Source organism: Grampus griseus, assembly GCF_964374135.1.
Source record: "Grampus griseus genome assembly, chromosome: 7".
Lineage (NCBI taxonomy): Eukaryota > Metazoa > Chordata > Mammalia > Artiodactyla > Delphinidae > Grampus > Grampus griseus.
The window spans coordinates 64,215,601-64,359,779 of NC_139001.1; positions in this window are offsets into that span (position 1 = coordinate 64,215,601).

Genomic DNA, 144,179 nt, shown 5'->3' on the forward strand with positions numbered 1-144,179 from the left:
ATATTAAATTTGTGGGCAAAATGTAGATTATTTAACAAATGGCATTAGAATAAGCAGCTAGTTTTTTAAAAAGAAAATTTTTTCAATCCCTACCTTAAACCTTATAATTTTTTTTTTTTTTTTTTTTTTTGCGGTACGCGGGCCTCTCACCGCTGCGGTCTCCCCTGCCGCGGAGCACAGGCTCCAGACATGCAGGCCCAGTGGCCACAGCCCCAGCTGCTCCGCGGCATGTGGAATCCTCCCGGACCGGGGCACGAACCCGAGTGCCCGGCAACGGCAGGCGGACTCTCAACCACTGCGCCACCAGGGAAGCCCACAAACCTTGTAAATTTTGATTAGGTTAAATTTTGAAGTAAAATCATAAAACAATTACAAGTAATGAGTATTTTTACTAAAACTTGGGGTAGGGAAGGCTTTCCTAAACATAACAATAAAGGCCAAAACCATAAAAGAAAAGACTGATAGGTCTAATTTCTTACAAATTAAAACTTCCATATATAAAAAACAAAAAAAAGAAAAATGCCAACATATTTAGAAAATGGATATATGTATCTATATATGGGTACATACATAGATACATATATAAATGGATACACACACACAAGGTGGGGATGGGGGGAGGGGAGAGAGAGAGAGACAGCAAGCACAAACTTAAAGTGAGCTTTCAAATTAATAAGAAAAACCTGAAGAGCAAAACAGAAAAAAAAAAAAATGGCACAAAGAAACAATTCTAATTCTTCCCAAAAGAAATTCAAAGGTTGATAAATACATGGAAGCATTCAAGAACCACAGCAGTCAAGTAAAGGTAAAGTAAAATATTGAGATGCCATTGATTCTGATAAAGATTAAAATATAATAACCATTGATGGTGTGGCTATTGGTAACTGGTGCTCTTATATGCATTGTGGGCTCAACATCACTAATTATTAGAGAACTGCAAATCAAAACTACAATGAGGTATCACCTCACACTGGTCAGAATGGCTGTCATCTAAAAATCTATAAACAATAAATGCCAAAGAGGGTGTGGAGAAAAGGGAACCCTCCTACAGTGTTGGTGGGAATGTAAATTGGTACAACCATTATGGAGAACAGTATGGAGGTTCCTTAAAAAACTAAATATAGAACCATCATATGATCCAGCAATCCCACTGCTGGGCAAATATCTGGAGAAAACCGTAATTCAAAAAGATACATGCACCACAATGTTCATAGCAGCACTATTTACAATAGCCAATACATGGAAGCAACCTAAATGTCCACTGACACAGGAATGGATAAAGAAGATGTGGTTCACATTAAAAGGATCATACACCATGATCAAGTGGGGTTTAACCCAGGAATGCAAGGATTCTTCAATATATGCAAATCAATCAATGTGATACACCATGTTAACAAACTGAAGGATAAAAACCATATGATCATCTCAATAGAGGCAGAGAAAGCTTTGGACAAAATTCAACACCCATTTATGATAAAAACTCTCCAGAAAGTAGGCATAGAGGGAACTTACCTCAACATAATAAAGGCCATATATGACAAACCTATGGCCAACATCGTTCTCAATGGTGAAAAACTGAAAACATTTCCACTAAGATCAGGAACAAGACAAGGTTGCCCACTCTCACCACTATTATTCAACATAGTTTTGGAAGTTTTAGCCACAGCAATCAGAGAATAAAAAGAAAGGAAACCAAGTTGGAAATGAAGAAATAAAACTGTCACTGTTTGCAGATGACATGATACTATACATAGAGAATCCCAGAGACGCTACAGAAAACTACTAGAGCTAATCAATGAATTTGGTAAAGTTGCAGGATACAAAATTAATGCACAGAAATTTCTAGCTTCCTATACACTAATGATGAAAAATCTGAAAGAGAAATTAAGGAAACACTGTCATTTACCACTGCAACAAAAAGAATAAAATACCTAGGAATAAACCTACCTAGGGAGACAAAAGACCTGTATGAAGAAAACTATAAGACATTGATGAAAGAAATTAAAGATGATACAAACAGATGGAAAGATATACCATGCTCCTGGATAGGAAGAATCAACATTGTGAAAATGACTATACTACCCAAAGCAATCTACAGGTTCAATGCAAACCCTGTCAAACTACCAACGGCATTTTTCACAGAACTAGAACAAAAAATTTCACAATTTTTATGGAAACACAAAAGACCCCGAATAGCCAAAGCTATCTTGAGAAAGAAAACTGCAGCTGGATGAATCAGGCTCCCTGACTTCAGACCATACTACAAAGCTACAGTAATCAAGACAGTATCGTAGTGGCACAAAAACAGAAATATAGATCAATGGAACAGGATAGAAAGCCCAGAGATAAAACCACGCCCATATGATCACCTTATCTTTGACAAAGGAGGCAAGAATATACAATGGAGAAAAGACAGCCTCTTCAATAAGTGGTGCTGGGAAAACAGGACACCTACATGTAAAAGAATGAATTTAGAACACTCCCTAACACCATACACAAAATAAACTCAAAATGGATTAAAGACCTAAATGTAAGGCCAGACACTATAAAACTCTTAGAAGAAAACTTAAGCACAACACTCTATGACATACATCACAGCAAGATCCTTTTTGACCCACCTCCTAGAGAAATGGAAATAAAAACAAAAATAAACAAATGGGACCTAATGAAACTTCAAAGCTTTTGCACAGCAAAGGAAACCATAAACAAGACGAAAAGACAACCCTCAGAATGGGAGAAAATATTTGCAAGTGAAGCAACTGACAAGGATTAATCTCCAAAATATACAGGCAGCTCATGCAGCTCAGTATGAAAAAAAGAAAACAAAACCCAATCCAAAAATGGGCAGGCAGAAGGTCTAAATAGACATTTCCCCAAAGAAGATATACAGATTGCCAAGAAACACATGAAAGGATGCCCAACATCACTAATCATTAGAGAAATGCAAATCAAAACTACAATGAGGTCTCATCTCACACCGATCAGAATGGCTGTCATCAAAAAATCTACAAACAATAAATCCTGGAGAGGGTGTGGAGAAAAGGAAACCCTCTTGCACTGTTGGTGGGAATGTAAATTGATACAGCCACTATGGAGAACAGTATGGAGGTTCCTTAAAAAACTAAAAATAAAACTACCATATAACCCAGCAATCCCACTACTGGGCATATATCCTAAGCAAACCATAATTCAAAAAGAGTCATGTACCACAATGTTCATTGCAGCTCTATTTACAATAGCCAGGACATGGAAGCAGCCTAAGTGTCCATCAACAGATGAATGGATAAAGAAGATGTGGATATATACAATGGAATATACAATATACAATGGAATATTACTCAGCCATAAAAAGAAATGAAATTCAGTTATTTGTAGTGAGGTGGATGGACCTAGAGACTGTCATACAGCGTGAAGTAAGTCAGAAAGAGAAAAACAAATACCGTATGCTAACACAGATATATGGAATCTAAAAAAAAAACAAAAAAGGTTCTAAAGAACCTAGGGGCAGCAGAGGAATAAAGACGGAGACATAGAGAATGGACTTGAGGACACAGGGAGGGGGAAGGATAATCTTGGACGAAGTGAGAGAGTGGCATGGACATATGTACACTACCAAATGTAAAATAGATAGCTAATGGGAAGCAGCCACATAGCACAGGGAGATCAGCTCGGTGCTTTGTGTCCATCTAGAGGGGTGGGATAGGGAGGGTGGGAGGGAGACACAAGAGGGAGGAGATATTGGGTATATGTTTATGTATAGCTAATTCACTTTGTTATACAGCTGAAACTAACACACCATTGTAAGGCGACTATACTCCAATAAATATATTAAAAAAAAAAGATGTGGTACATACATACAGTGGAATAATACTCAACCATAAAAAAGAATGAAATAATGCCATTTGCAGCAACATGGATGGACTTAGAGATTATCATACTAAGTGAAGTAAGTCTGACAGAGAAAGACAAATATCATACGATATCACTTACATGTGAACTCTAATAAAAAATGATGAAAATGAACTTACTTACAAAATAGAAACAGACTCAGATCTTGAGATGAAACTTATGGTTACCAAAGGGGAAATGTAGGTGGAAGTGATAAATCAGAAGACTCGGGGGAATGGCGGGGGGTGGGATGAATTGGTAGATTGTGGTTGACATATATACACTATTGATACTATGTATAAAATAGATAACTAATGAGAACCTACTGTATAGCACCGGGAACTCTACTCAATGATCTGTGGTGACCTAAATGGGAAGGAAATCCAAAAAAGAGGAGATATATGTATACGTACAGCTGATTCACTTTGTTGTACAGTAGAAACTAACACAACATTGTAAAGCAACTATAGTCCAATAAAAATTAAAAAAAAAAGATTGGGAATAACATATACACACTAGTATATGTAAAATAGATAACTAATAAGGACCTACTGTATAACACAGGGAACTTTACTCAATATTCTGTAATAACCTATATGGAAAAAGAATCAAAAAAACGTGTGTGTGTGTGTGTGTGTGTGTATGTGTGTATATATATGTGTGTGTATATATATATATATATATGGATATATGTATAACTGATTCACTTTGCTGTACACCTGAAACTAACACAACATTGTAAATCAACTATAGTCCAATAAAATTTTTTTAAAAGGGGAGTGTAAATTGGTTCATGATTTCAAGAAAGCAATTTAACTACATGCATAAAAAGTCTAAAATTGCATTGGTTCTAGCAAGTCTTTTAGCATTTAATACACATAATAATTTGTTAATTATGCAAATATATATGGAATCTATGGAATTATGCAAATATATATGGAATCTATATATATATGGAATATATGGAATATATATGGAATCTATGATAGTATCTTTTTTCTTTTGGTTTAATTAATATAAAGATTAACATTTGTGTAGGAAAAAGAGACAGGAAGTATACACCACAATGTTATCAGTGCTAATTATGGGATTTGGAGATCTCAGGTAATTTAGATTAGTTTTCCACTTATGTGCTCATATGTTTTGAGTATAAGCCCTATTTGGAAACAGGAGTCACACATCTCTGATGTATTCCTGAGAAGGTTATTTTCGGAAGCACAACAGGTTTCCTGAGCACATTTAATATGTGGCAGCTAAGAAGAGCAAAGCATGTTTAAAGAGGTGCAATGACTTCATCGGGATCTGTGGGCAAATTCTTATCAGTGCCAGTCAATTTCTGGTCCTCAAATATTTAACAGTGAAACTAACCTCCATCTAATGAGCCTTTGTGATATAACATAGCAGGTATTTCTGTGACTCCACAATGGGACCTGAATTCTGTTTCCAGAGGACAGTAAAAGAATTTGTTAAGATTCTTTCTTCAATTATACTCACAAGGTTGTTGAATTTGTTTTTTCTTAAGGTAGCATAAATATATTGAAGTACTAGATCAGAGAATTTGCAAATACGTTAATTATTGGTGAACAGTTCAACATTAGTTGCAGAAATTCAGGCCTAAGTTTTAATGACATGATTTAAATATCTTGTGATGATACAAATTCAGTATTCAAAGAGAACTGACTTTATGTCCCATAGCTTCTGAAGTAAAGATAATTTTGCTTTTATGAAGAAAAAGTCAACACTCTAAAGAAAATGCTTTAGATTCTTGAAGCACCTTGGCAAGTTTCTTTCCCTACTGCACTATGCTAGGCCCGATAAACAATCAAGAGGCAGCATTAGGTAGATTTAAGAATTTAGGTCCAGAGCTCCTATGCTTACTGTGACATCCTGCAAGCTACTCTGTGTGCCTCAGTTATCTGATTTATAAAATAAGGATACTAATAATAGCAAGTTCATATGGGTTTTACAAGAACTAAATAAGTTAATGAGCATATTTGATATGTAGTGTCTAAGAAAAACAAGCCATGTTTGAAAAAGCTGTGACAATAGTATTCAATAAATAATCAATAAAATAATAAGTTTGATAAATTTTAAATTAAAATATATTGAATATTTAATTTTTCCCCAACATGACAAGTTTCCCTGGCATGCAGTAAAATATTTCAAAACAAAAATAAGATGCATAAAGACATAACTACTGGGGCAGCCCAGCATATAATATAATGATGATCAATTAAGTGGCAACAAATAATAATTGAGTAACTGGAGTTTAGAGGCAAAAGTAGTAATAATGACTTTTTAGAAAAGGTGGGGCTAAAATAAGCCCTAGAAATAGGAATGGGATTCAATTTGCTAGAAAGAAAGTAGGAGTTCAAGATGTTTACCTAAAATTTGTAGCTGAAGCAAACCAAATTTTATCATCTAATTTTGTTTAGGATTTCTTTTTCTGACTCCTCCTTTTCATCCTCTATGGGACTACATTTGTGATATAATTATTTATTTTTTGTTATTGAAGAGGCAGATCCTCATGTTTTCCTTCTTCAAAAAAAACTTATGAAAAATTTCAAACATAACATACAAATAGAAAAATATCATGAACTTCCATCTTCCTTAACTCAGCTTCCAACTGGTTATCAACATTCTGCCATTCTTGTTCCATGTAATGTATTGATTAGCACATAACTTCAAACACTGGGCTCTTTGTTATGACCAACTTTCAACGTGTAGTTGAGAGGCATCCATGAAAATATGGCTTTTTTTCATTATTGTGCAGGATGCCCCAAACGGGCGTTCTGGGCTTTGCTCATTGCTTCCTGAAATAAGGAAGGATTAAATGATTTTGTTCAAAACACCTAGTCTCCCATAAATTGAATAACTCTTTTCAAGCAACCTTTTTTAAAAATTGAAGAATAATATAAATACCGAAAAATGCACAAATCAAAAAGATACAGCTTCATTACTGAAGACTCCAAGTGAATGTGCTGTGAAAGTATCACCCACTTCAAGAAACAGTCCATAAACTGGATACTTCCCTTGTGCTATGCTGGGTGTTACTCTTCCCCAAGTATAAGCTATTTTGGCCTCTCACCATAGATCAGTTTTGTCTGTTTTTGAGTTCTTCATACATACGTACATACAGTATGCATTCTTTCGTGCTTGATTAACTTGAACAACCCTATGTTCAAGACAAGCATACTATTTTTATTTTTATATATTCTTTCATAGTATGAATATGCCAAATTTATTTATCTACTCTGTAACTGATGGATATTTGTTTCCACTTTTTCGTATTATGAATAATGCTGTTATGAACTTTTTATATCTGTCCCTTGGGGCTCTTCATTGCTATGGGGTACAAATCTAGGACTAGAAATAGGGTCATATAAAATGAATATTCAGTTTTGGTAGATTTGGCAGCACAGGTGTTCCAAAGTGGATTCACAAACTTATATTCCCACCAGTAGTGTATAAGTGTGCAAGTTGCTCCAAATCCTAGGATTTGTCATTTTCTTAAATTTTAGCCATTCTGGTGGGTGTGTAGTTGAATCTAATTTGGGCTTAATTTGCAAGTTCCCAATGACCAATGAAGTAACGAGATGAGCATCTTCTCTTACGTTTATTAACCATTCGGATAGCCTCTTTTGTGAATTGCCTGGTCAAATTAGCTGCCCAATGTTTTAAGGAGTTTTCTATTGTTTTTGTTTAATTAATTTGTGGTACCTACCAATATATTTTGGACATGAATTTCTGTCTATCCTGAATATGGGCCCTGAACAACTTAGAACCATGACACTACCAAGAGCTCTCCTTAGTTTTTTAGCTTAGTTATTAACAGATGCCTCAATAGGAAAAGGGGTCGTGTCTCTGTGTTTCCTTTCCCCAGGAAAGCCTGTTTCCATAAATCCCAGTAATCCTTGGTTCCATAAATTCTGGTTACTCTTAATTCTAATTTTCATCTCCCTAGCCTTATGAAGCTTTTGAAAGCCCCAGGTCACCACATTCTGCTCAGTGTCTAAGCCCGTAACACTTAAGAAATGTCAAGTATCTTGAGCTGAAAAGTGGGAAAAAAATTCCAAGTTCACTTGAAAGCACTTCCCATCTTCATAGGCTCTTAATACCCCTGTCCCTGGCTGTCCTGGTTGCTCTCCAATGCCTTCAGACACCTGGCTATTTTTTTATTATATTATTTTGCTACTGTAGCTGTTTTTAGAGGGATGGTTAGTTTAATAGAAGCTATTATGTCATGGCTGGGAGCTGACTCTAGATGTAGAACTCACAATCTGGATTTATTTCTTAAATTTAAGCAGAATTGTGTGAGTGTGAAAATATTTCAAGGGAGGAACAGAAAAATCCATAATTTTTCATCAGATTTTTTAAAACATATGACATAAAAAAATTAAGAATTACTGCTGTAATTTCTAGGAGCCCAAGAGAGAATAAAAAATGCTGGAGGATTGGCAGGAGGGGAGGGAAAAAAAGAATTACTGCTCTGGATACTTAAAGTGGCTCACTAAGATCTCACCAATTGGATATATACGATCAACACTAAAGGTGTTCAGAGTATGCCACCCCAACATTTGCACTCTGACATAAGGATTATTTTGAGCTAAAGGCAACTGAAAAGAAGCAAACACACATACAAACTTTCTGTCCTTCTTTCTACCAGGAAGAGCAGGATGATTCCTCATCATTTGAGACTACTCTAGATTTTTATCGGCCCAGATACAGCACTGACAGCAGTCTACACAGCAAACCTTACTAAAACAACCCTTGTCTTCCATTTGTTTCCCTATATATTTCTCTCTCCACAGTTCGTCACCCCTAAGAACCTAAACCCCCTTTCCTTAGTCTCGTCACTTCTCTAAAAATGTTGTTCTTTGTTCATATACTATATAAACCCTAAGTTCTAACCACCCTTTGAGGTTCTCATCAATGAGCTCTCCCGGGTCCACGTGTAACATGTGTTAATAAACTATGCTTGTTTTCCTATTGTTAATTTGTGTTTCATCAGTTTATTTTGAAGGCCCAGCCACTGAACCTAAGGAAATAGAGGAATTTTTTCTCCCCTACACTTTTGGTGACCCAGATAGGATGCCTGGGACATCCCACCTATCCCAGAGTGCTACAAATTAATCTCAGGACAACTGATCAAACCAGCAAAAAGTAAGAATTCTTACCGAAATCAGACTCCCAGATTTCTGTCTGTAGAGTCTAGGTGAAAAGGGTAGTAAAAATTTCCAAACTGAGATTACCAGGAAAAAGCATTTCTGTGAACTACTTCTTTGGGTGTATGTGGATTTGGCCATTTGTTATTGATCCATTTTCTCTTGGGTAGCCACAATTTCCCTTTGTCACTGTCTTTTGTGTCATTCATCATAAGGGGAAGAATCGTAGGGTAAAACACAGGCATAAATCCTTAAGCTTTTTGTTTGAGCCAGCTTCACAAACTGGTGAGTTCCTACTTCTCACCAGACCAGAGGCTGTTTGGACAAATTTTGCTGTGAGTCACCAATTTAAAAAAAAACCAAACAGATGAAATCCTCCTTCTGTTTTGTTTTGTGTCTTGAGAACTTGGCCAGGATCCAGTGAAAGTGTACTCTCCCTGATTTTTCTGCTTGCTGGGAGGCACAGGTTGTTGGGCCTACATCTGCAGGTGGGCATCTATCAGGCTGGGGACCGGAGACATACGCCTACCATCTGTGCCAGCTCTCAGGGGAATCTATCTAAATAAGGGGTCTTATTAAAAACCCATAAGGGGCATTTGCTGTCTTTTCCCTGCATTGCCTTGTCAGTGCTGGAAAAATCTCATCCCCATATAGCTTACTAGGTATCGTAGATTAATAGGTGTGTGATTGGAGATGTCCCATTTTCGTGGGGTTTCTAATTGCCTGTGGCAATGAAGGTTTTGCTTTCTTTTACTATCATTGGGTGGGAATGACCTTTATGGATCATGGGGGCTACATCATCTGTACTCCAGGGACAGCTCTTGCCTCCATGGTAAAAATTTACTCTAAGCCTGGAAAGTGGCCTATGGGTCTTTCCCTAAAAAGGTTTTCTGGTTTGTGCCACATCTGGAATGGATATACCTTTGAAGATCATATCCACTGAGTGCCAGATGATGGATCTTCTATTTGGAAAAAGATATTTGGAAAATATCTAAAAAGTTTTTAGAGAGCTCTCGTCCTAAACAAATATCTTATTGGTACCTATGGGAAGATCTGATTAAAAGAAGAAAAAAAGAGAGAGGGAAGGAACAGGAGAGTTACTTTCCTAGTTCTTAACAAGGTTAGGAAGTAGATATAAGACTTAGAATAAAGGTTAACAATTGGGCTTCCCTGGTGGCGCAGTGGTTGAGAGTCTGCCTGCCGATGCAGGGGACGTAGGTTCGTGCCTTGGTCCGGGAAGATCCCACATGCCGTGGAGCGGCTAGGCCCGTAAGCCATGGCCGCTGGGCCTGCGTGTCCAGAGCCTGTGCTCCGCAAAGGGAGAGGCCACAACAGTGAGAGGCCCATGTACCGCAAAAAAAAAAAAAAAAAAAAAAGGATAACAATTGAAAAAGACACTTAGGCAGTTGTGAGACTTAAGTAAATACTGATAGCCAGGAAATAGGTTCCTTAAGGAAGACAAAGGTTCTGGGAACACACAGCAAGCCTGGTTTCTACTGTCCTTTATAATCAGACCTCAGCAGCTTCAGGCTTTCCCATACAAAGCTCTTAGTGAATGTATTTTGCATCCCCCACTGCAAAGAATTCATTGGACTGTCTACACTTAAGAAAAAGAAAACTTCAATAGCAACTGCCCTAGATCTCTGATAATAAGCAAATATGCCCCTAGACTCCTTCTTAGAAAAAACATAGATCCTTTCTCTGTCCCTTTAAGAGGTAAATCTTACCATGTCTTTAAAATGTAGATATCCAAGGGGGCAACTGGTGGCTAAAGCACCTACCAGCAATCTCAATTTTCCTGAGATTGAAAGGAAAAAAAGGAAAAAGGGGGTTTTTGAAAACATACTGCTACTCATTATTTCCAAATTTAGTCCACAGTTTTCATAAAATTACATGTAAGGGCAAATGAAAATCTTAAAAGTCTTTCCACAAACATCCATAAAAAGTTTTTACACTCACTGAAATGTTAACTTGTTAACTGCTTAACCTGTTCCATCTACCAGAAATATAATTTGTTTTTTTCTGTACCTGTTGAATAATCTTCCTAGAAAACAAAATTCTGTGTCATAACAGAATGATTACCTATGTTTCATGTTGTCTTTATCAGGTCTTTGATTACTTAAGAAAGCCAAGTCTTAAACACTGTATAATATCATTGATACGTGGAATCTAAAAAAATATAACAAACTAGTGAATAAAACAAAAAAGGACACTCACAGATGTAGGGAACAAACTAATGGTTACCAGAAAGGAGAGAGAAGTGGGGAGGGGCAAGACACGGGTTGGGGGAAAAAAGGGCTATTATGGGATTATATGTAATCATGTGTGTGAAGCTATTAAAAATTATATAGCACTATAGAATTTAGAGAAACTTTCATTCAATAAAAAAAATTAAAAAGAAATATATTTTAAAAAGATAATTACTAGAGAAATGTAAAATAAAACTACAATGAGGTATCATCTCACACTAGTCAGAATGGTCATAACTGAAAAGTCTACAAATAATAGATGCTGGAGAGGGCGTGGAGAAAAGGGAACCCTCCTACACTGTTGGTGGGAGTGTAAATTGCTGTAGCCACTACAGAGAACAGTTTAGAGGTTCCTTAAGAAACTAAAAACAGAGATATCATATGATCCAAGAATCCCACTCCTAGGCATATATCTGGACAAAACTATAATTTGAAAAGATATATGCACCCCAATGTTCATAGCAGCACTATTTACAATAGCCAAGACATGAGCAGAAGCAAGAAGAACTACAATCCTGCAGCCTGTGGAACAAAAACCACATTCACAGAAAGACAGACAAACTGAAAAGGCAGTGGGCTATGTACCAGATGAAGGAACAAGCTAAAACCCCAGAAAAACAACTAAATGAAGTGGAGATAGGCAACTTTCCAGAAAAAGAATTCAGAATAATGATAGGGAAGATGATCCAGGACCTCAGAAAAAGAACGGAGGCAAAGACTGAGAAGATGCAAGAAATGTTTAACAAAGACCTAGAAGGATTAAAGAACAAAGACCTAGAAGAATTAAAGAATAAACAAACAGAGATGAACAATACAATAACTGAAATGAAAACTACACTAGAAGGAATCAATAGCAGAATAACTGAGGCAGAAGAACAGATAAGTGACCTGGAAGACAGAATGGTGGAGTTCACTGCTGTGGAACAGAATAAAGAAAAAAGAATGAAAAGAACTGAAGACAGCCTAAGAGACCTCTGGGACAACATTAAACGCAACAACATTCGTGTTATAGGGGTCCCAGAAGAAGAGAGAGAGAAAGGACCAGAGAAAATATTTGCAGAGATTACAGTCAAAACCTTCCCTAACATGGGAAAGGAAATAGCTACCCAAGTACAGGAAGTACAGAGTCCCATACAGGATAAACCCAAGGAGAAACACGCCAAGACACATAGTAATCAAATTGGCAAAAGTTAAAGACAAAGAAAAATTATTGAAAGCAGCAAGGGAAAAACGACAAATAACATACAAGGGAAGTCCCATAAGGTTAACAGCTGATTTCTCAGCACAAACTCTACAAGCCAGAAGGGAGTGGCATGATATACTTAAAGTGATGAAAGGGAAGAACATACAACGAAGATTACTCTACCCAGCAAGGATCTCATTCAGATTCGATGGAGCAATCAAAAGCTTTACAGAGAAGCAAAAGCTAAGAGAATTCAGCATCACCAAACCAGCTCTACAACAAATGCTAAAGGAACTTCTCTAAGTGGGAAACACAAGAGAAGAAAAGGACCTACAAGAACAAACACAAAACAATTAAGAAAATGGTAATAGGAACATACATATTGATAATTACCTTAAATGTGAATGGATTAAATGCTCCAACCGAAAGACACAGACTTGCTGAATAGATACAAAAACAAGCCTGCTATATGCTGCCTGCAAGAGACCCACTTCAGACCTAGGGACACATACAGACTGAAAGTGAGGGGATGGAAAAAGATATTCCATGCAAATGGAAATCAAAAGAAAGCTGGAGTAACAGTACTCATACCATATAAAATAGACTTCAAAAGAAAGAATGTTAAAAGAGACAAGGAAGGACACTACATAATGATCAAGGGATCATTCCAAGAGGAAAATATAACAATTATATAAATATATATGAACCCAACACAGGAGCACCTCAATACATAAGGCAAATGCTAACGACTACAAAAGCGGAAATTTACAGTAACACCATAATAGTGGGAGACTTTAACACCTCACTTATACCAATGGACAGATCATCCAGACAGAAAACTAATAAGGAAACAAAAGCTTTAAATGACACAATACACCAGATAGATTTAGTTGGTATTTATAGGACATTCCATCCGAAAACAACAGAATACACTTTCTTCTCAAGTGCACATGGAACATTCTCCAGGATAGATCACACCTTGGGTCACAGCCACGGTAAATTTAAGAAAACTGAAATCATATCAAGCATCTTTTCTCACAACAATGCTATGAGATTAGAAATAAGTTACAGGGAAAAAAAAAGTGAAAAACACAAACACATGGAGGCTAAACAATACGTTACTAAATACCCTAGATATCACTGAAGAAATCAAAGAGGAAATCAAAAAATACCTACAGGGCTTCCCTGGTGGCGCGGTGGTTGAGAGTCCGCCTGCCGATGCAGGGGACGCGGGTTCGTGCCCCGGTCCGGGAAGATCCCACATGCCGTGGAGCAGCTGGGCCCGTGAGCCATGGCTGCTGAGCCTGCGCGTCCGGAGCCTGTGCTCCGCAATGGGAGAGGCCACAACAGGGAGAGGCCCGCGTACCGCAAAAAAACAAAAAACAAAAAACAGAAAAAAAAAAAACGAAAAAATACCTACAGACAAATGACAATGAAAACATGATGATCCAAAATCTATGGGATGCAGCAAAAGCAGTTCTAAGAGGGAAGTTAAAAAAAAATACAACCCTACTTCAAGAAACAAGAAAAATCTCAAATAAACAACCTAACCGTAACACCTAAAGGAACTAGAGAAAAAAGAACAAACAAAACCCAAAGTTAGTAGAAGGAAAGAAGTCATAAAAATCAGAGCAGAAATAAGTGAAATGGAAACAAAGAAAGAATAGCAAAGATCAGTAAAACTAAAAGCTGGTTCTTTGAAAAGATAAACAAATTGATAAACCTTTAGCTGGACTCATCAAGAAAACGAGGGAGAGGACTCAAGACAATAAAATTAGAAATGGAAAAGGAGAACTTACAATGGACACCGCAGAAATACAAAGCATCATAAGAGACTACAATGAGCAAATGGACAACCTGGAAGAAATGGATGAATTCTTAGAAAGGTATAACCTTCCAAGACTGAACCAGGAAGAAATAGAAAATATGAATAGACCAATCAGAAGTAATGAAATTGAAACTGTGATTAAAAATCTTCCAACAAACAAAAGTCCACGACCAGATGGCTTCACAAGTGAATTCTATCAAACATTTAGAGAGGAGATAACACCCTTCCTTCTCAAACTCTTCCAAAAAATTGCAGAGGAAGGAACACTCCCGAACTTATTCTATGAGGCCACCATCACCCTGATACCAAAACCAGACAACGATACTACAAAAAAAGAAAATTACAGACCAATATCACTGATGAACATAGACGCAAAAAGCCTCAACAAAATACTAGGAAACAGAATCCAACAACACATTAAAAGGATCATACACCATGATCAAGTGGGGTTTAATCCGGGGATGCAAGGATTATTCCATATAGGCAAATCAATCAATGTGATACACTACATTAACAAATTGAAGAATAAAAACCATATGATCATCTCAATAGATGCAGAAAAAGCTTTTGACAAAATTCAACACCCGTTTATGATAAAAACTCTCCAGAAAGTGGGCATAGAGGGAACCTACCTCAACATAATAAAGGGCATATATAAGAAACCCACAGCAAATATCATTCTCAATGGTGAAAAACTGAAAGCATTTACTCTAATACCAGGAACAAGACAAGGATGTCCTCTCTCGCCACTATTAGTCAACAGAGTTTTGGAAGTCCTAGACATTGGCAATCAGAGAAGAAAAAGAAATAAAAGGAATCCAAGTTGGAAAAGAAGAAGTAAAACTGTCACTGTTTGCAGGTGACATGATACTATACATAGAGAATCCTAAAGCTGCCACCAGAAAACTACTAGACCTAATCAATGAATTTGGTAAAGTTGCAGGATACAAAATTAATGCACAGAAATCTCTTGCATTCCTATACACTAACAACGAAAGATCAGAACGAGAAATTAAGGAAACAATCCCATTCACCACTGCAACAAAAAGAATAAAATACCTAGGAATAAACTACTTAAGAAGGTAAAAGACCTGTATGAAGAAAACGATAAGACACTGATGAAAGAAATCAATGATGACACAAACAGATGGAGAGATACACCATGTTCTTGGATTAGAAGAAACAATATTGTGAAAATGACTATACTATCCAAAGCAATGTACAGATTCAATGCAATCCCTTTCAAATTATCAGAGGCATTTTTTACAGAACCAGGACATAAAAATCTTAAAATTTCGATGGAGACATAAAAGACCCCGAATAGTCTATGCAGTATTGAGGGAAAAAAACGGAGCTGGAGGAATCAGACTCCCTGACTTCAGACTATACTACAAAGCTACAGTAATCAAGACAATATGGTAGTGGCACAAAAATAGAAATATAGATCAATGGAACAGAGCAATGGAAAAGGATAGAAAGCCCAGAGATAAAACCACGCACATATGCCTACCTAATTTACAACAAAGGAGGCAAGAACATACAATGGAGAAAAGACAGCCTCTTCAATAAGTGGTGCTGGGAAAACTGGACAGCTACATGTAAAAGAATGAAATTAGAACATTCCCTAACACCAGACACAAAAATAAACTCAAAATGGATTAAAGACCTAAACGTAAGGTCAGACACTATAAAACTCTTCGAGGAAACCATAAGCAGAACACTCTATGACATACATCACAGCAAGATCCTTTTTGACCCACCTCCTAGAGAAATGGAAATAAAAACAAAAATAAACAAATGGGACCTAATGAAACTTAAAAGCTTTTGCACAGCAGAGGAAACCATAAACAAGATGAAAAGACAACCCTCAGAATGGGAGAAAATAGCTGCAAATGAAGCAGCTGACAAAGGATTAATCTCCAAAATTTACACACAGCTCATGCAGCTCAATATCAAAAAAACAAACAACCCAATCCAAAAATGGGCAGAAGACCTAAATAGACATTTCTCCAAAGAAGATATACAGATGGCCAACAAACACATGAAAGGATGCTCAACATCCCTAATCATTAGAGAAATGCAAGTCAAAACTACAATGAGGTATCACCTCACACCAGTCAGAATGGCCATCATCAAAAAGTCTACAAACAATAAATTCTGGAGAGGGTGAGTAGAAAAGGGAACCGTTTCACACTGTTGGTGGGAATGTACATTGATACAGCCACTATGGAGAACAGTATGGATGTTCCTTAAAAAACTAAAAATAGGGACTTCCCTGGTGGTGCAGTGGTTAAGAATCTGCCTGCCAATGCAGGGGACATGGGTTCGAGCACTGGTCCAGGAAGATCCCACATGCTGTGGAGTAATTAAGCCCGTGTGCCACAACTACTGAGTCTGCGACAGCTACTAAAGCCCGTGCGCCTAGAGCCCATGCTCCACAACAAGAGATGCCACCACAATGAGAAGCCCGTGCACTGCAACGAAGAATAGCCCCCACTCACCACAACTAGAGAAACCCTGCGCAGCAATGAAGACCCAACACAGCCAAAAATAAATAAGTAAATAAATAATTTATTTTGAAAAAAAAAAACAACTAAAAATAGAAATACCATATGACCCAGCAATCCCACTACTGGGCATATACCCAGAGAAAACCATAATTCAAAAAGACATATGCACCCCAATGTTCACTGCAGCACTATTTACAATAGCCAGGTCATGGAAGCAACCTAAATGTCCACTGACAGATGAATGGATAAAGAAGTGGTACGTATATACAATGGAATAGTACTCAGCCATAAAAAGGAATGAAATTGCATCATCTGTAGAGATGTGGATGAACCTAGAGACTGTCATCCAGAGTGAAGTAAGTCAGAAAGAGAAAAACAAATATCATATATTAACGCATATATGTGGAATCTAGAAAAATGGTACAGATGAACTGGTTTGCAGGGCATAAATTGAGACACAGATGTAGAGAACAGACGTATGGACACCAAGCGGGGAAAGCAGCATGGACTGGGGGTGGTGGTGAGATGAACTGGGAGATTGGGATTGGAAAAAAAAAAATTAAATGGTGATGATGATGATTAAAAAAAAAAAATCACTATATAATAGCCAAGACATGGAAGCAACCTACATGTCCATCTACAGATGAATGGATAAAGAAGATGTGGTATATATACACATAATGGAATATTAGCCTAAAAAGGAATGAAATAACTTTTGCAGCAACATGGATGGACCTAGAGATGATTACATTAAGTGAAGTAAGTCAGATAGAGAAAGACACATACCATATGATTTCACTTATATGTGGAATCTAGAAAAGTGATATAAATGAACTAATTTATAAAACAGAAATAAACTCACAGACATAGAAAACAAACTTATGGTTACCAGACTGAATAGTGGCAGGAGGGGAGTGGGGAGGAGATAAATTAGGATTTTGGGAGTAGTATATATATACTGATATGCCCAAAATATGTGAACAATAAGGACCTACCGTGTAGCACAAGGAACTATATTCAATGTCTTGTAATAACTTAGAGTGGAAAAGAATCTAAAAAGAATATATATATATATATACACACACACACACACACACACATATATATGACTGAATCACTTTGCTGTACACCTAAAGCTAACATAACATTGTAATACTAATTATACTTCAATTTAAAAAAAATGGTTATAAGAAGAAAAAGAAAACCAAGTCTTCTCAATATTGAAAGAGTTAAGTTTTTGTTTTATTTTGTTGCTTTTTCTAAGTATGTCACTTACTATATCGAAATTTGAACTCCTTTATTGTCAGTTTTGTTAAATATTAACACATATTATCTCACAGTGATTTTGATTATATTTAATCAAGTGTTCAAAACTTTTGACATTTTTAATAAATTTCTAAGTTTTGATAAAATCAAATTCTTTGACCTTGAGCTAACTTTGAGAGTTCTCTGAGGGCCCCTGGAAAGTCTCAAAGATTTGTTCTTTCATCTTGTAAAAAGAGAGATGTTAAATTGATTAGGTTTAGTTGGTATATTAAATTATGTGGGAAGTCTGTCAAATAGGAAGTGGTGTTTAACCTTATTTAGGTTATATTTTTATGAATATATGTTATTAATACAAGTGTTTCAAAAATCTTATGAAATTCCTAGACATTTGTTAATGTTCTTACTGTTCGTATGTGTCCATACGGCCTGATTTAATGTTATCAGTCATAATTCCAATTATCTTAAAATACTGTGCGTCACAAAAATAACTAAATTACTTTGTCAATTGCATTATAATGAGCTCTCATCAGATCTTTAACCATAACCATTTAAAGTCTTTTATTACTCACAGTTATGCTTTTACTTTTATTCTTCTCTGAAAGCATTTGCCATCAGCTATAGTCCAAAAAGTGCTTTGTCTTTAAAGAGATTCATGAAAAAACTCTGACAAGTACTCTGGAGCACAGATTTCTGTTAACTTTTTAAGACGCCACTGGACTGGGTAAGAATTTCCAGAAATCTAATGGATAAACTGATGATTCTATAAAGCTGCTAACTGAGGATCAAGTAGAACAAAAATTAATTACATGAGACTGAATGAACTGATGAGGAGGATTACAATTTCTATGACTCTTTGTTTAAAACATTACTGGTTCTTTGATGTTTTGTTTTCCAGATTTAAGGAATCCTTTTTCTCTTTTCTCTTAAGCTATCACTATCTATGGCCTGCAGCAAACTGGGGGATTATACTCTTATAAATAAGGATGAAACATTTTTTTCCCCTACCTGATCCCTCCAAAATTTGGAAAACTCTTATTAAATATTCTTATTTTCATGGTAATGATGTTATCTGCATAAGTTCAATAAGCATCTGTTCTCCTTGTAATAGGACACAATTGAAAACACTGGTTTTATTACCAGTGCTTTGACTGGAATGTCATATTTGAGGATGATGTCCGTAGAATCAGATATAACCAGACAGAGTTAAGAAAGTGAGCTGACTTTAAAGAGCCAGTGCTTACAAAGCTCCTTGAAAAAACTGGTCTGGTATCTGGCTTACAGGGTTCCTGAACTCACAGGTGAGTAAGAAAGGTCACTTCCTGGCAGGCCCAGCAATCCTAAAATATTTTGTGTACCTCAAGAAGAGAGAAATTCACCATATCTATGGATATTGAAGGAAAATCTAATGGCAAGTTCTGAGCTTGACTTCCTGGCCTCAAGAGGCTTTTAAAAGTCTAGTCTGAGATCCCTTATTAAAAATTCTAGTAAAGCAGACTTAAAAAAAAAAAAGTCTATATAGTCAATCAATATTCTTGCTAAACTTATGTAAATATAATCAGGCCAAGCTTAATGAGACAAGACTTATTTTGTAAACATATTAGTCCTACTTTGATTATCTTTGATAGAAATGGTAGGGAGAAATTCTATGTTTCAATGAGAAATTATAACCTACCTTTATAGATGTTCATTATCTTTGAGGTACTTTTATCTCTTTGTAAACTGAATCTTGCTTTTTTGGTGAATTTTGTCAGTAATTAAGGTTTCCAATTTTTCTCTCATCCTCTTGACATGGAGTCACTGAGAACTAAAACCTGACTGCCCAGGTCTGTATTGTTACTATCTAAAAAAGCCCTGGAATCTGAAGCTGGATGCTTCCATGCTCTGTTCTGAAAAATAACCATGACTGTGAGACACTGATGTATATGCCAGCAGCAGAGACATTCAAACTATAAAACAGGAAATTCATCGAATTGCCACTGCACGTTCTCACGTTTCAAGTCCAAGACGTAGAAATCTTTACTGACTGCCCTCTGGAGTCAAAAATTGGGTTAACAGTTTGTTCTAACCATTAAACTTTCTTTTTCTTTTGTTTCCACAGAAATGTACCTGATTAAATGCCTGAATGCTCACATGATATAGAAGCCTAACTTAGGTGGTTTCCCTATTCCCAGCTGCATCACTGCTTCCGGAAATGAGACACAACTGTTTATCTGGACAGACCTAGTCCCTGGAATGAGAGACTGATTCGATAAGATACGGAGCAATGTGCTCCACTTGTTCTTTTCTGCTTTTTCCAATCCATGTTTTTCTCATCCTTTACAGATCCTTTTCTCACAACTTCTAACTCAAATCTCTCTCCCTAGCTACCAACATGATTTTTAATATATGAAACTTAAAATTTCAAATGGGGAGTGAAAATATGACACTCTGACATAAAGATTATTTTGAGCTAAAGGCACATGAAAAGAAACAGAGACACACACAAAAACCCTTTCTGTCCTCTCCCTCTCTATCAGGAGGGGAAGGGTGATTTTTAATCATGGGAGAAAACTCTAGATTCTTATCAGCCCAGAGACAGCACTGAGAGGAATCTTCATAGCAGACCTTACTAAAACAATCCTTATCTTCCATGGGCTTCCCTGTATATTTATCTTTCCGCAGTTTGTTAGAATCTAAACCCCTTTTCCTTTGTCTTGTCACTTTTCTAAAACCTTATCGTTCTTTGTTCAGATGTTATATTAACCCCAAGTCCTAACCACCCCTTTGAGATCTTCATCACTGAACTCTTTAATAAGAGCACACTTTAATAAGTTCTGGTTTTCTCTTGTTAATCTGTTTTTATCAGTCTACTTTCTTGAGCCTTAGCTGAAGAACCCAGCAGGGTAGAGGGGGAGATTATTCTTCCCCTACAATGCCAAGTACATTCTTTCAGGTATACTGATAATCAAGTTTTAAAATGTTCAAACATCCCAGATGATGTTCACACTATCTGGAGAAATGCACACTTTGAGGTGTTACTATATTAAGATGGACGTTGAAAGTAGAGTAAGATAAAAGTTATAATAGTTGTAAAAATATACTGGTGCACTGTAATTTACCCTTTAAAAAACATTTCCTCAGCCTTCTAACATCCCAGAGAAGGGGTATTTGATTGTTTTTAACAACAAGAGAAAAATAACCTTGACAAGCAAGAGAGAGAGAGAGTGGAGAGTGAGGACGAGGGAGGGAGAGAAAGAAGGGAAAGAATTTCTTAAATTTCTTCTCAAGAATGTCTAATCCTGAAAGTGATTGATAGATCATAGAATTTCTCCTTTAATGTAGAGAAGATTCTCTTTTTGCAACTATATCATGAAGCTTATAGTCATATGGTAGAAGGAAGAAATGACATGGGAAAATAAAAGAAATGCCTGCTTCTTGCCATTTAAGGGACAGTGGGTAAAAAAAGCAGAAAAAACAGTTATAAAAGTGGTGAGGGCTTCCCTGGTGGTCCAGTGGTTGAGAGTCCACCTGCCGATGCAGGGGACACGGGTTGGTGCCCCGGTCCGGGAGGATCCCACATGTCGCGGAGCGGCTGGGCCCATGAGCCATGGCCGCTGAGCCTGCGCGTCTGGAGCCTGTGCTCCGCAACGGGAGAGGCCACAACAGTGAGAGGCCCGCGTACCGAAAAAAAAAAGTGTCAGACCCCTGAGCCATAATCTTGCTCCTTTAGCTGAAGATGCAGGTGTGTTACAGAAATTTAGGGCAACACTAAGAGCAGAGGAATTCTTGTCTCTCTCCCTGACGGAAAGAACGTAGTATGGGAGCTGCCTCAATCCAATCACCAGGGTGGGATGGAATGGCCAAGCATAGAGTCCATTCTAGCCTCATGGCTCTTCCCACATGGCAGGGATGCTGACTGAGAGCCAGTGGGCCTCCCTGGAGAACATGGTGAAAGCACAACATGAATATGAGAGCTGGCCAGGGATCACCCCTGGGCTTTGATACACACAGGAGGTTAGAGAACGGATGTACCATTCTCTAAATTCAGCACACGTCCCTGTAGAATGCCCAGAATGAGCCTGAATGGGTCATTTATTTGTAGACACCTGCCAGCACAACCCCAAGGACCAGCACGGTGCCTGGAGGACCCCTCCTGGCCAGTGTTCTAGATCACCTAACCCTTCCATAGTCCAAACCATCTTAGGAAGGATCAGAAAAAGAGAAAATGTTGAAACTAAATAATTTTTCAAAAGAAACAGTTAAATCTAGAGAAACTAATTATTGGCTCAGGCTATGTTTGGACTAACGTTCGTATGTCTCTACTTTCTTTTATTTATTTATTTAATTTATTTATTTTTGGCTGCATTGGGTCTTCGTTCCTGCGCACAGGCTTTCTCTAGTTACGGTGAGTGGGGGCTATTCTTCGTTGTGGTGCACGGGCTTCTCATTGCTGTGGCTTCTCTTGTTGCAAAGCATGGGCTCTAGGTGCATAGGCTCAGTAGTTGTGGCTCGGGGGCTCTAGGGTGCAGGCTCAGTAGTTGTGGCGCACGAACTTAGTTGCTCCGCGGCATGTGGGATATTCCCGGACTAGGGCTCGAACCCATGTCCCCTGCATTGGCAGGTGGATTCTCAACCACTGCACCACCAGGGAAGCCCCTGTCTCTACTTTCTACTCCTTAGAAGCCAGTGAAAGAGCTAAGAGTCTCTGTACAGAATAATGGCACTATATTTTCTTGGCACATCTGAGCATAGTGTGTGAAAATTTATGATGCCATTACAGTATTAACCACAGAGTCAGTTTCATAATACATATTACTACTGCCAAAAAAACCCAGTATACCCACTCAGTCTAAAAACCCACGGCAGGCAACAACACTCACTTTTCAGGGCCCTTAGAAATTTTTTTGCTCCGGGGTGAGTTTGGAGAGAATGAAATCCCCATGTTGGCTAAAAGAAGAGGACTCTAGCCAGATTTCAAGATAATTAAACTGGTCAACCAGCTCCAAGACATTATCAGCTGCTGTTTTAATTGCTAATGAGATAGTCAGTTTCTATAATCTGGGAGATGGACCAAAAAACACGGGCTTGGTTTTCCTTTCGTTTTACATCAGTTCAGTGGAGAAGAGTGATCCTTCCCTCTTGGTACTCTCGCTCTACAAGCTGCTGATAACCTGTGGCAGAGAGGGAGCCCTGCTCTACCACCATGACACACACGTACAGAAGGAAGCACATTGGGTTCGACGATTATTAACAAACACAAACATAACGTAGACCTAAGAAATTATTTCTGGGCATTCTAATCTGCAGGACCCACGTAACTCCCAAAAGACAAATACATAAAGAGAAAGGGTAGCTACCTTCTTGACGGAACAGGTAATCAAGAGGATGTGACCTCTGGTTGACCCTCGAGCTGGACCTGGGCAATCAGAGGTTCCCCACCCGCTCCCCTGTCCTACCGTTCAGACAGTGGGAGCTGTTCCAAGGACAGAGCCTTGAGAGTAAGGCGTTGCTGAGATCTTCTGGTCTGAATGCATGACTGAACATGGTTAATTAAGGTCTTTTTATAAACTTTTAAGATTCTGCTGGGCAGGTGTGATGATCTACTCATCTTGCGACCACCGAAGTAAAACCTCACAAGTAAGTTTCCTTGCTTATTAAACCTGCCACCTACCCATCTGGAGTGGCCTCTTTCTTCGGTTTCTCCTTGCCCTCCGTGTACAGGGGCCAGTTTGTGATCTAACACTTCTGGAAATATTTAGAGTGTGACTCCTCAAAAAATTTGCAAACCCCTTTACGGTTTTTCCAAAACCTGTGTTCCTGAAATTAATATTCTGATTTAATAGATGTCATGTTGGTCTTGCAATACAGCTCTCTGTCATTACTTTGTTATTCATGACTTTCACTTGATATAATTGCACAAATGACACAGGAAGCTTGGCAGGGCTGGAATTAGAAAACACCTGGTTCACAAGAACTATGAGATCTAATGATGTCCAAATGCATCTGCTTAAGAAACATTCTAAAGCAACAGAAAATCCAGCAGAGATATTTAGTCTGTTTCAGTATTCAAGGCAAGTATACTTCCAGTGAATTAAAAATCTCACAGGAAGAATAAGGGAATGATTATAAATTGTTGACAAAATTAATAATAGAGCAGTCAGTTGGGGAAGCATAATTCTAATGATTATTGGCAATTTATTCTAACATTTCTAAGGCATAATGCCCTTAAACATTTTGTATGTACCTGTACTACAGCATATATTATATTGAAATTACTTATATACATAGCGATTTCCATAGGTAAAAGTAGGCATGTTTTGGACAGGAGAACTGTTTTAAAATCTTTTTACAGTGCTGGAATTCAATCAATGCTATTAAATGATAACAAATGATCCTTTACTCTGTACGAATGGAAAACCTTTAAGATGAATTAAATTGAAATACTATGGAATAATTTAAAAAGTTTATTAGGATGAAATGTTTTGTAATAAATAGAACATATATTGAGGCTACGATGAGGTGAATGCGGAAGGTGAGTACAATTTATAACAAGAGATTTAAAAGGCCTTTCTGATGCCCCCCCCATTTTTTTAAACCAGATATATAATAATAAAAACTGTGAATATATATCAGTGTCCCTACAGACCTCCCTCTTTAAACCCTTGAAGGCTCCTCCCTCATACTGGCCCATCATTGAAAGGCTATAAGGCTTCTAGAAAGACCTCTTATTCTATCTTCATCTGGGACCATTAGTGTATCCTTCAAACAAGACTACAGAGGTTTGATGAACAAAATCCGATCCTTCCCTACCCCCACCCAGTAAGCTTTTAATCAGTTAAAATGAAACTAATATAATTGAAATGAAATTTGCAAAAGCTTATTAATATGGTGATATGCAGTATTTCTACAGGGTGGCTGGGTAGGGAGGATGCAGGAGCTTCTGTCTCCTTGTGAAGGTAGATATAATTTCTCACTGGGGCTAAAATGACTTTCTCCTCAGAGTCCCAAGGCTGGGGAATGTTATACAAAAAGGGAGAGGTGGAGTTGGGCCTTCGCTCCTAAGATCAAGAAAAGGAAAGAAGAATGGGGCAGTTAAATGCTCACTAGACAAGTCAGAGGAAGGAGACAGTGTTGGATTAATGGGCTACTTCTGTCTTAATGACTGGGTTTTATTTGAAAGAAACTAAAACAATATATGATTCTAAAAGCATTTTTGTTTCAATTTCATCATCTAAAAAGATTACAAAGTTTACTCTTCTACTTTAAGTAAAAACAGAAACATATTTTAAAAGTTATCCTTTCTTAAGAATTTGCAATACAATACTGAGGAACTATGTCAAAATATCTTTATTTTATTCAACACCCTGCTTCCCCAAATTGTAAAGATGATGCAAGAATGACCGAAAATTGTGAAGAACTGATCTAACTTGTTGCTTGTAACAATTTAAGTTCAGTTACAAAAAATTGAGCTCCACTATTTTTCAATCATGTACTATCAATAATATATGTAAAGGCTAGAAACTTGAAAGAAAAAAATATTTATTAAAAAAATCCCTAGCCCTGTCATTTAGTAGTTGGTTTTCAATAACATATTATGTAAAGGCTAAGAACTTGAAAGACAGAGATATTAAAATCTAATCTCTGACCTCTATGAGTGCGCGAGAGAGACAAAGAAAGCAATAATTATGATAAACTAGGATAAGTACTACGATAAAATAATCCTAAGGTACTGAAGCACCAGAAAAAAAGGGCTTCCAATTCAGCTAAATTCCTTCTTTTCTCAGCAGTGCATCAAATGGCCAGTTACAATAGTTTGTATGAAAAGCTTCCTATTTTTGAGGACTTTAACCCAGAGGTTATCAATTCTTACTGAGCACCAGTATCACTTGAGAATATTTTGAAAATGTACCTATGTCCAGACTGTTCAGGCTAGAGAGAAATCTAGAGATTTCTAGAGATTTAGTTATTTCGGGGTAGAGACGGAGCACCAACATTTAAAGGAAAAAAAAAAAATTTCCCCAGCTGATTCTGCTGTGTGGTTAAGGCTGAGAACCACTTCCGTCTCCAGGTTTCTCTGGTTACTATGCAAAAATTTAAAAGAGAATAGTTCAGGGCAAGAGTTGTTTTTCACAAAATTTCATTTTAAGACAGGAAAAGATTGAAAAGAGGATCCTGAAACCAAAATTGGGGTCATAGGGTTAAACAAATTCAGCATAGGACATGTAACATTAACAGAGGAAGGCAAAATCATGCTGCAAACTAAATTAATTCTCTGAAGACTTATTAGTAGGAAGAAAGTCAACGAGCAATGTAGAAAATGATTTAAGCCCCGCCACTGCCATTTTATCTAGGGGCAAACTCTGTCAAAGACTATTTAGTGGTTTGCCCTATTACCACAAACTTATCACCATCTGTTCCTTTTGTATGTTCCTCTCTTTCTGCTGAAAAGAAAAGCTTCCCAGTATATTATTAGGTTTCCTATTATATACATTCAATCCTGTGGCTTGAATATCACAGTTTTGCAATTAGAAAGCAGCATTTTTGCCCTCCAAATGTCCCCACAACACTCAGTACTTGTTAACTTCCATAGCATCACTGATTTTTAACTTCTGAGATTTCCCCGAAACACGCTGAAATGAGAAAAAAAAAAAAAAAAGATTGTGTTAAAGCTTATGAGCGTACCTTCTGACCCAGGCTATTTTTGTCTCTTCACCTTTATCAGAATACCTGTTATGATCTTAAGAGTACTCTTATTAGAACATCTGATTTCAGTTGCTCTGTTGACTGGAGAAGCTGAAGATATCTGTGCGTCATTTTCAAATATTAGCTTTTTCTCCCCTGAAAAACTTCAAGGAAAATTTTGTTGGAATATGTTGATGCAAATAGGGAAAATCTTGGTTTAATGCTTATTTAGACATCATTCTGGTGGCATTTTAAAATTCAATTTCTCATTAGAGGAATAATGTTAACGGAGAGAAAGCGGGTCCAGGGGACTATGTGTAGATACAACCTATTGCTACCACTGCATTTTGATTTGTCCTTGCAGATACTCAGAATTTTTCATTAACCAAGTTTCCACAACTGGAATTGGGCAAATCTTCCTCTTATTCCATTGAGATGATTTGGCTATGTTCTTTCTTCCAGGGAGCTAGGCCAGGTAATATATGAATGGCCCTTTCCATAACTCAGTGCTGTGCTTTACAAGCATACAAGAGTGATAGCTCACATGCCAATATAATGCTAAGCACTTATAAAAAGACAAAAACAATAAAATGCATTCACTAGTATTTCTATTGCTTAAAATCTATGGTAGAGAGATTTGCTTTCTTCCACCTCATGGGCAAGAGCCCCTCCCCAAATTCCTGAGTTGATAATTTCAGTGGGGGAGGCTCCCGTGAAAGAAGCCTTAGCTGGGATAAGTGCCCTTTTCAACCCAGCATGACTGAAGACAGAGGTGGGGAGAAGACTGAGAAGACTGGGCGTGGGAGGACCGCATGGCCGACAGGGTCTTGGTGCTCTGGCTGGGTGTCAGGCCTGAGCCTCTGAGGTGGGAGAGCCGAGTCCAGGACACTGGACCACTAGAGACCTCCAGGCCCCACATAATATCAATCAGCAAGAGCTCTCCCAAAGATCTCCATCTCAACATTAAGACCCAGCTCCACCCAATGGAGAGCAAGCTCAAGTGCTGGAAGCCCCGTGCCAAACAACTAGCAAGACAGGAATACAACCCCACCCATTAGCAGAGAGGCTGCCTAAAATCATACTAAGTTCACAGACACCCCAAAACATACCACCACATGAGGCCTTGCCCACCAGAAACACAAGATCCAGTCCCACCACCAGAACACAGGCACCAGTTCCCCTTCAACAGGAAGCCTACACAACCCACTGAACCAACCTCAACCACTGGGGGCAGACACCAAAAACAACGGGAAATACGAACCTGCAGGCTGAGAAAAGGAGACCCCAAACACAGTAAGTTAAACAAAATGAGAAGACAGAGAAATATGCAGCAGATGAAGGAGCAAGGCAAAAACCCACCAGATCAAACAGATGAATAGGAAATAGGAAATCTACCTGAAAACAAATTCAGAATAATGATAGTAAAGATGATCCAAAATCGTGGAAGTAGAACAGAGAAAATACAAAAAATGTTTAACAAGGACCTAGAAGAACTAAAGAGCAAACAAACAATGATGAACAACATAATAAATGAAATTAAAAGTTCTCTAGAAGGAATCAATAGCAGAATAACTGAGGTAGAAGAACGGGTAAGTGACCTGGAAGATTAAAGAGTGGAAATAACTGCTGCAGAACAGAATAAAGAAAAAAGAATGAAAAGAATTGAGGACAGTCTCAGAGACCTCTGGGACAACATTAAACACACCAACATTCCAATTAATGGGGTCCCAGAAGAAGAAGAGAAAAATAAAGGGTCTGAGAAAATATTTGAAGAGATTAGAGCTGAAAACTTCCCTAAGATGGGAAAGGAAATAGTCAAGTCCAGGAAGTGCAGAGAATCCCATACAGGATAAATCCAAGGAGAAACATGCCAAGACACATATTAACCAAACTATCAAAAATTAAATACAAAGAACAATATTAAAAGCAGTAAGGAAAAAAACAACAAATAACATACAAGGGAATCCCCATAAGGTTAACAGCTGATCTTTCAGCAGAAACTCTGCAAGCCAGAAGGGAGTGGCAGGACATATTTAAAGTGATGAAAGTGAAAAACCTAAAACCAAGATTACTCTACTCACCAAGGATCTCATTCAGATTTCACAGAGAAATTAAAACCTTTACAGATAAGCAAAAGTTAAGAGAATTCACCACCACCAAACCAGCTTTAAAACAAATGCTAAAGGAACTTCTCTAGGCAGGAAACACAAGAGAAGGAAAAGACATACAAAAACAAACCCAAAACAATTAAGAAAATGGTAATAGAAACATACATATCAGTAATTACCTTAAATGTAAATGGATTAAATGCTCCAACCAAAAGACACAGACTGGCTGAATGGACACAAAAACAAGACCCGTATACATGCTATCTATAAGAGACCCAATTCAGACTAGGGGCACATACAGACTAAAAGTGAGGGATGGAAAAAGATACTACATTCAGTTACAAATCAAAAGAAAGGTGGAGTAGTAATTTTCATATGAGAAAAAGAGACTTTAAAATAAAGACAATTACAAGAGACAAGGAAGGACACTACATAATGATCAAGGGATCAATCTGAGAAGATATAACAATTGTAAACATTTATGCACACAACATAGGAGCACCTCAATACATAAGGCAAATGTTAACAGCCATAAAAGGGGAAATTGATGGTAATACAATAATAGTAGGGGACTTTAACACACCACTTTCACCAATGGACAGACCACACACAAAGAAAACAAATAAGGAAACACAAGCTTTAAATGACACGTTATTCAAGATGGATATAATTGATATTTATAGGGCAATTCATCCAAAAACAACAGAATACACTTTCTTCTCAAGTGCTCATGTAACACTCTCCAGGATACATCATATCTTGGGTCACAAACCAAGCTTTGTTAAATTGAAGAAAATTGAAATCGTATCAAGTATCTTTTCCGACAACAATGCTAAGGAACTAGGTACCAATTATAGGAAAAAAACTGTAAAAAATACAAACACATGGAGGTTAAACAATATGCTATAAAATAACCAAGAGATCACTGAAGAAATCAAAGAGGAAATCAAAAAATAGGTAGAAATAAATGACAATGAAAACACGACGACGCAGCAAAAGCAGTTCTAAGAGGGAAGTTTATAGCAATACAGCACTACCTAAAGAAACAAGAAAAATCTCAAATAAACAACCTAACCTTACACCTAAAGCAATTAGAGAAAGAAGAGAAAAATTCCTCAAAGTTAGCAGAAGGAAAGATATCATAAAGATCACATCAGATAAATGGAAAAACAAAAGAAATAACTGAAAAGAAATGAAGGAAACAATAGCATAGATCAATGAAACTAAAAGCTGGTTCATTGAGAAGATAAACAAAATTGATAAACCTTAGCCAGACTCATCAAGAAAAAAAGTGAGAAGACTCAAATCAGCAGGATTAGAAATGAAAAAGAAGTAACAACTGACACTACAGAAAAACAAAGGATCATGAGAGATTACTAAAAGCAACTATATGTCAATAAAATGGACAACCTGGAAGAAATGGAAAAATTCTTAGAAAAGCAAAACCATCCAAGTCTAAACCAGGAAGAAAGAGAAAATTTGAACAGATCAATCACAAGCACTAACATTGAAACTGTGACTAAAAATCTTCGAACAAACAAAAGCCCAGGACCAAATGGATTCACAGGTGAGTTCTATTAAACATTCAGAGAAGAGCAAACACATACCCTTCTCAAACTCTTCCAAAATACAGCAGAGGGAGAAACACTCCTAAACTCATTCTACAAGGCCATCACTCTGATACGAAAACCAGACAAAGATGTCACAAAAAAGAAAACTACAGGCCAATAACACTGATGAACATAAATGCAAAAATCCTCAACAGAATGCTAGCAAACAGATTCCAACAGCACATTAAAAGGATCATACACCATGATCAAGTGGGGTTTATCACAGGAATGCTAGGATTCTTCAATTTACGAAAATCAATCAATGTGATACATCATATTAACAAACTGAAGGATAAATATCATATGACATTCTCAATAGATGCAGAAAAAGCTTTCGACAAAATTCAACACACATTTATGATAAAAACTCTCCGGAAAGTAGGCACAGAGGTAACCTACCTCAACATAATAAAGGCTGTATATGACAAACCCACAGCCAACATCGTTCTCAAGGGTGAAAAACTGAAACAATTTTCCCTAAGATCAGAAACAAGACAGGTTGCCCACTCTCACCACTATTATTCCACATAGTTTTGGAAGTTTTAGCCACAGCAATCAGAGAAGAAAAAGAAATAAAAGAAATCCAAATTGGAAAAGAAGTAAAGCTGTCACTGTTTGCAGATGATATGATACTATACATAGAGAATCCTAAAGATGCTACCAGAAAACTACTAGAGCTAATCAATGGATTTGATAAAGTAGCAGGATATAAAATTAATGCACAGAAATCTCTTGCATTCCTATACACTAATGATGAAAAATCTGCAAGAGAAATTAAGGAAACACCCATTTACCACTGCAGCCAAAAGAATAAAATACCTAGGAATAGACCTACCTAAGGAGACAAAAGACCTGTATGCAGAAAAGTATGACACTGATGAAAGAAATTAAAGATGATACAAATAGATAAAGAGATATACCATGTTCTTGGATTGGAAGAATCAACATTGTGAAAATGACTCTACTACCCAAAGCAATCTACAGATTCAATGCAATCCTTATCAAACTACCAACGGCATTTTTCACAGAACTAGAACAAAACAGTTCACAGTTTGTATGGAAACACAAAAGACCCCGAACAGCCAAAGCAATCTTGAGAAAGAAAAATGGAGCTGGAGGAATGAGGCTCCCAGACTTCAGACTATACTACAAAGCTACAGTAATCAAGACAGTATGGTACTGGCACAAAAACAGAAAGATAGATCAATGGAACAGGACAGAAAGCCCAGAGATAAATCCACGCCCATATGCTCGCCTTATCCTTGATAAAGGAGTCAAGAATATACAATGGAGAAAAGACAGCCTCTTCAATAAGTGGTGCTGGGAAAACTGGACAGCTACATGTAAGAGAATGAAATTAGAACACTTCCTAACACCATATACAAAAATAAACTCAAAATGGATTAAAGACCTAAGTGTAAGGCCAGACACTATAAAACTCTTAGAGGAAAATATAGGCAGAACACTCTATTACATAAATCACAGCAAGATCCTTTTTGAAATAAAAGGATCCTTTTGATCCTTTTGGAAATAAAAACAAAAAGAAACAAATGGGACCTAATGAAACTTCAAAGCTTTTGCACAGCAAAGGAAACCATAAATAAGATGAAAAGACAACCCTCAGAATGGGAGAAAATATTAATCTCCAAAACTTACACACAGCTCATGCAGCTCAATATCAAAAAAATAAACAACCCAATCCAAATATGGACAGAAGATCTAAATAGACATTTCTCCAAAGAAGACATATAGCTGGCCAACAAACACATGAACAGATGCTCAACATCACTAATTATTAGAGAAATGCAAATCAAAACCACAACGAGGTATCACCTCACACTGGTCAAAATGGCCATCATCAAAAAATCTACAACAAATAAATGTTGGAGAGGGTATGGAGAAAAGGGAACCCTCTTGCACTGTTGGTGGGAATGTAAATTGATACAGCTACTATGGAGAACAGTATGGAGGTTCCTTAAAGAACTAAAAATAGAACTAGCATTTGACCCAGCAATACCACTATTGGGCCTATACCCTGAAAAAACCATAACTGAAAAAGAGACATGTACCACAATGTTCACTGCAGCTCTAATTACAATAGCCAAGACATGGAAGCAATCTAAGTGTCCATCAATAGATGAATGGATAAAGAAGATGTGGCGCATATATACAATGGAATACTATTCAGCCATAAAAAGAAACAAAATTGAGTTATTTGTAGTGAGGTCGATGGACCTAGAGACTGTCATACAGAGTTAAGTAAGTCAGAAAGAGAAAAACAAATACCGTATGCTAACACATATATATGGAATCTAAAAAAGAAAAATGTTTCTGATGAACCTAGGGGCAGGAGCGGAATAAAGACACACACGTAGAGAATGGACTTGAGGACACGTGAGGGGGAAATGTAAGCTGGGACGAAGTGAGAGAGTAGCACTGACATATATACACTACCAAATGTAAAATAGATAGCTAGTGGGAAGCAGCTGCATAGCACAGGGAGATCAGCTCCATGCTTTGCGACCACCTAGAGGGGTGGGATAGGGAGGGTGGGTGGGAAGAGCAAGCGGGAGGGGATATGGGGATATATGTATACATATAGCTGAGTCACTTTGTTATACAGCAGAAACTAACACACTCTTGTAAAGCAATTATACTCCAATATAGATGTTAAGAAAATCTATGGTAGATAATATGGCAAAATGAGGAGAATGAGGAGTGTGTTCCAAATCAAAGAAGAAGAGAAATCTGAGGAAAAAGATTTTAATGAAGTGGAGATAAGCAATCTGTCCAATAAAGAGTTCAAAGTTACAGTTAAACATGCTCACTGAACTCAGGAAACAAATGGATGAACACCGTGAGAATTTCAAGAGAGAGAAAATATAAGAAAGTACCACACAGAATTTATAACTGAAATTAAAAAAACACTTACAGGGTTCAACAGCAGACTGGATGAAGTAGAAGAATGAATCAGCAAAGTGGAAGAAAAAGCAGTGAAAATCACCTGCATAGAGCAGCAAAATAAGAAAAAAAACTTTTTTAAGTAATGGTAACTTAAGAGACCTTTGAGACAACATGAAGTAGAACAACAGTTTCATTATATTGGTCCCTGAAGGAAAACAGAAAGGGCCAGAAAAATTATTTGAAGAAATAATGGGAAGAAAACTTCCTTAATCTGGGGAATGAAACAGACATCCAGGTCAAGGAAGCACACAGCGTCCCAAACAAGACAAACTCAAAGAGAAGCACACGCTGAGACACATTAAAATTAAAATGACAAAATTTAAGAATAAAGAGAGACTCTTTTTTTTAGTAGTGCATCAGTATATTTATTTTTATTGAAGTATAGTTGATTTACAATGTTGCGCTAGTTTCAGGTACACATCAAATTGATTCAGTTATATAATATATACATAATGCATACGTGTATGTATTATACATACATACACATGTATGTATTACATATATATTCTTTTTAAGATTCTTTTTCATTATAGGTTATTGAAGATATTGAATATAGTTCCCTGTCCTATATAGTAGGTCCCTGTTGTTTATCTATTTTATATATAGTAGTATGTATCTGTTAATTCCAAACTCCTAATTTATCCCTCTTAAACACAGCAAGACAAAAAAACTTATATGTAATATGTAATGCTGCTTTTAAGATTATTACTTCTTGCATATAAGACAAAGAAGGACACCACATAATGATAAAGGAGTCAATCCAGCAAGAAGATATAATATACATGCACCCAACACATGAGCATCAAAATATATAAAGCAAATAACTCTGTTATCAGCAGATTTTTCAACAGAAAATTTACAGGCCAGAGGGAGTGGCATAACATATTCAAAGTGCTGAAAGAAAAAATTTCCACCCCAGAATTCTCTACCTGGCAAGGTTATCATTCAGAACTGAGGAAAAGATTAAGAGTTTTACAAATAAGCAGAAGCTAAAGGAATTCACCATCATTAAACCAGCCTTACAAAAAAATGTTAAAGGAACTTCTCTACACTGAAAAGAAAAGGCACTAATTAATAATAAGAAAACATACAAAAGTAAAACTCTCACCGGAAAAGGCAAATATACAGTAAAAGTAGTGATTCAATCACTTATAAAGCAAGTATGAAGCATAAAAGTCAAAAGTAGTAAATGAAACTAAAATTATAATTAGTTAAGAAAGCATAAAATAAAAACATGTAAAAGGTGTCATCAAAAAAATAAAATGTGGGTGGGGGAGTAAAAATGTAAGCTTTAGTACGTATTCAAAGTTAAGCTGCTATCAACCTAAGACTGCCATATACATAGGATGTTATATGTGAATCTCATGCTAACCACACACACACAAAAAACTTATAGTAAACATACAGAAGAAAATGAAAAAGAAATCTAAATATAACACTAAAGAAAGCCAGCAAACCACAAGAGAAGAGAAAAAGAGAACTAAAACAGCTCCAAAACAATTAACAAAATGGCAATAAATACATCCCTATGAATAATTGCTTTAAATGTAAATGGACTAAATTCACCAATCAAAAATATACAGTGGCTGAATGGATAAAAAAGAAGAGACCCATCTATAGACCCATCTATATGCTCCCTATATATGTAAGAGATGCACTTCAGAAAAAGGACACACACAGACTAAATGTGAAGGGAATGAAAAATATACTGCATACAAATGTAACTGAAGAGAAAGCTGGTATAGCTATCCTCATACCAGACAAAATAGACATTAAAATAAAGACTGCAATAAAAAACAAAGAAGGCACTATATAATGATAAAGGGGTCAATCCAGCAAGAATCTATGCCATTTATAAATATATATGCAACTAACATTTGAGCACCAAAATATATACATCAAATATTAATGGACCTATAGGGAGAAGCTGAAAGCAAAACAATAATAGTAGGGACTTTAACATCCCACTTATAACAATATACAGATCATCCACACAGAAAATCTATAAGGAAACATTGGCCTTAAACAACACATTAGACTAGATGAACACGAGATATATATATAGAACATTCCCCCAAAAGCAGCAGAATACACATTCTTCTCAACTTCACATGAAACGTTCACCAGGACAGATTACATGTTAGGCCACAAGACATGTCTCAATAAATTCTAGCATCTTTTTCAATCACAGTGGTATAAAACTGGAAATCAATTATAAGAAGAAAACTGGAAAAACCATATAAACATGAAGATTAAACAACATGCTGCTGAACAACTAATGGGTCATCGAAGAAATCTAAGGAAAAGTCAAAAAAATATTTTACCTACAGACAAATGAAAACTGAAATATGACATACCAAAATGTATGGAATGCAGTAAAAGCAATTCTAAGGGGACAGTTCACAGTCATCAGGCCCACCTCAAGAAACAAGAAAAATCTCATATAAGCAATCTAAATTTACACCTAAAAGAACTAGAAAAAAAAGAACAAAAGGAAATAATAAAGATCAGAGAAGAAATAAATAAAACAGAGACTAAACAGACAATAGAAAAAGATCAGTGAACCTAAGAGCTGGTTCTTTGAGAAGATAAACAAATGAACAAGCTTCCGCTAAACTAACCAAGAAAGAAAGATAGAGGGTTTAATAAACTTAAATAAACTTAAAACAAAACTCAGAAATGAAAGAAGACAAGTTAAACCCATACCACAGAAATGCAAGGGCTCATAAGAGAATTACTATGAACAATTATATACCAACAAATTGGACAACCAAGAAGAAATTTCTAGAAACATACAATGTACCAAGACTGAATTATGAAGAAATAGAAAACTCAAATAGACTGATCACAAGTAAGGAGATTGAATCAGTAATTAAAAGCCTCCCAACAAACAAAAGTCCAGGACCAGATGGCTTCACTGGTGAAGTCTTCCAAACATTCAAAGATGATTTGATACCTACGCTTCTTAAATTCTTCCAAAAAACTGAAGAAGAAGGAATGCTTCCAAACACATTTTAAAAGGCCAGGATTACAAGGCCACATACAAGGCCAGGATTACCCTGATATCAAAAGCAGACAAAGACAGCACATAAAAAGAAAATTACAGATCAAAATTCCTGATGAACATAGATGTAAAATCCTCAAGAAAGTATTAGCAAACTGAATTCAGCAATACATTAAAAGGATCATAAACCACAATCAAGTGGGATTTATTCTGGGAATGCATGGATGGTTCAATATCCAAAAAATCAATGTGATATACTACATTAACAAAATAGGGACTTCCCTGGTGGCACAGTGGTTAAGAATCCACTTGCCAATGCAGAGGTCATGGGTTCGAGCACTGGTCCGGGAAGATCCCACATGCTGCAGAGCAACTAAGCCTGTGTGCCACAACTACTGGGCCTGCACTCTAGAGCTCGCGAACCACTACTGAGCTCCCACGTGCCACAACTATTGAAGCCTGTGTGCCTAGAACCTGTGCTCTGCAACAAAGACAAGCCACCACTATGAGAAGCCTGCGCACCACAATGAAGAGTAGCCCCCACTCACTGCAACTAGAGAAAGCCCGCACACAGCAACAAAGACCTCATGCAGCCAAAAATAAACAAAATAAAGGATAAATATCATAAAATCATCTCAAGAGATGCAAAAAAAAAAACACTTAACAAAATTCACCATTGATTTATGATAAAAAGTCTCAACAACGGTGTATAGAAGGAATGTGCCTAAACATAATAAAGACCATATATGACAAACCCACAGTTAACATCATACTCAATGGTGAAAAGCTTAAAGTTCTTCCTCTAAGATCAGGAACAAGACAAGTATGCTCACTCTTGCCACTTTTATTCAACATAGCCCTAGCTATAGCAATTAGGAAAGAAAAAGATCAAAAGGCACCCAAATTGGAAAGGGAGAAGTAAAACCATCACTATTAGCAGATGACATGATACTATATATAGAAAACCCTAGACTCTACCAAAAAAAATTGTTAGAACGAATAAATGAATTCAGTAGAGTCATAGGATATAAAATCAATATACAAAAGTCTGTGGCATTTCTATGGACTAATAATGAACAATCAGAAAGAAATTATGAAAAAAATTCCATTTACGTAGCATCAAAGAGAATAAAATAGCTAGAATTAAGTTTTTTTTTCATTTTAACATCTTTATTGGAGTATGATTGCTTTACAATGGTGTGTTAGTTTCAGCTTCGCAACAAAGTGAATCAGTTATACATATACATATGTTCCCATATCTCTTCCCGCTTGCGTCTCCCTCCCTCCCACCCTCCCTATCCCACCCCTCCAGGCGGTCACAAAGCACCAAGCTGATCTCCCTGTGCTATGCGGCTGCTTCCCACTAGCTATCTACCTTACGTTTGGTAGTGTATATATGTCCATGCCTCTCTCTCACTTTGTCACAGTTTACCCTTCCCCCTCCCCATAGCCTCAAGTCCATTCTCGAGTAAGTCTGTGTCTTTATTCCTGTTTCACCCCTAGGTTTTTCATGACATTTTTTTTCTTAAATTCCATATATATGTGTTAGCATACCGTATTTGTCTCTCTCTTTCTGACTTACTTCACTCTGTATGACAGACTCTAGGTCTATCCACCTCATTACAAATAGCTCAATTTCATTTCTTTTTATGGCTGAGTAATATTCCATTGTATATACGTGCCACATCTTCTTTATCCATTCATCTGATGATGGACACTTAGGTTGTTTCCATCTCTGGGCTATTGTAAATAGAGCTGCAATGAACACTTTGGTACATGACTCTTTTTGAATTATGGTTTTCTCAGGGTATATGCCCAGTAGTGGGATTAGAATTAAGTTTAATCAAGGAAGTGAAAGACCTGTGCATTGAAAACTACACGACACTAATGAAAGAAATTGAAGAAGACACACAAAAAATGGAAAGATATTCTGTGCTCATGGATTAAAAGAATTAATATTGTTAAAATGCCCATAATGCCCAAAGAAGACACACAATAAATGGAAAGATATTCTGTGCTCATGGATTAAAAGAATTAATATTGTTAAAATGTCCATAATGCCCAAAGAAGACACACAATAAATGGAAAGATATTCTGTGCTCATGGATTAAAAGAATTAATATTGTTAAAATGTCCATACTGCCCAAAGCAATCTACAAATTCAATATAATCCCTATCAAAATGCTAATGGCATATTTCACAAAAGTAGAACAAATAATTCTAAAATTTGCATGGAACCACAAGAGATTCCAAATAGTCCCCCACTCCGAAAAGTCTTAAGAAAGGAGAACAAAGCTGTAGGTATCATGCTGCCTCATTTCAAACTATACTACAAAGCTACATTAATCAAAACAGTATGGTATTGACACATAGCTCAACACAGAATTAAGAGCCCAGAAATAGGGCTTCCCTGGTGGCATAGTGGTTGAGAGTCTGCCTGCCAATGCAGGGGACACGGGTTCGAGCCCTGGTCTGGGAAAATCCCACATGCTGCGAAGCTACTAAGCCCGTGCACCACAACTACCAAACCTGCGCTCTAGAGCCTGCGAGCCACAACCACAGAGCCCGTGTGCTAAAACCAGTGAAGCCTGTGTGCCTAGAGCCCATGCTCCACAACAAGAGAAGCCACCGCAATGAGAAGCCTGCACACCGCAACGAAGAGTAGCCTCTGCTTGCTGCAACTAGAGAAAGCCCGTGTGCAGCAACAAAGACCCAATGGAGCCAAAAATTAATTAATTAATTAAAAGAAAAAACAAAAGAGTCCAGAAATAAACCCAGCCATATACAACAATTAATCTATGACAAAGGAACAAACAATGAAAAAAAGAACAGTCTCTTCAGTAATTGGTGCTGGGAAAATTTGGACAGCCATGTTAAAAAACAAACAAAACAAAACAAAAAACCTAGACCACTATCTTACATCTTACATCACTTACAAAAATTAACTCAAAATGGATTAAAGACTTGAATATAAGACCTGAAACCATAAAAATTCCTAGATGAAGACATAGATGGTAACCTTCATGATATCAGTGTTAGTAACGTTTTCGTGGTTCTGACTCTAAAGGAAAGGGAAACAAAAGCAAAAATAAAGAGATGGGACTCCATCAAACTAAAAAGCTTCTGCACAGTAAAGGAAACCATAATCAAAATGAAAAGGCAACTTACTGAATGGGAGAATATATTTACCAATCATATATCTGATAAGGAATTAATATCCAAAATATGTAAAGAACTCATACAATTCAACAACAAAACCAATCCAATTAATAAATGGGCAGAGGACCTGAATAGACATTTTTCCGGAGAAGACATACACACAACCAAGAGGCACATGAAAAGATGTTCAACATCTTAACTAGGGAAATGCAAATCAAACTCATGAGACATCACCTTACACTTATTAGAATGGCTATTATCAAAAGACAACAAATAGCAAGTGTTGGAGAGGATGTGGAGAAAAGGGAATGCTCACACTGCTGGTGTGATTGCAAATTGGTGCAGTTACTACAGAAAACAGTAAAGAGATTCCTCAAAATATTAAGAACAGAACTACCATATGATCCAGCTATTCTACTTCTTGGGATTTATCTGAAGAATATGAAAACACTAGTTCAAAAAGATATATGTGTCCCTATGTTCACTACAGCATTATTTACAATAGCCAAGATATGGAAACATACTAAGTGTCCATTGATGGATGAATGGATAAAGAAGATGTAGTATATATAAACAATGGAATACTACTAAGCCATTAAAAAGAGTGAAATCTTGCCATTGCAACATGGATGGACCTTGAGGGAATTACGGATGGACCTTGAGGGAATTATGCTACATTAAATAAATCAGAAGGAAAAAGATAAATATTGTATGATTTCACCTATATGTGGAATCTAAAAACAAATACAAATGAACAAAGGAAACAAAACAAAAATAAAATCACAGGTACAAAGAAGCGATCAGTGGTTACCAGAGAGGAAGGAGAATGTGAGGTGGGCCAAAGGGGTGATAGGAGTCAACTGTATGATGAGAGATGGTAACTAGACTTTTAGGGATGATTACTTTGTGGTGCATTCCGATGTTGAATTATAATGTTGTACACTTGACATATATATACATATATATTTTATATGTTGTGTGTATACACATATATTTTTAAAGAATGCACTTAAATGAAGTAACATAGCATGCTGCTTGATATTTCTTCCAAAACATGTAGCACCTGTAGGAAATTCATTTCAATGATTGTAATCCCTGAAGCCATATTCCATATGAAGAAACACTGCTATGTTATATATAAATCAGAAATATGATTGAGCTTAAAGAAGTACAGGTGAATCAGGAAAAGGAACATATTCATTATGAAAGACATCATGAAGCACAGTTAAGTGATTAATGCACATGGATTGATTATTGAAAGCAATGCCTATTGCTCCACCATTGTTAAGCTTCAGAATATGTTTCCACCACTTTATACAGATGCTGATGATCAAAATAAAAATAAAGGTGTTTGTTTTAATTGATTAGTATATCATTATTAATCTAGGCCTAGCTTTCCATTTTATAAAAAGAGTACCCTGAGACACAAAGAAGGATCTTTTTCAATGTAACTGAAATTCTGTTAGTCTCGGTATTAAAATTACTGTTTCTTGGTTTCAATTGAATCGTCTTCCCATCATACAAGTCTTTCTATATACCAGGCATTTGTTAACTATTGTAGTGGAGTGAGTAGGGTGCAGAGGAAGTGAAAATATTATATATCATACAGAGACAGAGGAGATTTCATAATTGCCCTTTGAGGTTATTAAGATCTCACACTCACTGACACCAAAGAGCCATAAGCTTCACACGCTGTTTATATGACTAAGTGGTTGCCTGTTCAAGAACAGAGTGTGTAGTGCACGAGGAGAGGAGGGACAATGACAGGATGAAAGTCCCTGAGTACATTAAGCCTGGTGCTCCTGGGGACCTGGAATAATGGTTGATAGGAAAATCAGAGGTATGATTTTTTGTTGCTGTTGTTTCCTCCAGCAATTTCTCCTTACTAACTGTATGATCTGGAGTTTAAGGATAGGTATCACCATACAAATTCAGGATGAGGATTTTCACTTATGGGGTTTATTAAAAGTAGATTATTTAGAGATAATTATACATGGTTGCAGGGGCAACTGCAAAACAAAGAGATATACAGATATATTTCATGGGTATCCTAGAAATGAAAAATGCGAACTCCTGCTTTTTAAAACATCTGGGAAGCCATGAAAGTCAAGTTATAATAATGATAAGAAAATGACTTATTACATTGGTTCACCCTCCTTTATTCTTTGTAGGTGGGGGATATAGATATACAATGAATGAGATAATTGAGTAAGCCTGCAGATTGCCTATATAAAACTTCAATTAAGAGGTGATTTGGAGAAAGGCATTGTTAGTGTTACAAAAGTGTATTTCAGAAGGCCATTCCATAGTATCTGTCATGATATTCTTATACACAAGATTGAGATGTGTGAGCGGAACCATAATCTGGTTAAGCAGATGTAAAGTTGGTTGAACCACTGTATAAAGAGTTTGAGATTAGTGGATCAGTTTCACCCTGGCAAGGAGACCCCTGTTGCTATGCCAAAGAGCTGTGTACTCTGTACTCGGCCATGTCTCACGGAACATTATTGTGAATGACTTGTATGAAGATATAAAGGTAATACTGTCATATTTGCAGATCTCACATAGCTAAAAACTGTAAAACAACATCAGGATCTAAAGTAAATTGACAGGCTGGAATGATGGGCTGACATTAACAGAAGTGTGTCGGGTTCTGAGAGAGACCATATCCAGGCTTAAACCAAGATTGCACAGTCAGCTCTTAACAATCCAATCCATGATATAAAAAGAATAAAAGCAATCCTAACAATGTCAACTGTTATTTAAGCCCTTACTATGTACGGGTACTATTCTACATGTTTTCCTGTACATTTAGTCCTTAAAAAAGGGCTATGAGATAGTTACTATCATTCTCACTTTACAGATAAGAAAACCAAGGCAAAGAGAAGTAAGGCTACTTTCTATAACTCACAGAGCTTACAGAGCTCTACTCTATCTAGAGAGGTGAGAATAGAGCACAAGGCATCTAATTCAAGAAGTACTATGTCACAAATCCTGCTCTCAGGTTTCAAAAAAACGAATACATAGCACAGGTTGCTAGGGAAGATATTTTTAACAGCCCATAAGTGAAAATTTTCTTTGACAGAGAGTTCAACACAAGGCATCAGTGTTTCCAGAATAGTTAATGGCATCTCTAGCAGCATTTATGGAAGAAATGTATCTAGAACATGACAGATAACATTCTTGTTCTTCCATATGGTGTCATCCTACTTCAGATTCACTCATGATATAACTTTATGCTCCCTGCACTTCCTGCATTTATATTGACACTGATAAAGGTACCTGACTCATTAATGAAGAAATAATATGAAACAAAATATAGCATAATTTGAGCTCAAAATACACAAATTTTTTAAAACTGTGAGCAATTTTTCAGAAATCAAGTTGATAATAAAGTGAAATCTAGATAAAGCAAAATTGAAACCTGTGACCTAGTCCGTTTATTTCTTTTTCAATCACATTAACGTACAAGTACCACACAGTCAATTGGACCAGAGTCATTTGGGTGAACTGGGACAATCTTCATGTTTCTCAAAAAACCAGACTGTCAACATTTACCTCATTTGATCACATAGTCCCTAATCTTTCTTTTCTTTTTAGTTGAATGCTACTGGTTCAATTATACTAAGAAAAAAGGAATTGGACCTACATATAGTGGGCTTCAATCCACTCTGAATATTCCGGTTAAATGATTTTAGTTTTGAATTTGAATTCAGGACTGGATTGCTTAATTCTCTATTATCTACTTTTTGAAGTTATTATTTAAATGCTAAATGCCCTATAGACTGTTTATACAGTATTTCTATGTAAATACAAAGCTTATATTTTATGGCATCAAATTTGAAATTTATACGTTTTCTCTAATATTCTGAGGACTGATGAAACCTTGAATTCTATAAACAAAATAACGTTGCAAGCAAATTCATAAAGATTCTAGAAGCAAAATGAAATTCAAGTAATCCTTTCAACTAGGAAGCTGTACTGCATTCCATTCTGCTGCTCTTAAACACCCTTTTTTTTTTTTTTGTCGCTTATAAACAACAGAAATTTTTTTCTCACAGTTCTGTGGGCTGAGAAGTCCAAGATCAATAAACAGGCACATTAGTGTCTGGTGAGATATAGCCTTGCTTTTATAAACTTGTATGTCAAATAATTTATACAATAGAAAAAGAAAACTCTAACACAGAGTTCAGACTATGCATAGAATGCACAGTAGCTTCATTTCTTGATCTGCACCTTGTCAGGCTGTGTTTACCTGACAATCTTTTTTCCTCCCTGATAAGCTGATAGTCATGCTCAATACACTTCTTCCATATTATTGGAACTGGTTATTTTTGAAGCCCATTCCCTTATACAATGAACTTCAGAAACTATACATTGAGTGAAAAATTAAGTACAATTGTCTATTTTTAAACATGAAGACAATGCTAATTACAATTCTCCAGATAAACATACATAATTATAGTAATTACAATTCAACAATAACTCTCTGGTACTTACTATTATAAACTCATAAACTATTATTCAGTACCCTATAAAATTCAAAATCTAATTGAAAGTGCTAGTTTAGCATAATTCCCACAAGCCATCATCTTTAATATTCTGGAATGAATGAGGTTTTGGTTGAGCTATTAATTGATACTGACAAGCAATAACCACTGGAATGAAACTGCAATTATGAGTGTCAATTAATCACATTCGCTGTCATCTCTGGTGTCAAACAAAATTCCATAATATTCTAAATAGTTTTTAAAAGTTTATACCTTTTATGTTTCAATTCACTAAATGGAAACCAAAAGCACTGTCCTGGGAATCTCAAATAACATTCAAAGTATATTTATGTAAAATATGAACATTGTGTTTCTTAGTTTAAAAAGCTTTTCTTTTTCATCCAAAATTATTTTTAGGATAAATCTGTGTCTTTGAAGACTAGTAAAAGCACCTCATTCCGCCTTCCACCTGCCTTAACTCAGTGCATCTTTTTGACTCATAGATCACCCCTGGATGCAGCAGAAATTGCACATGTAGAAGAAACTGAGAGCAGGAACTTGAGTAAGCATCATTAAGGACTTGAGATAATTTGAAAGTGAACTTTTAGAAGCTTCAATTGATCAGTGTCTCTTTGAATCGGGGCAAAGGGGCAGGAGGATTTAATTTCCTTTCCCTCATTATTTCTAATTAACAGGCCAACTAGTGATGTTCCTTCCCTCTAATCTAAGGCATGCATACACCAGCATCATTCACCAACCAACCAAGTCTGTTCAAAAGTCATTGGAAGGCTCCTTTTGGCACTGAGGCTACGACCTCAAGACTAAAATGAATGTATTTGCTGTAAACTGAGGTAGGCCACCTACCAGATGATCACACAAATGGCAGTGTTAACAACACAAGATCCAGTCCCAGACAAATAAAGCACTCTGTGCAAAGTGGAGGTTGTGACCTCACTAGCTGGATGTTTACCAGATATTCAAGCAAACATACAGCCTTTACTTAAATATTCACAAATCCCAGTCCTTGGTTGGTTGGTGAGACATGACTATAAAGAGAAAGACTTGTTTCATTTTATATGCTTAGATTTTATGTCAACTTTATTGTACTGGGATAGTTAATCCTCAACGAACTAAGAAAGGAAGTAAAGCATCTGTTCACTCTAAACTCTGAATCTGAAAAATGTTTCCTGGAAGGGTTTTCCATAAAGCTGAACGTGTTAACAGGTTAAAAATAAAGGATTTATGCCCTATGATTAAAAATCTTGACTAGACATAGCAAAGTTACTTATTTAGAAATATTTTTTAATGCACAGCATTCGTACATTTTTCATAGAATGTTACTAAAGTGAAGAGACTTACTGCAAGCAGACACTTGAAGGAGGAAAGAACATTATACTAATTGCCTATACTTATTAATAATGTAAATGGAATGAGCTTCGCTTTAATTATTCTGTTTTTCTCTTTACTTCTGTTTCTACTAATTGCATTTATGTTCACTATTGACTTACAATAACATGATGAGGTAATGGTCAAGACTTAGATTCCACACTGTTTCCAAACTGCATCAGTGTAATATGACCTTTTCTGTTTTGTTATTTATGGTTCTGACACAGTAGGTTATGGTATCTTTTAGTTTGTTTCTTTCAAAAGTTAAGTTCTGATTTTGGATTCTTCTCTTTCTCTTCTTGTCTCCTATTGTGTTAATTGTAATTTTATAAAATTTCAATATCTGAGTTACTCAATTAGCAGGTCAATTATTTTCAGTTGTCCGGAATTACATGTTTTGGCTAACTCATGCTGGCAGGCATACTGCAAAGAAAGCTTGCTTAAATTCAGAGTACTGCCACAGGAGTAGTTCTGAAATTCTTATGGTTGATTACAACTGCTAGTTACTCTTGACCTCCAAAAAGTCCAGGTGAAAAAGTCTTGTTCCGTAGCTTGGAAAGTGGGGACTTAACTGAACCCTAATCCAGGCACCAGATCAGACTCCACGTGCTCCTGGAGGAAACTCTGCAGCACACCTCTCCGTGAGGTGCTCTGGGTAAGATTCAAGGGAGCTTTATCTTCTTTCCTAATTAGGTACCAATCCTGTCTTTGTTTTCTTTTCTTTTTTTTTAAAATTAATTTTTAAGTATAGCTACTTTACAATGTTGTGTGAGTTTCTGCTGTACAGCAAAGTGAATCAGCTATACATATACATATAGCCCCTCATTTTTGGATTTCCTTCCCATTTAAGTCATCACATAGCACTGAGTAGAGTTCCCTGTGCTGTACAGTAGGCTCTCATTAGTTATCTATTTTATACATAGTAGTGTCTGTATGTCCATCCCAATCTCCCAATTCATCCCATCCCCCCTTCCCCCCTTGCTATCCATATGTTTGTTCTCTACATCTGCGTCTCTATTTCTGCTTTGCAAATAAGTTCATCTGTATCATTTTTCTAGATTCCACATGTAAGCGCTATTATACAATATTTGTTTTTCTCTTTCTGACTTACTTCACTCTGTATGACAGTCTCTAGGTCCATCTGTGTCTCTGCAAATGGCAGTTTTGTTCCTTTTTATGGCTAGAAATATTCCATTGTATACATGTACCACATCTTCTTTATCCATTCCTCTGTTGATGGACATTTAGGTTGGTTTCATGTCCTGACTATTGTAAATAGTGCTGCAATGAACATTGGGGTGCATGTGTTTTTTTAAATTATGGTTCTCTCCGGGTATATGCCCAGGAGTGGGATTGCTGGGTCATATGGTAGTAGTTTTGTTTTTAGTTATTTAAGGAAGCTCCATACTGTTCTCCACAGTGGCTGTATCAATTTACATTCCCACCAACAATGTGAGAGGGTTTCCTTTTCTCCACACCCTCTCCAGCATTTACTGTTTGTAGATTTTTTGATGATGACCATTCTGACCGGTGTGAGGTGATACCTCCCTTTAATTTTGATTTGCATTCCTCTAATAATTAGTGATGTTGAGCATCTTTTCATGTGCCTCTTGGCCAACTATATGTCTTCTTTGGAGAAATGTCTATTTAGGTCTTCCACCCATTTTTTGATTGGGTTGTTTGTTTTTTTGATATTGAGCTGCATGAGCTGTTTGTATATTTTGGAGATTAATCCTTTGTCAGTTGCTTCATTTGCAAATATCTTCTCCCATTCTAAGGGTTGTCTTTTTGTCTTGTTTATGGTTTCCTTTGCTGTGCAAAAGCCTTGAAGTTTCATTAGGTCCCATTTGTTTATTTTTGGTTTTATTTCCATTACTTTAGGAGGTGGGTCAAAAAAGATCTTCTTGTGATTTATGTCAAAGAGTGTTCTGCCTATGTTTTCCTCTAAGAGTTTTATAATGTCCAGCCTTACATTCAGGTCTTTAATCCATTTTGAGTTTATTTTTGTGTATGGTGTTAGGGAGGGTTCTAATTTCATTCTTTTACATGTACCTGTCCACTTTTCCCAGCACCAGTTACTGAAGAGACTGTCTTTTCTCTATTGTATATTCTTGCCTCCTTTGTCATAGATTAGGTGACCAAAGGTGCATGGGTTTATCTCTGGGCTTCCTATCCTGTTCCACTGATCCATATTTCTGTTTTTGTGCCAGTACCATACTGTTTTGATTACTGTAGCTGTGTAGTATAGTCTGAAGTCCAGGAGCCTGATTCCTCCACGTCAGTTTTTTTCCCTCAAGATTGCTTTGGCTATTCGAGGTCTTCTGTGTTTCCATACAAATTGTAAAACTTTTTGTTTTCTTCTTGTCCTTCCATGAGAAACACAGAGGACTCATAGAGTATACTCTTTTCTTTGCTCTCTCCAAGCTTATCAAATGCCAGGCTATCAGAAGTGATATTTAATAAAGAGAGTTAAGGAATCCTGTTCCTAGGTGGTCTGAGCTCCAGTCTTGTGTCAGGTTACATGTTTGGGAAGGTGCACATCTAAACAACGTGAGATTCCTCCACTACAGAACCACTGATACCGAAATATACATTCGTGTTCATGCAGAGACATTCATTGAGAGCCGAAAGAAGACATGATTATACAAAGAATCCTTCTGTGTTTTCTGTTGAAGTTCCTATCTGCTGCATTTTTTAATGCCCCTGTAAAAATCTCCTTTCCCTCCATGGTGAATTTCTTTTTACTGTGTCTTGAAGGAATAGAATGCTTCCCTTCACCAGAATGAGAATTATGTAACTGAACAGGTTCCAAAATAGTTTTAAAAGAAAATTATTGTGGAGGATGTTATTATGTGTGAATAGTGAAAGTCTCTATCTGTGAAACTAAATTTGTTTAACAATTGAATCAAGACTCAAAAATTGAACAGGTTTCTTTTCAACTGTAGGATGCTCTCAAGACTTCAACTTGCTAATGTATACTGAGCCTCCAAGAAGGGGATTTAACAGCCCCATTTCCCAGGCTCACTACAAGACAGAACTCTTGCTTTCAGAACACTATTAAAAGCTCTCTAAATAATTAAAGAACTAAAGGAAAATCTAAAGAACATGGTTTTGAATGCTAGGATGTAATTTTTTTTTGCATTCCTTTTTTGACTTAACTGCTAATAAGCACAAAGCTAAATAAACCACTCAGAGTATCCAAATATCTCTTTAATGTAATTATATTATAACTTCATTATATTAAAAACTACTTATTATTATCCACTACAATATCATGGAAGCAAATAAGGTATAAATGCATGAAACTTTAAGAACACTGATGGCATTATTGAAAACACTATAGAAAAACATGCATAGTGACAGCAGATTTTTTTTCAAAAATCAATTTACTCATTGTTGTCACTATCATTTTACTTTATTTCAAATACAAAACTTCGAGAACAATCCCTTTGTGTTCAAATGATGCAGAATGCTTAATACATTCTCAAGATGGCCTTGGATTATCAAAACTAGTATCAAAACTAAATAAAAATTCCATGCATAATAAAAGACAACTCCTATATTTAAATCAAGGAATTACATTGAGGGCTTTCCTGGTGGCGCAACGGTTAAAAGTCGGCCTGTCAGTGCAGGCGACATGGGTTCGAGACCTGGTCCGGGAAGACTGCATATGCTGCGGAGCAACTAAGCCCATGTGCCACAACTACTGAGCCTGTGCTCTAAAGCCCATGAGCCACAACTACTGAAGTCGGCGTGCCTAGAGCCTGTGCTCCGCAACAAGAGAAGCCACCACAATAAGAAGCCTGCACACCACAATGAAGAGTAGCCCCCACTCACTGCAACTAGAGAAAGCCCGTGCACAGCAATGAAGACCCAACACAGACAAAAATAAATTAATTAAATTAATAAATTTTTTAAAAAAAGATTATACTCACTGAACACTATGTGAAAAATATCAGGTATTATTAACTACATTCTTACAGATTAATTCTATTTCTTATTTTTTTAAGTTCTAAAATAAAGCTTCCTAATCACCAAAGCCACTGTCCAAATATCAATTTAATATAGCCACACTCTCTTCTGTATATGTATATACTCAGATCCCATTCAGGGAGGGGAACATCATTCCCCTTTAATTCAGCTTCTTCACAAGTGCTTTCTCAAACCTGTGTCTATATACATCACCAGAAAGTTTATTTAAATGTAGATTCTCTGGGTCATTTCCCTGAGATTCTGACTCAGTAAGACTACATGAGGTCCTGGAATCTCCATCTTTGAGAAATATCCCAGGTGATTCAGACGGTGGTCCATAGTCTAATATTAAAAAATTGCTGTTGAAGAGCATGTAGCCAATAGAGAACAATTTTAGTTGTATTTAAACTCAATTGCCCTCCCACTCCAAGAGGGCATAGCCACTGGCACTGTTTGGGGAAGGACTTATGGGTCACTTAGAAATTCAGCACAGAAACGCCCACCCTTCCTTATTTCATAAGCTCTTCTAGCTCCTATTCTAACCACATGCAAGCACGCTTTGTTCAGCCACTACAAATGTGCGTTCTAGTCCCAGCAATGCTATTAACTAGTTTTATGGCCCAATTAGCAAACCCCATAACTTCACTAAACCTCATGTTGTTCAAATAGTAGACTGGATTACATTATTTCAAAAATCACAATCAGCTTCAAAGTTCTGTGAATCAGGTGTGAACCTCGATTTTTCTTTTCATTTTCTATGTTATTTTATCTAAGTCATGTATTTCCAAAGTGAGCTCTGAAGGCAGTTTTTTTCTGATAACCTAAAACTTGTCTCTTTCACAGTAGACTACACGTTGTCTCCATTTTCTTTCAGAAATAAGACATTAGAAATGTAAAAAAAAAAAAAAAAAAATCAGTGAGCATTGTGACTTTAACCAGTACTCAGCGTTACTCCTCTTGACCCCGCTTGGATTCATAAATGACTTGGTAAGTCCACTGGGCCAGAAAAAAATGTTTACATTCAGAAGCAAGAAACAATAAACATTAAAAAAGAAAAGTGACTGAATGAACTGTGGGTATTTCCTTGCCCCCTGTTCTTAAATGGCAAAGTAACTGAATGTAGGTGCCACTCACAGCTTGCAAAAGATTTAGACTGAATATAAAACTACTGTGAAAGTGATGCCAGCAAATAGGTTTGATTCTTCCTTTCCAAGGATGAAATTTCAATACACACTCTTCTTGGTTGCCAGTCAAGCCAGTGATGTCTGTTTATGTGGAACAGAAAAGTACATAACGATCATTTGCTAGGGGTGAGTTAAAGAAACTAACACATGCCTTTTGTCTCTTACACCAGCCACCAGGGAAAAATAGCAGGCATCTGTGGGCTGTGGGATGGAGTGTGGTCCATGATCACCTTCATTATCAGAGTCGGAGCAAGGGCTAGAACACAGGGTTCTCAGCTCTTGTATTCTGTCCTCTAAAAAGAAGAAAAAACTGGGGCTGCCCTGTGTCCTGCCAAATATTGGTTTGTTCTTAAAATCCAAGATAAAGTGTTTCTCTGTTCTACTGAAACTTTTAGAGCCAAACAATTTAGATATTAAATAATGTATAACAAACATAAACTTTCCATCCTGTAGAGTAACTTCCATTCTGCAGCCAAGAATTTTACTACTGTGCATTAAGATAATATGGTTTTAGTTGAGAAGGTAAAAAATATCCATAACTTTTTATTAGGAAAGGTGAAATTCTTGGCAACTGAGGTTACTATACAAATAAAGTGTTTAGATGAAAATGTAGTTGATCACATAATCCATCTTTAAATTCACTTTATGATTTACTTTGTGGTATATGAACAGTATTTTAAAAAAAGAATCGTGTGTGTTATATAGATAACTAGCCTATATCGTCAGTAATTCTGGCAGTAGGTACATATTATTATTCTACAATGTAGAGCAATCTACGATGTGTAGCCAAATGGCTTATTTTATACAATGGACTCTGGAATTACAGATGGGCTCTGGCCTGACCCCAGGGCACATTTCCTTATTTCTGCAAGCCTTTTCACCTCCCTAAGCAACAACTATAAAACAGGCACAAGGGACTTCCCTGGTGGCTCAGTAGTTAAGAATCTGCCTGCCAATGCAGGGGACACAGGTTCAGGCCCTGGTCCGAGAAGATCCCACATGCTGCGGAGCAACCAAGCCCATGCGCCACAACTACTGAGCCTGTGCTCTAGAGTCTGTGAGCCACAACTACTGAGCCCGCGGGCCACAACTACTGAAGCCTGCGCTCCTAGAGCCCGTGCTCCACAACAAGAGAAGAGCCATCGCAATGAGAAGCCCGCGCACCGCAATGAAGAGTAGCGCCCCGCTCGCAGCAACAAGGACCCAATGCAGCCAAAAATTAATTAATTAATTAATTTTAAAAAGCCAAACAGGTACAAGATTACCTATAGGAACCTTCTACATACTAAGGGGTAAATTTGTTTTTCCACAAGAGAACAATTATTCCTAAATGGCACCCTGAAGAGAGAAGCATATCTAGAATATTCATACTTTACTGAAGTTGCAATGAAGGAAAATTTCCCAGCCAAGGGCACCACTGCCTAGCAAAGATGAAGGACAAATAGTCTACTCACCACGTCTGTTTCTGCAATGCTTTGGTGAATATTCCCTCATTGTCCTAGCTCCAGACTTTAATAAAGCAGTCAGATTCTTGAGTCTGAATATTTTGATCAAAATAAAACCATTTTTATTAAAAGTTTTAAAAAGAGTAGAATGTGTGGAAGGCTCTAAAAAGATCTCCTTATGTTACTTTAATCTCCCCACTGTATCCTTCAATAATTACATTTTTACTACTTCAGCTTGACGCTTGACAATAGTTGTTTCCAAAAAATTATACATTCCCACTATGTGCACTATAAATAGATAGATAAATAGAGCTTTTTCACATTACAAAAATGTTCAGTGCTTTGTTCAGTTCTTACAAGAGTGTTTGGTCTCTTCTATTCCATTGCCTCCTCTGTACTAAATTTTAAGCATCATGATTAAATCAGTATTGTTTTTATCTAACCTCTGAGATGAATCCTCCATAATTATGGTTTTAAATATATTCTTGACAATGTTCCTGATTCCTTCCATATGGTGAGATTTTCCTTTTCATGACTTGTCCTTCTGATTACCAATGAAAATGTGAAGCTTTATTGTGTTACACTTATAAAAACAGCAATTCACAAATAAGTGTCACTTGGCCTTTGTCCCTTCTACATTGTCCCTGGGGTCCACAGAATAATCCTTGGAGATTCCACCCTGTTGGAATAATTCATATCTGAGCGATGTCAATAGCTGGAGAATGGTACAATGTGCATTCAAAGAGCCTGGTATTTCATTATCCTCGTGGAGTCATTGTGCATGGTGGTATCATCAAAATCCATTCAGACTCAGATGATTATTCAATACACTTTAGAAGATTCCTTTCTCCTATCATCCTCAGTGCATTCCCCAAGGAAACAGGATATATCAACACACCATATCATAAATGGAATCAGGCATAGCATCCACCACATTGTATCTTCTATCCTATGTTATTTCACAATATGACATGCTCAAGTTCTTTGCTGATGAACACTGTAACTCCTAATATAGATCTGGCAGTATCGTGTGCTTTTTTCCCCTTTCACAGTCATCCTGTCATTGCTATTAGCCTATTTTTATGTCTGAATAAAAGCCTGTGTTTCTCCCTGGAAGGCAACTTTTTTTTAATAACAGTGTATGAAAGTAAAATGTAAGCAAAAAGATGAAATAGCTCCAGATGTGGTAATTCAGTGACAAGGAGTTGAGCTATACACTGGTATGAAGAAAATGCCCATAAAAGACTGAATTTTACTTTATCCTAGAAACATGGTAGAGTGGAAGCAACAGGGAATTTGCCGTTCTTTCTAAGCTTATTACTGCTTGTGAGACTCAGGGGAGAGTGACTTCTGTGCTTGGAGAGATAAGAACCCTCACTTCATGATACTGTGGTGAGATTTACGTAAGATAATGTGTGCAAAATTCCGAGAGCCTGGTACCATGACACAACATCCCAGAGCAATACATCTAAGAGCTGTCTGTTCCCATGCCTTCTCCACCTGCTTATGCTCCCCTGAGATTTCCCAGATATCAGATGGGAACTGTAACTTTAAAAACTGAACCATACACACATTAGAAGTCTTTTATGCCCTGTCTTGGCATAGTTCAGTTAGTTGCAATATAAGCCTATCATACAAACGTGTATTTGTATATCACTCAACACATGATGTCATTTCTGTGTCATCTATTTTATGGTAGAAAACTCAGAAGGGAGGCCTATGGTTGTTACTTTGTGTTTCATTGCTTTTTATCCTGTATGTGATTAATTTAAAAAGTTATATGATGAACTGCATAATCACTTTTATGGTGACCAAATGGTAAGACATAAAGAAATACTATGAAAGAACACAAGAAATTAGCTCAGTTGGTTAAAGGTACTGAGTAGCTTGCAAGTAACTCAAAAGATAATTTTACTAGCAGCACAGCTTTATACTTTGGTAAGGGAAAATAAAGGATAGGTTTAAAGTAATCTTCAGGCAAATAAATAAAAAATTTCTTATAGAAGATCTGCCATGAGTTTTATGGAGTAGCAATGAAAATCAAGGGTGAAATCTAAATTTATAAAATATTATACATCCTCATTTCATACACTCATTTTTCTTCATACCAGCCCTGTAATCAAAGGTGAGGGAAAAGAAGAAAACTAAGAGTATATATATTAAGGAGGAAGACAATAGGCAGATTATCTAAATAATATTGGTTCCTAAAAGAGTACTGATTTTGAAACAATCCTTAGTGTTGCCTTGGTCTGTTATCCGGCCATTGAACCATCAGTTCAAGCAGCCACTACCTACCAAGCGCTCCCTCAGTGAGCTGGCACCAGGCCAGGTACTTCTCTGCTTGGTAATGTTATCTCTCTGCCCAATCACTCCTCATTATAGACAGGAGGCAATGTTCAAATTATTTAACGATTTGTACAGCATAGGAACTAACTATTCAGAAAGAATACTTAAGTGTTTACCATGTGTTAGGCATGCCAAATGTTATATATATTATTGCCATTTATTCCCTTAACCACTATGAAGTAAGTACTACTCTTATTCCCATTTCACACATGAGAAAACTGACGTTTAGAGACATCACTTCCTCAAGGTCACATCACTTGCAGGGAGAAGGGCCAGTATTAGAATCTAGGCCAGTGACCAGAGGTCATGCTCCTAACAGACATAGATCTCACGGAGAAAAATCCGTAATATGGTGAGTCAGGGTACAGTTAAAATGCCTGATAGAGGCCTTTACTTTTTGACATTTTATCTGCACAGTTGTTGACTAAATGTACCATATAACTATGCCTCTCCTATCTGTCCTTTTACCTTCTTTTCAATCACTGGGAAAACTGATTGCAAAATTTGTTTTCTGAATTTCTGAAAATTGCATCAGCTTAAGTGTTTAGAAAAAAAATGCCCTCATGTTTAAGAGCCTCATATCCATAGTTATAGCTCTGAAATTATAAGTTTAAATTGTGCCAGAGAGAAAGATTTGGTTTATATTACCAACAAAAATGAACCACGGCAGGAAAGCAGAGCAATTGTGGGCTAAAGAAGACCTTATCTAATGATAAGGTCCAGCCTTATCATCTTACAGATGAGGATGGAAGGCCCAGAAGGGTTCCTTGACTGTTCCCAGGTTCCACTGTCAGGTGCAGCTGGGAGTGGATCGAAGCCCTAGGATTCTGCATATTTTCTTGGAGGTACATAAAATAGAAAGAAGGCCTGAGGGGACTTTCCTGGTGGTCCAGTGGTAAAGAATCCGCCTTCCAATACAGGGGATGTGGGTTCGACCCCTGGTCGGGGAACTAAGATCCCACATGCCATGGGGCAACTGGGCCCGTGGGGCAGCTGGGCCTGCGCGCCACAACTACTGAGCCCGTGTGTCTCAACAAGAGAGCCCGTGTGCCAGAAACTACAGAGCCCACATGCTCTGGAGCCCGAGCGCCACAATTAGAGAAAACCCACATGCCACAAATAGAGAGAAGCCTGTGCGCTGCAATGAAGACCAGACGTGGCCAAAAAAAGAAAAAAGAAAATGAAGGGAGGAAGGGACGGAGGGAGGGAGGAAGGGAGGAAGGAAGGAAGGAAGGAGGCAAGCCTGACCAGTAGTCAAGAGTCCCCTGAGTCCAGGTTCTGCCACTAAACAGCTGTGCTCTCTTCAGAAGGTCATTTACACTCTCTGGGTCTCATTTTCCTAGTGTGAAAAGAAAGGTTTCTTACTATTTGATCTTTTCTTTTGCTTCTAACTAGAACATTTTTTACCTGAATTTCATTTCATCACAGTGCATTTGGTTATGTCAGTTAGACATCATTATTAACCACCCATGCTTCAGCCCACCACCATTCTGATTCAAAATGCAAATACTGCCCTCATTTGCTTTTCTGATACGAATAGCTTTCATGCTACGATCTTTTTGTTTTGGATTTGGTTAGCCTTGAAACCTTTAAAATATCTACTAGGGTAGCTTTAAAATTCTTTGTATAGGGATTAAATATCTTAATAATGATGGTACAATAAATATTTGATGATATGTTTTGGTCACATAATCAGGGATAAAACAGTAACCCCCTTAAAGATATTTAACACACGTTCAAGTACTAAAGGCTTGATTAGGACTGTTATTAAGGAATAAGAAATGAGAGATAAAGGTGACCAGCGGAGAAATTCAAGGACGTGAAGCACATATTTACAAACAGCAAAATGTGATACACAGTACGACTAAAAACATAAATAAACGATCTTGCCTGGAAACCTGTGCTGTTTTAATATTCTTTGTCATTCCAAATGGTTTATCCAAAGGGAAGATTTCAGTAAGGGCTCACCACTGTCCTTGTAGAAGGCCATACTCACACCAGAATGAAGGGGCCTAGAAACACATTCCAAACTCCACTAAGAGTTTTGAAGAATTTTTTTTTTTTATTACAGCTGGACTATTTACTCTGTAATGTTGGCCCCACTGAGGAAAGAATATATATATTTACACAGTAAATTTCATGTTGTAAATTTATTTCACTATTTATCTGCTTTATAATTGTGCTAAGTAGTTTACGAAAGTTTTACAAAGGTATTTTATTTTTTTAAATAAAAAATATTTAAAAATATTTACAAAGGTATTTTATTTTTTTAAATAAGTAGTTTTGTTTATTTTTTTAAATAAGTAGTTTTGTTTATTTTTTTAAATAAGTAGTTTTGTTTATTTTTTTAAATAAGTAGTTTTGTTTATTTTACAAAATAAATTTTATTTTTATTTTATTTTGTAAAAATTTTATTTTTATTTTATTTTTTTACAATTTTATTTTGTAAAAATTTTATTTTTACAAAATAAATTTTATTTTTTACAAAATACACTTATTTTTAAATAAGTAGTTTTGTTTATTTTTTTAAATAAGTAGTTTTGTTTATTTTACAAAATATTTACAAAAAATATTTACAAAGGTATTTTATTTTTTTAAATAAGTAGTTTTGTTTATTTTCGTTAAAACTTATAAATGCAAGGTTGTACATTCCTGGGTTTCCTAAATTTTTACATGAAGATATCTTTGTCTAAACTGTTGTGCTTGTTACATGCCCTAGAATCTAGAAATATCAGAACTGAAGGGGACGTTGGTAATCATGTTCTCAAGGAATCATCAGAACTAATAAAATGAGCCCACTTTACAGCTGAGGCAAGGTGGGGTCCAAGATGCACAACGACTCTCAAGGACAGCTAGTTAGTTAGGGGCAAAGTTTGATCTACTTATATTCACTCCCAGCACAAAAAATTTTCTACTACCAGCAAAATCCATGTCACTGCAAGCTCCTAGCAGTAACTAGCAATGAAGGTAAGGTTCTAAGAAGAACAGCCTCCTTACAATGTCTTCATAAAACCCTAGGACATGAGAGAAATGTTCCACAGTCTGTCTAAAATACTGGAAAAGGGAGTAACTCAAATAAAATAGCAAAGCTATAATGTAAGGACCCAGATCTGGGAACTTGAGGACCCTTTTCCAGTGTCCCTTCCAGAATGTTCCCAGAGCCCCACAGAGGGGAGGCACACTTCTCATATATCTGCTTTAGTCTGTCCAAGTCACCCCTAATTTTCAGTGGGGCCACTGTTAACCCATATTGTGTGAATTTAGGAAAAGGTACCTTCTCTGGATAGTTGAATTAGAAAAAGGCACCTCATCCGGGTGATCTGCAGCCCCTCAGGCACAAGATGAGTTTGTGCCAAGGAAAGTGCACCCCTCTTCCAGGAGGACGCAGACACCCCCAGGGCACACAGTGTAGAAATCCGACCGATAGCTGATATTCATCCCTTCCTGCTTTCTTGGCAGGACACTTTTGTGCAACACACAAACTACACAACTCTCTGTGGTGATCTTGCTTTTGGATCTGCTGTCTGTCTCATGAGTTCCCCTGGAGATTAGAATGAAATGTTGTGGTTGTGGAGTCCTCCATAAACTGCCTATTCATACTTGCATTGCCTTCTCTTTAGTCCTAGAGAATGTGCTTTTCTCCTCCTTATTCAAAGGCAACATCTCCACCAATGCCTTCTATCTCAGCTCCTCCCATCTCAATCAAACAGTCTACTTTTGCTTATCTACCTTCACCTTTTTCTGTATCCTGCCACCTTTCCCGTTCATAATTATTCTGGCTGGCTGTTCACCAAAACTCTTCTTTTTTCCCTCCTCGGCTCCCAGGTAGAGCACATTTTCCAGCCTTCCTTATAGTTAGGTGTGCTTTATGACTAACGTCTGGCAAGTGGGCAGGGGGATGGAACCAAATAAGCTACATGTGTGTCTAGCCTACAAAAGTCCCTGAGCAGTCTTCCATGTTCTCCATCTTTTCTTGAGTGCAGAAGAGCTAGTAGAGCTCTGTGGGCCCCAGGCGATGGTAGGGTCACTAGAGCAAAGATACCTGAGTTCCTGAACAACTGTAGACCTGACCCCCACGCCAACCCTCACTGGACTAGAACAGAAGTGAGAAAGTTTCGAGGGGTAGGTCATTGAGATGTCGCAGTTGTTTGCTACAACAGGCCATCTGGGCTCACTGCAAGCACCATGTTCCAACACTGCCTGGGCTCTGGTGGAGAGTCAGACAACCCCTAGAGGTAGCTATCCTTTCTGTGGCACAGGAAATTCAGTGGTATCACGCCTTCTCACTCTACACCCAAAGCAAAGACTTCAGGATAATGAAAAGTTGCTTTTCAAAATTTGGGAGCTTTTCAAAATTTGGGAGATCATCATGGAATTTCTACCCTTCCAGGCTGATACTGAAGAATTGACTTGGCTCTCTGGGTTTGGATTACCTTCTCTATTACTGTAGAATACATGGAGTTTGTTTTCTGTTCTTAGTCATACTGCCACAGTCTATTCTTGAAAGAAAAGTAAGTTTCCAGAGATATACTGCATTTTAGATCACAAAAGTCAGTATGTAAGCTTTAAACTCCATGACTCTCCCCTCCCTCCCAGTACTCAGACTTTTATCTAAAGGATAACAAATGCAGATAATAATTTTTCTTTGGAAAATGAATGTGCTGCACAAAACCACTGCATTATCTGAGATTAACTTGCCTATTCCATCTGCTTTCTCCCACTTCCTCCGTGGATACTAATGCAAAGAGATGGGAAGGATGTGTACTTTTGAGGTTAGAACCACCTGTTATGATTAACTTTGAGTAGATGGTAAGATATGTAGGTTTACAACAAAGAAGAAAATATTACTACAGATAACTAAAGACTAGAGTTGAAAATTTAGACCCAAAACCTTAAAAAATATTGAGAATATATCCAGCTGCAAGGTAGGTCTGGTACAGCTATTCATCAGCTCAAAGATTAAGAGTACAGAAGATTATTTTTGAGGTATTTCTCCTTTGGAACCACTGCTGTTCTGAAATAATACAAACAAACACTAAAAGAAAAAAATAAAATTATGAGCTTTTAATGCTAATAATATTTGAGGCTAAATTAAGTTGGGAGAAGGAGCACATTTCTGTAAGGTTTTCAAATCATGCAGATTCATATTCTCTGACTATATAAAATACTCACTGATTGGCACTTATGTCTACTGTGAGTTTCAGGAAACCATTTGGACCCCAAACCACTTACATGTGAGAAATGAATGGCATCACAGACAAGGAGAGAAGCTGGTCACCACTTTCCAGTGACAACTCCACACTAGGGGTGGGGGAAGCATGCATGCTGTGTTTGGCTAAATCACTCTGCCACCATTTCTAGGGATGAAGCGGAGAGTGAAACACAGTAAGGGTAAGGGATAATTATTTGCTAATATGAAGGAGTGATCACATTAATGATTTTAATTGTTAGCAGGGACCCTATCCGAATACACATAAAAAGTTATTTGTGAATTTAAGGCAGCAGGGTGCGATGGAAAATCTATGCATATTATCAAGGCCAGGGTTTGGTTCTAGCTCTCTCTCTTCCAAGATGAGCATCCTAGGAAGGTTATTTGCAGATTATGAACTTCTCTGATTCTGTTTCCTTCTTTGTAAAACAGGTACACTAATAACCTGCCTCACAACTTCATGAGTGGCACACACACATACACACGTGGTTTTGACTACTATAAATAACTTACATTGATAATAAACATTAATGATTCATTTAATACAACTCTAAGTATTTACTGAGAAGCTTATGTTTTACTATTGAGTTAAAAACTATAAATAATTCTAAGAAGCAGCTGGATCTTGGAATCAAGGAGAGTACAACTACTGGGGGATTTTTACCATCAGGAAACAAATATTAATACAAAATCATATGTTATTAAGTGTGAACATGGGTTGTAGATGATGAATAACACAAAATATATTTCTAAATAGGAGATATTAAATGTTAGTTAGGAAACAAAAGACACATAATAATGATAATAATAAAAAAGTCCATTCAAGTTAAGTCCTTTTAGATTTACCTTAATCCTAGAAATTTAGTTGGATAGGTTTGGCTGCATGTAACAGAAGACCCAAATAAGAGTAAATTAATTTCAGATTTAAGAGGAAAATTTCTCTTTCTCCCCCTCTCACTTTCTCTCACCCCCCCTCCCCCACGGCAATCCAGGGTTGGCGTGGCATCATCTCAGTGTCAGACCGCAATTCGTCTTGTCTTGATGCTTCCATTTCCATGGCCCTGACGCCTGCTACAGCTCCAATCATACATCTGCATTACGGGCAGCAGGAAGGAGGAAAGGGCCCACTCCACATCTTTTAAAAAGACATCCAGGGAGGAGCTTCAAGATGGCGGAAAAGTAAGACGCGGAGATCATCTTCCTCCCCACAAATACATCAGAAATACATCTACATGTGGAAAAATTCCTACAGAACGCCGACAGAAGACCTCAGACCTCCCGAAAGGCAAGAAACTCCCCACGTACCTGAGTAGGGCAAAAGAAAAAAGAAAAAACAGAGACAAAAGGATAGGGAAGGGACCTGCACCAGTGGGAGGGAGCCGTGAAGGAGGAAAGGTTTCCACACACTAGGAAGCCCCTTCGCGGGCGGAGACTGCGGGTGGCGGAGGGGAAAGCTTCAGAGCCGTGGAGGAGAGCGCAGCAACAGGGGTGCAGAGGGCAAAGCGGAGAGATTCCCACACAGAGGATCGGTGCCGACCAGCACTCACCAACCCGAGAGGCTTGTCTGCTCACCCGCCGGGGTGGGCGGGGGCTGGGAGCTGAGGCTTGGGCTTCGGTAAGAGCGCAGGGAGAGGCCTGGGGTTGGCTGCGTGAACACAGCCTGAAGGGGGCTAGTGCGCCACGGCTACCTGGGAGGGAGTCCGGGAAAAAGTCTGGAGCTCCCGAAGAGGCAAGAGACTTTTTCTTGCCTCTTTGTTTCCTGCTGCGCGAGGAGAGGGGATTAAGAGCGCCGCCTAAAGGAGCTCCAGAGACGGGCACGAGCCGCGGCGATCAGCGTGGACCCCAGAGATGGGCATGAGACGCTAAGGCTGCTGCTGCCACCACCAAGAAGCCTGTGTGCGAGCACAGGTCACTATCCACACCTCCCTTCCGGGGAGCCAGTGCAGCCCGCCACTTCCAGGGTCCCGGGATCCAGGGACAACTTCCCCGGGAGAACGCATGGCGCGCCTCAGGCTGGTGCAATGTCCTGCCGGCCTCTGCTGCCGCAGGCTCGCCCAGCACTCCATACCCCTCCCTCCCCCCGGCCTGAGTGAGTGAGAGCCCCCGAATCAGCTGCTCCTTTAACCCCGTCCTGTCTGAGCGAAGAACAGACGCCCTCAGCCGACCTACACGAAGAGGCGGGTCCAAATCCAAAGCTGAACCATGGGAGCTGTGCGAACAAAGAAGAGAAAGGGAAATTTCTCCCAGCAGCCTCAGGGGCAGTGGATTAAATCTCCACAGTCAACTTGATGTACCCTACATCTGTGGAATCACTGAATAGAAAAGGAATCATCCCAAATTGAGGAGGGGGACGTTGGGAGCAACAATATATATTTTGTCTCCTTTTTCTGTTTTTATGAGGGTGTATGTGTATGCTTCTGTGTGTGATTTTGTCTGTATAGCTTTACTTTTACCATTTGTCCTAGGGCTGTGTCTGTCTGGTTTATTTTTTTATTACTAAAAAAATTTTTTTTCCTGAATAATTACTTTTTTATTTTACTAACTTTATTTCATCTTCTTTCTTTCTTTTTTTCCCTCCCTTTTATTCTGAGCCATGTGGCTGACAGGCTCTTGGTGCTCCAGCTAGGCATCATGGCTGTGCCACTGAGGTGGGAGAGCCAAGTTCAGGACACTGGTCCACAAGAGACCTCCCAGCTCCATGTAATATCAAACGGTGAAAATCACCCAGAGATCTCCATCTCAACACCAACACCCAGCTTCACTCAACGACCAGAAAGCTACAGTGCTGGACACCCTATGCCAAACAACTAGCAAGACAGGAAAACAACACCATCCATTAGCACAGAGGCTGTCTAAAATCATAAGGCCACAGACACCCCAAAACGCACCACCAGACGTGGACCTGCCCACCAGAAAGACAAGATCCATCCTCATCCACCAGAACACAGGCACTAGTCCCCTCCACCAGGAAGCCTATACAACCCACTGAATCAACCTTAGCCACTGGGGACAGACACCAAAAACAACGGAAACTATGAACTTGCAGCCTACAAAAGGAGACCCCAAACACAGTAAGATAAGCAAAATGAGAAGCCAGAGAAACACACAGCAGATGAAGGAGTAAGGTAAAAACTCACCAGACCTAACAAATGAAGAGGAAGTAGGCAGTCTACTTGAAAAAGAATTCAGAATAATGATAGGAAAGATGACCCAAATTTTGGAAGTAGAATGGAGAAAATACAAGAAACGTTTAACAAGGACCTAGAAGAAGTAAAGAGCAAACAAACAGAGATGAACAACACAATAAATGAAATTTAAAATTCTCTAGAAGGAATCAATAGCAGAATAACTGAGGCAGAAGAATGGATAAGTGACCTGGAAGATAAAATAATGGAAATAACTACTGCAGAGCAGAATAAAGAAAAAAGAATGAAAAGAATTGAGGACAGTCTCAGAGACCTCAGGGACAACATTAAACGCACCAACATGTGAATTATAGGGGTCCCAGAAGAAGAGAAAAAGAAAGGGACTGGGAAAATATTTGCAGAGATTATAGTTGAAAACTTCCCTAATATGGGAAAAGAAATAGTTAATCAAGTCCAGGAAGCACATAGAGTCCCATACAGGATAAATCCAAGGAGAAACATGCCAAGACACATACTATTCAAGCTATCAAAAATTAAATACAATGAACAAATATTAAGCAGCAAGGGAAAAACAAAAAGTAACACAAAAGGGAATCCCCATAAGGTTAACAGCTGATCTTTCAGCAGAAACCCTGCAATCCAGAAGACAGTGGCAGGACATATTTAAAGTGATGAAAGAGAAAAACCTACAACCAAGATTACCCAGCAAGGATCTCATTCAGATTTGATGGACAAATTAAAAGCTTTACAGACAAGCAAAAACTAAGAGAATTCAGCACCACCAAACCAGCTTTACAACAAATGCTAAAGGAACTTCTCTAGGCAGGAAACACAGGAGAAGGAAAAGACCTACAATAACAAACCCAAAACAATTAAGAAAACGGTAATAGGAACATACATATCGATAATTACCATAAATGTAAATGGATTAAATGCTCCAACCAAAAGACACAGACTGGCTGAATGGATACAAAAACAAGACCCATATATATGCTGTCTCAAGAGACCCACTTCAGACCTAGAGACACATACAGACTGAAAGTGAGGGCATGGAAAAAGATATTCCATGCAACTGGAAATCAAAGGAAAGCTGGACTAGCAATTCTCATATCAGACATAATACACTGTAAAACAAAGACTATCACAAGAGACAAAGAAGGACACTACATAATGATCAAGGGTTCAATCCAAGAAGAAGATATAACAATTGTAAATATTTATGCACCCAACAGAGGAGCACCACAATACATAAGGCAAATACTAACAGCCATAAAAGGGGAAATCGACAGTAACACAATCATAGTAGGGGACTTTAACACCCCCACTTTCACCAATGGACAGATCATCCAAAATGAAAATAAATAAGGGAACACAAGCTTAAAATGATACATTAAACAAGATGGACTTAATTGATACTTATAGGCCATTCCATCCAAAAACCACAGAATACACATTCTTCTCAAGTTCTCATGGAACATTCTCCAGGATAGATCATACCTTGGGTCACAAGTCAAGCCTTGGTAAATTTAAGAAAATTGAAATGATATCAAGTATCTTTTCTGACCACAACGCTATGAGATTAGATATCAATTACAGGAAAAAATCTGTAAGAAATACAAACACATGGAGGTTAAACAACACACTACTTAATAACCAAGAGATCACTGCAGAAATCAAAGAGGAAATAAAAAAATACTTAGAAACAAATGACAATGAAAACACAAAGACCCAAAACCTATGGGATGCAGCAAAAGCAGTTCTAAGAGGGATTTATAGTTACACAAACCTACCTTAAGAAACAAGAGACATGTCAAATAAACAACCTAACCTTACACCTAAATTAGAGAAAGAAGAACAAAAAAACCCCCAAAGTTAGCAGAAGGAAAGAAATCATAAAGATCAGATCACAAATAAATGAAAAAGCAATGAAGGAAATGATAGCAAAGATAAATAAAACTAAAAGCTGGTTCTTTGAGAAGATAAACAAAATTGATCAACCATTAGCCAGACACATAGAAAAAAAAGGGAGAAGACTCAAATCAACAGAATTAGAAATGAAAAAGGAGAAGTAACAACTGACACTGCAGATATACAAAGGATCAGGAGAGATTACTACAAGCAACCTATGCCAATAAAATGGACAACCAGGAAGAAATGGACAGATTCTTAGAAAGGCACAACCTGTCAATACTGAATCAGGAAGAAATAGAAAATATGAACAGACCAATCACAAGCACTGAAATTGAAACTGTGATTAAAAATCTTCCAACAAACAAAAGCCCAGGACCAGATGGCTTCACAGGCAAATTCTATCAAACATTTAGAGAAGAGCTCACACCTATCCTTCTCAAACTCTTCCAAAATATAGCAGAGGGAGGAACACTCCCAAACTCATTCTACGAGGCCACCATCACCCTGATACCAAAACCAGACAAAGGTGTCACAAAGAAAGAAGACTATAGGCCAAAATCACTGATGAACAAAGATGCAAAAATCCTCAACAAAATACTAGCAAACAGAATCCAAGAGCACATTAAAAGGATCATACACCATGATGAAGTGGGGTTTATTCCAGGAATGCAAGGATTCTTCAATATATGCAAATCAGTCAATGTGATACACCATATTAACAAACTGAAGGAGAAAAACCATATGATCATCTCAATAGATGCAGAGAAAGCTTTCGACAAAATTCAACACCCATTTATGATAAAAACTCTCCAGAAAGTAGGCATAGAGGGAACATTCCTCAACATAATAAAGGCCATATATGACAAACCCACAGCCAACATCGTCCTCAATGGTGAAAAACAGAAACCATTTCCACTAAGATCAGGAATAAGACAAGGTTGCCCACTCTCACCACTCTTATTCAACATAGTTTTGGAAGTTTTAGCCACAGCAATCAGAGGAGAAAAAGAAATAAAAGGAATACAAATTGGAAAAGAAGAAGTAAAGCTGTCACTGTTTGCAGATGACATGATAATATACATAGAGAATCCTAAAGATGCTACCAGAAAACTACTACAGCTAATTAATGAATTTGGTAAAGTAGCAGGATACAAAATTAATGCACAGAAATCTCTTGCATTCTTATACACTAATGATGAAAAATCTGAAAGTGAAATTAAGAAAACACTCCCATTTACCATTGCAACAAAAAGAATAAAATATCTAGGAATAAACCTACCTAGGGAGACAAAAGACTTGTATGCAGAAAATTATAAGACACTGACGAAAGGAATTAAAGATGATACAAATAGATGGAGAGATATGCCATGTTCTTGGATTGGAAGAATCAACATTGTGAAAATGACTCTACTACCCAAAGCAATCTATAGAGTCAATGCAATCCCTATCAAACTACCACTGGCATTTTTCACAGAACTAGAACAAAATATTTCACAACTTGTATGGAAACACAAAAGACCCCGAATAGCCAAAGCAATCTTGAGAACGAAAAACGGAGCTGGAGGAATCAGGCTCCCTGACTTCAGACTATACTACAAAGCTACAGTAATCAAGACAGTATGGTACTGGCACAAAAACAGAAATATAGATCAATGGAAAAGGATAGAAAGCCCAGAGATAAACCCACACACATATTGTCACCTTATCTTTGATAAAGGAGGCAAGGATATACAGTGGAGAAAAGACAGCCTCTTCAATAAGTGGTGCTGGGAAAACTGGACAGCTACATGTAAAAGAATGAAATTAGAACACTCCCTAACACCATACACAAAAATAAACTCAAAATGGATTAAAGACCTAAATGTAAGGCCAGACACCATCCAACTCTTAGAGGAAAACATAGGCAGAACACTCTATGACATACATCACAGCAAGAGCCTTTTTGACCCACCTCCTAGAGAAATGGAAATAAAAACAAAAATAAACAAATGGGACCTAATGAAACTTCAAAGCTTTTGCACAGCAAAGGAAACCAGAAACAAGACGAAAAGATAACCCTCAGAATGGGAGAAAATATTTGCAAACGAAGCAACTGACAAAGGATTAATCTCCGAAACATACAAGGAACTCATGCAGCTCAATATCAAAAGAACAAACAACCCAATCCAAAAATGGGCAGAAGACCTAAACAGACACTTCTCCAAAGAAGATATACAGATTGCCAACAAACACATGAAAGAATCCTCAACATAATTAATCATTAGAGAAATGCAAATTAAAACTACAATGAGATATCATCTCACACCGGTCAGAATGGCGATCATCCAAAAGTCTACAAACAATAAATGCTGGAGAGGGTGTGGAGAAAAAGGGAACCCTCTTGCCCTGTTGGTGGGAATGTGAATTGGTACAGCCGCTATGGAGAACAGTATGGAGTTTCCTTAAAAAACTAAAAATAGAACTACCATACGACCCAGCAATCCCACTACTGGGCATATACCCTGAGAAAACCATAATTCAAAAAGAGTACCAAAATATTCATTGCAGCTCTATTTACAATAGCCAGGACATGGAAGCAATCTAAGTGTCCATGAATGGATTAAGAAGATGTGGCACATATATACAATGCAATATTACTCAGCCATAAAAAGGAACAAAACTGAGTTATTTGTAGTGAGGTGGATGGATCTAGAGACTGTCATACAGAGTTAAGTAAGTCAGAAAGAGAAAAACAAATGCCGTATTCGAACACATATATATAGAATCTTAAAAAAAACAAAATCGTTAGAAGAACCTAGGTGCAAGATGGGAATAAAGATGCAGACCTCCTAGAGAATGCACTTGATGATACGGGAGGGGGAAGGGTAAGCTGGGACAAAGTGAGAGAGTGGCATGGATATATATACACTACCAAACGTAAAATAGATAGCTAGTGGGAAGCAGCTGCATAGCACAGGGAGATCAGCTCGGTGCTTTGTGACCACCTAGAGGGGTGGGATAGGGTGGGTGGAGGGAGGGAGATGCAACAGGGTAGAGTTATGGGGACATATGTATATGTATAACTGATTCACTTTGTTATAAAGCAGAAACTGACACACCATTGTAAAGCAATTATACTCTAATGAAGATGTTAAAAAATTTAAAAAATGGAAAAAGAAAAAGACATCCAAATTCTATTTACTTCTCATTTTCAGAACTTAGTCATGTGGCCATAGGCTTCTTTAACTGGAGTCTTTAAGCATTTGTTAGAGCAAAAAAGAATGAATATTGGGTTGCTGGTGGGCGTAGGTGGGATGGTGAGTCTCTCCTAAGCTTGATTTCTATTTTCTTTCTCCTTCTCTAAGCAGAGAATTAAAACATGCCCCTAGAATACAGTGGGCAGAGAGAAAGGAGATCTGGGCTCCCATTCCAACTCTCTCACTAATTAGGTGTGGTTGCTGCCTCTCTCCACTTCCTTTTCTCAGCTGTTAAATGAGAGCTATCTCCTTTAACTCATCTAAAACTCTCTAATTCCATCATGGGTAACAGACTGATGGATCTAGACCCAGTAACTTTATAAGATGAAAAACGTTCAAGAGTTTAACACTTTTAACATTTTAAAAGATTAGATTAGGTCACTGATCTAGAGACAGGTTTACAGACCCAGAGTGATGATGAGAGGGGTCTCCTTCCTCAGGGATTTTGGTCCTGATACACATAGCCAGTGAAAATTGTCGTTTAGATGGTGATTTGACACTTCATGAGCCTCTGCAAGGAGAAAATTTCACCCAGCAAAGACTGCTGGAATCAATTCTTTTTGGCAGTCAGCCTAGGGAAAGCAGGCAAAGAAGTCATAGTACTTTGATTCCTCTCCTGGCTCGGCCACTCACTACCCTGGGACTTTCTCCCACTCATTTAATTCTTTGGGTCTCAGTTTTACCAAATGCATTTTTTTTTTTCCTGTAGGAATCCCAAGAAAATAATGTAGAGAACCAGAGATCTCTCTTCCTCCTACTCGGGATTTGACAAAGATTTTAATGTGTAGATGGACCAGACAGGCTGATCATGTGGGAAACAAAGTGACCACTGGATGATCTGGTGAGCCATGTAGCAGCTCCTCATGTGGAAGTTTCCATAATAGCAAGAGCAGCCGCAGCAACGGCAGGATGGCATCTGAGGCAGAGCGATGCTGGATGGCATTGAGAAGAGCCAGCACAGCTAACGTCCAGCTTTCTGACTTAGTGAGGGATCATTTCCAGCAGGCTGTGTGCCCAGTTTTTGGAGGCCGAGTCACAGAATCCAGGACTAACTGCTGAATGCTGGGGAGTGGCCAGGGGCCACAGTGCGGTAAAGAATGAGGATTCAGCTTCACCTTGAACAGGATTGGCTCAATGCAGAAACACTCTTGGTGTAATGACAGTTGTTTTCTGGTGCTAAGAATGCTTTGTACTCCTTGGGCTGGTGGTGTTGGAAGATGCTTGATCGCACCACAGGGGAAGATGTCAGTGGTAGGAAAAGTTCAAGGTCAAAAAAAACTATAGCAGTGCCGTGGAGAGGGGTGTTCTATATTAAGCAGGAATCTAACACTATAAACTGGTGATACATTTGAATGCCAGAATTATATGAGAGCTGCATCAGACCTTCATTTCGATTCCCTTTGTGTAATGAAGGATTAACTTTAACCCAGGAGAGGTCCTTCCGTTACCCTTGGCTACTGGGAATTGATCTCTGCCTGACAGGAGTATCTGTTTGCCTTGGGGCTTTAGTTACCAGCTAGTTTAACAACTTGGGATATATGATGGGGGCTTAGGAATCACAATTTTGATCTCTGAAGGAACTAGAGACTAAAAGTATTATCCAGAATCTCCAGGAGGGGTTAGAGATGAACAGTTAGCCATATGGCAGTATGTGATTGAACCTCAATAAAAACTCCAGGCACCAAAGGCTAAAGTCAGTTTTCCTGATTGGCAATACTCTGAATTGTGGAGTCACGTTATTAAGTCTCACACAGTAGGTGGGAGGAGGGAATGCCATCCAGTACTCCAGGGGAGAAGATAAGTGGCAGCTCTGTGTTTAGACCCCTCCTGCACTTTGCCCTATGTGTCTCTTCCTTTGGTTGGTTCTATCTTATGTCGTTTTACTGTAATAAAACAGTAATTTTAACTATAGCACGTTTTTTGAGTTCTGTGAGTTATTCTAGTGAATTACTGAACCCAAGGGAATCCGTGGGGACCCTGAGTTTGTAGCCAGCTGGCATGAAGTGAGGGTGGTCCTACCAACCTCTAAACTTGTGGCCAGTTCTGAAGCGAGAGAGGTCCAGTGGAGGACTGTTCCCTCAGATTTGCTGTTTGGCAAACTCACTTCAGTTGGTATCAGATGTCTGTCGATTGGGAGTCTGGAGGCCTGTGCCCTTAACGTTGAGTGTGAATAACTCCAGGTACCTCTCATTTACAATCTCCAGACCAGGGTCTACTGGATTCTTGTGGTTGACACTGCTCATTGGCCATTTAAAATCCACTGTCCTTTTCTTGACATTTTAAGGTCAGACAATGTACCCATCTGGCCAGGTGTTGGATCAAATCTGGTCAAGGTCAATCATGACAATTCTGTTTTCTGCTCTCCCTTTAATCTCTGAGTCTCCATGTGATCCAGTTCTGGTCATTGAGCCCTAAACAGATTTCTGCTGGGGGTGATGTATTCTGGGGAAGTCTCTGTCTTCCTGATAAGAGGATACATATAGCTTTCTCCTGTTGCTGGTTTGTCTGCCTTGAATGTGACGTAACACCTGGATGGCAGACCATGAGCCAACAAACTAAAGACAGCTGGATTGCGCCTGGGACACTAATGACATTTTTGAGCCACTGCGTTATTCTTGGGGTATTTGAGGACTTTCTTGCTAGGTATGATGGCCAGTGTCTATCTGGTTCTCTATTGCTTGTAGCCACATACGCTTATAATAGGTACAGTCCCCAGAGAAAGAAGAAAGAGGTGAAGCACCATGTTCAAAGACACAGGTTGGTCCAAGATAGTGCTCTATTCTCCTGACTCCCACCTAGCACCTTTCCCAATACTCCCTTTTTTCCCTATTCTCTTATCTTATGAATGATAATGAGTTCAATGATAAACCTCCCATTTTGCAGAGTAAGTGAAACAACCTTTCAGTTACAGGAACTTGTTTAAAGTTATATACAGCTCAATGTCCCATTACCAGACCCTCAAAACAACAGCTTAAATTGAAAGATCAATTTGCTTTATTCATAATTTTTATTTTCTTGCTTTTTTAAATGCATCTTTTTCTCCTGACTTTTATTAATTTCCATCCTGTTACACCCCATGTATTCACTTGTGGTACCTAATCATTCCATAACCACTCACACTACAACTACTTTATCCCATCAACCAAAACATTAACACTTTTAAAGAACTTCAAAAAGTTTGTTAATCTGATCTCTTTGCTCAAAATGAATCTATGTAGGCCTTGATACAAATGTATCCATGTAGCCTTTGCTCAAAATTAATCTGTGTCTTATTTGATTTAAATATTCAATTCACTGCATTTCTAAGTAATTACTAACTAGATTTCCTTGACCATGTTCTATTTATTTACAAAAACAGGCACCCCTATTCTAGAGGATAAATCCCGTAAATTAAAATTTCTTTCTGTTATTGACTTGGCTGACAGCATAATTAGCATATAGTTTTCTTCCAAAATGTCTGAACTAAACAACAACTAATAAATCAATCACTTTTCAGCCTCTGCAATTTCCTAATAATAAGGTTTAATTAACAAAACCTCCTATATGACTATCTATAGCCATGTTTCCACACCAAGAACTTTAAGCTCACACTTTAAAATGTTCTACTCTGGAGTATTTTTTAAATGTATCGTGGAAAATTTAAGACAGTATGCATGTAAAGGATGTCACCATCAGTATTAGAATCTACCTGACTTTCTTTCATGTTAGAAAAAGCCTTAATACCAATTTATACACAGATCTCTAGAACATTACAGTACTGAAAAGATTCTGCCTACCCAAGGTAACTCGTGCCTTTCAAAAACAAGATAGAGGAAGCAGAATTCCACTTTGTGGACTTGATTTTCCATCAACATCATGGTCACATCTTTGAGAATAAAGTACATTTATACAAGTAGACCAGTGATTACTAGAGTCATTCCAAATACTCCTCTATTCTTTTGTAAAAACATTCTCCAGAATTTATAACTCATTTTATTGGCATAAAAACAAGTAAAACTTCTAAGTCACTATATATAGTTTTGTCCATAACAAGAAACTGTGCCAGTGCTTTTTCCTTCTTCCAAATACAGATATTTTCAGGTGGAAAAGATAGACCCTGACTTGCCCACATTTTAACAGAACAAGCGTACAGCAAAACCACCATCTGGGCTCCCCATCACAGAGAGTTCTGTATGTTTTGTAGGGCACGGCTCAGCAGAATCCCTTCTTAAGCCTTGTTTTAAATCTTGAAACTTGTCTTAGAAAAGAAAATTGAACACCACTGCATGAAATTGTTGAAAACACAAATAGAATATAGATAAATTATGAAAGGGCAGATCCTTCCTTTCTCTTTTATCAGAGCAGGTAGGAAAATCACTTTACATCATTTATACAGATAACAAGAGAAACATGTTTGTCTCACATTTCAAAAGGGTATAGAGAAAAATGGGAAGCAATAAAAGCAGTAGAAAACAAGCAGTTAATAGTTTGGATTAAACATTGGTTCAGAAGACCTTCTAAAACAGCATTTAATGTCTTTTCAAAATATCCCTCTAAGTTCAGTGTCAGTGTTAATATGACCATAAAAAACATGGAGCTCAAGTTGCTCCTTCTAGGACATCAGTCAGTGAACAGCAGATCCAGGACCAAAAGGCTCATGCTGTGACCTCTGAACCCAATTCTATTTCTACTAGATAATTTGTCTTTTAAGGGAATGGGTCATATTAAAGAGATTAACCACCATGGAAATTCAAAGCATAGGTTAATTAGAAATAATGAATTAAATAATTACAGCCTTATGTAGCCACAACTGGGAAATATTCATGAAGGATGATACAATCATTACTTGCAAAAATCTAATAGGCCCTTAATAAATGTTCTGCAGGACTATTGCAGTGACTATAGAATAATCTGTAGGGATAAAAAGGAAGCAGAGAATTTGAGGTGGTTTCTAAATCTTTCAAGCTTTTCTAGAAGTCAAAACTGAAATAGTCATATTACTCTAGAAAAATCTAAATTAGCTCAAATCTTCAGCTATTTCATTGTGTGTAGATAGTTTAAATCCTGTGTGAGACATCTTCAAACACCTACAAAAAAAAAGAGGTGGAACAGGGAAAAGGCCACCCACGCAACTTTTGCAACTTCCAGTTACCTAGAAAGAGCTTTAAATTTTCACCTGATATTGTTTATATATAAGTTGGTTGCTATAACATAAATGAATACTTGGAGATGAGGAGGAGGACAGAAGTGAAAGAAACATGGCTTGGGCAGGCAGCAGCATCCTTCGTCAAAATGAGTCAGAAAAACTAAAACCGACAGTCTATCCTTCTGATCACAGAATCAGAATAAAATCAGAAAGGGCAATAACATTTTTTCTACCTTAAAGGGAGGATGCAGGATAAGAAAGCAAAATGAGTAGCATATTTGAAAACTAAGGCCTCAGAACACACTCTTCAGTAAAAAAGCATATCTATGAAGAGGCTATTAAAAAAATAAGAACAAACTATTAATTATAAAAATGCTAGTGCTCAGCAAGAACAAATAATCCTGTTCTAAAGAAATTTCAGAATTTTACCCAAACAAGACATGACTAATGCTTTTATTTGAGGTTGTTTTAATGATTGATTCATATGGGCTAAGGCTAAAGAGTGATCATTTCAATGATTTAATATTAATATCTATTGCTGCCATTTGGTTGGTAGCCTTGTTTGAATGAGGTCACTTCATATTCGCAATATCCCTGTTTCCTCTTTCTCAAGGTTTAATAGAGACAATAATTTAATTCTTCAGAATTAGATTTAATGGGAAATGATAAAACGTGAAACTAGATTTAATGTTACTTTAGAAATAATAGACACACGTGAGGTGAAACACACTTGCCCACTGAATACAGCCAATGACATAAGGACAAGAAAACAACCACAAAAACCAGATAGCAATGCCAACTGGTGTTGAACTAACCTAAGACGTAACAGAAAGTGAGGATCTGGTTTTTAGCATAATTGGGATCAAAAGAGCATGATCCATAATTTTAATACTGAAAAGAAAACCAATAAGCATGAGGGTTATTATAGGAAGAGTACTAAGACACTAAAAAAATATCCTAGAGTAGCACCCCTCAAACATTAATGCACATATGAATCAGCTCAGGATTTTGTGAAAATGTCGATTCACCTTTCGTAGGTCTGGGGTGGGGCCTGAGATTTCTGTGTTTCCATCAAGCTCCGGAAGAGAAGGATGGAAGCCACTTGGAGTGGCAGGGCACTAATTACATGGAAGAGGAATGCGTGCAGGTGCTTTTCTGGTCCATGGTTCAATGAGTTAATGGGACTGAGGCAATCTGGGCAACTTCTGGCCTAAGTGGTTCTCTTTATTACTGACATCACCCTAGGGTGATGGGGCTTCTAGGGAAGAGACAAGTGTGAGTCGGGAGCATTTTTTTGGAAATAGAAAAGATGAGTAGTGCTCCTTAAACACAAGACTGGAGAAACGACTGTTCTGTAACTGCTTTAGATTAATGTGTTCTAATGGATTCTACTTGTTCCTAATAAATAAAATCTGAATCATATTCAATATGCCTTTCTCCTTTAAGAAATATGGTTGTTTTTTAACAGCTGGAGAAAGAGAAATTCCGTATTGATTTGATTATTAGCCAAGGTTCGGAAAACAGAAAATAATGAAAGACTTTCCCCAAAGCTATTTGACTTAAATTTAATTTGAAATTATATCAGATTATTTACCATTTTCATTAATATTTTGTGTAAACCAAATGATATTATCTATGATTCATTTCACCTTCTGATCGTCTCAAAAATAAAGCTGTAAAAATAAAATGAAGGATATGTTTTGCTTAACTACGAACAGTTACGTGAGAAGAGAATGGGTATAGCTCTGCAAGTGATTTTACCGTCACTCAGTTTCTGCATGTTTATATCATTTGCAGTTTATGCTGTAATGTCAAGGAATAATCAGCACTATTCTGTCCTCTCACAAAGTACATTAGTACCATGAATCATATCAGGTTGAGGTTCAAAACACATCACTTTTTTTAAAAGAGGGCAATCTGTTTTTGCAAAGTAATGCATTGTTCTGGTTTATTTGAGATAATGAATAAGTTTTGTTTAAACTTCACTTGAAGTGTATACCTGTACCACTCTGGGAAATTACACATATTTGCATAGCTGAGGTTTTTGGGGTTTATTTTTTTTGTCCTTGGACGTCTCATTTGGCTGCTTTGTATTGAATTATAAAGACTTCTTTTCACTGATAAAGCTAACTCTGGTCTAGTCCAAATCTTTTTTTAAACAGAAAAAGAAATGACTATATTCTACTTAAGCTCTTTTTGAGAATTCTAATCATGTTGATACTACTGGGGAAAGAATAGAGGCTGAATAATTCGTATGAGCTTCAGGAGATTAACCTACTTTTGTTACTCTTATTGGACAGCTTTCATTTGTCATTAATTTTTAGCACAGTGTCTTTAACAATTAACAACCAAAAAAAAAAAGCAGTAAACTCATCTTTCGCCATTTTTGTATTAACAATTTTCATAAAGTAAGTATCATCAGATCTGTCACCTTGGATTCCTTTTTGCCAGTAATAAGGTAATAGTTTGGAATACAAGAGATATTTGTCACATAGATTTTGAGGTAGTTAGGCCTGATGGATAAATTACACTGACTCACATTCTTTAGTCAAGCATCAATTATATTAGCTATCAGTGTTCTAGAAGCACGTGTAGAATTTTCGTGAAAGCGAAAAAGCCTGTTAAGTATTTTGAAGAAGTTCCTGCTAAAAATCTCTTCAGTTTCAGTTTAATTCAGCCATTCCTGTGATTTTCATAATGGTCTAAAATACTATTTGAGTTATACAAGAATGAACTGGAGTTATTTTCTTCTTAAATTTTTCACGTTGGTGAGCAAAGCAAACCCAGCTTGGAGAATAACCAAAGCTGCCTTCTGCGAACAGTGTGATAAGATCACGGCTCCACAGGGCGGGGGGGGGGGGGGTGACTCAGGATGTGCTCACTAATGAGTTAAAGTCTTAAGCGGTCAACTCAATTACAGAGGAACAAAGAGTGAAAGAGTGCTTGCAAAGGCGGAAATGACATGCTTCATGTATTCTCACCAATATTGTAGGCTTTATAACCTCAACCATCCTATTTGCAATACTTAAAAAAATATATATATATATAATATACACATACTTGTATATGGATACACACTTTAAAAACATACACAGACACACAGACACATATGTGTGTGTATATATATATATATATACACACATGTGTATGTTTTCCTCAGCTACATCAAGTTCTTTTTATTTACAGTTTTTCAAATCTTCTGTTAGTTCTCCAGTATCCAGACATAGCATTAAGTCTTAGAATATCTGCATTAACATGATGTGAATCAGAGGATGCATTCACAAAACCAAGAAGCTAGGAGCACAGGAGACTTCGGAACCAGCATCTAGGAATTGAAAGAAAAGTGTTTGGAAAGGGTTTCTGATTCCTAGCTATCACAGACTGTAGATTACTTTGGACCATCAGTAGGAGCAGAAGCAGGGAAACAATCTAGACAGGTGGCAAGAAGAGGTCAGACAGGTTCTGAGGTAGAGCTGAGAGAATCTGGGGATGCTTGGTAATGCGGTGGGGGAGGGGCTGGGAGACTGGGAAGGAGAGGAATTAGAATGGCTCCTCTGTTTTGGCTTGAGCCACTGGCTGGATCAGTGTTCCATTTACAGAAATAGGGGAAGGGAGAATTGAAGGAAGATGTAGAATTAACCACTGTCTCTTTTGATTTTAAGTTCTTTTCTTGATTGTACCCCTTTCTATTCCAACTTTGTTTGGTTCTCTCAGAGATACACCACGTGTATAGATACTGTCCTTTTTTTCACCGTCTTCTGGATCGGATCAGCAATGTCAGCCTTCAGTTACTTCCTTCAGGGATCTGGGATTTTTAGCAGGCTTTCAGAAAATCAAGTTCATCAAGAAGTAGGCAGATCAGGGACTTCCCTGGTGGCACAGTGGTTGAGAGTCCGCCTGCCGATGCAGGGGACACGGGTTCGTGCCCCGGTCCGGGAGGATCCCACATGCCGCGGAGCGGCTGGGCCTGTGAGCCATGGCCACTGAGCCTGCGCGTCTGTAGCCCGAGCTCCGCAACGGGAGAGGCCACAACAGTGAGAGGCCCGCGTACCGCAAAAAAAAGAAGTAGGCAAATCAAGACTACCTTCCAAAATAGGGTGTTCACAGCATTGAGGTAAAAGGGCAGCTAAAACTCATTTTTTCTGCAGCTTTGCTGGGTGGACTCCCAATTCCTTAGTCTTTGCAGTTAGGGTAGCAGGGAGGAAGGGCCTGGGTGTGTTGGGTCTTACAGGACTCTCAACATTCCTGGAGTCCATCCTGTACAAAAGGGATCAGAAATGTTTTATTTTTCTTGCATATTCTCCTTTCTCTTCGCACTACTTTCAAAACACAAACACATCCTTGTCTCTAACACTAGAATTGTTTTCCTTGAGGGCTGCGAAGACAGGGAGGAAGGAAGGGAAGTTACCTGAAGGGTGGTCAAATACAGGTCAGAAGACTATGGAGCAACGACGAATTAGATCTTTATTTTTCTTTTTGCACACTTACCACTTTAGGACAAACACAATGTTTTGCAGCTTACTTTACAAAAAATAAATTACGTCTTTTTTAATGACAAACATCTCAGTTGATTCAATACCATTTAAGAATTCTTTGGTTATTATCATGTTACTCTTTTTCTCTTATTCCCTCTTTCCCTTCCTCTCTAATTTCCTTCTCTCCTGTTCTCTCTTTCTCCTTCCTTTTATCTTCCCTCCCCCCAGCCTTCCTCCTTTCTCTCTTCCTTCCTTCCTTCCTTTCTTGCATTTTTGAAATTGGATTGCATTTTTCATATCTGGCGTGAATTGCAGTATCTAATTGTAGTGCTGCTACACTGAACAAATTTTGTTGAGCAAGACATTTTTGAAATTGGACTTTTTGACCTTGCACCGTACTTAAATGCAAACTACACTTTCACTCATGATGGCTCCTATTATTGTATTCTATAATAATAAGGGTTGTCTAACAGAAATGATGCCAATATTATCCTTTTTTTTTAAATATAGACAAAAAAATTCCCTAATCTAATTGTTTTGAAAACACAATTTATGCCAGCCACTTATTCCTGAGACGTGGCACAGCACTGGCTAAATTTGGGGGGATGAAAAGGTATGCCTCTCCTTCATACCTCTATGTTTTGTGGGGTTTTATTTTTTTGTTTGTTTTTTTTGTCTTCTTTCCAGACTGAACAATTTCAAAGGATTAAGCTGCTTCTTTGGCAAGACCTGGCCAGTACCATGATGAAGCAACAAATTAACTCTGTGAGCTGACCAAACTTGATCTTCCCTGAGATTCAGTCTCCCACCTCTAATGCATTTCTGAAATTACATTGCAGGTTGCGCCTCAGAGCTAAGAAGATGAGATGGCCATGGTTTTCCCGTAATGGGCTGCTGCACTGTGGAGGTTATAGACTGGAGAACTCAAAGGACACCATTTACATCAAATCACTATGGATGTACACAGTTCAACACATTCTGTGGCCTTATTGCCAATTCATTCCGACCCTAAGTGGAAGTCTCCTCCAATACACAAAGAAAAAACAAAAAACCCTATAATTCTAAGATTTACTGTTTTGATTCTTTACACTCTTCAGCTGCTTACTTTAGGATAACAGGATAATCTTTTTTTTTTTTTTTTCCCTTGATGACTTGTGGAATAGGATTTATGATAAAAACACTTTGGGTTTGTAACCAAGTCTGGTCCTTGGAGTCAGACTTGGGTTTGAATCCGGATCTGCCCATTGCTAGCTTTGTAATCATGAGTGTCTATACTCCTCTAAGCTGAGTTTCTTCTTTTGCAAAATGAAGATAACAAAATCTTCTCCTCAGGACCACTGTAAGGGTTAAGTATATACTGTGCTTAATCCAGAACATCATAACTGATTCATAAATATTGATTTCCTTCTTTCTTATATTGACCAGTCTAGATTTGATTACTAAAACTGTAGGAAAAGGAATACTAATATAAATATAAAATATAAATGTCTACATACACATGTATTTTCTCTGTGTGTTTGTGTTCATAGTTACTTGAAAGCGAGACTGGGGGTCCCTCAGGTAGGTCATGAGTTGCTCAGTTACTCTCTAGGGGTCTCTCTTTGATACATTCCCTAATGGTACTCATTGTATCCATACGTTCTCAACTTAGAACAAGATTTTTAATTTTACCATAGCTCACAAAGGATTTTCTATTAAAAATGCTCACCCACAAAAGTATTTCCGACTAATATATTTAACATACAGAAACAAGGTAAAACCTTTCTATTCTCTAATCCTCCAAAATTTCAACATCCTCACCCTTTCTCTTTCCTTTCAAAACATCACATCTCTTTATTTAAAAGAGAGTACTAACATATATATTTTATATATAAGCATAACATATATATAAGTATGAATATTATTTTAAGTTTTCCCCTTTTCCAAAAAGATAAGTAAATGAGAAATGAGAAATTTGTGTGTGTGTGCGCGTATGTGTGAAAACAGCGTGAATTAAGAAAATATATAAAAGTGTAGACAGAGAACCATGTTTTACTTGATTTCGAACAACAAACAAGAAAAGATTTATCCTATAAAACAAATCTAGGTAAAACAGTATTGTCTATAAATAAAATGATGCTTGATATTTTATTTAGAAAATGTTTGAATAGGGCCTAAACAAAGACTATTTTCTAAGCCACTGTATGCTACATGGCCTTGAACATTTCTTTACCATTCTATAGTACTAAGGTAAACCGATAAGCAAAACAATGAAATGGATGGTGGACTAGATAGTCTTGTCCTGACTGCAGAAACTATTTATGGAGGAATGGAAATACTAAGACCCAAATAAATAAACTGACATATTATATGAAAACATCCCCAAAGAAGTTACACAAATGGCTAATAAACATGAGCAAATGTTCAACACTGGTAGTAAGCAAAGCTAAACAAATTAAAATAACAATGAGATTCAATTAGCAATTTATATATTCAAATTAGCAATCTAAAATAAAATTATAAGGACTGCATGAGACCAAAATATTCACTACTGGTAAGAAGACAAGTTTTCAGAACATTTGCCTTACATCCTTCTTTTTAAAAAGAAACTTCTCCTCCCAAATAATTTAAAGGTTTTGTGCAAAAAAGTGTAACACTGAATGCTAAAAGTAACCAAAATGTTCACAATAAGTAAATGGCTAGGCAGGTTAACATACCTTGATAAATTATGAGATATTATTGTATGATTATTAAAATTAGGCATTTTTAAGGAATGGGCATATATTGTAATACTGATTAAAAGTCCTGATCCATAATTATAGAGTATAATCAATACTACTCTCCTTAACATGTTAAAATATGCATAGAAGAAAGACAGGAAAGAAGTACAAAGATAGTAATGATTCGATCTAGATGGTGTCATCATGGTGTTTTAGTTTCTTTTTACAAACCTATGTTTTTACTTTTTTACAACATGTATTATTTTTATTTTAGTGCATTTATTATTTATCAAAAGTAAGCCATGCACTAGTCAAAGAAAAAAATTGTATTAGACTTTCCTATCCTGGAAGTAGGCCTTTGTAACAGGCTTTAACAATGCAGTCCCCAAAGGGTAGCCCGATTCTCACTGTTATGGCTGATCATTTATTTGGGTTAGTCTTACCACATTATGAAAAAAAAAACTGAATTATAAAGAGGTCCCATCCTCCCCTTAATCTTTTTCAAGGTAACAAACATACATAGAATGTGACCATCAATTTCCAGACATGATCTTTCTCCTCTGTTCCCCTTCCATTTCCCCTGCCATCTCCACCCTAATCCATCCCAAATAGATTTATGTTGAATGCCTCCATGAGCCAAACAGAAAAGCTATTATCTAAAACTATAACATGACATTGGGATGAACTATTACTTTGACGTGCGAGACCTTGGATTATTGTTTTAAAGTCAGTGTTCATTTGCTGTGTGAATATTTGGTGTCTGTATTTGGTAGGAAAATGAGTATGTAAAGCAAGAATAACTAAATGAGTAGAAACAGGTCTTATGATAAAAACTCTAAAATACTTGAAATGGCTAAAAAATTCTTTCTTGTTTACATATGATTCAATCAACAACATTCAACAAGCATGAGTGTTCCTACTATGTACCCGTGTACTGAATATTCAGGCCAACCTACCTAAGCATTTCATACACAAAATTAATTTTCTACTTCCTCAGAAGATCTCCAAAAGAAATGAGCTTAAACTGCTGTGATCAAATCTGATTTGCCTTAAAAAAATAATAGGTGCTCAATTGAAAGAATAGTTAAATCTTGGAAAAGATGTCCTATCAAGGTTGTGAAATGCTGGAAGAGCTGTAAAAATAAGACAAACATTCAGTGAAGATGGATGTTACCTGAGTGCAGCACAGGCTAGAAGGTGTTGACTGATGCAGATGAACTTCTGGTTTCTCTTACACCCTTGATTCCCACATTTTTTAGTAGCTGTTTCATGGCCTCACTGAAACCTAACATTAAATGTCAAAGAAAATGGATCATTCCATCCAATCCAAAAAGAGTCTTAAAATTTTATTTAAGGAATGATTATAGCAGCATGTATACAATATATTTGTACAGAGGCCATTCATTCTTTCTTTCCTTTAGATGTTTAGTGAGCATCTTTTGGATTCCAAGCACTGATCTAGGATTCAGGAATATAGAAAGCCTATGCCCTCATGACATGTATATTCTAGTTGGGAAACAGACAAAAAAAAAGAGATTTAAAAAAGTCATAATAATCAGGTACTGTAAGTATAATAAACAAAAATAAAGCCAGGTAAGAGACAGAGGGAGACAGGGGTACTACTGTAGTTAGCACTGGGCAGTCAAGAGGTAGTACCTATTTGAGAAGGTGACATTTGAGCAGAGACCTAAATAAAACGAGTGAGCAAGCTATGCAAATATCTGAAGGAAGACAGTTCCAAGCAGAGAGAACAGCAAGATCAACTTCACAGAGATCAAATGGGCTTTCAGGTTCAAGGAAGGAATGGACAAGGGGAGGCTGGTAGGAAATGAGCTCACAGAAGGGAACAGGGGCTAGATCAAGGAAAGTCTCATGGGCCATAGTAAAGATTCTGGATATTATTTTATAAGGTAATGGGACTCTGCTACAGAGGTGACAGGAGAGTGACATGACCTGATTGATAATTTAAACAAGTTGCTTTAGCTGCTATCTAAACCTGAGGGTAAGCATGGAAACAGGGAGACCACATGAGAGGCTACTGAAATGATGCAGCTGAGGAATGGTGGTGCTTTATCTCAGTGGTAGCAACAAAATGTTGAGAGTAGTAGCAACGAAGTGGATGAGAAGTGCTTCGATTCCAGGTCTATTTTAAGATATAACCAACAGAATTTATTTAAAGGTCGGATGAGAAAAAGAGGGGAGCCAAGGGTTATTCCAAATATTTTGGCTTGAGCTGCCAGAAAGGTGGAGTTGCTATCAACTGAGAGGGGGGTGACTATTGGTGATGCTCATTTGGGAGGACATGGAACCAAGCTTTAGATATGCTGACTTTGACACACCTATTAGATGTCCTACTGGTGATGTCAAGGAGGTAAATGTCAAGAATGTGGCATCGGTGTAGAAGTCTGGGCTGGAAGTATTAATTTGGAGGTTGCTACTGTACAGACAGGGTTTTAAGACATGTGACAAGGAAATCACCTAGCAAATGAGTGCAGATGTAAATGGAATCAAAGGTTTACTTTTGAGATATGCCAGCATTTAGAGTTAGGGCGATCAGGAGAAACTAGCAATAAAAACTGAAAAAGAACAGCCAGTGAAATAGGAGGAAAACCAAGAAGGTACACTTTCTGGGGGCTAGGTGAAGGATTTGTTCAATAAGGATCGAGTAATCTATGTGCCAAATCCTGTTGACAGGTCTAGTACATTGAAAACTGAGAAGTGACATGGGTTTCAATGAGGTGGAGACCACTGGAGACGTTGACTAGAGTAGTTTCAGTGGAGTGGTAGCAAAGAGAAACCAATTGAAATGGGATCAAGACACAAAAGCAGATGAACAGGGAGTGTAGACAACCCTTTGGAAGAGTCTCACTGTAAAAGGAGTCAGTGAAGAGAGAAGCAGATTGAAAGTCAAGAGCACAAAGCTGAAAACAGGAGACCTCCTAGGAATCCTAGGACTTTTATATGTTTAGAAAACAAAACAAAAGCTATAGCAACAGTTTTATTTGATATAAAAAGCAGTAAGGTTTCCCATCTGTACTTTCCCATTATTCCACAGACCTGCATTGACTATAGAAGAATTAAGCAAAAAAATCTGTATAAAGTATGTAGTTCTATTTCATATAAGAATATTTAGTTTCTCATATTTTGTATGTGAGAAAACTCAGGTACAGAGACAGTAAGTGACTTGCCTCACGTCATACAAAAACAAGCAGGAAAGCAGAATTCAATCTGGGTTGCCTGGCTACAGAGTATACACTCTTGACATTAATCAATATTGCCTCCCTGAAGGAGTGAACATGGTTCCTCCCCAGGTGATCATGGGAAAGAAATAAGCAAGGCAATGTGACAGTGAATTAATGGAGGAAGGGCTCCCTTGAATAGGGTGGCCAGTGGCTTCAGAGGCACAAGATAGACCTAAAGACAAAGAGGAGCCAGATTTACAGGGACCCAAGGATAGAGTTCTCCACATAAAGGAAATGCGAAGTCCCACAGGTAGGAGAAAAGCTGAGGTTTGCTTACATAGAGCAGAGGCCGGTTTAGGGAGCCTAGAGAACAATGAAAGTTCAGGGAGAGACTAGAACAAATGGGTTTGAGAGACAGGCAGGGGCTAGATCCTGTGGCCTTAAGGATCACAGAAAGCCGTGTGGCTTATATTCTCAGGACAGGTGAAAGATCATGTTTACTTCTTCGTGCTGCTGCTTCGAAGCTGAAAACAAAATGTATGGCCCATCTCTCTACAGTATATAGTCTTCTGCAACATCTTTTTTTCTTCTCTAACCTTACACCTTAATCTTATCTTACCTTATTAAAGACTTAATCTTATCTTTCGTGCTCATTCAAATTCTTCCTTAACCTAAAATCAAAAAAGAACACCAATTTCTTGAATTGCTTTCTTTTTTAAAAACAATTCTGGGAATAACACAAATATCTTTAAAAAAAATTGTTTTTCTGGTTAGGGTGGGCAGACTCTAGGTTCTACTTTGCTACTGCCAGTACATAGCAGCTAATCCCAAAAGCCACTTGACCACTGACTGCCTCAATTTCTTCAATTCTTAGAAATGAAAAGCACAAGGTTGTAGGGGGATAGAATAGGATTACGAGTGAAAAATATTTTTTAAATTATATACAAATGTACACTATTAGAATTATTATTGTGCTATAAAGTATCATGTAATATGGGGTCAAATCAATTACTTTGGATGAACACACTGTGTTTGGAAATAAAGTTCTATTATTTGTGGTTCTGTGAAAAGGAAGTCAATTTACTAGTCAAAGTCATTTGAATAAATGAATCTTTTATAACTAAACAACAAAATATGACCTTCACTTTTAGTGGAAAAGGAATCATAAATTTATTAGCCTTTTTCCATTCCTATAAAATGAAGGTATAAATCATGAAATAAGGAAATTTATTTATATCAAATGGAGTGGATGAAGATTTAATATTCTTAATATAAAAAAAAGGATTAAAAAGTAAACAAACACTGAAGCCCAAGTAGAAAAAAAATGGGCAAAAGATATAATAGATTCTTTCAAGTTCATCATATTGGCAGAGTGGTGTGAGATGAGCAATCTTAAAAACCATTTGTATGGTTGCAAACTGAAACATTCTTTTTGGAATAAAGTCTTATATTCTATATTAAAGGACACAAATCTTTCATATAATTTACCATAATAATTTCATACTTAGGAATTTCCCCCAAAGAAATCAAAAATGGAAAAAAAAAGTGGAAGGAATATAAACATCACATCATAGGATATGATTAAATATTTTGTATAAACTAAGTTTAAAAATCCATTGTAGTTATGGGAGTCCTAAACATAGAAGATATATCCATAATCTTAAGATACTGTCAAACAGGAACTCTCCTGATGGTTCACCACAGCTTAGTCCCATTGTAATAAAAATTCAGTGCCATAGCGGGTGTAGAACCTGTGCTGTAAAGTACAGTAACTGCAGTACGTGATTGAGGAGCAACCGTTTTACAGAAGACGCTGTGGTTGGCCCTGAGAATTGAGTAATTATGTGTAGAAGAAAACTCTGCAAATGAAGACTGTCAGATGTTTTCTCCCTAGAAATGAAACTATCTCATTATATGCCTTAAGTCAGTTATAACATTGGTTGAACATTTCTTTAAAAGAATTTTGCAGTAATTTATACTATTACTAGGATATATTATGCTAGGAACAGAGTCAAAAAAACCCAAAATACAAGTCAGGTGAACATAGGTTCTCATTTACATAAGTGGGATTTTTGGACACACACACATGAAAATATAAGATTTGGGTATCTACAAGAGGTAAAATCATCCACTTATATTATTTAGTTTTGAAAACAAATTATTACAAATTATTACAAATTACAAATTATTGTTTCATTCAACCATTCAGATGATTGTTTATATACATATCCTCCAATTGGAAAAAGAAATGTGTGTCAAGTTAAAAAGAAGTATCTACATCTGTCTACATAAATTATATACGTGTATATGTACATAAACTACATATATGTATATATAAACTGTATATATACATATATACAGTCATATGACAAACTGAAAAAACATCTGCAACTCACATTATGGATCAAGGGCTAATTTCCTTAATGTACAAGGTACTTACAAATGAATGAGAATAGGCTAATAACTCAATCTTCAATGCCTCAAGAATATAACAAACACTTAGGAAAAAAATTCAAATAGCTCTTAAACATATGAAAAGATATTCAATCTCATGGATAATATAAAAATGCAAATTAGAACTACAACCAAAATTTTATTTGGAAAATTCGTTTCTCATATGAATATAGGTTAATATTTTGAAACTGCTTTGTATGTACCCTGGGGTTTGAACAAATAAGTAGATAGATGGTGGATAGTGGCAGCCTGGTTACTGGTGAGGGAAGTTACAGATAAACAAGAAAGGATAAACCCTTCACTACTGCATTAGAGTCAGAGACATAAACACAAACACATATTTACCTGCATATATGTACAGAGGGAGAGAGAAAGAAAGAAATATAGATACATATATATGCATATATTACTCAATTCTGTCCACTGAGAGGGCCTTAAAGCATTAACGCTAGAGTAGCAACAAACACACTTGTGCCCTGATCTTCACTTCTAAATCCTATTCTCCATTGAAGGAACCGAGAGTCCATGGAGAAATGGCTGACTCTAGGCCTGGGCAAGGAAAATACAAGATGATCCTGGAGCATCTTGTACCAGAAAATAAGGATATGCTCAACTAACAAAAGGTTTGGGGCTATGTCGGAGGGACACAGAAATCAACCTGAAAGAGCTCCCAATGACTAAATCTGGAAGAATTTGAGTAAGAAAATAAATAAATAACATAGTGTTAAGATTATATCCCAAAGTGTAAAATACACATGAATCCATACTGATATAAATAAATGACTGAATAAATAAATGAGGAACAAAAGACAAATGTACTATCTTTGCAATGTTTCTATGAATTTAAAATTATTTGAAAATCATAAGTTTATTAAAAACAATGTTTATAAAGATATTTAATAAATGGAAAATGTTCTCAATATTTTGCTAAGTGACTGAAAAACTGAATAAACACTATGATTCCAATTTAGAAAATGAGAAGGAAAATAGAGCAAAATAAACCCCCCAAAGCTACAGCAAAGCATAATTTCTGTTCTCTAAGACTGACAAGTATCAAAATGCTGATAATCCTGAGTTGTGCAGGGTATGGAAAAACAGGCAGTCTCGTAGAGACACAAGGAGGCAGAAGTATAATTGGCATAAAGTATCATGGAGGGCAACTTGGCAACATATAACAACAAATGCACTTATTATTTTACCTAGGAATTCTAATAATTTTTCCTACAGAGATCCTCGTACATGTGGGAAATGGCATATGCACATGAAAATTCACTGCAGCAACTTTGGTAATACCCAATGTTTGCAAATAACCTAAACATCCATCATTATGGACTAGAGTATGTCTACCCAACAGAATACTACATAGCTGTTAAAAAGAATGATATGACTTTATATATACTGATATGAAAATGCCTCCAAAACACATTGTAAGGTGAACAAAAGCAAGTTGCTGATAGTCTATTTGGCTTGATATCAGTATATACGCTCTCTCTCCCTCCCTCCCTCCCTCCCTCTCTCTCTCTCTCTCACACACACACACTCACACACACACACACACACACACACAAACACACATACACACACTTCTATAAGAAATTGGCTAACAGTGTCTTCTGGAAGAAAAACTGTCTGATGGGGGATTGAGAAATATAGACGAGTTATTTTCACTCTACATTATTTTGTACTTGAATTTTGAAAAATGTGCATGTATTATCTACACTAAAAACTGAAAAACTCAGCACAATCTCTCCAAAATGTGCAATAAACTTATTTCATCAAGTAAATAAAGTTTTGATTAGTACTCTGCTAACAAGTTAACCAATTGAGTAGACCTTTTTATATATCAGTCAGAGGTTTTAACAGCCTTAGCTAATTAATTAGCTATGAACTGAATTAAATTAGCAATTTATAGTCATTGGGAAAGGAATTATCTACCCTGAAGAAGACAATGTTGACACAGTATTTTCATGTTATACAGAAGCCACTAAGCAGTGGTTACCCTGATTTGCACAATAGATATGCATTCTCTCTATGGTGGTTAATGGGTGCCTGGATTCCAAAAAGGTCATGGAATTTTCTCCTTAGGGGTGAATAGATAAGATCAGTTTTAAAATAGGTGTGGTTTGAAGGTGAATTTGTCCAACCTCTCATAAAAAGAAATTCATATAAATATAAGATATAATTTTAGCCTGTCATTGACAAAAATCAGTGTTTGATGTGCTGAGTGGTGAGGGTAAAGACAAACTTTGGTGATCTACTGGTATGATCTCTATGGAGGGCAATTTGGCATTACATAGTAAAGGTTTAAAAAATGTTCACAACCTATGATCAAGAAAATCCTACATATATTGATATATAAGAGCAGTCACTGCAGTATTATTTATAAAAGTTTGAAAATACCTTAAAATTCTCAATAATAGTGACTGATTAAATAAAGGATGCTGCATCCATCCAATGGACCATTACAAAGAATGAGGCCGCTCTATAAGTAATAAAATATCTTTGTGATGTTACATTTTTAAATAGAAAAGTATAGGTCACTTTGTATATTCTGGTCTCATTTATGTAAAAATTATAAGGAATTCACATAAATGCTTACAGATGAGTGGGATATTTCTGTAAGTATACACACAAAACTTCTAACAGTGGTTGTTCTTGGGCAGGGGCACTGAGTGACCAAGGGACAAGAGTGGGAGAGAGAGTTACTTCTCACTTATATATGCTTTTGTAACAGGTGTGATTGAGTTTTGGTCCAATATTTCTTCAAGTACAAGATTATAACTCCCATCATAGAAGTCATTCTTCTGGGGTTATGATGTTCTTTCTAAAAATCTAAGACAGTCTTAGTTTTAATGGCAGAAAAAAACAAATGAGATTAAATTGGGACTAGGTTTAAGCCTAAAGACAAAGAGAAGAAATTTGGGGTATGGATGCTCATGGGACAGTAGGTGCTTTTTGCGGGGAATTATGGGGATTCAATGGCATCTAAAAGGAGGAAGGGCCAAGGAATCACTACATCCCTGGTTTACTATTATGCTCTGGGCTAATCTTACACTGAATATCTCTCTAAAGGGCTTACAGAGATTTTCCTACAGGAAAGTACTTTCTTGATTTATAGTATGTTTATCATACATCCTGTAGGAATACCTGAAGGACTCGAGTGAACTCTACTCTTGATAAAGGAAACTCATTCTTTAATTTGAAAAACATTGAAAACCATTTAAAATATCACATCATTAACAACTGATAGACATATTTCATTTTGAACTCAGGTAGATCAGGTAAGGACTTAATCTGTTCTTTTCAATGTGCACAATGTTTTTCTATTTCAAATTCTAAAAAAAAACTGTTCAGGTTTCATTTGAAAGAAACTTTAAAAATTTGCTAATTAGCAATATATTTTAATTTGTGAATTTAGTACATAAGAAACACTGGAAAACATATTACTGGGTGATCTTTCTTCCTTCTGATCAAATATGTTTTTGGAAGGCAAAAAGTTAGCTCAACACTGAAACTTTCATGAAAATCTTGGGGCACGGCTATGAAAAATTATAGAGAAATCTGGAAAATTTGCCAATCTGCTACTAATTAAACATTTTTTAATCAAGTATGCTTTTAATTGCAAATGAACACAACTGGGAGAAGAGGCAAACCTGAGGGACATGTGACTGACCAACTCTGGAGAAGAATTTATATATTTAGTTTTCCCCCTCAATGAATCCTAACAGATTTCTCAGACCTGTCCTCCAAGAGGCTAGGTATTCAACTACTCTTTAGTAAAAATACCAAAAGTTTATCTCATAAAAGTTAACTGCCATTTCTTTTCTAGAAATCTTATGGCAGAAGTCACATTATAATCTTTCATTATGGTGGTACAATGGTCATGTGAATAATACTTAGTTAATCTTGCTCAACATTTAAATAACTTTACCCTTCAAAACTCATATATATGTTAAAAAACAAACCAAAAAAAAAAGAACACTGATAATTTGTCTGTATTCATCAATTTACAAAAAACTAATATTGCTTTGTGGCTAGAATAGATCTTTCTAAATAATACCTATATGATTTTGTCATAATAAAATAAATATACATGAACTGTATGTCTTTTAAAACATAAATCGGTCTAAAAATAAAGGGAATTATGGGAAGCAACTTCTAGGAATTACATAAAATTGTAGCATTTATGATTTCAATATGATAATAGCAGATGTAGGGAAACTGTGAAGAATTGAGTGCCCTTGTAACCTGAAGGTGGCAGGATAAATTGGGGCAGCGTGGTGGGAGAAGAGAAGAAATGTGGCAGTTTGTCATAAAAATTATTCAAATCTTTTTACCTCAGTTCTAAGACTATTTAAAGAACCAAAACAGACTGTCCTGTCTACAAATTGGCCAGATGTGTAGACAAAGATGTTCACTGTGGCATTATTTCTAATAATGAACAAAGATAAATAACCATAAATTCTATGAGTTGGATAATAGTTAAACAAATTATTTATGTATATACCTAAGAGGGAATCTATATAGTCATTAGAGTAGTGTTTTTAAAAAACAACTGATAGGAAAGTTGGAAAACAACAGGCTACAATTTTGCATGTATATTTGATTCCATTATTTATATTAATACATTTTTCTTATGAAAAGAAAAGAAACATAAAGGGAAATACAACGACATGACTATGTTTATTGGCTGGAATTATGAACACTTCATGTATTCATTTTATTTGAACTTCTATATATTTTCCAAATTCCCTGCAATGACCACATATTTCTATTAAAATAAAAGTACTGTTTTCAACATAAAAAATCAAAGAACTGAAAAGTAATTTCATATATTCAACAAGCCTAAAATGAGGTTGGGTTTTTAAATTTTACTTTTAATATCCCAACAGCTGGCTAGTATGCAGAAAACACATGGTACATATAAAAGATACTCACAATATCTATGTTGATTAGCTAAGACTTGCCATATCAGAAACAAAAGGGTAAAACGACATTTAATATAATCGCTTATCTTAGTATATGTATCTAATGAAAATATAAATATTTGTCACGTTGGTATTATTCAGCTTGACAGAACATTTATAGCAATTAGAGAATAATTCTTAATAATTGTTCTAGTAGGGGGCCATGTCTCAATTATTCTTAGCATTCTGCAGCTGTAATTTGTGCTTGGTCCCACTGATTCTAAGTGATTTCCAAGGGTGTGGAGCTAAAATAGAAATGAGTTGAGTCCATAATCTGTTCAGGGTGGTGGAGTAGATGGACGTGCATTCACTCCCACTTGTAACAGCAACGGAATCACAACTAACTGCTGAACAATCATCGACAGGAAGACACTGGAACTCACCAAACAAGATACCCCACATCCAAAGACAAAGGAGAAGCCGCAATGAGATGGTAGGAGGGGCGCAATCACAATAAAATCAATTCCCATAACTGCTAGGTGGGTGACTCACAAATTGGAGAACACTTATACCACAGAAGTCCACCCACTGGAGTGAAGGTTCTGAGCCTGACATCAGGCTTCCCAACCTGGGGGTCTGGCAATGGGAGGAGGAATTCCTAGAGAAACAGACTTTGAAGGGTAGCAGGATTTGACAGGACTGGGGGAAACAGAGACTCCATTCTTAGAGGTAACACACAAAGTAGTGTGCACATCAGGACCCAGGGGAAGGAGCAGTGACCCCATAGGAGGCAGAACCAGACCTCCCTGCTAGTGTTGGAGGGTCTCCTGCAGAGGAGGGGGGTGGCTGTGGCTCACCTTGAGGACAAGGACACTGGCAACAGAAGTTCTGGGAAGTACTCCTTGGCGTGAGCCCTTCCAGAGTCAGCCATTAACCCCATCAAAGAGCCGGGTAGGCTCCAGTGTTGGGTTGTCTCAGGTCAAACAACCAACAGGGAAGGAACCCAGCCCCACCCATCAGCAGACAAGTGGATTAAAGTTTTACTGAGCGCTGCCCAGCAGAGCAACACTCAGCTCTACCCAACACCTGTCACTCTCATCAGGAAACTTCTACAAGCCTCTTAGACAGCCTCACCCACCAGAGGGCACAGAGCAGAAGCAAGAAGAACTACAATCCTGAAGCCTGTGGAACAAAAACCACGTTCACAGAAAGACAGACAAGATGAAAAGGTAGAGGGCTATGGACCAGATGAAGGAACAAGATAAAACCCCAGAAAAACAACTAAATGAAGTGGAGATAGGCAACCTTCCAGAAAAAGCACTCAGAATAATGATAGTGAAGATGATCCAGGAATTCAGAAAAAGAATGGAGGCAAAGATCAAGAAGATGCAAGAAATGCTTAACAAAAACCTAGAAGAATTAAAGAACAAACAAACAGAGATGAAAAATACAATAACTGAAATGAAAAATACACTAGAAGGAATCAATAGCAGAATAACTGAGGCAGAAGAACGGATAAGTGAACTGGAAGACAAAATGGTGGAATTCACTTCTGTGGAACAGAATAAAGAAAAAAGAATGAAAAGAAATAAAGACAACCTAAAAGATCCCTCGGACAATATTAAATGCACCAACATTCGCGTTATAGGGGACCCAGCAGGAGAAGAGAAACACAAAGGACCCAAGAATACATTTGAAGAGATTATAGTCAAAAACTTCCCTAACATGGGAAAGGAAATAGCCACTCAAATCCAGGAGGCGCAAGGAGTCCCAGGCAGGATAAACCCAAGGAGAAACATGCCGAGACACACAGTAATCAAATGGACAAAAATTAAAGACAAAGAAAAATTACTGAAAGCAACAAGGGAAAAATGACAAATAACATACAAGGGAACTCCCATAAGGTTAAGAGCTGATTTCTCAGCAGAAACTCTACAAGTCAGAAGAGAGTGGCATGATATACTTAAAGTGATGAAAGGGAACAACCTACAACCAAGATTACTCTACCTGGCAAGGATCTCATTCAGATTCGATGGAGAAATCAAAAGCTTTACAGACAAGCAAAAGCTAAGAGAATTCAGCACCACCAAACCAGCTCTAAAACAAATGTTAAAGGAACTTCTCTAACTGGGAAACACAAGAGAAGAAAAGCACCTCAAAAACAAACTCATAACAATTAAGAAAATGGTAATAGGAACATACATATTGATAATTACCTTAAACGTGAATGGATTAAATGCTCCAAACAAAAGACACAGGCTTGCTGAATGGATACAAAAACAAGAACCATATATGTGCTGTCTACAAGAGACCCACTTCAGACCTAGGGACACATACAAACTGAAAGTGAGAGGATGGAAAAAGATATTCCATGCAAATGGAAATCAAAAGAAAGCTTCAGTAGCAATATTCATGCCAGATAAAATAGACTTTAAAATAAAGAATGTTACAAGAGACAAGCAAGGACACTACATAATGATCAAGGGAACAATCCAAGAAGAAGATATAACAATTATAAATTTATATGCACCCAACATAGGAACACCTCAATACATAAGGCAAACGTTAACAGCTCTAAAAGAGGAAACTGACATTAACACAATAATAGGGGGACTTTAACACCCCACTTATACCAGTGGACAGATCATCCAAACAGAAAATTAATAAGGAAACACAAGTTTTCAATGACACAATAGACCAGACAGATTTAATTGATATTTATAGGACATTCCATCCAAAAACAGCAGATTACACTTTCTTCTCAAATGCACACAGAACATTCTCCAGGATAGATCACCTCTTGGGTCACAAATCAAGCCTCAGTAAATTTAAGAAAATTGAAACCATATCAAGCATCTTTTCTGAGCACAACGCTATGAGATTAGAAATCAATTACAGGGAAAAAAAGATAAAAAACACAAACACATGGAGGCTAAACAATATATTACTCAATAACCAAGAGATCACTGAAGAAATCAAAGAGGAAATCAAAAAATACCTAGAGACAAATTACAACGAAAACATGACGATACAAACCTATGGGATGCAGCAAAAGCAGTTCTAAGAGGGAAGTTTATAGCAATACAAGCCTACCTCAAGAAACAAGAAAAATCTCAAATAAGAAATCTAACTTTACACCTAAAGGAACTAGAGAAAGAAGAACAAACAAAACTGAAAATTAGAAGAAGGAAAGAAATCATAAAGATCAGAGCAGAAATAAATGAAATAGAAACAAAGAAAACAACAGCAGAAATAAATAAAACTAAAAGCTGGTTCTTTGAGAAGGTAAACAAAATTGATAAACCATTAGCCAGACCCATCAAGAAAAAGAGGGAGAGGACTCAAATCAATAAAATTAGAAATGAAAATGGAGAAGTTACAACAGACACCACAGAAAATACAACGCATCTTAAGAGACTACTACAAGCGACTCTATGCCAATAAAATGGACAACCTGGAAGAAATGGACAAATTCTTAGAAAGGTGTAATCTTCCAAGACTGAACCAGGAAGAAATAGAAAATATAACAGACCAATCACAAGTAATGAAATTGAAACTGTGATTAAAAATCTTCCAACAAACAGAGGTCCAGGACCAGATGGCTTCACAGGTGAATTCTATCAAACGTTTAGAGAAGAGTTAACACCCATCCTTGTCAAACTCTTCCAAAAGACTGCAAAGGAAGGAACACTCCCATACTCATTCTATGAGGCCACCATCACCCTGATACCAAAACCAGAGAAGGATACTACAAAAAAAGAAAATTACAGACCAATATCACTGATGAACATAGATGCAAAAAGCCTCAACAAAATACTAGCAAACAGAATCCAACAACAAATTAAAAGGATCATACACCATGATCAAGTGGGATTTATCCCAGGGATGCAAGGATTCTTCAATATATGCAAATCAATCAATGTGATACACCATATTAACAAATTGAAGACGAAAAACCATATGATCATCTCAATAGATGGAGAAAAAGCTTTTGACAAAATTCAACACCCGTTTATGATAAAAACTCTCCAGAAAGTGGGCATAGAGGGAACCTACCTCAACATAATAAGGGGCATATATGACAATCCCACAGCAAACATCATTCTCAATGGTGAAAAACTGAAAGCATTTCCTCTAAGATCAGGAACAAGACAACGATGTTCATTCTCACCACTATTAGTCAACATAGCTTTGGAAGTTGCAGCCACAGCAATCAGAGAAGGAAAAGAAATAAAAGGAATAGAAACTGGAAAAGAAGAAGTAAAACTGTCACTGTTTGCAGATGACATGATACTATAACTGATACCATCTTTAGGTGGAATCCTAAAGATGCCACCAGAAAACTTCTAGAGCTAATCAATGAATTTGGTAATGTTGCAGGATACAACATTAATGCACAGAAATCTCTTGCATTCCTATACACTAATGATGAAAAATCTGAAAGAGAAATTAAGGAAACACTCCCATTTACCATGGCAAGAAAAAGAATAAAATACCTAGGAATAAACCTACCTAGGGAGACAAAAGACCTGTATGCAGAAAACTACAAGACACTGATGAAAGAAATTAAAGATGATACAAACAGATGGAGAGATATACCATGTTCTTAGACTGGAAGAATCAATATTGTGAAAATGACTCTACTACCCAAAGCAATCTACAGATTCAATTCAATCCCTATCAAATTACCAATGGCATTTTTCACAGAAGTAGAACAAAAAAATCTTAAAATTTGTATGGAGACACAAAAGACCCTGAATAGCCAAAGCAGTCTTGAGGGAAATAAACGGAGCTGGAGGAATCAGACTCCCTGACTTCAGACTATACTACAAAGCTACAGTCATCAAGACAATATGGTACTGGCACACAAACAGGAATATAGATCAATGGAACAGGATAGAAAGCCCCAGAGATAAACCCATGCACCTATGGTCACCTTATTTTTGACAAAGAAGGCAAGAATATACAATGGAAAAAAGACAGCCTCTTCAATAAGCGGTGCTGGTAAAACTGGACAGCTACATGTAAGAGAATGAAATTAGAACACTCCCTAACACCATACACAAAAAGAAACTCAAAATAGATTAGAGAGCTAAATGTACGACTGGACCCTATAAAACTCTTAGAGGAAAACATAGGAAGAAGACTGTTTGACATACATCACAGAAAAATCGTTTTTGATCCATCTCCTAGAGTAATGGAAATAAAACCAAAAATAAACAAATGGGACCTAATGAAACTTAAAAGCTTTTGCAAAGCAAAGGAAACTACAAACAAGACAAAAAGGCAACCCTCAGAATGGGAGAAAATATTTGCAAATGAATCAATGGACAAAGTATTAATCTCCAAAATATATAAACAGCTTATGCAGCTTAATATTAAACCCAATCAAAAAATGGGCTGAAGACCTAAACAGACATTTCTCCAAAGAAGACATACAGATGGCCAGGAAGCACATGAAAAACTGCTCAACATCACTAATTATTAGAGAAATGCAAATCAAAACTACAATGAGGCATCACCTCACACCTATTAGAATGGGCATCATCAGAAAATGTAGAAACAACAAATGGAGAGGGCGTGGAGAAAAGAGAACCTTCTTGCACTGTTGGTAGGGATGTAAATTATTGATACAGCCACTATGCAGAACAGTACAAAGGTTCCATAAAAAAATAAAAATAGAATTACCATATGACCCAGCAATCCTACTACTGGGCATATATCCTGAGAAAAACCATAATTCCAAAAGACACATGCACCCCAATGTTCATTGCAGCACTATTTACAATAGCCAGGACATGGAAGCAACCTAAATGCCCATCGAGAGACGAATGGATAGAGAAGATGTGGTTCATATATACAATGGAATATTACTCAGCCATGAAAAGGAACGAAATTGGTTCATGTGTAGAGATGTGTATGGATCTAGAGACTGTCATACAGAGTGAAGTAAGTCAGAAAGAGAAAAACAATGAACCAGTTTGCAGGGCAGAAATGAAGACACAGATGTAGAGAACAAATGTATGGACACCAAAGGGGGGGAAAGTGGCGGGGGGCCGGGGGGTGGTGTGATGAATTGGGAGATTGGGATTGACATGTATACATTAATATGTATAAAATGGATGACTAGTAAGAACCTGCTGTATAAAAAAATAAATAAAATTCTAAAATTAAAAAAGAAAGTGCCCATTTACATGATAATATATAGCTTCATGTAAAATGATGATGCTCTTGGCCAGCTGACATTCTACATGCTCTAAATTAAATTTTTGTATCTGTCATTTTTCACCCAAAGAGGAAATCTTGCTTTGCAACAAGCCCTTTACAACTCTTTCCCTGGTCCTCCTTTCATAAAATGCCATTGGGGAGCAAAATTATGGCCTTTGAATAGCTTTCTTCCACATAAGACTAATTACCTTACACAGGAATCAAACCTGCAACTTTAATCTCATTAGCACCATATTCTAGCCAATTTAGCTGACTCCTATTACTTATTAAAAAGCCAGCATATGGAAAATTATTTTCTTAAGCTTAATGTAAATTCACACCATTCATTTTATTCTTTCCAGGAAAAGGCTTACAATAATGAAAGTTATTGAAGTTACTAGACCCTTTCCCATGCAGTTTGGTGTCTTACAAGACATAAATGTAAAAATCGATTTAGAGAATAACTGAATAAGAAAGAAAAATCTTTGGGATGTTAGGGTAAAATGTGACAGAGGTAAACCAAATAAGTACTGAATATTGAATTCGCTCTAGGTAACAGAAAGCAAATGACTGGTAAGAATTCAGCATTCAGTAGTTGATATCAACATCAAGTTGGGAATTGTTTTCACAATGTTTTATCTCTGTCTGAAAAGTGGGTGTCTGTTATACTCAGATGAAAATCTAGAACAAAATCTCATGATTTGTAGTCAGTCAGTCAACTTCTCATTTTTCATTTGTTAGGATTTCCCCGGTATACTAACTTGTTAAAATATACTTGAAGGGAAAGAGTTAATGCCTGATCTTTTCTTTTCTTACAGCCTTAAGCTTTCTCCTTGCCCCAGGAACTTATCTTTTCCCAGAAAGCCAAATACGATCAAAAGTCCTATTGATGGAAAAACGCTGCATCCTCTGACCAGGAAACCCCACAGCAAGGAGAGTTCACAGATTACTCGGATCAAATGGGATTATACTGGTAAAATAAAATAGTTTTTATAGACTTGAGTGCCACACAATCAGAGGTATGGTTCATAAAATTAGAGACAATGATTTTCTCCTAGGATTGTTTGGGAGTAAGCAATAGACTAACATTTGGAAACACCTGCTTTGCTTATGTAAATCGAGCATTGTGGGGTCTGTGGAATTATTCATAAAGTCCTGTCAAGGAATGTAAGAGTGCATAATGATGGTAAATGACAGAAGCTTTTGTCCACTACAAAGCTAGTTTAAAGTTTCATTTTTAGTTGTCTGGTGAATCTTTAGAGGAATTTCCAGTTCATCTTAATTAAATTAGATAATGTAATTCATGGGTTGTTTCTAGACCACTGTTCTTCTCACTACAATGGAAATCAATGAAAAAGCAAAAGGCTTACTTATAAAATAGGAAATAAAAAGTGCACAAAAAAATTTCAGAAAAGCAGTTCTTGATTATATGGGCAGTATACTAAATGGCTAGAAGTGATTAACAGTAGAATTTACTTCAATAATATTTGCAATATTTTTAAACTCTTTCCAGACTGAAAACCACTTTGCTTTGAGAAGATTTTCTTATAACTCCTATAATCAAAGAGTGTCTCTATTAGAAAAGACAAAAGCTTGCTTTTTAGATGACCTAGGGTTGCTGCTAATCTGTTAGCCCTAAAGGAAAAGGCAGCTTCTGCATATGGGGTTGTTTCATTTCTCTTTAAATGCACAGAACAAAAAACATCAATAATAACATCTCAGTGTAGAAAGGGATAACTTCCTTCATGTTTTAACAAAGAGAAGAAAATCTATTTGAGGAGAACTTTCCTCTTTGCGTGCATTTCACAAAAACAATTATTCAATTATATATCAAGCACCTATTATATGCTGGCCTCTGTTTTGTTAGAGGTATACAGATTAAAAAAATATCAAAACAACCAATTCCTGCCTTTAAAGTATTTACAGTCTTGTGGAATAGTTAGTCAAGAAAGCTAAAGTTCACATGTATAAAGAAATATTTAGATGACATCTAGGACAAGAAGGTAACCTACATGGAGTGAGCGGTCACAGGATTGAAAAATGAAGTAAATTGTGAAGAGCAAGTAGGAGCTATAGAGACAGACAAAGGAATTCTCAGTGTGTATCATCGTGGACAAAGAATGTCACCTGCCATATCAGTGAACAAAGGATATTGCAGTCATCAAGCTATCAGCCACTGTGTGTGTATGTGAGGGGCGGGGAGGTGTCCCTGACTGTGTACCCTGAGGGAATTTAGGGTGGAGAAAAACAGGATACTGACCCTAGATAGTTAAGTTGCGTATTAAAGGAATGATTTCAGTGAGCCAAGACCCTTGCATCTTCCCATACATAGAAAAGTACTAAATACATTAACTTGAGATGTCTTGTTTTCTTTGACTAACATTAATCTTTTGATGTTCTGACTCCCTGGGTTTTTTGGGGTTTTTTGTTTTGTTTTGTTTTGCAAAAACTCCTATATACCCTGGCTCATCCCTTACATCTCTGGAACAGTCCCTCGGAGCTATCTGAGAATCTGATTCCTAGGCTTAAGTCCTCAGTAAGTCCACCAAATAAAACATAATTTGCAACTTTTAGGTTGTGCATTTTTTTCCAGTCTACAGTATGATTAGATCCTTATGGCTGCAGCATAACAGGTGTTTGCACATGGGTTTGACAGGGCTGTGGTATGGGGAAAAAAACAAACCAGCAACAGTAGGATAATAATAATAATAGCTGAAGTGATATAGTTTCTAATTTGTGCCAGGCACTGTCCTTAGCATTTTACATAGATTCACTCGTTTACTCTTTGCAACAATAATACCTTCTCAATAGTAGTACTATTATTTCCTACATTTTGCAAATGAGAAAATAGAGGCCCATAGAGATTAAATGACTTGCCAAAAGGGACCCAGCTAACTAATTAGTGAACTGGAATTTAAGCTCACTCTGATGCTTTATTCAGAGTTCAAGATCTGAGTGGTAAACATGGCCTTGTCTATCACAGTAAAGTTTGGAATTAATTCTGAGGGTGATATGGAATCACTGAAAACATTTAAGCAAAAAAAAACACAAAAAAACCTCATATTCAAATTTGCATTTTAGAGCACTTTCTCAAGCAGAAGTATTGAGGACAGTTTGGAAGGAAGCAAGGCACTGGCAGGGCAGTCATTAAAGAAGTTCGTACATCAGTCCAAACAAGAAGTAATAAGGGGGCTTCCCTGGTGGTGCAGTGGTTGAGAATCTGCCTGCTAATGCTGGGGACACAGGTTCGAGCCCTGGTCTGGGAGGATCCCACATGCTGCGGAGCAACTAGGCCCATGAGCCACAACTACTGAGCCTGCACGTCTGGAGCCTGTGCTCTGCAACAAGAGAGGCCACGATAGTGAGCGGCCCGTGCACCGAGATGAAGAGTGGCCCCCACTTGCCACAACTAGAGAAAGCCCTCGCACAGAAACAAAGACCCAACACAGCAAAAATAAATAAAATAAATTAATAAACTCCTACCCCCAACATCCTCTTAGAAAAAGAAGTAATAAGGGCCTGATAGAAGGCAGAAGGCAGATGACAAATGTCCCTTGGCAGAAAAAAATTCTGTTGAATTTTTCAGCATATCGAACAGAATCTTCTCGCTACGTGTAGTATCTCAAGCTGTTAAATAGGGGGGCCTAGAAAGGACATAAACTTGGCAAAAGGGAAAAACCACAAATGGGCAAATGTGATTAAAATTAATTGTAAATAGAAGGTAAAGTCCATTCGGCCTAATCTTTGCTTCAGAATAGGTATTGCTACAACACGTTGAATATATAGGCATGCCTGGAAAATTTATGCAGTTTGTTTTGTGACTTAAAAAAGCTGGTTTTTAAAAGTCAGTTGTTTGATTAGAATATTCTTTAACCATATAATATAAAGGTCACTTAATATTAAAAGTATCTTGGTTGTTGAGTAACGTTGAAGAGATTCACTTGATAAATACAGCCTGAAGAAGGTTTTAGAACAAAATTTTTAGATGAACTTGCTTTATGATAGATTTAATTTTTCTAGGGGAATAAAATAACTGAAAGTAGTAAGACCAAAACCAAAACCAACATAAATATTCCATCCTAATAAACAATAACGGGGGTGGCTTTATACTCAGTGTAAATACAAAACAATGAATATACATCATCCTTGAAAAAATAATCTATTCATAGAGGCACTTCTCAGCACTTTGACTTATGCCATTCTAATTGTACGGTGGCTCAGCTGATGCTTAATCTCTATGACTACGTTAACTATCACTATTCAGTGGCACATCATAAGAATTCTTTAGTAAACTCCAACATAAGGTGAAGTGAGCACCTTCTCCATCTCAAGTGTCTTTCTTCAAGGATGACTGATTAGCCTTAAACATACCGAATGAAATAACATTTGCAGTAGATAGGTACATCAAATCTAGAGCCATCTAGTTGAGTCAATGGATCTCCTTACCTCCAAAGGAAAATCTCTTATGCATTTCTGGATTTTCCAAGCTATATTAGGTTAGCTCAGGCTGAAGACATTAATTATTTCTGCTCCTCAGTATTATTTTGAATATTAAATGTAATACCCTTAAAGGTAATAACTTGTAAAATGAATGTATGAATGACAATATTTAAAATATTCAAAGTGGTTACCAAACTATCAAAAAATTCATGTTATTTTTTTTTCACTAAATTTTTGATGTATTTTTAAGTTAAAAGTAGAAATCCCTATGATGATAATGATTATGAAAGAATTACAGCAGTTTATATTAACCACATACGATGTGCCAGGCTGCTCATTTTACCTTTTCTTCACAACAATTTTATGAAGTAGATATGATTATGAGCCCCACGTTATGGATGAAAAGACTATGGCTTGGAGAATTTCAGAACTTTACCCATATTTCCACAAGTAGGAGCCAGGATTTAGCTACTTAAAAAAAAAAAAAAAGTCTACTTTATTAGCCATTATTCTATACAGTTTACATTATCTGACTATAAACAAAAAACCAAAATACTAGACTTTAGTACTTAAAGTAACAGATATTCTGCTTGTCAGTTATTGTTATTATGTCTCAGCCCCAAATTTACTTATTTGTACTCAGCTCTGTGAAGCTGGGGCCAGGACTCTGTGAACTTTATTTCTCCTTCGCCACATGACTCCCAATTAGATTCTTTCAATAGGGGACATTAAAGAGAGATTGGAAGGCAAGAAGACGAGAGAAGAGACAATCCTTGTTCCTGTTTCCTGCAGGGAATTGTCGCTGACTGACTATCATCGAATGTTCAAAAATAAATATGTTTAAAACTGCCATGATTTTCCTCGTTAAATTCCAAACATTTATTTTTTTCTTTTACAAAACTGGAATAATTGATACCCTGTTTAAAATAAGATTAAGATGTCTGTAAAAGGTAGCCAGTAAAATATGTATCAATTTCTCAACATTTAATATAAACTCTGTACAACAGGGAAGAACAAGGTATATTAGTTTACAGCAGCGGTAGAAATTAGATTGAAGCAAGGACTGTACGTTTATAAGCTAACAATACCTTTTTGTTCTTCTTTTAAAAACAATTAACTCTTTATGATAGAGTTTTGTGCACATTTTCAATATGCACAAAAGGAAAACAGAATAGTATAATTACCCTACACATTACACATAATCTAGTTTCAACAACTTTACTAATTTTGATTCATCTATTCCACTTCTACTTTTTATTTTACTTTATTTACTTTTTTCTGAAGTTTTTTTAATCGCAGAAGTCATACAAGTTCACTTGCAATTGTTCAGTATGTGTCTCTAAAAGACAATCTTTTCTTAAAACTATAGTACCGGGCTTCCCTGGTGGTGCAGTGGTTAAGAATCCGCCTGCCAATGCAGGGGACACAGGTACAAGCCCTGGTCCAGGAAGATCCCACATGCCGCAGAGCAACTAAGCCCGTGCGCCACAACTACTGAGCCTGCGCTCTAGAGTCTGTAAGGCACAACTACTGAAGCCCGCTTGCCTAGAGCACGTGCTCCGCAACAAGAGAAGCCACTGCAATGAGAAGCCTACACACCCCAGTGAAGAGTAGCCCCGCTCACCGCAACTAGAGAAAGCCTGGGTGCAGCAACGAAGACCCAACGCAGCCAAAAATAAATAAATAAAATAAATTTAAAAAAAACAACAAAAAACTACAGTACCTTTAAAGATACCTAATAAAGTTAATCATAATTTCTTAATGTCTTTTAATATCCAGTTGATGTTCAAGCTTCTACATTGTCTCGAAATGGCTTCTGCTGTTGATTTGTTCAAATTAAAACCCACATAAGGTCTACACTTGCATTTGTAACTAACTATTCCTCCTTTCATTTTCCCTTTTTGTACCATGGGGTAGAAAGTAACAATTTGAAAAAGAAGCTGTGATACCAAGATTTCAATTTTGCACCATTAAATATGATGAAAAAAACAGGGCATTTATCCTGTAAAATTTCTGTTATTTTATACATGGCTAATTGCTTCTTCATGTGCCATTTAACCTGTCCTGGACTCCCTTAAATTTTCTGTGAACTGTGTGAACTGGTTGTTAGATTTAGAGATTTGAATAGATTCCATTTTAATTTTTTCTTTTCTTTTTCTTTTCTTCGTTTTTTTTTTTTTTTTTGCAAGACACTCCATACGTGGCACTGTGAATTCTTCCAAACATTTAAGGAAGAAATAATAGCAATTGTACTCAATTTTTTCACACTGAATATAAATATATTAAAAGTTAAAATATGAGTATGTATATTTGTATAATTATATATATTTGATATAAATATACATAAAATATTATATAAATTTATATAATAAATATAAACTAAAGCAGATTTATTCCATGAATGCCTTGTTGCTTTAACATTTAAAAATCATTTAATGAGGGCTTCCCTGGTGGCGCAGTGGTTGAGAGTCCACCTGCCGATGCAGGGGACGTGGGTTTGTGCCCGGTCCGGGAAGATCCCATATGCTGCAGAGCGGCTGGGCCTGTGAGCTATGGCTGCTGAGCCTGTGCGTCTGGAGCCTGTGCTCCACAACGGGAGAGGCCACAACAGTGAGAGGCCCGCATGCCAAAAAAAAAAATTATTTAATGCATTTTACCACATTGACAGACTAAAGATGAAAAATATGATTATCTCGAGAAACACATAAAAAGAATTTGATAAAATTCCAAATTTATTCATGGTAACAATTCATAGAACACTAAGAATATCAAGGATACTCTATAACCAGTACAAAGTTTCTACAAAAATATCTGTATCAAGCATCATACTTAATGACAGAATACTGAAATCTTTTCACCTAATATGGGGAAAGAAAAAAATGCTTGCTGTCACAGCTTCTATTTCAAATTGTACTTTTAGTTCAAAGTGAAACAGGAGGGAAGGAGGCAGGGCACATTCCTCTGAAGGAATGACATAGCCTGAGGACATGACGTAAACTGATTAGAACCAAATGGGTCCAAGATGGCGGACAAGTGGACTTCCACTAGACCTTGAGCCTCAGTAGATGTTCACATCGGCAAGCTAAATGACACACCCACAGGCCCCATGACAGTTCCAAGACCCGACCCCAAGGATCAAAAAAGTGGGCGGTGGCCCAATTCCTGGAAATCCCTGCCCCTTCCTAAAATAGCTGGAATACTCCCCCCACTCATTAGCCTATGAAATTACCCACTCCTATAAAAACTAACAACCCCATACCCTGGTGCCTTTCTCACCTTCTGAGATGGCCCACACTCTGTCTGTGGACTGCGTTTCTCTCTAAATAAATCTACTTCTTAACCATCACTTTGTCTCTCACTGAATTCTTTCTGTGATGAGACATCAAGAACCTGAGCTTCATTAAGTCCTGAAACCAGGTGTGTGATCTCAGTAGGAAGACTGCGGGTTTTGGCCAGGTTCGAGTCCCAGCCACATGGATTCGAGTCCCAGTCAGGCTTTTGGCTGGGTCTGAGTCCCGGCCACGTGGGTTCAAGTCCCCATCTGAGGTGCAGGGTTTCAAAAGCGTGTCATCAGTTTGACAACTTGCCCTGTATTCTGCTTCATTTGTCTCCATAGTGCCAACAGATCCTATAGTTATTTTTATGTCTTTTTATTGTCAATTCCAACAGATCCTATAGTTATTTTTATGTCTTTTTATTGTCAGAATGTGAGCTCCACGAGGAAAGGGACTCTGTCTTCTGTATTCATTACCCTGTCCCTGCGCTGGCCCATGGTGGGTATGAAACCAAGTGGGACCCTAGGGTCCGTGGGCTCCCAGGCACAGAGGCCTTTCTGTCGCCCGTTTCTTGTAGGCAAGACTCCAGCCTCCGTGACCTTCCCTGAGTTCCAAAAGGCAGATTCGAATAGTTGCTAATCAAGGGAGGAACAACCAAGAAACCACCTGAGGCAGGATTAAAGGGACCAGAGAAGCCCATCACGATTAGGAGACCGCCCACCTGACACCCTGCACACACCCTAATCTTGTCAGCAACCCCACCCTTGAACCGTTGCCATAAAACTCCTCACCAAACTCCCCTGGGATGGGACACATAGTTTTCAAGGGCAGGAGCCTGCTGTGTCCCCTGGTGCCTGGCAAAGCAATAAAGCTATACTTTTCTACTTCACCCAAAACCCTGTCTCTGAGATTCGATTTGGCACCAGTGCATAGAGGAGCTGAGCTTTTGGTATCAGGTACCCAATAATAAATGCATTTTGAGAAAGTGAAAGTAATAAGTTCAAATATGTTCTTTATGTTAAAATTCAAGTCCGTCTTACTAGGTGTCTTTATGTTTTTCATGTAATTTATTATTCCCTTCCTCACAGATGAATTATGTTTTCTGAATACATAAATTTATGTAGAAAATTTGGAAAATACGGAGAGGTAGAAAAAGGAAACCTACCATTCAGCAATAATTACTTCCTAACATTTGGAAGACTTTCCTGATTAAAAAAGTATATATGTGAAAATACATATTTCTGATCTATCTAAAATCAAGTATATTATTAATCTATTTTACTTGTTTTTATTTTCCATATTTTCGTCCGTTATTTTTAATAAATGAATGAAGGCAATTAATGTAACTATTTTCTATCATTTGTTTTCAATGTTTCCTCATTAAAATAATACAACAAACATTCTTCACTATCTTTATGATTATCCCACAGGGTGAATAACTTAAACTGAAATGTCTGAATAAAATGGTATATATATATTTTAAGGCTCTTGATTAATATTTTGTCCCTCTCTTTTTTACTGACGCTAATGTTGCTACTTTGTTTTACTTTTCTAACCATTCTCATTCTTCAGATGATCACATCTTATTACCTCATGGCTTTAAACACTGTCTATATGCCAATGATTCCCAAATTTGTATGTACATTACAGACTTCGCCCTGAATTCCACATGCATATAGCTAATTGACTAACTGACATTTCTACGTAAATGCCTAATTCACATCTTGAACTTAGAATGTGCAAAACCGAGCTACTATAGTTTTACTCCACAGTGACTGCTTTTCTCACTGTCTTCCTCATTACAGTTAACAACAACGCTGTCTATTGTTCAGGAGAAACTCCTGAACACCATCTCTGTCTCTCTAGGAAAGCAAGGGTTAGTAGCAGGCTTGCAATCTGTATGTCACCTTAATCAACCTAGGAAAGAAAGATATGACCCAGATGACCTTTGTAAACACATCGATGACAATGCGGCAATTTACTGGTGGGAGAGTCCTTATCAATAGAATGGTTTTAGTCAATGAACTAAATGTATCTGGCATATCTAGGATTGTTTATGTTGAAAATGTCACTACCACAACAGAACAAAAACAAACTTGGAATTTATAAATTTCTAAGGCATGGCTCCATGAAAAAATCACATTACGCAATTAAAGAGATATAAAAAGAAGATGCTTCATAACTGAAATAACTCCTTGTGCAAGCACTGTATCACATACATTATTTAAACCTCTCATATTAAATCTGAACCAGAGCAGGTCCTCAGGCATGAAAAGATCATTTTATGGAGAGCTGCACTGATGGCTTCACACCTTTCCAAGGGAAGGATGCTTGGCTTCTGCTTAGCTACTAGCTGTATCCGTAGTAAACTTGATACTGGGTAAGATCTGTAATTCATCTTGAGTCTGCTTTGACAATCTGCCCTTAATTTTATCTCATTCTCCATATCTGACAGTCAACACATTCTACTGGATCTGCCTTCAAAATGTATCTGCTGGGCTTCCCTGGTGGCGCAGTGGTTGAGAATCTGCCTGCCAATGCAGGGGACACGGGTTCAAGCCCTGGTCTGGGAAGATCCCACATGCTGCGGAGCAAATAGGCCTGTGAGCCACAACTGCTGAGCCTGCGTGCCTGGAGCCTTGTGCTCCGCAACAAGAGAGGCCGCGACAGTGAGAGGCCCGCCTACCGCGATGAAGAGTGGCCCCCGCTTGCCACAACTAGAGAAAGCCCTCGCACAGATATGAAGACCCAACACAGCAAAAAATAAAAAGTAAAAAATTAAAAAAAAATCCAAGCATTTGAAGCCCTGAAAAAAAAAAATGTATCTGCTATTCTCCTGCTTCTCTCCACTTCCCAGTATATGCCCATCATCTGTCTCCTGGACTATTTCATTAATTTTCCCAGTGGCATTCTTACCTCTGCTCTCAACCTCTTTCATTCTGTTCTATACATAGTGGTCAGAGTCATAATCCTTAAAAAATGTAAACGGATCACGTCAATACTTTGCTCTAAACCTTCCAGATGCTGCTCATCTGTCTCAGAGTAAAAGCCAAGTTCCTTCCAAACAACTATAAAGCCCTCTGTGATTTGCACCTTTCTTCCCCATCACTTTTCAGACCTCATTTTCTGTTGCTCTTTCCCAGACTCACTCTGTTCCAGCCATGTTGGTTCATTGACCAAACCAGGTATGCTCTCATATCAAGGTCTTTCCAACTGCTAATGCTTTTAGCTGGATTTCTGCATGGCTTGCTTACTGTCTCATTTCCTTAAGGATTTTAAATAAATGTCTCCTTCTCAAAAAGGCCTTCTCTGGCCATCATAATAAAATTGCAACTGCACCTTCAGTATTTCCTATCCAACATTCCTTCTTCTTTTTTTTTTTATCCTTAGCAATCATCACTCTTTAATATATCATATACTTTCCTTATATATCATATTTATTATCTGTCTCTCCCACAACACTGTAAGCTTCCTGAAAGCAGGGATATTTGTTATTTGCTGTATTATTTGTTGTTATTTTCAGATTCCAGAAAAGTACCTGATACACAGAAGTGCTTCAACATACTTGGATCTAAAGTGCATTCTTGAGAGAGGGGGAAGACGGCGGAAGAGTAAGAGGCGGAGATCACCTTCCTCCCCAAAGATACATCAGAAATACATCTACACGTAGAACAACTCCTAGAGAACACCTACTGAACGCTGGCAGAAGACCTCAGACCTCCCAAAAGGCAAGAAACTCCCCACGTACTTGGGTAGGGCAAAAGAAAAAAGAATAAACAGAGAAAAAAGACGGGACCTGCACCAGTGGGAGGGAGCCGTGAAGGAGGAAAGGTTTCCACACACTAGAAGCCCTTTAGTGGGTAGAGATTGCGGGTGGCAGAGCGGGGGGAGCTTCAGAGCCGCGGAGGAGAGTGCAGCCACAGGGGTGCTGAAGGCAAAGTGGAGAGATTCCCGCACAGAGAATCAGGGTGGACCAGCACTCACCAGCCCAAGAGGCTTGTCTGCTCACCTGCCGGGGCGGGCGGGTTCTGGGAGCTGAGGCTCCGGCTTCGGAGGTTGGAACGCAGGGAGAGGACTGAGGTTGGCGGCGTGAACACAGCCTGAACTGGGCTAGTGCGCCACAGCTAGCCGGGAGGGAGTCCGGGAAAAGTCTGGACCTGCCGAACAGGCAAGAGACTTTTTCTTCCCTTTTTGCTTCCTGGTGCACGAGGAGAGGGGATTAAGAGCGCTGCCTAAAGGAGCTCCAGAGACGGGCGTGAGCCACGGCTAACAGCGCAGACCCCAGAGACGGGCATGAGACGCTAAGGCTGCTGCTGCCACCACCAAGAAGCCTGTGTGCGAGCACAGGTCACTCTCCACACCTGCCTTCCGGGGAGCCTGTGCAGCCCACCACTGCCAGGGTCCCGGGATCCAGGGACAACTTCCCCGGGAGAACGCACGGCGCGCCTCAGGCTGGTGCAACATCACGCTGGCCTCTGCCGCCGCAGGCTCGCCCCACACTCCGTACCCCTCCCTCTCCCCGGCCTGAGTGAGTGAGAGCCCCCGAATCAGCTGCTCCTTTAACCCCGTCCTCTCTGAGCGAAGAACAGACGCCCTCAGCCGACCTACACGAAGAGGCGGGGCCCAATCCAAAGCTGAGCCCCTGGGAGTTGTGAGAACAAAGAAGAGAAAGGGAAATCTCTCCCAGCAGCCTCAGAAGCAGCGGATTAAATCTCTACAATCAACTTGATGTACCCTGCATCTGTGGAATACCTGAATAGACAACGAATCATCCCAAATTGAACAGGTGGACTTTGAGAGCAAAATTTATTCCCCTTTTCCTCTTTTTGTGAGCATGTATGTGTATGCTTCTGTGTGAGATTTTGTCTTTATAGCTTTGCTTTCACCATTTGTCCTAAGGTTCTATGCGTCTGTTTTTTTTTACTTAAAAAAATCTTTTCTCTTAATAATTATTTTTTATTTTAATAAGTTTATTTTATTTTACCTTACTTTATTTTATTTTATTCTCTTTCTTTCTTTCTTTCTTTCTACATTTTCTCCATTTTATTCTGAGCCGTGTGGATGAAAAGCTCTTGGTGCTGCAGCCAGGAGTCAGTGCTGTGCCTCTGAGGTGGGAGAGCCAACTTCAGGACACTGGTCCACAACAGATCTCCCAGCTCCATGTAATATCAAACGGCAAAAATCTCCCAGAGGTCTCCATCTTAACACCAACACCCAGCTTCACTCAACGACCAGCAAGCTACAGTGCTGGACACCCTATGCCAAACAACTAGCAAGACAGGAACACAACACCACCCATTAGCACAGAGGCTGCCTAAAATCATAATAAGTCCACAGACACCCCAAAACACAGCACCGGATGTGGATCTGGCCACCAGAAAGACAAGATCCAGCCTCATCCACCAGAACACAGGCACTACTCCCCTCCATCAGGAAGCCTACACAACCCACTGAACCAACCTTAGCTACTAGGGACAGACACCAAAAACAACGGGAACTACAAACCTGCAACCTGCAAAAAGGAGACCCCAAACACAGTAAGATAAGCAAAATGAGAAGACAGAAAAACACACAACAGATGAAGGAGCAAGATAAAAACCCACCAGACCTAACAAATGAAGAGGAAATAGGCAGTCTACCTGAAAAAGAATTCATAATAATGATAGTAAAGATATCCAAAATCTTGGAAATAGAATAGACAAAATGCAAGAAACATTAAACAAGGACCTAGAAGAACTAACGAGGAAACAAGCAACGATGAACAACACAATAAATGACATTAAAAATACTCTAGAAGGGATCAATAGCAGAATAACTGAGGCAGAGGAACGGATAAGTGACCTGGAAGATAGAATAGTGGAAATAACTACTGCAGAGCAAATGAAGAAAAAAGAATGAAAAGAACTGAGGACAGTGTCAGAGACCTCTGGGACAACATTAAACGTACCAACAATCGAATAATAGGGGTTCCAGAAAAAGAACAGAAAAAGAAAGGGACTGAGAAAATATTTGAAGAGATTAGAATTGAAAACTTCCCTAATATGGGAAAGGATATAGTTAATCAAGTCCAGGAAGCACAGAGAGTCCCATACAGGATAAATCCAAGGAGAAACATGCCAAGACACATATTAATCAAACTGTCAAAAATTAAATACAAAGAAAACATATTAAAAGCAGCAAGGAAAAAACAACAAATAACACACAAGGTAATCCCCGTAAGGTTAACAGCTGATCTTTCAGCAGAAACTCTGCAAGGCAGACAGGACTGGCAGGACATATTTAAAGTGATGAAGGAGAAAAACCTACAACCAAGATTACTCTATCCAGCAAGGAACTCATTCAGATTTGATGGAGAAATTAAAACCTTTACAGACAAGCAAAAGCTGAGAAAGTTCAGCACCACCAAACTAGCTTTACAACAAATGCTACAGGATCTTCTCTAGGCAAGAAACACAAGAGAAGGAAAAGACCTACAATAACGAACCCAAAACAATCAAGAAAATGGGAATAGGAACGTACATATCGATAATTACCTTAAATGTAAATGGACTAAATGCTCCCACCAAAAGACACAGACTGGCTGAATGGATACAAAAACAAGACCCGTATATATGCTGTCTACAAGAGACCCACTTCACACCTTGAGACACATATAGACTGAAAGTGAGGGGATGGAAAAAGATATTCCATGCAACTGGAAACCAAAAGAAAGCTGGAGTAGCAAGTCTCATATCAGACAAAATAGACTTTAAAGACTATTAGAAGAGACAAAGAAGGACACTACATAATGATCAAGGGATCGATCCAAGAGGAAGATATAACAATGGTAAATATTTATGCACCTAACACAGGAGCACCTCAATACATAAGGCAAATACTAACAGCCATAAAAGGGGAAATCAAAGTAACATATTCATAGTACGGGACTTTAACACCCCACTTTCACCAATGGACAGATCACCCAAAATGAAAATAAATAAGGAAACACAAGCTTTAAATGATACATTAAACAAGATGAACTTAATTGATATTTATAGGACATTCCATCCAAAAACAACAGAATACACATTTTACTCAAGTGCTTATGGAACATTCTCCAGGACAGATCATATCTTGGGTCACAAATAAAGCCCTGGTAAATTTAAGAAAACTGAAATTGTATCAAGTATCTTTTCCAACCACAACGCTATTAGACTAGATATCAATTACAGGAAAAGATCTGTAAAACATACAAACACATGGAGGCTAAACAATGCACTACTTAATAACGAAGTGATCACTGAAGAAATCAAAGGGGAAATCAAAAAATACCTAGAAACAAATCACAATGGAGACACGACGACCCAAAACCTATGGGATGCAGCAAAAGCAGTTCTAAGAGGGAAGTTTCTACCAATACAATCCTACCTTAAGAAACAGGAAACATTTCGAATAAACAATCTAACCTTGCACCTAAAGCAATTAGAGAAAGAAGAACAAAAAAACCCCAAAGTTAGCAGAAGGAAAGAGATCATGAAAATCAGATCAGAAATAAATGAAAAAGAAATGAAGGAAATGAGAGCAAAGATCAATAAAACTAAAAGCTGGTTCTTTGACAAGATAAACAAAATTGATAAACCATTAGCCAGACTCATCAAGAAAAAAAGGGAGAAGACTGAAATCAATAGAATTAGAAATTAAAAAGGAGAAGTAACAACTGACATTGCAGAAATACGAAAGATCATAAGCGATTACGACAAGCAACTCTATGCCAATAAAATGGACAACCGGGAAGAAATGGACAAATTCTTAGAAAGGCACAACCTGCCAATACTGAATCAGGAAGAAATAGAAAATATGAACAGACCAATCACAAGCACTGAAACTGAAACTGTGATTAAAAATCTTCCAACAAACAAAAGCCCAGGACCAGATGGCTTCACAGGCAAATTCTGTCAAACATTTAGAGAAGAGCTAACACCTATCCTTCTCAAACTCTTCCAAAATATAGCAGAGGGAGGAACACTCCCAAACTCATTCTACAAGGCCACCATCACCCTGATTCCAAAACTGACAGGATGTCACAACAAAAGAAAACTACAGGCCAATAACACTGATGAACATAGATTCAAAAATCCTCAACAAAATACGAGCAAACAGAATCCAACAGCACATTAAAAGCATCATACACCATGATCAAGTGGGGTTTATTCCAGGAATGCAAGCATTCTTCAATATACACAAATCAATCAATGTGACACACCATATTAACAAATTGAAGGAGAAACACCATATGGTCATCTCAATAGATGCAGAGAAACCTTTCGACAAAATTCAACAGCCTTTTATGATAAAAACCCTGCAGAAAGTAGGCATAGAGGGAACTTTCCTCAACATAATAAAGGCCATATTTGACAAACCCACGGCCAACATCGGCCTCAACGGTGAGAAACTGAAAGCATTTCCACTAAGATCAGGAACAAGACAAGGTTGCCCACTCTCACCACTCTTATTCAACATAGTTTTGGAAGTTTTACCCACAGCAATCAGAGAAGAAAAAGAAATAAAAGGAATCCAAATGGGAAAAGAAGAAGTAAAGCTGTCACTGTTTGCAGATGACATGATACTATACATAGAGAATCCTAAGGATGCTACCAGAAAACTACTAGATCTAATCAATGAATTTGGTAAAGTAGCAGGATACAAAATTAATGCACAGAAATCTCTTGCATTCCTATACACTAATGATGAAAAATCTGAAAGTGAAATCAAGAAATCACTCCCATTTACCACTGCAACAAAAAGAATAAAATATCTAGGAATAAACCTACCTAAGGAGACAAAACACGTGTATGCAGAAAATTATAAGACACTGATGAAAGGAATTAAAGATGATACAAATAGATGGAGAGATATACCATGTTCTTGGATTGGAAGAATCAACATTGTGAAAATGACTCTACTACACAAAGCAATCTACAGATTCAATGCAATCCCTATCAAACTATCCCTGGCATTTTTCACAGAACTAGAACAAAAACTTTCACAGTTTGTATGGAAACACCAAGACCCCGAATAGCCAAAGCAATCTTGAGAACAAAAAACGGAGCTGGAGGAATCAGGCTCCCTGACTTCAGACTATACTACAAAGCTACAGTAATCAAGACAGTATGGTACTGGCACAAAAACAGAAATATAGATCAATGGAACAGGATAGAGAGCCCAGAGATAAACCCCCAGTGACCCATCTTAGATAAAGGAGGCAGGAATGTACAGTGGAGACAGGACAGCCTTCTCCATAAGTGGTGCTGGGAAAACTGGGCAGGTACATGTAAAAGTATGAGATTAGATCACTCCCTAACACCATACACAAAAATAAGCTCAAAGTGGATTAAACACCTAAATGTAAGGCCAGACACTATCAAACTCTTCGAGGAAAACATAGGCAGAATACTCTATTACATAAATCACAGCAAGATCCTTTTTGACCCACCTTCTAGAGAAATGGAAATAAAAACAAAAATAAACAAATGGGACCTAATGAAACTGCAAAGCTTTTGCACAGCAAAGGAAACCATAAACAAGACCAAAAGACAACCCTCAGAATGGGAGAAAATATTTGCAAATGAAGCAACTGACAAAGGATTAATCTCCAAAATTTACAAGCAGCTCATGCAGCTCAATAACAAAAAAGCAAACAACCCAATCCAAAAATGGGCAGAAGACCTAAATACACATTTCTCCAAAGAAGATATACAGACTGCCAACAAACACATGAAAGAATGTTCAACATCATTAATCATTAGGGAAATGCAAATCAAAACTGCAATGAGATATTATCTCACACCAGTCAGAATGGCCATCATTAAAAAATCTAGAAACAATAAATGCTGGAGAAGGTGTGGAGAAAAGCGAACACTCTTGCACTGATGGTTTGAATGTGAATTGGTACAGCCACTATCGAGAACAGTATGGAGGTTCCTTAAAAAACTACAAATAGGACTACCATATGACCCAGCAATCCCACTACCGGGCATATACCCTGAGAAAACCATAATTCAAAAGAGTCACGTACCAAAATGTTCATTGCAGCTCTATTTACAATAGCCCGGAGATGGAAACAACCTAAGTGTCCATGATCGGATGAATGGATAAAGAACATGTCGCACATATATACAATGGAATATTATTCAGCCATAAAAAGAAACGAAATTGAGCTATTTGTAATGAGGTGGATGGACCTAGAATCTGTCATACAGAGTGAAGTAAGTCAGAAAGAGAAAGACAAATACCGTATGCTAACACATATATATGGAATTTAAGGGGAAAAAATGTAATGAAGAACCTAGGGGTAAGACAGGAATAAAGACACAGACCTACTACAGAATGGACTTGAGGATATGGGGAGGGGGAAGGGTAAGCTGTGACAAAGTGAGCGAGTGACGTGGACATATATACACTATTAAACGTAAAATAGATATCTAGTGGGAAGCAGCCGCATAGCACAGGGAGATCAGCTCGGTGCTCTGTGACCACATAGAGGGGTGGGATAGGGAGTGTGGAAGGGAGGGAGACACAAGAAGGAAGAGATATGGGAACATATGTATATGTATAACTGATTCACTTTGTTATAAAGCAGAAACTAACACACCATTGTAAAGCAATTATACTCTAATAAAGATGTTAAAATAAAATAAAATAAAATAAAAATAAAGTGTATTCCTGGGAAGGGGGGTGTTGATGAGTTCTGGGTAGCTCTGGATCAAGCACTGATTATATGCTCAAACTCCAAGATGACTGAACACCTCATGATCAAATACATCTGCTTTGTAGATGGCTATTTCCGTGCTCTTCCATAGGGAGCCCTGGGATTTTACTCCATTTTCCCTCTTGAAATCCCTAATCACAATTCTTGAGCCTGACATCGAACCATTTGTGAGTGTTAACAAAATCAAAAAGAGGAGCTTCAAAGGCGTTTCTCAGATGCTTACAGGCTTAATACGAATCTATAATTTTCAGATAACTTTCATCAGCTCCATCTCACTTAAGAAAATTATTCCTTTTTTTTCTCCTCCTCTTGTGTTTCCATTTAAAAACTTAGAATATTTATTTTTTGATAGTTAATACAGTCACATGTTCAAAATTTAGAAAATATAAAATGTGTTGAGTGAAAAGTTTCCCTCTCATTGCTTCATTTTAATCGTCTCCCCTCTCCTCCAAAGTCATTAACATAATCAGCCCATCGTGTAATCTTCCTGATATATCCTTTACACATACATGTAGATCCACCCATGTTCCTTTTTATTTACATTTATACGAATGACTGCATATCATGCACACTGATCTGCACCTTGCTTTGTTCACTTCATATATTTTGGAGATGTCTCTATATTAGCAGAGAGAAACATACATTCCTTTTTTTAATGGCTGTATGTATTATGTTGTATAGATGTACCTTCATTTAATTAATTAGCCAGCTATCAATGGAAATTGAAGGAAGCTATTCCTTTCTGATAAGCCATCTTCTATTTCTTCTTTATGACTGGTTTAAGAGAAAAGAGGCATCTGCCTGTGGCAAATGGTCCTAAAAGTTTGTCTTCCCATGAAAACCAATCACAATGAAAACAGAAAAAAGCAGTACCTTAAATCTGAGATGATTTATTTTGAGATCCTGAAGACTGACTAGTGCTTATTTCCATGGTTGATGTATAACTGGATATGATCTCTAGTCCTGAGCAACGTATAACAAACAGTAGGATAGGGACTCTAGGCTAGAATTGTATCCATTCCAATTCAATGTTCTGCAGTCTCAGGAAATGATTACCACTAAATAAATAAAGCCAGCTAAATAACAGTAGACAATCTACAGGCTTGGCACAAAATTAAGAAACCTCATTATGATTCAAGTATAGCTTCTAAATTCTGAGAGTATTTTAACTTCTTCATGATTGGTAGCAATTAATCTGTTATGGAATTGTATCCACTGCATATTAATCCAGGGAGCCAGAAAGCTCCTGGTGATGATGCAGCAGTTCTTCTGCTTGGTGGTTATTGCTAAATCTCTGTTCTTTTTCATCAACCCAGCAGCATGCATTTATTGAACACTGAAAATAGGCAAAGCACCCTGACTTTAAGGCTTTGAAGATAAGCTAGAAAGATGAATTTGAAACATAAAAAGGATGTCTAGAATCTGAGACAATATATAGATCTATTTTGTAAATAGAACCTACACATGAAATAAAGGAAACAAAGTGCACCTGACATTTTAACACAAGGACGGTAATCACAATTTCATAAGTGTTACCAAGCAGATGGGCATCCAGGAATATGGTCTTAGAGAGCCTATATGATTTTTAAAATTGGATATCAGATAAAAATGCACTCTGGAGCGATGTAGTCAGTTATGATATTATGAGGACTGAATAGGCTTTTGAAGAAGAGAAATTGGGGGCGGAGGTGTTTTGGATGGGGGAATTTCTTGGAAGTGAGATAACTTAAGGTACATTAGGAGAAAAGTAAATGAACTGCTTTGGCCAAAGCTTAGAATTTGTGTCGGGAAGTAGTGGGTGACGATGCTGGAAATGTAGGTTGGAGATCACATTGACTGTAAAGAGTTTTTAGTGCCAAGCTACTATATTTTGACAATTATCACATAAAATGCATCAGCTATTGGAAGCTTTAAAGAGTCCAGCATGATAAAAACTTAATACTAAGCCTTTTCACTTTTTGCAAGTGTTCAGGAACCAGCAGTAGTCTAGGTGGTAATCAAGTAAAGAGAAACCTCAAGGCAGCCAGACACTCCGCAGATCTTGATTTGAAGTACATGTGGCCCTGAATTTTCCACAAATAATCACTCATGAATAGTGATTATTCATGAATAGACATCAGGTCTATTCACTGTATGTAAACACTTCGGTAATAGGGGAGTCAATCCATAAGACTGGATAAAAAGAAAGACTATGCAGAGAAAGTTAAGAAGTTTAATGGGCAGTATGTCAATAACAACTTTAAAAGTATCTTGAAATAATCTATATGTTATAAAGTATTAATTAAAATTCTCTACAGTTACATTTGTGTTGCTACAGTTTTGTCCAGGAAATATGCTGATGAATATATCACTGGAACATTCTGGTTGCTTTTTCTGAGATGTTCCCCTTCCCTTCACCTATCTTTCTCCTGGAGATTCCTGACTCCTCTGACTACGGTAAGGCATTCTGTTCATCCTGTTTTCTTTATGGCATTTCTCATAATTGTACCTATGGAAAGATAGGCCAAATATTTTGTTTAGTGTGTATCTCCACTACTAAAATGCAAGCCTTCACCACCTTGTTTGCTACCTAACACAAAGGAGACTTTTAGTAAATGTTCCTTGAATAAATGAATGAATGAATGAGTGAACCATCCATGGTCCTTTGTCTTTTCCTTCTATTGTAAGAAAAATGGAATACAGAAGTGATACAGGACAAGTTCATTTCACTAGGGTGCTTACAACTTCAAAGGAATTAACACTAAGAATTCAGAGCAGAAATGAGCCTCTAGAGTCTTGCTATAAATGTCATGTGTAATTCATTCATGTATTCATCTCAAACTTAACACTACTTTGAAGGCTAAATGCCAAGAAATAAGCAGGCACTTGAACGTAAAGTCCAAGGTATTTAATTACTGCAAGAGCAGCCCAGTGGTGGCTCAACCTCACTGACATTCTTTTGCTGTCGCAGATGAGTGAATTAACATTTCTGAGAGCTGTCTTCAGGGGCAAAAAGTTTTCCAAATCTTGAAAAGTTCTAATTGGTTTTATATTTACATTACAACTAAGAGGCAACTATAACCTGTTTCATAATGTTTGAAACATTGGTTTTGTTTTGTAAACAAAACATATTGGTGTTTTTTATTTTGATTTATTGCTGTCCTTTAAGTTTGAAATTCAAGCTAAAATCAGGAAAAAAATTTTGACATACTTAAAAACTTAAGTGGAAAAAACTGAAAATTTGAGATTTGAAAACTAGCAATACTTATTGGCTGTCTGATGTACTAGCTTTACTAAAATATTACAATATAATTATAATGTAATATTAATATAAAGATTTTTGAATTTTTAGTTAATGAACATTTTTCTGCTTGCTTTCATTTATTATTTAATAGATATGTTATCAGAAAGAAAAAACAAATTAGATCAAAATATCCACTTTAAGGTGTGTTCTAGTTTTGTAAATTCAAAGCCCTTTTCCATTTACTTCCATCATACAATATCTTACAAAGTTAGTTAAAAGAACAATAATTTTATAATCACTGTACTTTATTAAAATATATCACAACGTTTACACCACTGGCTCCTTACATGTCAATTTTTAAAGGGTATCCTATAACTCTAAGAATTTAGCAGCAAACCAATGAAATAACCTAACTGTTCAATTTATAGTTAATAGTTTCACAATCCTAGAGAGTATGACAGACCTATCAGCAAAGAATTGAAGTTCAATCAATCAACTATTATCAAAGAGCCTATAATTACCTCATTGGGATAATCTCTTCCTGTGAAGCATTCTTCAGAAGATTTTTCTATTCTCGCCCCAGGAATAAGTTAGAATCAGCAAGTGAATTGAAAGCTCCAATAACATTAGCCAAGATGATCAGCCATATTCGTTTTTAGATCTATGTACTAGCAATGTATTCAAGAATTATTGATGCTCACAAAAAAAAAGGTAGCCATGGGCAGACACTCCTGCTTTTTTGTAGGAAGCACAATATGGCATATTTTTTTCCTCCTAAGTCGAGGTCTGTCTGAGGTCTGAGTAGATGCTTTCAGTTACTCTAGCGGTGGATATAGCCAGATCATCCAGATACAGTCAAATCGAGAGAAGATCCCATCACTCATAAAACAAAGACAGGGGAAGAGAATTTTCTCCAAAGATCATAGCAAGGGCACCCCAGGGGAATTTTTCCTGATTAGCTATCATTTAAAGTGGTAAAATAAAACTAAGGCATAGTAAAGCCATGTTTTAGAAGTCCCACTGAAGAAGGTTAACTTGTCATTTTCTGCTCATCATTTAACTAGCATTTTAACAAGTTCTAAGACATTATTCTTGTCTTTTATTCTCTACAGTTGATGGTCTGGTAAATAAACCCATCAAGTTCTCAATTGGTTAAATTGAGACTGACAGAGGCTGAGAACACCTTTGCAAACCTGCATCTTCTATGCTGAGACTTAAAGGCTTTTAGCAGAAACTATTAGATTGTTCCTGTGAGGCTATTGTGACATTAAGTGGATGTTTTTCTCGAAAAATTCAGACGCAAGAAGGTGAAATGATGTTTCCAAAGCAACAAAAGCCATTTTGAGTGTCAAACCAAAAACTTGAAAGATAATCAAATATTTCCTTCTGCTTGGATCTCACACTCTTCCCCCTGAGCTTCTGCTCTGTCCACCTCTTGTGCTGTCTCTCTTACATACACACGCTCACTCCTTCCCCCTCCCCAGCATCCCCAAGACATTACTTAAACTACACTAACAGTCAAGCAGATAATCAAGTTAACTTAACTATGGTATGTCCAGGTTCTAGACGGCCACATATTCTCACTTGATCCTCTCATGTCCTTCACCCAAATTGTTCTCTTGCTCTCTTTCTTTGGGAAAAGTAAACATAATTTCTTTTATCCTTTAATACAGAGCTTTGAGATGCTTTGAAACATGTTATTTTCTCTCTTCCTCTGTTTCTATAAAGCATATGTCTTACGTGTTTTTGAATATCGAAGGATTAAAAAAAAATGATGCATACTTCTGTGCTTATAAAAGTTAAGAATTGTTATTGATGCAATTACAATGACTAATTCAAATAAAAAGCTTTAGAGAAGCTTTTATTTCTAAGTAAGCACTTCTAGTGTTGCCAGATTCACAGTCAGATGTAACAATTCAACTCTCTTCCTCTTAACAAAATATGCCAACTTTTTCTTCCGTAAAGATTTCCTTTTACTGCTAAATCCTTGAGTCTCATAATACCAAATATACTAGATTACTATCTTACTATTCTGACTGACATTTTCCCCCTTCCAAGAAATGAAACCAATAGGGTTACCTTTTAAAAACTCATTTCTGAGGCAATGCCTTCAAGGGAAAAGTGGTGATGTTTATCACAGAATATAAGATCTAGATTTCATTTTACGATTGTTCTCAGTTGAAGCATAATAATGGGAGTATCAAATAGTAAACAGTAAAAGCAACATGCAACTCACGCAGCTATAATTTTTTGTTTGCTAACAAATTTAGCCAAATTGTGGAGTTGGGAAAGAAAAAGGCAGGTAAATTAAAAGCAATGAGAATCTCATTATGTTGCAATTATGGGAACTACACAGTTCCTTTAATATAAAATGGAAGCAAAAATAAATATAAAAGTGCAACCATCAAGTCAAAACTCCCTTAAAATTCCCCAGGTCTTACATGCAGACTGAGCAGACCGATTTGTAATTAATTTTAAATGGAGACACAACCTTTCTTTCCTGTTTAAAATGTACACACACTTAGGAGAAGTGACACATTGATTCAAATTCACAAGAAGATATAGAAGACTGACAGTGGATCCTTTCCTGAGAGCAGGTTTTAAAAGGGGCAAGATGATGGGACTCAAAGAAAGACGGAAAAAGAGAATAAGCGGCAAGAGACTGGACTTAAACAGGAATCTGATCTCCTTCAGAAAGGAGTCAATCCTGAAATTCCATGTAACTGCCACCATCTATCACATCAATGTTAACACACTTTCCTTATTTGTTTTCCGGAATAACAAGCCCATCCCTTTTCTTAGATTAAGATGTTTTTCCATTCTTTGAATGTCTAATTTCCCATTGCTTTCAAAGCACTTTTTTCTGATAGGCTCACTACATAACATAAAAAGATATTTTAAAAAATGAATCCTAGGTCACAGCAGAGGGAGCAGGCACCAGAGCTGAAAGCACCAATTTTATAAATCCCTGACTTCCGTGTACCTTTTTATTAACATTTTTAACAGACGTGTATTGAATCACTACTTATGCTACGTTTTAATTCTTACAAACTTAAAAAAAAAATTTCCATTAACGGAGCTATCGAAGAGGCTATCAAATATTGACAGGCGGGCTTCCCTGGTGGCTCAGTGGTTGAGAGTCCGCCTGCCGATGCAGGGGACACGGGTTCGTGCCCCGGTCCGGGAAGATCCCACATGCCGCGGAGCGGCTGGGCCCGTGAGCCATGGCCGCTGAGCCTGCGCGTCCGGAGCCTGTGCTCCGCAACGGGAGAGGCCACAACAGTGAGAGGCCCGCGTACCACAAACAAACAAAAATATTGTCAGGCTCCACTCTTCGCCCTAGCATAACCATGTGTTTCTGCTGGCCTTTTGAAACGTGAATATCATTGTGCCCTAGAGAAAGGCTCGATGCATTACTAAAATACAAGCTTTGGTGATGACCTGAAGAAAACTCCGTTCTTCAACATGTCAACACTGGGTCTCGTTCTGAAATCAGAGCAGATGGAGGAGCAAAGAGGAAGGAGAAGTTGCACAGCCTCGGTGTGAAGCCTCACACACTGAATCTGAGTCTTTCAAGCCTGTCAACACTTCTTATCAAAGACATTTCAAAACATTATTCAAGTACCTGTAATGGACAGCTGAAAATCTCAACTTGTCTAGGACACCACTAATTCTTAACAGCACAGATTGTCACTGTACCCGGTGGAGGAAACAGGATCAGTTGGGCATTTTGTAATCCTGTGCTCTCTCTCAGTCAATCAAAACTGTTCTCTCTAGAGTCATCAGTGACCTTGGTAACCCAATGTCCCTTCTCCCAACCCCAACAGGGTTTTGTTTCTGCAGTCTCTAGTCCCCTTAATTTTTTTTTTTCCCCTGCATTTTGCACCAGGGAGCTTCCTTTCTTAGCCAAGCCCTCTTTATATAGCTTTAAGGACAGACACCACCCTGGTTTTTCTGACTTCACTTCCTCTAACTGACTTTAACATAGGCATGGCCCAAGGCTGACTCCTTAATTCATGCTGCTTCTTTCCATCTCCTTTGTCCCTTAGAAATTTAATCCAATCTGGCCTGAAGCAGAACTGCAAAGGAGGAAGATTCTTTCCAGCAGCCAAATCCTCCATTTCAGCAGTTGGTGATGGGTACCATTCAGCGCCTTGTCTTGAAATAGATTTTAAATTCAAAATGTGGCTGTTCTTGGAATACCCTAGGCACACTCCCACTTAGGGTCTTTGCTCTTTCTCTTCCTTCTGCCTGGGATGCTCTTTCCTCAGGGGACTGGCTCACTCTTTGACCTTCCTCAAATCTTTGCTCCTTCTCAGGGACGCCTTCCCTGACCATCCCCTGGAACATTGCGAACTGCTGCCCTTCTCCCTCTTGGTTCCCCTTACTCTGCTCAAATTTTTATTTTTCTATAACAGTTCCAACTTCCAACATGTTATACATTTTACTTACTATATTTATGGGTTATTTTCTATTATGTTTTTTTTTAATCCTTATAGAATATATGGTCTATTTTGTTCACTGTTGTCTCAGTGGCCTAGAATGGTGACCGGCACTTAGTAGGTGATTAACCAATATTACTCTAATTGAGTTGAAAACGTCCCTATTTTATCCACTACCTTTTTTTTTTCTTTTCACTGCCAACAGCCTCATCCAGGTTTCCTCTCATGGTAATTAGCTAATTAGCATGTTAATTGCATTTCCTATTCCCCACTCTTTAATCCATCTCCTTTACTGTTGGCTGATTTTCTTCTTCAAAACTCACATTTATCTTCTCATTATCCTTCTCAGAAACCTTCACTGTAAGGCCAAGTCCAAATTCTTCTGGGACTTGAGGTCCTGTCCAATCTGAGTACCAACCCCACGCAACCTCACCTACACCCACACCTCAAGTGACTCTAGTTAAGCTAGTACTGGCTTTTTCCACTTAAGAAACATTTGTTGACCTCCTAGTCCTAGATCCTATGTGGTATACAATGAAGTTACTGTTAGTTTAGGCAATTGAGGTAGAAGAAGGTAAGTTTCAACAACAGCATTTGTATTAAAAAAGAAATTGAGTCCACAGAAGAAAGACACTTGGCCGACTTAGGTATATGTGGTCCCCATCTCTGAAATGCCTCTCACCTCTGCCTTTCATGTTCCAGGAAAACAAGTCACACCTATTTGCAAAGGTTTAAGTTCAACTTACTCCATGATGGATTCTCTGCCTTTTAAATGCCATAATTTTCCTTTGGGGAAATGCCTTTGAATAAGCATACACAATAAATGTTTTGTCCTTCCACAAACATTTTGACGTGCCTTTCCTCAGCTTCCTTCCCCTCATCTCAAGAAACACTGATTTATAGACTACACAGGCCTTCCCATCCCAAAGTGCTAAGGAGCCTCTTCTCCCCCAAGAGCATCCCTTGGCCCAAAGCCCGGATCCAACATGGCAAGAAAAGCCTGGGAAGGGACCTGGACCTCTAGGGAAGGGGTGTAGGGCTTGCACTTTGGATTGGTGAGAAAGCTGCCATTCCCCAAATGCTGCCATCTTTTTACTGCCATCTCTAAGTGCTTCAAGGTCTCACCACTTCTCCTCTTAACATGAAGGTTGTTAAGATGATGATGAAGCTTGTGGTTTCTGTAGCATTACTCTACCTTGCCACTAAAGCCCATGAGGTTCTTGCTCCAGAAGGCCCTCCCAAATTATCCTCCTCTGAACTTCTACTCTATTTACTCTGCTATATACATTAAATATTGTAGGATTTGACATTATTTTGCCTTGGGTTTTGGGAGGTTTTTTTGTTTGGTTGGTTGGGTTTTTTGGGGGTCATATATTGATCATTGCAGAAATTCTTGAAGGCATAAATTGTCTTCCCCATGACAGTGGTTGCCAACGTTTGCTAATCCATAAGGCCATCAGTAGAACCTTTTAAAAAATCAGATTCCAGGGCCCAGACTCAGATCTGCAAAAAATGAATCCCTTGTCTAGATTCTAAGGAATCCATATGTTCACAAAGCTCCCCAAATAAGTCTGATGATCAGCCAGATATGAGTATCACTGCTTTAGATAGTTTCCCTGTGCCTCGATAGTAGCATAACCTCAAAGCACCTTATGACTTGAAAACTATTTACTCTTAACTATTAAAAATTCAGGACCAAAGCTTCTGATTCTGGATAGTATTGTTTCACTTTATCTAGGTTTTAGAGTCTAGCACGGATTTTGTGAGCACCACATAATATCTATGAAAATTTTAGAATTCAAAACACCTGAAATTTCACCACATATACATACATATTTTATGTGGAAACGGCCGTATCAAGCATATAGTTGTGGATTCTAATTATTTTTTAACATAACATTATGTTAAATACTTCCTAAATGTCATCATTCTTCAAAGCAGTGAAAACAATATTCCATTGGGATGAGGGTAATTAACTTAATAATTTCCCCAGTTTTGGACTTCTTGGGTATTTATCGTTCCCCTATAATTTTAAATATCATAACTGATACCATTGAAATAAATAATTCATTGAATATTGATGTAACTATTATATTTTATCTATTTAGAAATACTTATTCTAGTTAAAAAATATGCATATCATTCTTTTTTAAAATGTGCTAATATTGGACACAATTTTTGTGCTGGTATCTCCATTTAGTTTTTTGTCTTGTTTTCAGGCTCTTAGGACAACCCTTCACTGATGATACCACTGAAAGGGGCCATGAAGTCACTCAAACTCATTTGTACTTTCTTGTGGTTCCTAGATTTCGGCCTGATTTCCCTATTTCTCAGGGGGTACTTTCTAACATCAACCACACTACAAGGAAGAAAACTGTAAATAGTACATATCAGTGTTTTTAAAGACAGGGCTTATAGGTCCCTTTTTTTTTATTATTATTATAGGTCCCTTATAATAGAGTAACCTGGGGTAACAGTTAAAAGTGAGGAATCCTGGACCCTTCAAATTACTCAGACATTTAGGTATGGAGTCTAAGAGAATGAAATTTAAACAAGAACTCCAGGTAATTTTTATGAATACTAATGTTCGAAAAACCAGTCTTCCACATACCACGATATCGATATCAGTAACTTTGCAATCTAGATTTGAGGTATACCCAAAGCCAACATACCACTTATTCTATTTCTCTAAAAAATTTGTATATATATTTAATCTGTGATCACTAATACAACATAATTCTGTTTCTCTTCCCCACCCCCGGCCCCTCCTGCACTAGACTGCATCTTTTTTAGAAAGTAGAGAACATGTCAATTTTACCTTTGCATTTCTGTCACTGTTGAGATTCTGTTTTGCACGTAAAAATTGCTCATGTATATTAGTTGTTTAATTTTTTAACCAGATCTATGCTCCATTAAATAGGTTAGTTTTGAACAGTACACAAAATTATTTACATGATTTAAAGTGATTTCCCTAATTTTTCCTTAAATTATAATCGTTGTTTGGTATCTGTAGGACTTTCTTAATAGATTTCTACAGTATTTGATGTAGGTCTATCTATATAATAACACAATACGGGGTCACTGAAATGCTACCATGTGTCAGGTGACAAAGGCTCTCTCCTTGACCAGATCTGAGTGAGCATCCTCTGAGTCCTCTTCTCAACTAGGCTCTGACCTTGAATTCTCTCCTTAGCCTGCTTAGTTCAGTTTTAGCAAGAATTCTGCTGAGTCAGTTTAGTGACTCTTCCCTTGGTATCTGATTATCTCTGCTATTAGGTTAAATTCCTCACCCCCACCGTCCACTTGTCCTGTCTTCAGCAAGAATCCTGTTGAGTCAGTCTAGCAAGAATTCCCCTCACCTTGGTAATTTTCCATCCATCTACTGATCCCCACTTTGCTCCTTGGCTATAAATTTCCACTTGTCCTTGTCCCCTGCCGCAAAATGTCATTGCTGTAGTTCCTCTTGAATAACGTTTTCCTTGCTGTCTTTAACAAGTGTCATGCAAATTTTGTCTTTAACAAAGGCATGGTGCCACGTTTCAAAGAAAGAAATATGAAAGGAGTCATACTTACACTGGAGAAGATAACATTCTAGTATGTAAGTCTATCTCATCAGAAATATTTACAAAGTAGTACAATCAAATCTAAAGCAGAAACATGCGCCAAGCATACAGAAAAAATTACTATAACTTGCAAGGACTATGAAGAATCTCTTCCTGTGGCTACAGCTGCATTGCTGAATTGAACAGGATACAAAAATTGAGTGCCTAATTTGATGTGGCCTATATAAACACTGTTATTCATGTCAGAAAACTAGCTATATATAACTTCAGCCATGGCTTGTTTTAATATCAGGATTCATAGAAAACTCACATTTCATTTTTAGAAACAAACAAAAAAATATCTTTGATATAAACTGTATATTTTCATTTTGATGGTGTATTTTTAGAAAAGCCTTTGCCTACTATCACCTCTTTCTATAATGGAGACTAGAAGGTATGCACAGACACACGTACACAGACACTTAGGTGTACATACATGCTCATCTCATAAAAATGCACGACCACAGTGAATATCGCCAGGGGAAAGTTCAGATTCTTAATCAATGTCATTACCAAGTAAGTGCTAAAGAAAGTTCTAAGTGTCCAGAGTCGTCTCAGTCATCGTCACAATCTCTTTATAAATTAATTGTATTAAAAACCTAAGACAATGAGAAAACACTACACATCTAATAGGATGGCTAAAATTCAAAACACTGACAACACAAATACTGGTAAGGATGTGGGGCAACAGGAACCGTCATTCATAGTGAATGCAAACTGGTACAGCCACTTTGGAAGACAGTTAGGAAAAAGCTAAACATACTTGAACCATATGATCCAGTAATCACACTCCTTGGTATATATCCAAATGAACTGTGAACTTATGTCCACACAAAAGTTTGCAGAGAAATATTTATAGCAGCTTTTTTTCATAACTGTCAAACTTGGAAGTAACCAAGATATCCTTTAATAAGCTTATGGAAAAACAAACTGTGGTACATCCATACAATGAATATTACTCAACAATATAAAGAAATGAGCTGTCCAGCTGCAAAAAGACATGGAGGAACCATAGAAGCATACTGCTAAATGAAAGAAGCCAATCGGAAAAGGCTGTCTGCTATATGACATTCCTGAAAAGGCAAAGCTATGGAGGCAGTAAAAAGATCAAAGGTCGCTAGGGTTTCAGTGAGGGGAGGGAAGGGCAAATAGGGGGAGCACACGGAATTTTCAGGGCGGTGAAGATATCCTGTATGATACAGTAACAATGAAAATATGTCATTACACATTTTTCAAACCCACAGAATGCAAAATACAAAGAGCGAAACTTTATGTAGTACACGTTAGTAAATAAAAGTGTATCAATATTGGTTCATCAATTGTAGAAAATGTACCATACTAATAAAAAAGATGTTAATAGGGCTTCCCTGGTGGCGCAGTGGCTGGGAGTCCGCCTGCCGATGTGGGGGACGCGGGTTCGTGCCCCGGTCCGGGAGGAACCTGCGTGCCGCGGGCGGCTGGGCCCGTGGACCGTGGCTGCTGGGCCTGCACGTCCGGAGCCTGTGCTCCGTGGCGGGAGAGGCCGCGGCAGTGAGAGGCCCGCGTACCGCAAAAAAATAAATAAATAAATAAATAAATAAAGATGTTAATAATAGGGGAAATCATGTGTCCTTTTCAGGAAGAGTATGTAGGAACTCAATTCAGTTTTTTTTTTTCCTTTTAATGTTTATTTATTTATTTATTTATGGCTGCGTTGGGTCTTTGTTGCTACGCGTGGGCTTTCTCTAGTTGGCATCAAGCAGGGGCTACTCTTCATTGTGGTGGCTTCTCCTGTTGCGGAGCACAGGCTCTAGGTGCGCGGGCTTCAGTAGCTGTGGCTCGTGGGCTCTAGAGCGCGGGCTCTAGAGCGCAGGCTCAGTAGTTGTGGCGCACGGGCTTAGTTACCCTGCGGCATGTGGGATCTTCCCGGACCAGGGCTCGAACCCATGTCCCCTGCACTGGCAGGCGATTCTTAACTACTGCGCCACCAGGGAAGTCCCTCCCTGCAGTTTTTAATTAATTTTTCTGTAAACCTAAAACTGCTCTGAAAAAAGTCTTTTTCTGAACATTTTTTTAAAAAGTAAAATCTAAGACACAGAGGTTATAAAACCAAAGCAAACCAAAACAAGACAAAAATCCTGGTTCGATAAGACAGCTTCTAGAATTGGGACCAAAGGGTATTTATGCCAGTCTTTCATGGTGACACCACTGGGCATGCCCGCTGTTTCCTCTTAACCTTGAGGTGGTAATTGTTGGGGGTACGTGTCATGATATTAGAATAAGGCACAGAAGAAACACCAGCGTATCCAAGTCCCATCAGCTTGCAGCCTACGATTCTGCAGGATTCAGTCTGGGTTTCAGTCAGGCCACAAATCTGCTGAACGCTTAATCATTATTTTGAATGACTACCGAGATAACTAAATCTTACCCAGACTAGACCAAATAGTGAAGTGAGGCCTAAACTATACAATTACCTCACCCTACAGGGAGCCCTCCTAACCCTTAGGTAGATTCTGTCTTATGTAAACTCGCCCAAAGCCCTAGGACCACAAGGATTCCTGCCAGAATGGACACGCCTTCTGGGTCCTCTAGGAGAGGACTTCTTTATCACTGTACAAATCGAGAGGGGGAGGAAAATACTTTTAAGTTCAAGTTTCTTGATGTAAAATTACTGGTCAGTCTTCAGGGAAAATTACCTTCATGTGAAAATTTAGAACTAAAAGCATTATTTCTTTTCCTCTAAGAAAAGCTTCTCTAGACCCAGACTCCAATCCTAGGGATGCATAAAAAGCAGGGGATACTTCAGGGTTTTCAAAAAGGAGAGCATCTGTTGCTCCCCAGCAGAGCCCTTCCAAACAATGGTTTACTGATGTACTAAGATTTGATCCCTTCAGCTGCTCTGGAGTGAGTACCAGTTGTCTCTGGGAATGAGCGGCCTCTGCAGTGGATCACAGGGATATTACCATTTTCTACATGCACACGACAAGAAAAAGACTGAGAAGCACCTCGAGAGAGAATCTTTGCTAACAATATTTTAATCCCAAATGGGTAGATTGGTGTTTTGTAATTCCCACTGTTCGAACATATTGTCCTACTTCAAATGTAAAGATAGTATCTGCTAAGGAATTATTTCTGCACCTACTCCACATGAAAGGTGTAAACATGAGTGACTACAAAGCTATAAACAAAATTCCGAGCATCCTTAATACTTCTGATAACATGGCCTAATTTTACACCACAGTTTCATTAATTTCCAAAGACGGAGAAGACCGAAAGTAGGAATCAACTATTACCTTACAATGAAAACTTCTGCACTCGCCTCAGGGTGCAGTGTCAGTGTCGTCACACAATCCCTCCTCCCCGGAACAGAGCAGTTCTTGAAGCGTCTCTACCGGGTCTAAGGGGAAAGAAAAATATATAAATAATCTGCTTGGTGGGCTTCAGCTAACACTCATACTGTGTTTCAAGTTGTTCAGATTCTCTTTTTGCCATTTCATGAAATTTCCACATATCTTGCATCAAACTATCTTGTACAAAATAACACCCTTATTACAGAAGACTTAATCTGAAGGGGGAATTTTCTTCCTTTAAATCATTTATAATCTCCTTATCCATCTTTGAAAGAATGGCTTCTTTATCTGTTATTAACTCTTTGCCAACAATTCCTTCCTTACTTTCCCTAGATCACAATTCTATGTTTCTGCAAGAGAAGTTGAAAATTGTTAGACTTACACAAGTCCTGTCTGTGGCTTTGCTAAGGCTGTTTTATTGCTTTACTCTGCTGTGAAATAAACTAACACATTTTGCTCCCTAATCGCCTATGTCTAATTTTTTTTTTTCTGACCTAAAAATCCTTACCAGAGCCTTAAGTACCCCATCAAATTTATAACAATACTGGTCTGAACCAGTGAAAAAGTATGCTCCACCAGCATGTTCTATAAGATAGCCTTCCATCACCACAAAGTTTCAGGCATTCTTTTTTGGACCCAGCAAGAAAATAAGCTGGCGTTGGCAGTCAATCATGGACTGCTCTAATTCGATGAATCCATTTTCTACAGGCTTTACTTGGCAAGCCTCTTCTCACTGTCTGCAAACTGACTAGTTCTTTGTAAACCTCCTTTACAATTCTACCCAAACACCACCCTCTATACCCCAAGAGTTATATGTTATTGAAAATATATTTTAAAGAAGACTTTCAGAGGAAATATCTAATTTTGGAGCTCTTTCTTTTTTCTTTCTTTTTTTTACTTTTTAAAAAAGTTTTTAATTGAAAATATAGTTGCTTTACAGTGTTGTGTTAATTTCTGCTGTACAGCAAAATGATTCATTTATACATATATATACATTCTTTTTCATATTCCTTTTCCTCTACAACCTGTCACGCACGTGGTGGTTACCCACAGAACTGTCTTGAGGATAAGTGAGACCAATGATGTGCTGCTGTGTAAAGCTCAGAGTTGTCAGGAAAAGGGGCTGTGATCCCAGCTCTGAAATGTTAGGATTAATTAGGGTATTTATTATAATGTAATAAATTCCATATTAGTTATTAATGTATATTATAATATTATATATTATTATACATTATCTTATTTAGATAATAGATTGTTAACATTAGAGTTATTTAGATTATTACTGATGGGTTTCATTTGTCAATTGGAGGCTCACAGTACAATGATATAAGTTGAGTGGTACTTCTGAACTCTACTTGTAAGAATCTTATTCTCTATATCTTTGGAATTCTTAAGAGCAATGGTTGCAGACTGGGGAAGGTGGGGCAATAAATCCCAAGGAGAGGCACACAGTAGTTTTTTAAATACCATGGTCTTTTCTTATTAATCTTATTATAGACACAAAAAGAGTACATACTTTATGGTTACATTTAAATGTAGTTATAGAAAGGACAAAAAAGAGGCTGTAGTAATAATCAGAACAGTGGTTGTGGGAGATTAACTGGAAAGTAGCAGGAGAGCACTTTCTAGAATAATGGAAAAATTCTATATTTGGTTGAGACAGTGGTTGTATGAGTAGACAGACTTGAAACAAACTCTATGGAGCCATGCTCATAAAATCTACATTTTGCTGTAAGTAAATTATACCTCCATTAAAAAAAAAAAATGGGACTCAAAGAGATCTCTTAATTTTGGAGTGATTTTGAATCAGGGAGACTTTTAGAAGGAGCCATTACCTCCTTCCTGGTCAGCAAAAACAATTCTTCATGCTTTCATTCAAGCATCCACTTGACAAAGATTTATTAAGCACAAATACATCCAGAGCTAACAGAGTGGCATTGAGCTAGAGAAAACAGTGGTTAGCAAAATAGACACAGCTCCTATTATGGAGTTTAGAGTCTGTCAAGGGAAAATAGACAATTAAAATGCACAAAAACGAAGAGTTATGGCTGTAGCATTGAGGACAAGGCCCATGTTTTAACTAAGGACTTGCATCAAAACAGAATGAGCTATTTTACGCTAAACCCCAAGCTAATCAGAGCTGAAAATATTGGTGTTCTCTGAGTCATTAAAAGCTGTTCGAGTGATCAGACCAAAGCAAACCAAATAATGTTTTTCTGTTAAACCAAGCCTATATGTTCTCTAAAGCTGCTGAATCAAAACATCAAAATACTTTTCATATCAAATTTCGTTTTGACATTGAAGTCTCTCTTCTTTTTTTTACAAACAAAATTTAGGTCTTCTACACCCTAGGGCAGCTTATATATACAGCTGTCCATGAAGAGGAAAACATGGTGTTAAATGACCCTCTTTCCCATGAGCAAATCCCAGCTGGGGAGACAGGTGCATCTACTTCTGGTGACTCTATTGCCAATGAGGGATTTGCAAGCTCTCCCAACAACAAGCATTATGCATACCGACGATAAATCCAAGCTTGTGACAGGTGCGGTATTTAATACACAAACAAAGTATAACCATGAATAGATCAGCATTCCAATATAAAATGCTTTCAGGTAAATACATTTCCCTAACCACACCCCCCCCCCCGCCCCCAATGCTTTTAAACAAAAGTCTCTCTGTGGGCAATCCAATTTTTAAAGCATATGAAAATTTTCCTTGGCTTTCTAACCTGTTTCTTATTTGTCCAAAATTCTTTCGAAAATGGGAGGAAAGATGAAAAAGATGAAAGGATATAACTAAAAAGTGAAAAGAGAAAAAAACATGAACCACATAATTAAATTATTGAATTTCCAAGCTTCTAAGGAGGCTATACTACTTATTTTGTGAAACCATCTAGAAGAAAACCAACATGATTTTTAAAAAGATTGCTTTATGAGAAAACATGCTAGAAAGTGAGTAGTTCAAAAGTTTTCTTTGGAATAAGAAGCTTACTTTAAACCAAGGCCATAATGGATAATGAATGCTTTGTATTTAATCAACTAAACACCCAAACATTACCTCTTACTGGTCTCTACTGTCCTCCTCAGTCTCTGACCACACAACTTGGGGTTTGGGTTAACCATTTAGTGGTTAAATGACCACTAAAATCCTAAAGTAATTGGGACATGGATAACTATCTCAGTCATGACAGCCATTCCGTAAATCTTTAGAAAATACTGCCAGATTGCAATTGAAACTGTGGAATGACACTTTACTTTCTTACTCTGGTCAGTGATAAATTCAAAAGAAATGCTCTGTTGCTTAATAGAAATTATGGTTCCTGTTTCTGTAGGTTTAACCTATTTAATATTTAAGAACTATATATATTTTGACCAAGTAGTAAGTTTTTTTTAAATCCCATATTTTATCTTTATTCTTCAACCAAACAGTTGATAACACAATGAATCTTTTTCCTAGCATTTTAGTGTAATTTTTCCTTCCACTTTTCCAGTTTTCACTCCCCAATCTCACTTTAGTTTTGGTTTCTATTCTTTCTTTTTGCCAATGTGAATATCAGTTCTCTGTGTTCCCAGTTTCTTAGTCATTCTTTGATATTCACTGTTTTCTAAGAAATACTTTAAGGTAAAATGTGGTATTGAGCATGTGAGGTTTGAAGGAAACTTAGAAATACTGGCATTTAAGACTTTCTCAATCTCCATCCATTGCATACATAATTGTGGTGCAAAATTCTACATGATTTCTAATGGTTTTTGCATTGTCACAACTTCCTTCCCCGCTAACTCGCAAAGATGTCACGTAATGACATTCAGTCTGCAAGCTTGTATCCAGTAAGACAAGCCTTTCCTGTGTCCCTAGAGCAAATTTTAAGCAGCTCCAAATTTTTTTTTTCACATCTTTATTGGAGTATAATTGCTTTACAATGGTGTGTCAGTTTCTGCTTTACAACAAAATGAATCAGTTATATATATATACATATGTTCCCATATCTCTTCCCTCTTGCATCTCCCTCCCTCCCACCCTCCCTACCCCACCCCTCCAGGCGATCACAAAGCACCGAGCTGATCTCCCTGTGCCATGCGGCTGCTTCCCACTAAGCAGCTCCCAATTTAACAAATCTATTAAACCCTAAAATCTATCAACAGTAGTGAAACATTTTAAGAGAGGAAATAAAATCTTTGGAACTAGTGAATTAGGACTGAATTTTTCCAGAGGTTCAATTTTAGGAATTAGCTTTACTGTGTATGTGTATTTCAGATAAGTTGAAAAGTATATAATTAGCTCCTGGATGTGCCTGTCACTGTGCAAGGCACCAAGCACACATGAATAAAACATGGCCCTTTTGCTAAAGTAGCCCATAGCTTAGCCAAGGAAGGTAAGGGGACATAAGCACATAAAAAGACAATTTAGTGTTACTTGGCAAGCACTGTGAAAAATGTATACATGGGCCTATGAAAAAAAAAATGTAGGTTGGACACTGAGTTTCCCAGATGAGGTGGGAAGGATTATGATGTGTTCCGTAAATATTGACTGAACGTCTAACTTTGGGACAACACCATGTGTCATCTAAACCAGTCCTTAAAATACGGTTTTGATTACTAGTTGGAGATTTAATTACATACTTTACACACTTGGGTTTGTCTTGTTTTTCATTTGATTTTCTTTTATTTAATATTTGTGGCTGGTTCAGGCTGAATTTCCTCACAAAATGCACATACCGATAGGCTTATTATATTTAATGAAATAATATATATTAAACAGTGCAGTATCTGATATGCAGCAATTGTGAAGGAAGGAAGGAAGGCAAGAAGGAAGAATAGAAGGGAGGGAAAAAAATGCTTAAACATTCCTATTGAGGATTTGGCTCGTAACTCTCTACCCTTGGGCAAATTTTCCATGTGTGAAAGGTCTGAGATTAGTTATCACAGTTCTTCATCCCTTAGAAGACATCCAACTCATCCCAACAGGTTGCTTGGGTATTTATATCTAAAGGGAGAGCTGTGTATTCCTCTAAGACTAATGCTCACATGGGGCATCTATCTGCAGCTGGAGGTGGGTTTCAAGGGAGACAGCTGAGCTGAGGAGATCTTCAAGGTTTCCACAGAGGTCCATGGATAGGTTCTATGAGGTCTATATATTCCTCTTACATATACTGGATGGACAAATCTTGTGAAAGACTGAAATGGATCAAAAGAAGACTGGGTATCTTTAATGCAAAGGCTACATTATCTGGCACATTCTTCTTGGTTATCTGATTCTTTGGAGGGCAATTTGAGCTATTTCACAAAGCTGTAAATTATAGACAACTGATAGAAGGTACAATGGTTTATCCAAAGATATGCAAGTTCCTTCTGTTGGAGGGAAAACTGATTTCTCTCCTCACTCCAACCCTATGTAAAAATGCCAGTTTTGCATCTATTTGTAGATTTGTTTCGACACTCCTGACTCAACTAGGTACCTGTGGTATTTTGAATTCTCCACTGAGACAGTTGACAACATCTTATTAGTTTCCTCATTAATAATGGAGTTAAATAAAATTTTCGATAGTTTTTTCATATTTGTGTAACAATCTTGAGCTTGCCCTTTAAAACATTACCTTTTAATAATATATTTATGATGTATGCATTTTGATTTCCTATAGTAATTAAAAAATAATCTAAGTGATTTCTGGGTCTTCTGGACCACTATCTTATAACCATGTATTCTCACATGAACCCAGTGTTCATGTTTGTAAATACAATCATTTTGGCACCAAGAAGTATTAATAGGAACAGAGATAGAAAAAGACCAATGATGACACTGTACAAAGAGAGTTCCACAAACAAAATAGGAGAATTGTCACTATACTGCACACTGTATTGTATACAAGAATCTGTGTACAGCAAGTCAGTGCCTTTTTTACATGGTGAACAGATATTTCATTTCCACAAAACACCTCCTATTACATTAAAATCAATATTGTGAAATGGAATTTCTCAGATTTGGAGATTTGTTTGTATTCACTTGTAACTATGTTTTGTATAAGCATAAGGCATTTATGCCTGGTTTTATGTTTGCATATTTTTAAGTAACATTGTAAGAAAAATGATTTAATACTGGGGTTCTAAAAGAAGATTTTTGTCCTTGTTTTTGTTTTTGCCTTAGAAAAGACTCTACATATTATATAAGTTTAAGAAACACTGGCCTAAAGGATTGTGGAAAATGTATATTTCAAATTTTGCACTTGTAGAAATTTAGTATCTAATAGATAAAGCTCTGGTTTCCTGAGTTAATTTATTTCAATCTCATGATCATCTTTAATTCATCCTGACTTCCCATATGTACCATAAGAATAATGAAGGCTCAAAATAAATGTCATTTTTTTTTTAAACCTAGTCCTAATGGAGCTTTGAAAGCTCCCCTATGTAGGTATAAAATATCATTGATCTCTTCAGATTTTGATATATTATTAATTTGAGTTTAGTAATATTAGAATCAGACTATGAGATTATTTTATTATCAGAGGACTGTAAGGAGTGATGGATTTATGCTGTATCCATTTTAAACCCAAGAAGGAAGGAAACATACCAAATCTGTGTTGTTTAAACTGATGGAGTCATTTTCTACTCTTCTAAAAACCAGTTGCATCTTGGGAAATGGTAGATAGTAGGTGGGAAGTATGTTTTAATTATTTAAAAAACACATTTCTTTCTGTATATTATGCATATAAATGAGCCTTTTATAGAACTCAGCCTTAAAATTGTGTATCTTGAGTTAACTCTTTTGAGGATCTAACAGAGTGCTCTCTCTAGGGGTGGAGAAGGAAATGCCAAATACACAGTTAACTCCTCCACCAGACAGAAAAGTGAAGATTCTAGGCGTGGCTTTGGACTTCTTGGAGAGGTGGGGTTTGGGAGTTCTACTACTTGGGGTATAAGCTGGAGGACTTTTGATATTTACTTGGTGACCAAGAAATTCTCAGCATTTAGTAGATTAGGGACATGTCCATTGTTCACTTATTTATCCCTAGTTCCCAGCATATAGTAGACACTCAATAAATGAACCAGTGGTGTTTATAGCTAAGAGGGTTCAACCAAGACAGCATGTTCATGTTAAAAGATTTTTAAAAATAAACTCAATGAGAGCATGTGCAGCTCTATTATAGTAAAAACTTTTTTTTTTAATTCTTCCTTCCTACTCACAGTCTCCAATTAGTGGTCGCTGTGTTTACAGCTAAGGTGGTGCACTTTATTTGTGCAAATGGCTTTAAAAATAGTCCAATCACTTTATTAACTCTGCCGTCCACACACTATAGCAAAACCTTTTTAACGTTAATTGTGTTTTAATTGGAGAACATTACTTAAGTTAGAATAAATACAAAGACATATAACCAGCACATTTATTATTTTGTTTTTGTTTTAGCTTATGGAGATAGGTAAACATAGATAAATATACACTACACCTATCATTCTATTCTAAACTAAGTGCTGATTTTTTTCTATTTCTTTTAGTTAAACTTTTCTACTATATTTAAGTAGCAAAGAGAACTTTCTCGAGAAAAACAAATATCATATATTAATGGATATATGTGGAACCTAGAAAAATGGTACAGATGAACCTATTTGCAGGGCAGAAATAGAGACACAGATGTAGAGAACAAACATATGGACACCAACGGGGGAAAGTGGCGGGGGGGTGGGGTGGGGGGTGGGGTGTGATGAATTGGGCAATTGGGATGGACATGTATACACTAATATGTATAAAACAGATAACTAATAAGAACCTGCTGTATAAAAAAATAAATAAAATAAAATTTAAATGATAAAAAAATAAGTACTGTCTCGATGCCTCAGGGTATGGTTGATTCAGAGAGAACAAAGAATCACAATTTTGGCCTTTGAGCAACTAATTTGACCTTTGTAAGTCAACAGTGCAGACAATAGTCTTTAAAACCATGGCTCTGAATTGCAAGTACCAGCAGCCTGAAGAGGAAGAAAATTCCAAACGCTTGGATTTAAGTGTCAAGAGCCAAATCTTGGAGAACTTGGAGCAAGGGTTTAGGTCATAGAGAGGGCAGAAAAAAACTACGAGATGCCATAGGACCAGTTTTCCTACAAAACAGAGAGGTGATAAAAATAAAGATCCTTTCTGGACTAGAAAAGGAGAGCAAAAAGAGTACAAAGAGTATGGGTGGCTCTATTCCCTGAACCTACTTTAGGGTTGAAACTGGAGAGTGGGGTGACAGAAACTCCCCCAAATATTTAGTAACTCTTGTACTGGTGACTTAACACCACATCTACTCTGGACCTTGAGAAGAAAATAACCTTGCTGGTTACCCTTCATCAAACTAGTCAGCTACAATAGGTAGAAAAGTCAGCCAGGTAGATCTAGGTAGACAGAGAGCCAGAGATGGACCCCCATCCTACCCAAGTTGTCTTCAGCTGTCATTACATATGGAGGAAATAGCAGAAATTCTCAAGACCATGACTGTAGAACTAAAAAGTTAACAGTGGAGAATCAGAGAGCCTAAAGGGTTTGACGCTAGGGGACTCCACAGCTGAACAAAATTTGCAGAAGGGGCGGCTCCAGTTAGAGGTCAGATGGAGGTTGCTGCTAAATCCCAGAAGACCACAACATCAGTAAAAGCCAAACAGGGGCCTAGGTCTGCAGCGGTAGAACTTTATGGTCCTACAGGGCAACTTCTATGTTGTCAATGCCTACAGGACAGGCATCAAATACAACCAAGACTGCAGATGACAGAGACACAACCATAGATGAGACAATCTTGATCCTAGGAAAATATCTCCAAGGTGTGCCTACAGTACTATAAACAATATCTAAGGCTGTGCTTTTAAAGAGCTTATTACATCTGTCCATTGTAAGGGAATTTTATAATGGCATGAATACTACTACCTCAGATCTCTGAGCTATTTTATTGCAAGGTGGATTTTCCTATTTTGAAGTTCTATTTTGTATACATTCTATTGAATGTTCTGGGCCAACTTGCACAATACCCAAAATGTGACAGAATATCAATTCTGTTTGAAACAGTAAAGAGACCTTCCAAATGCCGTTCACAGTTGTTAGTGTTTACTATCCTGTCTTTCAGAGTTTGTTTTTGTTGTTTACTTTTCAATCAGCTTACTGAAAAGTCATGGGTGGACAAACAGATGTACTCGAAACTGATGGTTCAATGGAATATGTATAAGGAGAAATGATATCTTTAAATGTTGAATAGTTTTCATAACCATCCATTCTTGAAAACTACTATTAGACACCAAGGTACATTGACAAATGGGTCTAATAGTTTCTCAGCAGTGGTCATCAGAGAAGAATTGGTAATGCACGCTATTATTTTGTTAGACATGCACTTCTAGTGCCATTATAGTTCCCCATAAAATGGTCTGATAACTTACAATCAGGATGCAACTAAAGTAATACATTACAGACCTCATAAAAATGGTTCTTTGAAACTCACTTTCATATTATTATAGCATCTCACTGCATCATCCTGCCTCTTTTGTCTAATCATCTTTCATTCTTCTTATGATCTTTAAACTGCTCTTGCAGCTACTTTATGTTTGAAAACTCTGGTTCTATCACTGTATATGGTCAATCGCTACTTGGGCTGGGGCAACAAATGTGCACCTGGGCCAACGATTTGGGCGCAGTGGGGATAGACTGAGAGTGGGTCACATAATGTCAAGGATGTCATTTCATCCTGCACCTCTAGCTCTACCTGCTCACATGACTTTTTAAGCACCTTTAATTTATGTCCTTCTTCCTCTTTTTCCAAGGCTAAACTATCAACCTCCTTCCCATGTACAGAGTTTAAATCAGCCCAACACTCAAAAGCACATACGCTCATAAGTGGGCAAAACCTTAAACATAAAAAGCATTTGCCGATGTCTTAGTTTTTGCTCCTCCTATTGAGTTATGCATTAGGATTCTTTGATGACTCCTAAAGCTTGAATAATGAATGAAAACATGGGTGTGGCCAAACAGTTTGAAAGTAATTGGCCAATCTGCTCCTTTTATCTTCTGCAGACAGAATTATTTATGAAACTACAAAACTTACTTAAGAAAGGCTTTCTGAAAAGTCAGAAGAAAGTCTTTTCTCTTGTTTTCTTTGCTTCACATTTGGTCATCCCCTTAGTCTCTTTCCCTCTCTCTCTTTTTTTGTTTTCTTCTTTGCCTCCTCTTCCTTAATTTCTTTCTTTTTAATGATTCCATTTTATCAATTAAAATTAAATATGAACTGTAGGTGATGAAATCAAATGCTCAACTTTGCTCAAAAATTCAAGGAAGCCATTATTTCAGTGAGAGGTGTAGAGGATAAAATTTCAAAATTTTATTTTGAATGGGGTACCTATATTTTTAAATGAGGGAGTGCCCTTTTGCATAGAATGTTTTATTAAGACCGTAAACAGTCAAAAGAATTTCAAAACTGTCAACAGTATTCCCCCTTAAAGGAAAAATCTGAAAGCTGTCAAGGTTTAATAGGACAAGAAGGATCATGTTTTGTATCTTTCAACATCAGTTGCTTTAAAGCTTCAGGCCCCAGAACTGAAATGCAACTTGAGGCCACAACCTAGTGGGCAAGATATGATACTTTCTGAACTCCTGACCATAAAAATAATAAATACTTAGAACTATGTCCACTGACATTAGAAAAATGCTCAACACTTTTAGTTATCCTGACTCTGGCTTTGCCTACTGAAGAGAAATACTCAGATCTGCTAACCTGAATTCTAAGCACTGTCCACAAGAGAAGCCAGCCAACGCATGAACGTCATACTGTTCTTTCTGATCCATTTACTATCACGTGTTGTTATGGCCTCCCCCCCGACCCCCGAACTCATATGTTGAAGTCCTAACTCCCAGGACCTCAGAATGGGACCTTATTGGAAATAGGGCTGTTGTCCACGTGACTAATGAAGATGAGGTCATACTGGAGTAGGGTGGTCCCCTAATCCAGTATGACTGCTGTCCTTGTAAAATGGGGAAATTTGCACACAGACACACACAAGAAGAATGCCAGGTGAAGATGAAGGCAGAGATCAGGGTGGTGAAGCAGAAGCCAAGGAACAACAGCGATGGCCAGCAAAACTCCAGAAACTAGGAGACAGGCATAGAACAGATTCGTCCTCACAGCCTTCTGAAGAAACCAACCCTGCCAACACCTTGATCTCATACTTCTAGCCCCTCATTTACTGTGAGACAATAAACTTCTGTTGTTTGAGCCAGTCAATATGCAGTGCTTTCTTATGGCAGCCCTAGCAAAGCAATCCAGTTGTTCAGTAAGAATATATATAAAATCTGATGTGATATTTACAATGCATAGCATGTATATTTATTTGTTATTATGAGAAGATAAAATTTTCAATCATCCAGTAATTGTACCTGAATTGGCAATTCAAAATTTTTAGAATCACATTTATGTACTCCCTTTGCAGAGCAAACCACATGATGAATAATTTACATTTTAACATCTGGGTCAAAATCACATCGAATTTTAGAAGTCTACCAAATACTGATCATAAGAATCTGCAATGTAGCTTCAAGAGCTGATTAAAGTACTGTTGACAGCTCTTTCAACTTGTGCCATATCAACTGTATCTGAGATAACTGCAGGAGTAGACCCAGGTTTTATGAGGCCTGAATCTTATACAACTTTGGGATCCCTATTTAAGAAAAGAAGATAGGATTACAAGTCAAAAATTAGATTTGTATGTAATGGGCTTATGTAAGTGACAGGCCTTGAAGCTTAGCCTTGGTTAACTTCACTTTATATCCATCTCTGGAGATAAGACAGTGACAACACAGCCAAGAGACATTACAACCAGTCTCACAGGGATGAAGTGATGCTTATATCGACACAATTTTGCTAGACTATAACTGTGAAATAAATAGAAGTGAAACACAAGGGAAAAGAAAGACGATGATGCCAGAAGATACCGCAAGTGTTTTAGACAGATAAAGCCAGTTGAATCTCGTGTCAGCATTTCTCAACAAGCAACTGTACCAAACAGACAGTAAGTAAGACTGTCAATGAGAAGGCAAATTAGGTGGCCAGTTTGGCAATCTAATGCAAACACTAGGTCAAAGCAGCTACTGAAGTATGAACCAGTTGACTGATTAGAAATTTTTCATATTCCAGTGGTGTATCCCATAGACGAAGCCTTGTAAACTAACATCCCCATTCTGTCACATTCCCTTTCCCTTTGCACAATATTAAGTACCAAGCGTTTTAAGAGCCACTCAAGAACCTTTGCTATTTCATGCGTTTTTGTCTCTGTCTGTTCCGGTTTCTCTGATCTGATGTCATCCCTCTTTGTCTTCCCAGTAAGTATCTACTTACCTTTCTGTGTCCCATACAGTTTAGTCCCAGACTTTACAATAATGGGGTGAGCATCTATTACTTTGCATTACTCTACATTATGCCAGGATAGTTACACTGTTGAACCCATAAATGTGATACATGGTCTAAGAAGAGCGACACTTGTTAAAGCCTCCATTTTTCTCCCCTGTTCATTTTCCTCATATACAACAGCAACCCCTACTCATCGTCCTTTTAAATTATCCCTAAACTCCTCGCCAGGTCCTGGTTCTCTCCTGTATTCCCCTTCTTCCTTCATTTGATTTGCATAATCAAAGTACTGATCAGTCAAAGAGAAAACCTTTCTATGAAGGCAGTGGAGGGAAAGAAACTAAGAAAACTACCTTTAGCTCCAGGTGGAAGGGAAAGGCTAAGAATACTCTATGTTGATGATACGTGCTTCTTCTCTTTCTGAAACTCAAACACTCTCGGATACTCCAGGAAAACCTCCCTATTGGCCCACTGCTGCCACCTCTCTCATCATTTATTGATGACTCCACCTTCTTTTCTTTTCTTTTCTTTTTCTTTTTTTACTACCACTATACCTTTAACATGTTTATTGAAATTGTTTTGTTTTTTTTTTTTCCTTAAGTCTGTTTCTGCCAGAGTCCAAACTTCCTGAAATCAGGGATTTTACATTCTCGGTGCCAAACACAGTGATGGGCACATAATACATTCTCAGGTAATGTTCATAGGAAAATGAGCTGTCTTTACTGGTTATTTCCAATGTGTTTATTCCTTTGGTTCACGTTTCTTTAGAATCTACATGATAACTGAAAACACAGTATGCTAACTTTCAGAGTGACTGGCATATACTAGGTGCTCAATAAATATTTACTAAAAGAATGAATTTGTAAGATTTGAGCTTATGAATAATTAACTTCTGCAAATACACTTTAAAGCCCTAAGTAAAACCCCTTACAGACTTCTGAATACGGGAAGTGCCTGATATAGATTCCTTAATTAATTATATAATTAAGGAGTCAAATTCAGGCTAAATTTACTTTTGGCAATTTTAATGTTCCACATAGAAAATGACTTAACATTCCTTCACTTTTTTCACAAATACATAGGAAGGACATTTCGATCACATGTATATGGCCATCTGTCATAAAGAATTCCGAAAATACTGAAATTTCTACAACACTACAGGTCGTTGCCATTTTTCACCATTTCACTTAACATTTGACAGCTCTGCTCTTTTGATGCTGCCAAATAAAAACTATATTTCATTTGTAAAAATGAAGAGTGAGGAAGAGCACAGCAAGCAGAGGTAAGAACAAGGCAAAGTCTTTGAAACAGGAGGAACTTGGAAAGTTCAAAGAAAAGAAAGCCTACCTGAGTGCTTCATAGACAACAGTGAGGGTTTGGTGGACAGGGTTAAATTTGTGTAGTATCCTTTAGATTATGATCAGAGGTTTAAATTTTACTCTAACGTTTCATGGGAAGTCACTGAATGTTCAGCATGGTGTGAATCACCAAGCTGGATCCACTGGACCCGAGGGGTAGAGCCTACAGTGAGATTGGATTTTATGGGGAACACTGAATCAGACATAGTTGGTAGGGTGATGAGATGATTTGGAAAGGTCCAGTACCCTTGGGGGCTACAATCTTTTGCAAAGAGATTCCTGTTTATTCTTGTTAACATCTCTCACCTCTACTTTTATTCCACACCCTTCCAAACACACACATTGAGACAGTAGGACTGAAACTGAAAAATGTATATGGATGAATTCTGACTTGAAGTCCCATGACGGCATCTTATCAGCAGCAACACATAAAGATTGCCTAACTTGT